At 47.3% G+C, this 141779-nt stretch overlaps 4 protein-coding genes and 1 long non-coding RNA gene across 8 annotated transcripts in view; 2 read left to right on the forward strand and 3 right to left on the reverse strand.

Annotated features, from left to right (window-relative positions):
* ALX3 (ALX homeobox 3) overlaps positions 1 to 2510 on the forward strand; it is a 9376-nt gene extending 6866 nt beyond the window's left edge. Inside the window, exons 3-4 of the mRNA XM_032881264.1 lie at positions 1545 to 1673; positions 2031 to 2510. Coding sequence (XP_032737155.1) covers positions 1545 to 1673; positions 2031 to 2339 — 438 coding nt within the window. The 3' untranslated portion in view covers positions 2340 to 2510. The remainder of the gene's footprint in view (positions 1 to 1544; positions 1674 to 2030) is intronic.
* A 6016-nt stretch (positions 2511 to 8526) lies between these two features.
* Positions 8527 to 26355, reverse strand: STRIP1 (striatin interacting protein 1). The gene is made up of 21 exons (XM_032881510.1): positions 26149 to 26355; positions 23482 to 23551; positions 22584 to 22658; positions 22026 to 22160; positions 21806 to 21926; positions 21462 to 21530; positions 20374 to 20480; positions 20134 to 20261; positions 18886 to 19068; positions 18301 to 18518; positions 16815 to 16880; positions 16627 to 16690; positions 15494 to 15565; positions 14937 to 15011; positions 14649 to 14746; positions 13322 to 13448; positions 13010 to 13110; positions 12010 to 12076; positions 11374 to 11478; positions 10587 to 10791; positions 8527 to 9498 (listed from the first exon to the last, which is right to left on the reverse strand). The coding sequence occupies exons 1-21, from the start codon at positions 26326 to 26328 to the stop codon at positions 9251 to 9253; spliced, it is 2514 nt and encodes an 837-aa protein (XP_032737401.1). The 5' UTR covers positions 26329 to 26355; the 3' UTR covers positions 8527 to 9250.
* Positions 26356 to 26796: 441 nt separating this feature from the next.
* Positions 26797 to 30788, forward strand: LOC116881613. Its single transcript, XR_004385454.1, has 3 exons — positions 26797 to 27116; positions 27683 to 27762; positions 30557 to 30788. It is a non-coding gene; the product is annotated as an uncharacterized LOC116881613 (long non-coding RNA).
* An 8147-nt stretch (positions 30789 to 38935) lies between these two features.
* Positions 38936 to 77211, reverse strand: AHCYL1 (adenosylhomocysteinase like 1). 2 transcript variants are annotated; one of them, XM_032881511.1, is made up of 17 exons: positions 76821 to 77209; positions 52901 to 53012; positions 50457 to 50600; positions 49386 to 49486; positions 48882 to 48984; positions 47616 to 47710; positions 46927 to 47033; positions 45995 to 46111; positions 45659 to 45722; positions 44773 to 44861; positions 44338 to 44408; positions 43880 to 43974; positions 43694 to 43792; positions 43246 to 43314; positions 42737 to 42815; positions 41515 to 41635; positions 38936 to 40998 (listed from the first exon to the last, which is right to left on the reverse strand). In XM_032881511.1, exons 1-17 carry the CDS (start codon positions 76938 to 76940, stop codon positions 40992 to 40994), a joined length of 1593 nt encoding a protein of 530 aa, XP_032737402.1. In that variant the 5' UTR covers positions 76941 to 77209; the 3' UTR covers positions 38936 to 40991. The 2 variants fall into 2 exon arrangements, with proteins under 2 accessions (XP_032737402.1, XP_032737403.1); XM_032881512.1 differs by lacking the exon at positions 38936 to 40998 and having other exon boundaries at positions 41511 to 41635; positions 76821 to 77211.
* Positions 77212 to 119386: 42175 nt separating this feature from the next.
* CSF1 (colony stimulating factor 1) lies at positions 119387 to 138722 on the reverse strand. Of its 3 annotated transcripts, none has more exons than XM_032881516.1 (9): positions 138437 to 138475; positions 135123 to 135245; positions 133807 to 133869; positions 132003 to 132173; positions 128417 to 128564; positions 126128 to 126258; positions 125525 to 125577; positions 125136 to 125194; positions 119387 to 121515 (listed from the first exon to the last, which is right to left on the reverse strand). In XM_032881516.1, the coding sequence occupies exons 1-8, from the start codon at positions 138473 to 138475 to the stop codon at positions 125149 to 125151; spliced, it is 774 nt and encodes a 257-aa protein (XP_032737407.1). In that variant the 3' UTR covers positions 119387 to 121515; positions 125136 to 125148. The 3 variants fall into 3 exon arrangements, with proteins under 3 accessions (XP_032737407.1, XP_032737405.1, XP_032737404.1); XM_032881514.1 differs by having other exon boundaries at positions 119392 to 121515; positions 126128 to 127161; positions 138437 to 138722; XM_032881513.1 differs by lacking the exon at positions 119387 to 121515 and adding an exon at positions 123851 to 124310 and having other exon boundaries at positions 126128 to 127161.
* Between the last annotated feature and the right edge of the window lie 3057 nt (positions 138723 to 141779).

Consider the following 141779-nt stretch of genomic DNA (forward strand, 5'->3'; position numbering starts at 1 on the left):
CCACAGAAGTCCAGAACATCGAGTCTCCAGACCCTCAGCGAGCCTCTGGGGTAGGGTCCCAAAGGCCATGGCCATGGCACTCCTTGGAGAGCTGGAGTACATCCCCCTACTCCTCTCCCAGGCCTTCTCAACCCCGAGGGGGTGCTGGGGCGTCTGTAGGCCCCCAGACTGATGCTTGAGGTGCCAGGAGGGCTTTTTTCTCTGACAGGAAAGTGACAGCCACCTGTAGGCCCTGCCCCACAGAGAGCAGTAAGCCACCACACAGAACAGAGCAGAGGGCCAGGCCCAAGTGCAGGTGGAAAGCTACAGTGGGGTCTGTAGAGACAATCAGGGATGGTGGGGAAGAACGCCCAGTGAAGCAGCCCCCTTCATTCACTCTAGACTCTTTCAATTGCCCGTGGGGCAGGGAGGATAGAGAAGGGAAGGCCCAGCAGCTGGGCAGGCAGGATGGTCCACCCCTGACCTTGCCCCACGCCTGCTCTGGGCTCTCTGCCTCTGAGGCTTGGTGGGCTGGGGGTCTGCCAAGCTCCTTAACTGTCATGGCTTCACCTGCCTGTGCGGGTAGGAACGGCCACCATGGGGGTGTGTATGAGGGGCCGAGTTTGGGTTCCTTACACACTCACACGCACACACACACACAGAATTTGTTGTGGCTCCCACCTAGATCCCTAGAAAGCAAGGGGATGGTTTGGTTCGGTTTTGATATTGCCAACATCCAGCCCAGAGCCTGACACAGCAATGTTTATTAAATGATAGAAACACAAAACATATGCATGGGGACCAAAAACATAGAGCCACAGGGCCCACAGATCCATTGCAGATGCACACATAAGCACCCAGCACACAGGCGGGTGCCCCTCACCTGCCAGGCGCTCACAGATGAGGGGAGGCACAGATTACAAAGCAGACGATGGTAATCGGGTGGGGTGAGTATGAGAGAGATGCCCGCATGACACCCAGGCCAGCGGAGATGTACGCGTGTGTGTCAGGGTGAGTTGGGCAGCCTTGGCAGGGGAGGCCCAAGCCAAGACAGGGGACTCTCAAGGTGGTGGATGGGTTCAAAGGCAAGCGGGCATGAGAAGCAAGTGGGGAGAATCCAGTGATACTGCCTGGTTGGGGATGAGGCTGTGGGGAAGAGCGGGCTCAGGGCCCAGGGGCCTTCTTACGGAGCTGGGCCTGGAATGGACGATGGCAGGTGGGTGGCCTGGCGGACTGGAGATGAGATAAGGGAGGCCTAGGTGGGGCCCAGAGCCTCTGAGGCCACAGATACTATGATACCCTTAGCGGCCCAAGCGGGCAAGAGAACCAAGAGAGTGACAGCCTGGTGTCTGGGGGTAATGAGGACCCAAGGGACCAAGAAACTCCCTCCAAACTCAGATCTTTCCTAGACCTCATTCCGGGTTCCCCAGCCCTGAGAACAATAGGAATTTATAGGTGGCTCAAGGTCCTCCAGGCGGGAGCCAGCTCCATACCTTCCAGAAGGACACCACCACCCACCTCAGGGCCACTGTGTCACTCCCTCAGCCTCTCCCCTCCGTCCCCAGGTCTGGTTCCAGAACCGCAGAGCAAAGTGGCGGAAGCGTGAGCGATACGGGAAGATCCAGGAGGGGCGGAACCCTTTCACATCTGCCTACGACATCTCTGTGCTGCCCCGAACTGACAGCCACCCGCAGGTGACACCCCACCCGGCCCCGCATCAGGGCCTGGCCCCCAGGAGACCTGAAGCAGCATTAGGGCTCTGTGGAACTGTGGGTAAATCACTCGTCCTCCACCAAGCGGGGCTCCTCCCTGTCTCATGAATGATGTGTGCCTAACAGCGGGCACGGCAGGAAACCTCACTTGGCGCAGTGGCAGGGGTCTCCTGGATTCCATTTCGAGGGTCGGGGGTAGGAGGGAGCAGATTCCAGACCCCGGTCAAGCAGAGCTTGCCGGGTAAGTTTCTGGAGTCCTAAGGGCAGAGACAGAACCCCCAGGTAAGGAAGGCAGCCTCTGGGCTATTGATTCATGGGCTTTCTTTTCTTTCTTTTCAGCTGCAGAACTCCCTGTGGCCCACTCCAGGGTCTGGGAGCCCCCCCGGCCCCTGCCTCGTGTCTCCAGAGGGCATGCCCTCGCCGTGCATGTCTCCGTATTCCCACTCTCACGGGAACATGGCTGGCTTCATGGGGGTGCCAGCTTCCCCTGGAGCCCATCCTGGCATATACTCCATCCATGGCTTCTCCCCGGCCCTGGGGGGCCACGGCTTTGAGCCTCCCCCAGATGGCGACTATAAGTCTCCAAGCCTCATCTCGCTCAGGGTGAAGTCCAAGGAGCCACCCACCCTACTGAACTGGACCACGTGATTGGCTGCGTGGACATGCAGACTAAGCTGCCCACCCCGCTTTTCTGTTCCCAGCTGCTCCCACCTCATTCCAGCCTGGGGGCCAGAGAGGACATACCTCTGTCTCCAAGCCCCAGAGATGGTTCCTGGAGGCCCCAGCAGAGCAGCTGGGATACTCAGCCTCCTGCAGGGGACAAGCTAGAGGGGTTTTTTTTGTTGTTTTTTTGTTTTTTTCCCTTAAAATAAGGTGGGGCTGCCCAGGACAAAGGGGGCTGCAAAGCAGGTAGGACTCTTCCTACCACACACTGGGTCCCTTCATTCAACTCGGCTCGAGGAAGACACTTGCCCTGCTTCCTTCAGACTTTGTCTGAGTTTGTCACCCCACCAGCTGAAATGGCTGAATTGGTTCCTCATTCAGGGAACCCAGGAGAATAAGAGGATGGCAAAGGTTGAAGCTGGAAAAGCTCTCTGTGACTTAGGGGAAACCTGGCTTGCATGAGCATCTGGGGCCAGCCTTACTTCCCCAACCCACCACTAGAGGGCGAGCGCTCAGCATCTGGAGCTCACAAGGGTGCATAGGCTGTCCCTGGAAATGGTGCCTGGCACCCCTGATCCAGGCTACCCCTTAACTCCTGCCCTGTGCTCCCTCTCCCAACATGCCACAGAGTCCTCTCCCCCTGCAAGGGGGCAGAAAGTCCCCTAGACACCACCAAATATTTGGATTCTTTTCAATGGGATAAGGCCAGAGCTATGCCATGGAAACTGTAGGCTCCCTTGGTTTACTCATTAGATGTTGGTAAGAATAAAAGAGATTTCCACAGAGTCTAAGCCCCTGAGATCTCATCCCCTTTTGTAAAAAAAAAAAAAAAAAAAGAATAAGAAAAAGAAAATTTAAAAAAAATGTGCTGCTCAGCATACTAATAAAGATGGCAGTATTTTTTGGAACAGGCAATTGTGTCGGGCTTTGGCACTTGGTTAGCTGGTCTGTGCCCAGGGTTCTGGCTGGGCCAGGCCCTCCTGAGGGGCCAGCAGGGATCCTGGGGGCTAGGGGAAGGTAGGCCTGCAGCAGGGCCCCCAAGGCTGAGCGATGCCATGCCTGGCCCTCTCACCTGCCCAGGATCAGGAAGAAGAGCCCAGCTCTAGGGAAGTTGGGCCCATGTGGAAGGGAAAATGAGGGACTGGGAGTGGGAAGATGAGTGGGAAGGCAGAGATAAACTTGTGGCTGAACTGGCAGTGGAAGTGGGGGGTGGAATGAAAGATGGGGGAGCCCACTGAAGGCTCTGGGCTCTCCTGGGCCAGAACCATGGGGGTGGGGCAGCCCCCTTCTCCCAGAAGTCCCAGGAACTTGTCTGAGCTGTGGGGCAGAGACGAAAGCCAGGACTCTTTCTTGTGGTTTCAGAGTATTAGCCATTCTATCCTTCATCCCCACTTTCTGCCTTATCTCCGCAGCCTGGAAGGCAGGAAGAAAGCGGGCCTGGCCCTCCCACCCTCCCAGTAAACACAACCACATTGCTCAGAAGAGCTCAGCCTCAGCCAGGAGCCCAGCCACCACACCCCAGGCCTCCTCTTCCAGGCACAGAGAAACCCGAGCACACAAAGACACCAGTGCTGTGCTCATTCCCAAAGAGGCAGCAAGTCCCCATCAAGATCAGACCTTTCTCTGACAGTGTGGCTAGGTTCAAGCACCCTTCAGAAGAAACCAGTGTCTTCCTTCCCTTCCCTTCATTCAAGGGCCAGGCTGCCGGTGATTTCTCTCCTCTCTGTACTGACGCTGGCTCTGAGGTCCACATGAGAGCCGTGTAGCCATCAGGAAGGGAAGAGCTGAAGTAGTAGGGACAGGCAGCCCCAGCACCTCCGAGGAACACAACACCCCCTCCCCAACACCCCCCCCTCCCCCGTGCCCTTCACAAAGCTGGTCAGTAATGACTGGGCTCAAACCCAAATTTCTAACTCAGGGCTAAGACAACTGCACTCGAAGTATCTACACCCAAGGAGTGGCCAGCAAAATTCTGGAATTCTGTGTCACAAAGTCAGAGAGATGCAGAAAGATTAGTTTGTTCTACAAATATTTATTGAGTGGCCACTCTGTGCCAGGCATTGTGCTGGGTGCCAGAAACAGAACAATGGTCAAGAAAAAAAACCCACAATTCCCTCTCTCACATAGCTCTGCAGGGGGTCGGGGGTGGCAGTACATGGAGAGGAAGGGATCCGTGAAAGCAAAGGAAGCAGAAGGGAGGGATGAGAGAAGAGAAGGTAGTAAAGCCAACAGAGATCCATGCAGCAAGAGTGGAGGAGGCAGGCCGAGGCTGGGAGCGAACAATGCAGGAGGGAGGCCCTGGTGGGAGAGGGCATGGGGAGGCCAGAGACCAGCTACTGGCTCCCATCCAGGGGCATCTGCCCACAGCTCATATTTTTCTGGCCAGTGACAGCTAAATGAAGAGAAAGCTAACTTTACAACCGCCCACTTCACACGTAATGAATATGAATGGGCATCCCGGAGCCTGTTCTCTAGGATTATCTGTGAGCTGATGGCTTCTCCCACCGACTGGGTCATCCCAGCCGGCCTGTCCCCTGGCTAGGACAACAGGCAGCCCTTCCACCTGCTTCCCATTAGCCATCCTCCCATTCTCCCCTCCTCCTCCAAACCCTAGGCACCTCACCCCTAAGACACAGCCCCCCTCCCCCCCATCTTCAGATGCCCCTGCCCCCAGCCTCACTCCTGAGGTGACCTTGGCTCTCAGCCTAGTCCCCAGGCCAGGCTGGGGGCTATGCTAACCCCTTCTGGAAAAAGAAAGGGGAAGTGGCCCCACCTGGAATCCAAAATTTAAGAGAGTTGCTAGGCTCAGTGCCCCTTTGCTAAGGCCCCTCTCTGCCCTAGTGAGGCCCACCCACCCTGCCCTAAATCTTGGTGCTGGCAGGGACACAGACCCCAGGTCCGGAGCACAGAGCCTTTGTTAGCGGGCCCTTCAGTCCAGGATTCTGGTCTCAGTCGGGCATGAGGAAATGCTTCTCATTAGAGGCATTCAATCTTCCTTCCCCACCTTCCCCCAAGCATTTACACATCAACCTGAATTACAGCCCTTACAAGCAGACCTTCTGCAGCCCCAGACAGGAGCCTAGCCCAGCCTGGCCAGGAGCCGGGCATTCCCCCCCACCCCCCGCCCCGTCAGATGGAGGGAGCACATGCTGCACTGCCACTCCAGCCTCATCCTGGCCACTTTCCCCAGGGGCAATGCTCTCAGAACCCATGGTCCGGACGCTGGAGCCCCCACCCTCCCCACAACCCCACGGCAGGCTCTTCCACCCAGAGTCTTCTCCAGCGCATATGCTGGGGCTGGTGGGGCCCAGGTGGCTCCGCGGGTATGTCTTGGGGTCCACCACGCTACTGCTCTCGCTTGCTGTTGGAGGCACCTAACGACTAACAGCTTGTCAAGGAAAGGGAGTGTGGTGTTCTGTTCACCTGGATGCCCAGGGCACCTGGAACGAGGCTTGGCCCAGAGAAGATGCCTTCAAGGGACGGTGGCAGGGTGACCCGGCAATGGCTGACTTTTGGAAGCCTTCTGTATACAGAGCAGTGAGTTTAGGAGGAGGGCCAGGCGGAGGCCTGAGACATTGTTCTGGCACTTGAAGGGGGCAGGGGTTTTTTCCCAGGGAATTCAGGAAGTGGAAGCAAATTCAGAGTGGGCTAGAGTTGGAAGGGCCCTTAGTAGGACTACGAAGAGCTGTCATTTATGAGCTGTGCTGTTCCCCCACAGCCAGGCATGGAGGCCATTATCCATCATCTTATTTAGCCCTCATAACCACCTGTTATTACTAAACCTATTTTTACAGATGAGCCAGCTGAGGGTTGAGCTCAGTGAGCTCCAGGTCCTCTGCAGTCTGAGGCTGATCGTGCCAAGTGACAAGTGAAATGGCCCCACTACTGCTTCCTGGAGCAGTGGGCTTCTGAGAGGACAGAGAGAGCCAGCCTCCCGGGACAGGAGCCTGACAGCAACGGTTGGGCAGCCACACGCAAGGCCTCTGGGACTCGGGACAGAAAGACAACCCAGCTCAGGCCAAAGAGGACGACAGTAGCGATGGTCCCCAAATTACCTCGACGAAGGCACATTTGGGGCACATGAGAAGCCAGAGCAAGGCCTAGTGGACATCTGCCAAAAATCTTCTTGCCAAGGACCATGCTTAAGCAAATACTAAGTACTGACGGACTAAAGGGAATAAAAGAGCAAATGAATGCCCTGGTGGTAAATGCTGGGGGCGGGGGGGACGACGGCATTGACATACACACTTTGCAGAGACCTTGGTTTGCATCCAGGCCCTAGCTCTCACTATTCTGTGACCATGGGCAAGTTCCTTACCCTTTCTGTGCCAGTTTCTCATGTAATGCTGGTACCTTTCAGAGTTATTAAAAGCAGTAAGATATTACATACAAAGCACTCAGAGTAGCGGCTAGCATACAGCAAGCACTGAACACTGGCTGGCTCCTGTGTAGGGAATAAGCTTTCAAGAAGCATGGGGACCGGACCTGGTACCTATGTGGCACCAAGTGGTAAACACTTTTGATTAACAAGGGCCAGTTCCCTCAGGTGGTAAGGCCACCAGGTAACCCATCTGCCAGTGGATGGAAGGAGCCCTGGACCTTCAGCCTGGTAGCAATCATCAACATTTTGTGTAACTCAACCATTTACAAAGGGCCTTCATGTACCCTGCCCATCTCAGGGCCCAGATGAGAAAGAAAACCACAAAGAGAACATGGCCCACTTGTTCCAAAAGCTGTTTTTGTACAAAAGCCTGGATCTGAATGGCCAGCCCAGCATTAGCACACTCTGTGGCTAGAATATGGCTCTGCCTCTCTGGGCCAGCCCCTGGGCCCACAGACGCAGGCATTCACTTGCCCACTCCGGCTTCATGGAGCTGCAGCGTTCGTATTCTGCATTCTTGTTTGCACAAACTTATAGATAAAATTAGATATATAGGTATTTACAGACCTTTGCAAACCAAGAGGGGAAAAAAAGGGCACCTCTGGTTAAGGGAAACTTCAGAAGAGACTGGGGAGATCATAAAAGGGAGAAGGAAGCAAAACTTCAGACAGGCTGGTTCAGTGATCCAGGCTGCCTGGTGGAGTAGGAAAGTGAAAATCTGTCTTACTTGAACTAAAATCTCAAGATACATACTTCCTATTGGTCCTGGCTAGGAACAGAAGAAAATCCATCCCACACACATGAATGGTGTCTGATTCCCTTGTCTGGTGCAAGTTACCAAGAAGCAGAAATTTAATCAGTCGCAGGGAACTTCCCACCTCAGAGGCTTACAGAAAAAGGACAGTGTTGGCTTCGCCCCTGCTGCTCCAAATCATGCAGGCTTACCCTGGAAGTCCAGCTTGGGGCCTGCACTGGGGCTCAGCCAAGACCCAGGCCAGGAAGGCACTGAACCAGCAAAAGGGAGATTCTCCCCAGAGTACATTTCCTTTGTAAGTCAAGACCCCTCAGAGACTTAAGACCCAATACACATGGCCTACAGGTAAGATAAGGGACCTTTAAGTAATTCTGAAAAGAGAACGGTCCTATGGTATCACTTGCACCAGAAACAGAACCTCAAGATGGAAGGAGGTAGAAGTGGAGATGGAAGTAGGTGGAAACAGATGTGTCCAGGGATTGGAGGCCAGGTGCAGGCTCCAGGAGGCCTCCAACCGACACCTACCACAGAGAATCCCCTTGCCTCTTCCCCAGCAATGTGGGCTCCTGCGCCCCCCAAACACACACCTTCTCCCTGTGAGGCTGACTGCTTCCCCAGGCCCTGGGCACAGAGGTTTCCTCTCACTCCCAACCACCCACCCTTGTGAGGGCCCAGAGCAGCTGAGCCCTCACTGACTCAGCCGCTCCCTCACTGGCACTACAACTGGTTTGGTGGAAGCCAACTCAGAAGTGTGATCCAGAGATGCCTGGGGCTTCTACTGCGATCACATCAAACCCAGGCACACAGGACTACGGGTCACCCCAGCAGCCCGGAGCCCTGGAGCTGGGCTGAAGCGATTCCAGATTGACGTGGGGGAAAACACTCTGGGTAAGTGTCAACCCCCATTTCTCCCTCTCAGGTGGGAAAGGCAGGTAGCCTGGCAGGGAACAAGTGGGTGATCCATCAATGCTGGCAGGAAAAGCTACTTTCTAGATGGCAGATAGGGGCCATACTTCCTGCAGACACGGCAATGGGGATTGGTTTTGCTCCTTTTTAATGTAAACAGAATACACAAACACGTTAAAAACCCCAACAGGACACGAGAGAATACACACAGATATATATATAGGTATTTACAGACCCTCGCAAACCCAGAGGAGAAGTGGCATCTCTGGCAAAGCGCAGCTTCCCTTCCTACCCCCTAACGCCATCCCAAATCAAAGCATTGAGGCAGATGTAGGAGCCTCTGCAACTGCTTCTGGACGAAACTTAGCAGGAGGCTGGAATGACATCAGAAACCCCCAAAGCAAAACCAAGATTCCAACTTTCTGGCCCTGGCCCATACCCTAAGCCCTCCTCCTCGGCAGGCTGACATGCCAAGAATCTGTGCATCTTGGGAAGAGTCAGCGTGACCCCTGAGATTCAGATGCAATGGCTTCCCAGCCCACTCCAGCTTTTCCCAGCCTTGCGCTGAATGAGAAATGAGCTGCAACCAACCGTATCCAAGAGAAGAGGGTAGGGAGGAGTGAAGGAAGAGGGGATCCCAAGCTTAGAGCAGACTGCACTCAGAGCAGGACGCTGGGAATCAATGAAGGGCCAAATCTGGCCTCCCCCACCAGCACAGCGCGGCCTAGGGAGGGGTCGGTGGGGCCATGCTGCCACCTGGAGGAAGGTGGGAGCACTGCACCCACGGACTGGGATAGCCCCTGGGGCTCCTCCAGGTCACCCCCTCTTTCTTTGTCAGTCCCCTACCCAGGAGCCTCACTGTAGCAGCTCCTCCCAAGAAATGGGCTTGGAGAAGACCTCCCTTTCTAACCAGAGGTCATAGTTCATTTGGAAGTCCTCAGGAAGGTCCACCCGCTGGCCCAGGACACTCTGTAGGCAGTTGTCCACAGGCAGGAAGTCCGGGTTGCTATGGGCCCGGTCGTACCGCCGGGCGTTGAAGCGTTCGATATTGGCACGGAGGGCACATTCCTCTGCCTGGAAGTCCCAAGGCCGGGCATCAAGATCTGGGACAAAGCAGGAAGACATGTTTAGGAGCCGAGACCTTGTGGCAGCTCCCCCTGGGTTCACTGAAGCTCAGGGCCAGGCTGACCCTGGCTTGAAATGCTGTCAGCCCAGAGCAGACGACTTCCAATCCCCATCCTCAGGAAGACTGACAGACTTTTTCCTTTGATACAGAAGAAAATCAGGTAAAAAGAGAGAGACCATATCTATAAAGAGGCCATGTTGCAGCTTGTGGGGCCCCAGCTAGGGAGGGCCACGGAACGACACACTTCTCTGGAAGTCACATTCTCCCTGGCTCTCTGGGATGGATGGCAGGAAGCTCATTGTCTCAGTTCCCTGGCCAGGGCCCCAGGGGCCACTCTGGCTCCACACAAATTCACAAGGCACTGGGGCACTGATGTGGTCACCTGGCCATGGGGCTGTGGGCTAGGAACCGGAACAGGGTGGCAGCACGCTCAGGAAAGCCCAGGAAGAGCCCACTCCACCTGGAGGCCGAGGTGGCCGCCCAGACAGGAAGCACGCATGTGGATACCCAACAGCTACAGGTATGAGGGAGGTACCCTGCAGGAGCAAGGAACATAGGGGACAATGGGGCTAATGGGCCAAGATCCCTGTGTGGGATGGAGGCTGAGCTGAAGAGAAGCTGGATCAGGTTAGGCAAGAGGGAAAAGACACTGGGCCAGCCTCACAAGCCTTGCTTAAGAGTTCAGAAGCTAATGAAGGATTTTACTTAGGGAGTTAGCGCCACAGGACCTGCTTTTTAAAAAGATCACAGGGGCTCAGTTTGAGGCACTGATAGAGGGGAAGAAATGGAGGACAAGGAAACCATCTGGGTCTGTGAGAATTTCAGTGGTCAGAACCGAGGCAGTGGTCGTGGGGAGAGAAAAGATGGGTAAGCGTCTTGTGACAGTTTCTGGAAAAGGAACTCCTTCAGGGGGACAGAGGAATGGGGGGTGATCACATGTGCCAATCCCAGGCAGTTTCTCAATGTCTTTCCTGGAGCTCCCAGCAGGATGGTACAGAGGCAGGAACTGGACTCCATGGGTTCCTCAGAGGGAAAGGCGACCCCCAGCTTTGCACCAGAGCTTACCATTGCCATAGGCCCAGTCGTCGTTCAGCCGATGCCGCACCTTCTGGTAGATGGCAGACATGGTCTTCATGTTGCTCTTCCGCCACTGCCGCCCCAGGTACTTGGTCTGCACCTTGAGCAGCTTGAGCACGTACAGCTGCATCATGGCCTGCTTCACCTTGAGGGCGCGCTTCAGGATGGGGGCCGACTTGAACACCACCAGCATCTGGGAAGGGCCACGGAGGGCCGGGTTGTGGGCAGAGATTAACACCTGCACCACACCCTCTGCTCACTGCTTCTGGGGTTACAGGCAGGGGAACTGACCATCTCCATCTCCCCAGACTGAGGGATTTCCCGGGACACTCCCACCACTTAAATCACGGGTCATCGAGAAATCTGAGGCAAGCCGTGAACCCTCTCACCGCCAACGTTCCTATGTGCACGTACGTAAAATTTCCAAGGACTCACGGACATCCCCACCCCAAAGGCATCCCGACTCAGGGTTAAGGGAGACTCCCAGAATCCTGGTTGTGGTACCACTGGAGATTAAGAGGACATAGAAAAATCCCTTCTCTATGTGTCCACCGGCTTCAGGGCATGACTGAGCCTCTTCTAGCTTCCAGTTCAACTCAACAAGGAACCAGGAATGAGCCGTTAAATGCAAGGACATGGCTACAGGCGAATCCGGTGAGAAGGATGTAGGGGCAGCAGCGAGCCCGCCCTGGGGACACCCTGGGAGGGGACAGCATGGGGTGTGGCCCTCTGCCTAGACTTCCAAGTTGTGTGCCTACTGACTATACTAGCTCACCATGGTCCTCGAATGCTTCCACTTTGTCAGCTTGTTCAAGATCCGAAGCAGATTGATACAGGAAAAGAGGTTCCTCCAGCAAAACTGGTTATTGTCACCTGCCTCCTGCAGGGAGAATCCAGGAACAGTTATAACCCTCACAGCTGCAGGGGCTCAGCAGTGGCCAAGGCCCGCATGCCTCTCTCAGAACTGCCAGGCCTTCCTCTCCTCAGCCCTGGAGGACTGCTATCCCAGAGGTTGGCAGGGGTATGGAAGCTCCCTAGAAATTTTCTGCAGGACACGTGGAGCATGTGGATTTTGGAGACTGTGCCCTTAGCCCCCACACCTGGGGTACCCACCTCAGAGCTGCACCCCACAGAGATCCATCGTGGGAGAGGGAAGCAGCCAGGCCAGGGGAGCTCTGGGTCCACAGCACCTGAAGACCATGCTCCTGACCAACTATTCCCTATATCCACATCTTTCCCCTCAGCAAGCTCCCTCCTCTGGCCCTTCTATGCCCTCTCGGTGCTTTAAAAGCCAGCACTCAACAGTGACCTCACACTTGTGCACACCTCCATCCCCGTGTCGGGGGAGGCAGGCCCTCCACCAGCACCCCTCATGCCAAAGGAACAGCTGGGGAAGAGCACAACCACTCACCAGACTCTCGGCGGTCAGCTCCGGCAGCTCGTGCACCACGCAGTGGGGGTAATCCAGGACAGAGATGCTGCAGAGAGCCAGGGCACCCATCCTGAGCAAAGGCTGGGGGCTGGTGAAGCAGCTACAACAGGGCTAGCTCCTGGCCTTCCTCCCTCACATGGGAGTGGAAGTAGGACTCTGCCTTATCTACACCCCTTGGTTCCCCCAGTTATAGGAAGATGAAATCCCTACTATCAGAGAGCTTGTAGGGTCACCCTATGGCCAGAGACCAGCCTGCCATCTTGTAAAGTCCAGAGTCCCTGCTTCCCTCAAAGCAATGAGCCTGGGGCCTGGGGACGGGGAAGATTTCTCAAGGTAATTAATGTACGCCAAACCCCTTGTGGAGACAGTGTCCGGATGAGAGCTCACCCTGTGGCACATCGTCAAATCTGCTGGCCCCAGGCGAGGGGCGGCAGGGGTAAGAGCAGACAGGGCCTCATGGTGCACATGGCAGAGCCCCTCAGAGATCAGGAAGCCCAGTTAGTCTCCTCAAAAAAGCACCAAACAGGGGCACCTGGGTGGGTCAGTGGGTTGAAGCCTCTGCCTTTGGCTCAGGTCGTGATCCCAGGGTCCTGGGATGGAGCCCCTATCAGACTCTCTGCTCAGCGGGGAACCTGCTTCCCTTCCTCTCTCTCTGCCTACTTGTGATCTCTGTCAAATAAATAAATAAAATCTTTAAAAAAAAAAAAAAAAAAAAGCACCAAACACTGAGGACAGCACTGGAGCCCAGAATGAGAACCTTCCTACCCAGCACAGACTGAGTCACCTGTCACACTAGCTTAGACTCAGACTGGACACACTGGCATTCTCCACAGCAGGAACCATGTCTCACTCATCTTTGTGTCCGGGGGCCTGGTGGAGTGCTGGCTTGTAGGGCTTGAACAGGCTCAGGAGGCGAGGCCAGCAGGGAGCCCTGCCATCTGGCCATACCCACCCCTTCCTGCTCCCTCATCCTTATCACCTGTTCTTGGCGGTGATGTAGGACATGATGTTTTGATTGAAGAACTTCAGGATCAAAGGGATGCAGTTGGCAAACACCAGGTGCTGGGCCATGTATTCAAACTGAAACCAACAGAAAAAACTAAGCATGCCCTTTAGGACCTCACCCTCCTTCCTCCGATGATAAAAGGCCTTGGTCAGAGAACTGTGTCTAAAAACTTTCATGCAGAGCTCGAGGGGGTTTGAAGGTCAAGGCCTGGGTTCTTCAGGGGTGGAGGAGCAGCACTGTCTGAGGCCTGGCCCAGTGAATAAGGAAGGCAGGCCCTGGAAGTACCTGGTAGACGTGGTTCAACTTAAAATGCTTGAGCAGCAACAGCAGGACAGCGGAAATGGCCTTAACAATGACCTCCTTGTGGCGGTTCACATCCACGCCCAGCTTCATGCTCTGCAACACCGTGGTGCTGGAAATACAGTTCCCCGGTGAGCCACCAGTGTGTACAGCACAGCCTTTCCTGGTGCTCACAGGAGACACGGGATTCCTGAGCCTTCCCTGGGCAGAGGCTACCGCCCCGACCCTCACCCCAGACACCTGAGAGATCAGGCCCGGGGCTCCTCCCACCCACCTTGCAGGCAGTCCAGCTCAGCACAATTTATTTCCTGTGAGGCCACAAACACATTCTTAGCCTGTTTCCCTGATTTCCTCGCAAAATGAACTTCTCCTTTTCAAGTTCTTCCTAAGCCTTTGGTACCATATGAACTTAGGTCCCTCAAAGTGTATTCTGTGGAACACCAGTACATTGAGACATTTCACACTATGGAGAAAAAAGGGCTTTGGCGTCAGATAAATTGAAGAAGCACTGAGTTCAATCAGTTTCTTCATTCAGGGCTTCTCACTGTAAATCTCTGTAAAAGGAGGTTTATTATTTGACTCGGGAACCTTTCTTCCAAGGATCATCATGATGGCCTTGTGTTCTGGGACATTCCCTTTGGTATTAGCTAATCCCTGCCTCCTCCCTCACAGGGCCATCATTCAAGGGGCCCAAACCCCAGGGAGCTGGGAGGTACTGGCAGGCTGGCAGGTCAGATCAAGGCCCAGGTCCTTCTCAAAGCATAAAATGATCTCGGTTTGTACTCTCGTATCAAAGCGGTGAGGTCAGTGCCCCAGAGAAAAAGAACCCCTAAGGATTTCACCAGCGCCCTGAGATACCCAAAATACTTTGTTTGCCAAATCACCGGTGAATAGGAAAGAACCCGCACCCCACTCAGGTTCGGCTGTTGGCTGGTAAAGTGTCCAGAAGCTAAACCTATGTGTCCTGGCTGTCCTGATCACACCGCTTTCGAGGGAGGGTTTCAGGAAATGTCAAACACAGCCTGATTCATTTTACAGGGGAGGAAAGGACGTTTCCCCAGTTCACTCAGTGGCAGATTCCACATCAGAATCCAGGCCCACCACACTAAACCACTTCCCCAATCAGTAGAACTAAATATTTAATCCAATATAGTTTCTTTCTTCTGAGCCAGGAATACCCTAAACTTAACCTACAGAGAAACTGAGCCAAAGAGAGAAACAACCTAGCAAGACTGGGGCTGAGAGGAAAACACTCCCCTTTCCCCTCTACCTGGGGGTCCCGACCCGTGCCATTCATGGGAACACCACTCACGGCATCTCCTCAGGCAGGACATCTGCTAAGATGTTGATTGAGTCCGTTTTGGCCTTTGAGGTGGGGGCCGCAGCCAGCAGGATCTTCAGCAGAGCGATCTGGGGAGAGGCAGACCTGAGCCCTGAGAGGCGGTCCTTCCGGAGAAGCGCAGGTGGGCGGCAGGAGGGGCTGAAGGACACTGGCAGGGCGCGCTCTCAAGGCCAGTGTAGTGGGCAGGGCCACCAAAGGGGCCCCAGACCCAGAGCCCTCCTGAGCAGGAGGTAAGAGCCCAAGAGCAGGAGCACTCACCATGTACTGAGGCAGGCTGGGAAGCAAGCCTTGGTACAGGGTTTCTGCAGGTACTTGCTCCACTTCCTCTTCTCCCTTTTAACACAACAGGTACAAATAGAGATCCCCCCGTCCCGACTGGTCTCCTGAGCCAGCTTGCTAGGCAGCTAGAGGAGCATATGTAAGTAGCAATGTAAATAATGACATTGATCATGACAGCAAACCTTGAATAATACAACGTGTGAGGCACTTTACCTGTACGAACGCATCTAATCCTTTCTGCAACTCTTGTGAAGAAGGTACTATATTACTATTCCCATTCTACGGGCGAGCAAACCAAAGCACAGTAAGATCCAGTAACTTGCCTGAGTGGCCACCTACTGAGTGGTGGAGCAGGAGTCAGAGGCAGGTGACAGAGTCCGTGCTCTTGACCCCCACACTAGACACATGCCACCCCCGCAGCGGGAGTAAGACTGGGAGCTTTGAGGGCAGGGCCTGGGGCAGCTTTGCGGTTTGGGCCCAGTGCAGTGCCTAGGAACAGCTGGGGGTCCGGTGGCCAGAGAAGGCCTCAGACTCACCCCTGAGAGGGGAGAGCGAAGGTACTCCTCCTCCATCTGGGCCTGGACCTCTGCAATCGATGTGTACTTGTGCTGGAGAGAGAGAGCAGGGAAACACCTCTCATTCTTTGGCCGAAGCCCCACACCCTGGCAAAGGCCCTACTCAATTTTCTTCAAACACAATCTTCTCAAAGAGGGCTAAGTCAACACAAAGATCCCTAACTCAAATCCTGAAATATTTTTCTAAGTGGGCACGTTTTTCTTAAACCCAGCCTAAAAACCACATAATAGATTAGAAAACAACAAAGGAGAAAGGGGCTCTCAGATAACTATAGAGCCAGGAGAAAACTATCAGAGGGAGAGTCAAGGATTCAGAAAAGCCGAGCAGCACAGGGCCTACTTAGCCCACTTACACTATAAATCTCAAAAATACACTTCAAAAAATCACATCAACATTTCCACTCCTGATACGTTGTCAGGGGAGACACCTCTTCCCCACTCTTGATGCCTCCTCCCACGTGGAGGGATATGCACGTGTCAAAAACCCCCACTCTCCCATCCCATTCCACACACCCCCTCCTCCTTTTGCCAACTGGTGAGTATCAGGGGAGGTACAGGACTTTGAGCCCAGCCAACTACTCTTTTCTCTTTAGAAAAAAGAAAAGCCTATGTTCACTTCTGTGCCTCAACCAGGCTTGGAGGGTTCCAGCACCGCCTGGCCCTGGGTAGTGAGTCTGCCTAATATTGGAAGTAAAACATTAGGGTGCATATCACTGCCATGTTCTCATGCCTCACTGTCCAGTTGCTGTATTAGCAATAAAGCTGGTGTTTTGATTGCCATCTGTCTACTCCTCTATCTCAACTGCTTAGAACTTGGACTCAGAAAAGGGAGGGCAATTTATTGGTCCCTTTAAAACGCCAACTATCAAGTACTATCTCTAATAAACTCCCAGTCAAGTCCCCAACAAAAACTCAGCTAAAATAAGTAAAACTACAAAGAGCTGTATTAAAGGGCATTGCCACAGCCCACCCATGCCTCCACTCCAGGTTCCTTCAGGCAAACAACACTCTTCAAAAGGTTTCTCCCAATGGACTGCTCTCACTTTACTCACTTGGGACCAAAGTAGGTCAAAAGCTCATTCAAAGCCACCTACCTGTTTCAGAGTCTTGATGCTTTCGTGGATTGGCCTGGGCAGCCCCACCACTGTGTTTGTATCACTGGAGAATAAAGAAAACCTGTGTTAAGCCTAGACAGCAATTTGCCTCGATCCCTGAACACCAAAGGCCCGGAGAAAGAACTCCCGTTACCTCTTTCTTCAAAAGGAAGTCAGATCACACTCACCTGCCTAGAGTGTAACCTATAAACTTGCTGCGGCTGGACTCGAGGAACATCTCAATGTCCTTCTCTCTGCCAAAGACAAAGACAAGGTTTTTACAAAATGTTATCTCAAGGTGTCATGGTCAATAGAACATAGAATGCCCAAAAATTGTGAAGCCAGGAAAAACGGTCTCCCACCATTATTTTTCTTTCTAGGGGGAAGAAGAAAAGAAAAGAAAGAAAATGAACAAATCATTGAAGAAAAGAAAGAAAATGAACTAAAATCTTCAGACTATTTTAAAGTCCTTTATAATGTTGTCGGATCTATAACCTGGAAATATTATGTGTAACTAGTTTACCAGTAAAATTAAGGTGCTACATCAAACTGAAAAGGACACTTTATTCAGCTAGGGAGTCTGTCAAAAGAATTTCTCAAAAATCTAAAGTCATTCCAACCATTAGATCTATACAGCTATTTTCCTATGCGTCCTGTGTCCGTCTTAAACAACTGCCATGTCTTGCATTTCCTGACGGCTAGCTCTCCGTTGCCATCAGATATCACTGAAAACTGGGGTTTCAGATCAAGAAACTGACTTCTGTATCCTTTCACATGTCCACCAATTTCATAAGTTGGTGGCTTTTTTTTTTTTTAAAGATCTTATTTCTCCATTAGAGAGTGAGCGAGCGAGAGCACAGGCAGGGGAGGGGCGAAGGGAGAGGGAGAAGCAAACTCCCTGCTGAACAAGAAAGCCCAATGCCCGGGCTCAATCCCAGGACTCTGGAAGCAGGACCTGAGCCAAAGACAGATGCTTAACTAACTGAGCCACCCAGGTGCCCCTAGCTGGCACCTTTTCAAACTGATACCATTTCTATACACCCAGGCACCTTCCCACCTATTGATTCATTCACACATATCTCAAACACCTTAATTATGATTCTAAAAACTCTTCCTTATTCTTTAATTTTTCTGTTAAAAACACATAAAACCGGGGCACCTGGGTGGCTCAGTGGGTTAAAGCCTCTGCCTTCGGCTCAGGTCATGATCCCAGGGTCCTGGGATTGAGTCCCGCAACCGGATCTCTGCTCAGCGGGGAGCCTGCTTCCCCCTCTCTCTCTGCCTGCCTCTCTGCCTGCTTATGATCTCTCTCTCTCTCTGTGTCAAATAAGTAAATAAAATCTCTAAAAAAAACAAAAACAAAAACAAAAAAACCCCACATACAACCCCAGGGTAAGTGCAGATGGGTTCAGTTACATGTCCTGGTTCTCCTTTTCCCTACTTCCCCTTCATTAGTATGGCTAGCCAAAAGCTAACTCACATTACTGATTCAAGAGCCATACACGGGTTTCTCTGAGCAAGGCCAGCGCCCTGAGACCTCTGGGCCAACAGAGAGTACTTTAAGGAGCTTCATCCCAGAGCCAAAGTCAGCCTGGCCCTGCAGAGGACCTCCTCCTGGGGCTGGGAGGCCTCTGGTTTTAGGAGCCACGAGTATGCCAGACATCTGAGCCTCACCTGACCTTGGGAGCCCACGGAAGCCCCTTTGGGCAGGTGAGCCTGTCAGTCTGAGGCTGCTGTAACGGGGGAGGCATCACTTCATCCCGCTCAAGGGGGAATGTCTCCCCCTCCAGACTGTTGTCATCATCATTCTCCTCTTCCTCTTCCCGAGAGTCATCAGCCTTGTAGGGATCCCGCTCGTTGAAGGCATCCAAGTTGTCCTGTTTTATCAGTGCCTGAAAAGAGAGGGAAGGGGAATCAGACAAGTGCCAACCGAGCAACCATAAGGGCAAGGAGGCTAGAGAGGCTGTAACAAAGAAAAGTGGCAGGTGGAGCCAAGGGCAGGGGAAAAAACCTGAGAGGAAGGCCAGGCTGGGCCCGAAAGGCTTTTCTTGCCCCAGTGTCTCAAAAGTGCCATGCTGTGAGTACCCACGGTCAACCGGACGCTGGGCTAGAGACACAGTGTCCCCGGCCCAGAGGCCTTCATTTGGACTAGCTGGTCAGAGAGGATTTCCAACAAGCCCGCTTACCCAGGGAGCATGCTGCCATGCGCTGTGCACCTTGGGACCCTTGGGACTCACAGGGGATATCCGTCACCCTCACCTTGTGCTCCCGACGGCCCCGCTTCTGCTGCTGCTCAATCAGGTCCGAGGCAGATGCTGGCGGAGAGGCAGCCCTCATGTTGCGGATCACCTTGATGCTGTCCTCAGGCAGCGGGGGGAGACCCAGGACCATGCGCTTCTCAGCCTTCATGCTCTGGAGCTCCTCAAAGCCACCCAGGGTGCACTGTATCACAGACAAGAGCAGGGCCAGGCTCATCACCTCCACGAGTGGGTCCCCAAGCCCTGCGTGACACCACAACCTGCACCATCTCTAAACAAGGGACTAAACCCATTCACATGAGGATCCAGCAACACCAACGTGGGAGCAGAGCAGTCAGACCAAGGGAAGGAGACATGCAGGCTGACAGAGCTAGCGGCCATGCTTTGCTCCGTATGATACACTCATCATATCAGGAGGGCAGACTGAAGAGCCTACTCCTTCAGGTTCCTAGAAGAGTCTGTGAGACTCACATGCTTCAAAGGCTATACATGCCAGTCTTTCAAATTGGGGATACACTGTTACATACTCCCCCACAAAAAAACAACCCAGGCTCCCTCTCATCATGCCCCTAGAAGCCAGACCCCAGTGGTATTTAGCTTTCGTCTCTGGCTTCAGTGAAGCTTTGTGAGGAATCAAGAGGATGTCTGACCAAAATAAAATGTGCACACCACTCTCAAGAGGCCCTAACCTCCCTGAGCCTGGCTCTGCAGAGCTGGTCTGCTCTGGAAGGACGAGGTGAGCCCCAGTGGGGAAGGAGGAACCCCATCCGCAGCTCCACTGGGTGCAGAAGGGCACTGGGCAGGTTGCTGGCCATTCCTCCCCCAGCCAGAAACAGGCTCTACACAACCCTCTGAGGAAGAGGGCACTAGCACAAGGCTTGCTCTTGCTTCCCTCAAGGGACCTCTGACCGAGGGGACCCAATTACACCAGCTCTAGTTCTGTCTCCAATCACTTCATACACTCCAGGTTCGGAAGCAGCCTGTCTGGGAAGAAGGTGTTTTATGACTAGAGGAGCAGCTTGTAGGTGTCAGGGAGCCAACAATCTATTCCGACCCAAGGGCCAAGTCCTCTTCAGCTATAGTGAGACAAAAGTGCTGTTTTGTTTTAAACCTAAGTTTTATAGTTTAGTTATTTATCAATTTATATATAATTTTTCACATAATTCAATGTTTAAAAGGATATATAGTGAAAAGTCTGTCTCCTGGCCTGACCCCTAGCAGCTGAGTTCCCCTTCAAGGAGGTACTCACCAATACTGTCTTCCAGAGCAGCAAGAGAACTTTCTTCATGGGGAAGTGAGGGGCATGGCCACTGCAAAATTTGGTCACCATCCCAAACAGCATGATGGCAAATGGTTCACTGTTGTACAGGGGGGAACCTAGAGGCAACACAGAGGGATCAGGACCACCAGCAGAACAGGACCCTCCCAAAGGCCAGCAGCCTCGGCTCCCAGGCAGGGCCTCAACACCCCAGGGTCTCCACGGCCCTACCCAGCTCAGCCCTGAAGGTCTGTCGCATGGTCCTCCACTCAGCCTTATCACCCTCACACTCCTGATGAACAGTCTCCACAATCAGGTACATGATGTTAAGCAGGACCCTGGGAACAAGAGCCAGCTCATAATGTTGCACAATCGTGAAGCAAGGGAGCGTCCTGGCTTCTCCACAGTCCAGCTAATGTGAGGAAAGCATGTGCACAAAGGCTAGTTGGTGGCGGAGGGCTGTGACACAGCGCAAACTGAGAGTCCCACAGAATGCCCCTTGTCCTTTCTTTGTTCTTTCTTGTCCTCTGCTGTTAAGGGCATGACCAGATCTTACTCTGCTTTGCATGCCAGCATCGAGCTAGGTGTTTATCCAAGCAGGCACTTCACCAATGGTTGCTGACTGGATGAATATGAATAAGAACGGCCCAAAACATTTCTGGCCCTAAGCTCCCCTGAGCAAGAAGAGCTCAGAGGTGGGAGCGAGCTGTGGAAGTAGATGCCAGGTCAGACAGAGCAGCACAGGGTCAAAGCAAAAACAAGACCACGCAAGTGCTACCATGATGGAGTGGAAACTGGAAGCCAGGGGCAGTGCCCAGGGTCGGGACCACAGTGGGGAACACCATGAACACCCAGTCTGAAAACTCCCAAGCTCACAGAGACAGATGCTAGGCCTCACAAAATGGGAAGGCCCCCCCTTTGTTCAGCAGCTGCTATTACTGCCTGTGGGCAGGACATCGTGAGGGAGATGGGGGTCAAGCTGCGCAGCACCAGAGGGTGGAGCCCGAGGAGCCACAGGGCGTGCGTTCCACCGAGCACAAAGCACCACACCAGCAAGCTGTCAGCAGCAGGGTGGGCAGGAGGCCGCAGTCACTTGGGCTCTATTAAGTGGCTTTACCCAAGATTTCCTGCCGGGGCAGTTCTCAGCCCAGAGCCCCACCAAGGGAGAGCCCCCGCCCTAACCTGCACGGCCAACTCAGGACACATGGAGATGGGCGAGCACAGAAGGAGTGCACACATAGCAAGGGCCCCCAAAGACATCCTCCCGCTCCCGGCTCTGATCTCATTCTTAGGGAGCCCAAGCCAGCTGGCTGCCTCACCTCAGGTCTGTGCTGTCTGCCAGGGAGATGGCCGGCTTCCTCACCGCGCTGCTGCAGGCCGCACTGTTGCTGCAGGAGACATCTGGGAGTCAGGCCCTCCCCCAGGAAGGAAGACGAGGAGTTGCCCGGACAAGGGCCACCCAGTGGGGGAATGAAATGCTACGATAAGTGCTTTGACTGCAGAAGAGCCCACAGTTCAACCCGACTAGTCAGAACAGAGCCTGGGACCACCCCGTCAGCCCCATTTGGTCCATTCCCCCTTCTCAAAACCACTGAGCTCTGCCAGGCCTGTCCCCTCAGCCCCTGCCTCCCCTTCCCTACTCCAGCTCCTCAGAAGAACTCACTCTATCTCCATGTTCAGAAGCTCCACCAATGCATTGAACGTGCCCACCTCCAGGAGCAGAAAGATGTTGTAGCGCATCCAGGACTGCACCTCTGCCTCCGAGCTGCACTCTCCAAACGTGCCTGCAAACACAGGCATAGCTCGCGGGGGGCCCTCCCAGGATTGTACTGGACGGCATCACTGAAAGCTGCTGCAGGGTGCCTGGGGGGCCCGCTCAGTACCTTGGGCAACATAGAGAATTGCTCGAGCCACCTTGAGTCTTTTCTCCCTGGCAGTGACTTCCAGGCCATCCAGGAGCCTCATGGCATGGGTACGGTGCTGGTTGGTATCCAGCTCGGTCCATTTCTTATCTGTTACTGTGGGGCAAGAGACCAGGTGCACTTGAGCCCAGAAAAATCCTCACGATGGAATGAACCTATGTTAACTCACCACATTCAAGACTGTCACAAGGCCAGAACACTCAGAGAGAGAAGTTAACTCTCTAGGTAAGGCAGAAGGTCATGTACTGCTCTACAAATTTCCAGACTAAAACACTGCTGTTTTTTGATGCAATTTTAATCACATAAGGCTTTTCCCCCCAGTACTCACACTCTGCAAAGCCACCATCAGAACACCAGCAAGCCCACCCTAACGGTCACATGGGGCCTGGCACAATCATGGTTTGGCAGGTTTCTTGGGCCAGTCCAGGATGACTCAAGTCACTTAGATGACTAAGAGAAGCCCTGCAGCTCTCAGGATGCTGGGTCAAAGAAACCAAGAAGTGTGGGGAATCATCTCACCATGGATCCGGAAGTCCTCCTCAAAGCATTTTCGATTCATCAGGAATTCTGGCCCTTCTGTGTAGCTGTAAAGCTCTATCAAGAACAAAGTCTCATCAGCTCCATGTCCACATGCCACAGCAGGTCTTGTCCGTAGCAGAGACTATAAGGCATTTGCCTCTAGGCTCTACTCTCTCCCTGAGTCACAGTGACTCTTGGACTATCCAGTTACTAAGGGGGTCTTAGTGCTCTGACGTGCACAATGGAGAGAATGTGGACTCCCCTTGCAGCACACAATCAGAATGCTGGTTACACAAAAGTCCAGGCATTTCCAGTCTGGTGCACATCAATCCCACCATGCCACGCAAGGCGGACTGCCGCCACGGACATGTGTCTCTCAAGTGGCCATGATCTCCTAACTAGGACCTGTACTGTGGAGGCCTGAGAAGCAGCTCAGGCTAGCCTAACGTTACATGTGAGTAGCAGTGGCAGCAACACATGTGCAGACGCAGACACACCTGTTGGCGGACCTCATGCACGACCTACTGCTCTAGGAGAAACCACTGTCAGGCAGATAGCATATGGCCCAGGAGAACCACTGTCTGAGACTGGGCCACAGCCAGCTTAGCTGACCACAGCAGAGGGGCTTTACCAAAGCAAAGGAAAAACCAAAGTTATGAGATACGTATAGCTGGAACCCCATAATTAACACGTATGTGTGTATATATATATATATATGTGTGTGTGTGTGTATATGTGTATATATATATATATTCAAGTTTATACAACTGATATATATGTATATATATCACTAGGTAACCAAAGGAAAAAATGAACTCCAAAATGACATTCATTCTTAATTTTATTAAAGACCAATACAGAAAAAAAATCCTAAATAATAAGAATGTCTGTGCTTTACCCGAGAGCTCTGCAGCCCACTTGTCTGTGTCAGCATATTCAAACTCGAGATCTGGCGACTCGGAATAGCCCTGAGGAGGAGAGGAGACAGTAATGCAAAAGACCACAGTAAATGTTTTCTGAAGGAGGAAATAATATGCGTCCAGAGACACTGCTGTGTTACAAGACACCACTGCCTCCAATTTGCTGGGGTTTTATCACATTTTGTCTCTGGAGCTAGCTCAGGTTTCCCTATTGGGCCCTTGCAGAGCACCTTCCACTTTCCCTTAAGAGCACAACTTCTAATTATATGCCAGCATGTGTATTGGTTTTGCGTCTGTCTCTCCACAATATTCAAGTTCCATTCCTTGAGAAGGAGAACTTTGTCCACTCTGTTCACCAGTGACTTCACAATGCCCAGCATACTACCTTGCCTGAATGAATGAATGAATGAATGAAGTTTTTTTTTTTAAGATTTTATTTATTTGACAGAAATCACAAGTAGGCAGAGAGGCAGGCAGAAGTGGGGGGGGGGCAGACTCCCTGCTGAGCAGAGAGCCAGAAGTGGGGCTCGATCCCAGGACTCTGGGATCGTGACCTGAGCCGAAGGCAGAGGCTTAACCCACTGAGCCACCCAGGCGCCCCGAATGAAGAGTTTATAGTCAAATAAATTCTTGTGAGATAAATGAACACAGAACTTCTAAGCATCCTGTGCAGTGAATGACCCCTTCCATACAATGCTAAGATTCCGGAAGCCTCGCTTCTTTCTGGCTAGTAGTAGGCCATCGACAGCTCAGGACAAAATGAGTATTGATACCCTCAGTTTTCATACTCTTTTCTCAAATTTCAGTGAAAACTGACAGACAGAGAAGGCGCAGTCTAACAGAATGGTTTCCCTCCCACACACACAGGAGAGAATGTGACAGAGAATCTTTTCACTGGTGGGGATAGGTGATCACTGAGAACACACCTTGTGCTGGGAAGAGAGAAGAGGTGACAAAGTAGGTAAAGTCTTCAGGCCTAATTATAAGCTACTTAGGAAGACAAAGACCACCCACAGAATGACATAACAAACCCAGACACTGAAAAACATGAAGAACTCTACTCTGTCAGAGGCAAGAGACTGCACACTTTCACAAGTTCCTGAACTTCAGTTCATTTATGGAATGGGGATGACAAAAATCTATCTTGAAGGTTTTTAAGGACTAATCAAAATTATTTAGCACACAGTGGGCTCTCATCAAGTGATGTCCTCCCTGTCCTCCAGGCATTGCTCAGGCTCCCAGGCTACTGATTCCAGCTTTGACCCAAGAGCTGAGTGCAGCACAGACATCTCTTAAGAAAATAAACTGAAACAGATCTCTCAGTTTAAGTGTTCACTGGCTGGCCTTCCACGTATTGAGTCTATATGGAAATTAAAGGATAGAAGGAGAAATTCAAATGCATCAAAGGGTATTTATTTGATCTTTCAAGACAACCTAGAAAAATCTTAAACTGTAACTCCTCTCCTGATAAGGGTGGGCTCACCCCCACCACTTTCATAATCCTCCATCACCCCACCAGGCAAAGGCTCCTAAAAAGTCAGCTTCACTGCTTTTTCAAATAATTCCCATCAAGCTCAGTGCACCTCTATTTTGGACTTGCCAAATTTTGACACGCTTTGCCAGAGATTTGTACTTGACAACAAAATACAAAAGCTTGAGAGGAACTGATTTCACTTATCTTCAGCCTTTGGTATGACCTGGTATACTGCGTCTGGACAAAGGAATTCCCTCTCAGTAATAAGAGCTTCACTGCTGATCAGCCTCTGAGTGCTCTCGTAAAGACGACCTCACAGTAAATACTCTGGGAACGTACTGATTAAGAAGCCCTAAAATGCTGCGACGTGCGTGTCTTCATTCATGAAATCTACATTGGGAGGGAGTGGGAGGAATTCTTTAACTCGGGGTGAGGTGACTAGTCAGCTTCAGACTACGGTGTCTCCGGAACCGGAGGAATAGCCCACTAGCAAGAAAGGGATTGCTGAGCCCTAATGCCTGTTTACAATGTATATTTGTGATCGTTAACACTTCGGCATCTGGCGCACTAGGCACTGTGAAACTGCGGCCTGGACCTGTAAATACCTAAGGTCAGACCGAACTGGGAATGTTACCTCCGCCTACTTACTCTCAAATCTCCGGGCGAGTAGTACTATTAGCGATAATTAACTCCGTCCGGCTTCCAGCTCCCTTCCCTGCCCACACACACCGCCCACCGCACGCTGCGGAGCCCACAGGACCAGGCGACACAGATGATTAGGGGTCTGGGTGCAGCCGCCCGCCCCCTGGAGCGCACTCACTCCAGTAGACCACTGACTCCTCACCCCCGAACTGGGACCGGGTGCGGCTTCCCCAGGGGCTGGGGCCTGGAGGCCGCACCCTTAGCCCCGGCCCCAAAGAAGCAAACGAGGAGTCGCTGGCTCCGGGAGGTTCTGGCTAACGACGGAGCTCGGGGATGGGACCCCGGCTTCACGCCCCCGGCCCCAGGGGTGCCAATCTTGCTTCCTGCTCCTTTCACTGTAGAATGACAACTCTCCCACCCGGCTCTCTCCAACCCTCCGGAAGCCCAGCTGAAACCCGAAAGCAGCCCCGGGCCCGGGTCCCCCGCCGTCACCCGCCCGGTGCTACACTCGCCCCCCGAAGCTCCTTACCTCCGAGTCTTTGCGCTGGTTGCGGTTGAACTCTCGGGCTTTCCCCCCGGGCAGGAGGCCCCCGCCGGCCCGCGGGGCTCCGGGTGGAGGCTGCGCGGTTGCCGGTGGCGGAGGTGGTGGCGGCTGAGGCTGTTTGTTGTTCATGATCAGCGGGCCGGGACCGCCGGCTGCCGGCTCCATCTTGGCTGCTCCACACCCCCAGCTCAATTCACGGACTGTAGCCGTGATGCAACTCTCGCGTGATTTCGTCCAGGAACCCTCCCTGGGGTCGCCATATTAGGTGTGGCGGCAAGTGCTGGAAGCCATCTTGGCTGCCCAGCACCTCGCGAGATTGCTTCTGCCGGGACTCTTCCTTTCTCTGTCCTTTTGGTTTTCACCCCTTTTCAGTACTTGTTTAGGTGCAGTTTGATCTGTGAGTACTCCCATAGCTCCTTAGGTCAGTTTAGTTGCCCCCACCTTGCTTTAATATGGCTTTGCACTTGTCAGTGTTCTAGCTCTGTTCAAAGCTTAAGGGGATATAACAGTTAACACATGGACACGATCCCAGCCTTCACGGAGTTTATGCTCACATGGGGGAGTTAACGCTAAACAAATGGATAAATCAGTAAAACAATTAGAGTTGTGACAATGCATTCATCATTCAACAAACAATAAATGTCTCTGTGCTTCCAGGCAGTGCGAATGAATGGGGAACAAATCAAGTTCCTGCGCTAATGGTACCTAACAGAGTACCGAGTGGGGGAGAGACGCGATGAGCGATACGCTATTAGAGAAATAAGTGTTGAGAAGAAACAAAAAGAAGTGTAAGGGATTAGGAAGTGGCAGTGGTGATGGGACGCGTGGCTGTTAGGTCGGGTGCCCAGGGAGGCGAGCCTGAGAGTACGATTTTAAATGAGTTCTGAAGAAGTGAGAATCCTGCAAACTGCCAATGAGCAGCTTAAGCAAAGGGACCTGAAGTCGGTTGGCAGGTGAGTGAGCCAGGGAAAGAACAGGAAGAGGTTAGGGCTAGATCATCCCCCAGACAAATAAATTTAGATCCGTGAAGGGCATGAAAAAAAAAATTGGAATTTTATTCTTAGTGAAAAAGAAAACCATCAGAGGGTGTTAACCCAGGGGCTGACATGGTCTGATGTTTACAAGACCATTGTGACTGTGTTTTGGAGAAGGGATTGTTGAGTTGAGAGTGGAAGAGGGTAGGCAGGTTAGGACACTTCATGGTACAATGACGATGCTTGCACCAGGATGGAGTTAAGACATTTCTATATCGTGTAGGTAGATTCAACAGGATTTAGTGAAAGGCTGGAATCCTCCTGGCAGAATAGAGTGGAGTAGATTTTGGCTGGAGCAACTAGATGAGTGGTTGTATTGCTTATTAAAATAGGGAAATCTGGGAGAAAGAAAAACAGGTTTAGGAAGAAGATCAAGATTTCTGTTTTGAGATGCCCATTAAACTTCTTAGAGGTAATGTTTGATAATTACCTGTTACTATACTTTGAAGTCCTTAAAGACATTTCCTCCATCTTTGTCTCTCCAGAGTTCCATCTTGGCTACTCCAGCTCAATTCTCAGAAAGTCCCAATGAGGCAACTTTGGCGAAATTTCCATCATCCAACCAGTAAGTGCTTTAAAAGTATTTGTTGTAAACTAATGAACAAATCTAAAGCCACTATGTTGCTACTTACTCCTACTGATGTTCCTGTCCTTTGCCCATTTCTTCTCAAATCCAGTAGTATACTTTGTCAATTAGCATTTCATCCAAGCTGGGCAAGGCCAAGGTGATAGGAAAAACTAAGGAATTTTCAAGAAAAGGACTAATGCGGCAAGTCTTCTTGGATAAAACCAGCAGGTCCCACAAAACCCAAAACATAACACCTCTCTAGTTTTGCTTACCAGTTTGGCCAAGTTCTTAGACTGCCCTACCACAGCTCTTATCACCTGGGGGAGTTGAGGTGGGGGCAGAATAGAGCTTTAAGTACCCTGTACTGTTTCATCTACATTCAGGATAGGGAGGACTTAAGGTTTTAGTTCAGTAATTCCACTTCTAGTAATAGATCCTAAAGAAACAAAGACTTAGATAAAGATATATGTATGATAATGCCAGGGGTATTTTCAATTGTGTAAAGTTGGAACCAACCTGATTTGAGGAATAGCCAAGAAAATAACTAACAAAAAATGGGGACATGGATAAAATTGAATATGCAGAAGCCAGGAATATTTGTGTTTAATATTAAAAGAATTTTTAGTGACACTTTGGTGAATGGTTAAGACTTCCTTCTTTCCTCATCTGTAAAATGATGATAATCCCATCTGTCTTATGAGGCTATAGATCGAATGAACTCATTTATGTGAAATCATTTTGAAAACTATGAAGCATTTTGTTTTGTTTTGTTTTGTTTTTATAAAGGGTTTTTTTAAAAAAGAATTTTGGGGCACCTGGGTGGCTCGGTTGGTTAAGGGTCTGCCTTCGGTTGAGGTCGTGAGCTCAGGGTCCTTGGACTGAACCCCATGTCAGGCTCCCTTCTCAGTGGGGAGTCTGCTGCTCCCTCTCCCTCTGCCCCCCCACCCCTCCCCCTGCCCAAACTCACTCTCTCTGTCTCTGCCTTTGTTTTTCTTTCAAATAAATAAATAAATAAAATCTTTAAAAGAAAAAGAAAGAATATTATGGCCAAGAGGTGAAGCCTAAGGTGAGAAGGCACTTCTTTCACCACAAGTAGTTTTGGTTCCAGAGACTGGAGGAAGGGGAAGTGCATATTCAAGCTGTTACAGCATTGCAGAGGAGTTGGGGGTTGCCAAGAACATGGTGGTGGTCCTGGGTGGGCTCCGTAGTAGGAAATGAGCACATACTATGTGCCTTCAGGGTGTTATCTACCAGGCAAGATGCTTCACATCCATATACACCTAACTGCATGCTGGGAGGCACTTTCCATCTTAGCCTTGGTCAGGTTATTACCAGTCCCTGAAATGCTCAGTATTAAAGTTGTGACTTGTTAGAGCATCTGTGGGCCAGGCCTAAACCTCTAGTTGTAGTGCTATGTGGCATTTTCTCCACTAATGGCCATGGGAAGAAGAAAAAGTGGATTATGTGACAGTTAGTTAGTTAGTTAGTTAGTTAATAGGGCAAATAACATTAATCCTGTCTTCCAAAGGAATCAAGCAGCTTAACTCTGTCCCAGGACATATTAGTTAATGACTTCCTAGCCTTCTTACCTACTTGATGGCTTAGTCAAGAGAGGACCCAAACATACATCTGATGGCTGATTTGACATCTCACTCAGATGTCTAACAGGCATTTCAAACTTAGCACGTTACAGACAGAACTCTGAATTCTCCCTCCCTTTTCGTAAACTGGCTCTTCTCTTATTTTTCCTTCTCTGGATAGATGATGTTCCCAACCCCGTCCACTTTTCACAAGCCAAGACCTAGGACACATCCTTAACTCTTCCCTGCTTCACCCCTTACCTGTACCTACCAGTGGCTCTCCCACCAAAACCGTCCCCACATTCCCATTTCATGAACATCACTACTATAGTCTGCCTTACTTCCCTCCCTGCTATTTACCTGACTCTACCAGCAAGCCAGGCTGGGCTTTTATTATTATTTTAAAAATATTTTATTTATTTATTTGATAGAGAACATGAGTGGGGAGGAGGGACAGAGGGAGAGGGAGAAGCTGACTCCCCGCTGAGCTGGGATCCTGACTCGGGGCTCGATCCCGAGACCCCAGGATCATGACCTGAGCCGAGGCAGACACACACCCAACCAACTAAGCCACCCAGGTGCTCCCAGGCTGGGCTTTTAGAACCCCAAAGCAACTTATATAACTGATTTGCTCCCAATCTCCCATGGCTTCCCACCTCCCTTAAATTTATTTTTTTATTTTTATTTTTATTATTTTTTAAGATTTTATTTATTCGACAGAGAGAGAGATCACAAGTAGGCAAAGAGGAAGGTGGGGGTGTGGGGGGGAGCAGGCTCCCTGCTGAACAGAGAGCCTGATGCTGGGCTCAATCCCAGGACCCTGTGATCATGTTTTGAGCCGAAGGCAGAGGCTTAACCCACTGAGACACCCAGGTGCCCCCCATCTCCCTTAGATTTAAATCCTAACTCTTTTTTTTTTTTTTTAATCCTAACTCTTTACCCTAACATCCAAGGCTCACGTGGGCCCTCTGAGGGCCCTGCCTGTTTCTCTGACCTCCTCTCCTGCCGCTCTCCTCCTCTGGCCGCATGCCTCTTGCCTCTTGCCTCTTGCCCCCCGCCCCAGGCTCTATCTCTCTACCAGGTCAAGTTTGCCGCTACTTCAAGACCTTGGCACTAGCTGGTTTGTTGAAGTGAGGGGAGCAGGGAGCTTGGAGTGTTCTTTCTATAGATAACAGTAATAATAATAACAGCAACTATGTATATATCCTTAGTTTATGTCAGGCACCGTTCCAAGGACCTAAACTCATTTAATCCTCACACCAATGCTCTGGGATGGATACTGTTGTTTGGGGCTGAAGAAACAGGGATAAAGAGAGGTGAAGTATTTGCTAAAGGTCACATCCTGTCTGAGACCGGCTTCCCTGAAAGCAGGCTCTGAGGCAGAGATCTGCATCTGGGAGGTGTGTTGGAGACCAACCCTGGTTAAAACCCCCTTAGGTAGGTGAGAGCACCAGGACTGGGGGAGGGAGAAGTTGAACTGTGACACGAGATCTCGGTGGACCCTTCAAGGCCCTGGAGAGCGGAATTGTCCTGCATTGGAGGCCAAGGAGTCAGGCCTTTATATTCCTGCGTGGATGACTCCTCAGCTGCCAGACTGCCTGGGCGAGGGTTATATCTTTAAGCTAAGGGAGCTCTCTTCACTGGAGAAGGACTTCTGGAAACTGCAACTGCTAAGCAGCCAACACTTTGGGCACCGGAATTATGAAAGCCCCAGCCCCAAAAGGAGAGTTTGAGCAGTGGGTCACCATCCCCAGGACACACTGTGCCTTAGTTTCTAGTTCTGCGTAACAAGCTACCCTCACATTTAAGGATCAAAATAACAAATAGTTATTATCTCATCGTTTCTGTGGGTCGGCAATCCTGGGATGGCTTTGCTGAGTGCCTCTAGCTCAGGATGTTAAAGCATAAATTGTTCTAGCACCTATTAATGTGGTAAGGAAGACTTCAGTCCAGACTCTTGGAATAGGTGTCCGGACTATCCCTAGGTAAGAAAGCTTGGGCTCAACTCCAAATCCAGCAAAGACTGCTGGGAACTTGTAGCCAACAAGTGGAATGAGGGGGTTAGTGGATGAAAAAAAAGATATTACTAAGAGGAGACACCAAGGGTAGGGTGATTTTTGCTAAACTAACAGGATTCTTGCTGAAGGCGGGCCAGGGTGATCAGATATCAAGGGTGGAGAAGGAAGAATATGATCAGATACCAAGGGTGAGGAGATTCTTGCTAAACTTACTTAGTAGAATTCTTATTATACTTGGGCTATGCAGGCCCGGCAAGGACAGGGAGCCAAGGTCAAGGCCTCATTAAGGAAAGGGCTCAGAGGAGGCTGACTGAAGTTTGTACAAGCGGAGTGTCTTTGTCACGGTCTCTCACGAGGTTACGGTCAAAGCTGTTGGCCAGGGTGGTGGTCTTACCTGACAGCTTGACCTGGAGGAGGGGAAGGATTCTAGGAAGAAGGCAGAGTAAGAAGCACCAGGAAATCTGTCTCCCCATTTAGTGGACAATTGTACTGTCAGAATGTGTCTGATGTAACTGTTTTGGAACTCGGAAGTTTGCTGAGCGCTCTGCAGGGAAGACCCGGAGAGTAAATTACCTTCACTTTGATCAATTTCAGCTGTTAGCCACCATAGCAACTACCCATCCCCCAATGGCTTATAACTGTACCTTTAGTTTTCTGCATGACACTGATACGTTTAAAGAAAAAGATTGTTAATGTGAAAACTAGTATTACTGTATCTTCGGTTTGTGATTCCACACTTTGTTTTCTATATAATTTAGGAGAATAGTGAATTTAAAAGAATTATTCATTTGTTTTGGGGCACACAATGTATAAAGATGATATTTTGTAACATCAGCAATCAAAAGGGGTAAGGACAGAGCTATAAAGGAGCAGAGTTTTTGTATGTTATTGAAGGTATAAATTTAAACGAGAGCATTATAAATTTAGAATCTTAAATGTAATCCCATGGGAACCACAAAGAAAATAGCTGTATAATATACACAGAAGGAAATGGGAAAGGAATTTAAACAACTCACTACAAAAAATAAACTAAACAGAAAAGAAGAGAGTAAGGCAGGAAATGAGAGACAAAAGAGTTACAGGACATATGGAATACAAATAGCACTATGCCAGGAGTAAGTCCCTCTTGATAAGTAATTAAGTGTAATAAATTTAACTTGCTATTCAGAAGACAAAGATTGGCAGAATGGGCAAACACACAACCTAACTCTATGCAATCTGTAAGACTCACTTGAGATCCAAAGGCACTATCAAGTGGAAAGGGGAGGATAGAAAAAGATATTCCAAGCAGTAGTCACCAGGAGAGAGCAGAGGTGGCCATATTAATATCAATTGGTTTTATTTATTTATTTACTCATTCATTTATTCATTTATTTATAAAGATTTATTTATTTATTTGAGAGAGTGTGCACAAGTGTGAGCATGAGGGCAGGGGCAGAGGGAGAGGAAAAGAGAATTTTTTTTTTTTGAGGATTTTATTCATTTATTTGACAGGCAGAGATCACAAGTAGGCAGAGAGGCAGGGAGAGAGAGAGGAGGAAGCAGGCCCCCCGCTGAGCAGAGAGCCCGATGCTGCGGGGCTCGATCCCTGGACTCTGGGATTCTGACCTGAGCCGAAGGCAGAGGCTTTAACCCACTGAGCCACCCAGGCACCCCAGGAAAAGAGAATCTTAAGCAGACTCCATGCTGAATGCAGAGCCTGACACAGGACTCCGTCTCATCACCCCGCGATCATGACCCTGAGATCACGACCTGAGCTGAAACCAAGAGTCAGTAGCTTAACTGACTAAGCCATTCAGGCACCCCAAAGGAGGATTTATGTAGTAAGAATAGTCTCAAAACAGCACAAAGCTCTAATAATTATAAACATGTATGGCATCTAATGAAGACCGTCAAAATATATGAAGCAAACACTGATAGAATTGAAGGGAGAAATGGATAGTTGTACAATAATAGTTGGAGACTTCAATACTGCGCTCACGATAATGGATAGAACCAGACAGAAGGTAAGCAAGGAAAGAGAGGACTTAAAACAATAAACCAACCAGAAGACAACAGACACACAGACACAACAGAACACTATCCAACAGACAAAGCACACACATTAGTAAGCCCACAGCAGGGATAGGAAAAAGCCACACAAATGGTTGCTCCCCATTGTATGTGTGACAGAGAAAGAGAATACCCTTCTTCATCTTACCATTAGATTTGATACAAAGCCATCTTTGCTTGGAAGAATATTCACGCACAGCTATCCCCTCTGTCGACAGATTTGCCTGAAAGCAAGCTATAAGAGCTAGTGCCCCTCAGGGAAGGCTGTGCTCAGTTGACCCTCAGGAGAGTTGCAAGCCCGTATTTGTCCAGTTCAAGCTCCTTGTCACACTTTCCTTGACGGGAAGACACCTCTAAGTGGCCCTTCAGAAGCATTTTGCCCAGAGAGAAATACAAAGGCAAGGGAATCATTGAAGAGAATGCCCCTTTCATTTGGTTTTTGTGCAAGGAAACAGTGGGGTGGGTAGATTATGTGTGTGAACTTTTGTGATTAACAACCCAATGCAGAGCACAAGGGCCCAATGGGTCATTAGGGGATCTGTGCGGCCCCAGGAGTGGGTGACTTTGACCCAGTTTGGCTCTGGCTCTGGGAAGCAAGTATTCTGTGCCCCCAGAGGCAGCAGGTTCCCTAGGTGACCGGGGCTTGCTATTCAGGAAATGTCCGCAAAGTCATGGCATCTGCGGCGCGGGGCTTCATGGCCATGTCGTTTCTTCTGCTGAAAGGATCTTTTTTAAGAAATGAGAACCACAGAGAAACTGCCTCCAAGTACCCTTGAGGAGCTTCAAGGTGACTCAGAAGAAGGCCTCAGGGAGCCAGAAAGCGTGAAGGTCAAATCCTAGGTCTACCTATCAACTGCCCTATGACTTGAGATGCTTGATTTCCTCCTGGCCCTAAGTTTGTTTCAGTGGGCCTGGGACAGGATTGGGAAATCTATATTTTTAACCAGCCCCATATGTGACTCATACTAGAAATCTGATATGAGCCTCTTTCCTATAAGCTGTATTGGCTTGTGTTTGTTACGCATGGACCCTGGAGACAGACTCTCTGGGTTACTTCCAGCTCCACCACCTTGGGATTTGAGTATCCTTGGGCAAGTTATTTCACCTCCCTGTCTCGATTTCCCCATTTGTACAATGGGGAGAATAGTAGTACCTGTCTTATGGGGTTATTGTGAAGATCAAGTATGCTAATTGTGGAAAGCCTTTAGCATGGAGCCAGTTACAGCAAACACTGTGTTCTTCTTAATACTCCAGAGCCACAGACCATTATCCACAAGTGCAAAATTTAAACAAATTCTAAAAATCAAAAAGTTTTTCCCTGGGACGCCTGGGTGGCTTAGTCAGTTAAGTGTCTGCCTTGGTTCAGCTCAGGTCATGATCCCAAGGATCAAGCCCCACCGTCAGGCTCCCTGCTCAGCGAGGAGCCTGCTTTTCCCTCTGCCTGCCGTCCCCCCTGTTCCTGTGCTCATGCACACACTCTCTCTCTGCCAGATAAATCTTAAAACAGTTTTTCCCTGAAGTTTGGCACAAATCAATGTGGCAGCGAAACCTGATCTGAACTGATGGGAGGCTACTGATAGTCTTTATCCCTTATTCTGTGCATATTAAAATTTAATTGAAGAAATAGCAACACATTTGTTTATGGAATGCTGCCTCACAGCCCCAGTAGGTATTACATGATATACTGTGTATTTGTGTATTTCCTAAAAATCTGAAATGCTCTCAACCTCAAAACACAGGGGTTGCAGAGAAGGGAACTCAGAGCTACAGCTTATTATCTTTCCTTGGCCAGAGACAACTTGCCCTCTGGTGGTTGCAGTGGAGAACCACACCACAGGAGGGCCGGAGGAGAGGGAAAGGCCCCATCAGAGACTCATCCTCTCGCCCACAGTCCAGAAGAAAAATTCTTTTTAGAGGACATTTCTTAAATGTCTTCAAGGGCTGCTGTATGCGCAGAGAAGACATCACTTCAGTCAAAAAAATTAATATTCAATTTACTGAAGTAATAAAAACATTACATCAGCTTTTTTAAAGTTCGGTTTCTAGATCTTATATTTATAAAGCTAGCAAATGTTAATTACTTTTAATTAGGGGAAATTTGAATATCCAATTTATAAACAAACTCCTTTAAACATTTCCTATTGCATTTTTGTATTTAATATGTTCGATTTCCTTTTCAGAGTACTTTAATTATCTGGCCAACCAAACTCAAACAAAATACTATTAAAAGTTCCTGTAGTATATATATAGTTTCCAGTACCATATAGAGAGAAATGATTGCAATTTAAAACTGATTACTAAGTCTAAATTGATTACTCACTCACGCACTCCAGACTGGAATCACAAATTACCTTCCCCAAGTTAATTTTTAAGTTGCTTTATCAGTTTTCTGAGATTTCCTAGTACCAAAGGGAATCCTGGCCAGGATGCAGATGGATTGTGGATCTGTTAGCGGACTAGAATACTCTGTTCAATATCCTTTACTTTCCAGTGCTTTCATTCTGTCAACTTCTGCTCTCAGACTCCCTCTTCTTACCTAATAGAATGCAAATGCAATGCCTTTCAACACATTTTTCCCTTTGTACCTACCACACCACCTTTATGCCTGCGGTCAGCAACTGTTTCCCTAAAAGGCCAGTAAATACTTTGCACTTTGTGAGCTCTTTGGGGCACCTACTTAACTGTCTGCCATCGTGAAAGGGGTCATAGACATTACATAAGTAAGTGTGCCTGTGTATAAAACTTCATTCATGCACACTGAAATTTGAATTTCATGTCATTTTCATGTGTCACAAAATAGCAGTCACGGTTTAAAAAGACATTTAAAAATGTGAAAACCGTTCTTTAGCTTGTGAGCTGTACTAACACAGGCAGTGGGCCAGATTTGGCTCACTTACTGACTCCTGCTCTAACCCAGAGTTTTGCACGCAGTTAGCAGGTTAAGTACTGATGTCAATTCTTGTTCTATGTTCTTTGAAAACTCACACATTTCTCTGAAAATTTTCTTCATTCAAAGTTATTTGGCAGCTAAGACTTTGTCCAAGGAGCACTCTGGAGCGGTTACACCATGCTGAGCCCACACAGGGATGTCCACAATTTTGTTGAACTGTCCGGGTCTGTGTATTACCTTCACTGGGATTTGTCAGTGAAATACGGTTTTGTGTAGACAGGTAAAATACTGTTTGTCGATTTCTTTTCCTTTGCTAACCCAGGAGTCTTAAACTTTATTATCTGGTCTAAGATGTTCCTAAATAGAGCCAATAGATTTAAAAAACTTTTCTCAATTGATGAAATTAAAGTCTGATTTTTTGGGGGGAGAGGTGTCTTTGAACTCTCATTAAAATTCTTTATTTTTTTTTCATTAAAATTCTTTAACTTTGCAATAAAACTTACAAAATAGTATCAAGTACATTACAAATAACCTTTTCCTAGCCTGTCTGGGATAGAGTCATTTTCCTGATGACACATCACCCCCTAATATTTGAGTCCTTATTTCCTCCAAGCAAGGACACTCTATAGACAACAGTTTAGTCGTTAACATCAGGGAATCAACAGAAGTTCCCACCACCTAGTCCTTGGCCTCCTTTCAGGTTTCACCATTTGTCCCAGTAATGTTTACAGTAAAAATGATCCAGTTCAGTTTATTTAGTTGTTTTATTAGTCTCTGCAGTTTTTTTGGTCATTCTTTGACTTCGGTGACCTTGGCACTTTGGAAGCCTGACTATAGGCCAGTAATTTTGTAAAAACAATTTGGATTTGTCTGATGCTTCCTCATGATTACATTCAGGTTTTACATCTTTGGCAGAAATACCACAGAGGGATGCTGTTCCTTTTCAGTGCATTCCAGAGTGGAGGATTGAAATGGGAGGTGAGAATCCTCCCATTACTGATTTTTTTTTAAAAGATTTTATTTATTTGACAGCTCACAAGTAGACAGAGATACAGACAGAGAGGGAGAACAGGCTCCCCGCTGAGGAGAGAGCCCGATGCAGGGCTCTATCAAAGGACCCTGAGATCATGACCTGAGCCGAAGGAAGAGGCTTTAACCCACTGAGCCACCCAGGCGACCCCCATTACTGATTTTTATTTTGTTCAATTAAGGTGGTCTGCCAGCTTCTCTACTTTAAAACTATTCCTTTCCCCCTTATACTCTTTTATAGGAAGGTACTTTGAAACTATGTACATATCCAATTCCTTATTTAACCATTCATTCATATCAGCATAAACTTAGTTTCCAATTTTATTTAATGATTTATAAGCCCTTATTTTGATGTCAGATTGTCTCAGATTTGCCCAGTGTAAATTCCTTTAAAGCTGGCTTCTGTGTCCTTTTGACATGCCCCCATCACTTTTTAACTACTTTCTTTCTTTCTGGCTCATCTTGTACTTTTCCTGCTCAGCCATGGACTCAGCCCTTTCTCCAAACAGTCCTGGCTCCTTTAAGTGGAGAATGTAATGCCTAAATCTGGATGCTAGATGTGTGCATTGTATCGGGGGAATGAGACTGCTGCAAGGCTCATTTAGTTGACAGAGCTAGGGAATGTTTGTGCATGCACACGCACATATTTTCCCATCATAATAGGCAACTTTTTATAATCTTAAAAGTTATCAAAGAGACTCCCGAGACAGTTAAAGTTTAAATCTCTAATTAGGCAGTATGAAGTTTATCTTAAATTTGGATTTATGTGCATGGATAAAGCCTCCCAGCATTAAAAACACTCATTTTACCAGTCTGCACAGAAATCATCAACATCGTCTGGGACCAATTTAACAAAATAGAAAAGGTATTACTTTTGAGTATTATTAATAGATACATTGTTACACCAGAAGACAGGAGACAACTCCAGAGTTGGATACAGTTGTGGGAGGGGCTGAAGCTTTCCTAATTTTGGAGACTTTTTTTTTTTTAAAGATTTATTTATTTGCAAGCAAGGGAACAGTGGGGAGTGGCAGAGGGAGAGGGAGAGAGTCTCAAGAAGACTCCATGGTAAGCACAGAACCCAACGGGGGGCTCGATCTCATGACCCTGAGATCATGACCTGAGCTGAAACCAAGAGTCAGCCAGCCGCTTAACTGACTGAGCCATCCAGGTGCCCCGGAGACATTCTTTAAGGAAAAGAATTAGGTACAGGGTCTTGAAGGGGGACTATGCAAGTGAGGCGCCCTGAAGTTTCAGATTTTTCTTTTTTAGATTTTATTTTTAAGTAATCTCCACACCCAACACAAGGCTCAAACTCCCAACCCCAAGACCAAGAACTGCACACTCCACCTAGTGAGCCAGCCAGGTTCCTTGCAGATTTGTTTCTTGAAGACATTCTGAGTGCGGGTGCTTTGGCACAGAGCAGGCACACACAACTTAAGGTACTCCTGAAAAACTCTGCATCCAGCCTGTTCCTCTCCGTACTAGGTCCTCAGCACATCTCTGTTAGAGACTGCTGACTGACCTCTGACTCATCCTACCCTAGAAAACAAGTCCTAATGACGTTCTGCTGTTCAGGCAAGAATGACACAGAATCCCAATAAGGTCTTATCATTTTAATTGACTTTAATGATTATTGCTCATCTGCAAGGATTAATATTGCATTCATTAAAAATCATTCAATACAAAATAAACTTGTTCTTCCCGAGTTGCTCTCCACACGCTCCCTCTGATGTCAGACATTTTCCCACAGTGCCCTTTGTTACATGGCTTGACAGAGATGGAGCCCTTACCTATTATTCCTATGGACACAGTAATAGATTGGGAGCAGGGGGCAGGCCAGAGGGCAGCGGGACCTGGGCCCCTTGCCTCCAGCAGAGCTGATGTCATGGATACCACTTTTGGCCAGGTTACCGCCCCTCCAGGATGGGGTGTTCTGATTGGCTGATTCAATGCCCTGGGAAAAAGGGCTTGAACCCTTAGCATCTACAGAGAAGAAAGCATGGTCACACTGAAAAGAAGTGGGAAGGGGCTGGGTAGGGGAGAACCGGGAGAGGAAAAGGAAAAATGTTTTGGCAAGTCTCTGCTAGAAGGCTGCAGAGTGAAAGCTTTCCTTTCTTATGTTTTTATGTCTCTCTGATCAACGGCAACAGAGAAATGAACATTGCTAGTACCTAGCACTAATGCTGACCCAACTTTGAAGGATCACCAGCTAGAACAAGTTGAAGATTTAGAATCCTGGATAATTATATACTTAAAGCTCGTGAGCATAAAGCTCATCGGACCATGCAGAAATGCCAGTAAGCAGGGTGCATGGCATGGGAATACATACCTCTCCAATCTTTGAAGGCCTTTCTAGGGATTCTTTCCGAGCATGAGCCAGAACGCACTGATTACCTTCTCTGTGCACAAACTGCCCCTTAAGATCTTGGTTCATAAACTTTTTGTGACACGTGTCAATTAAAAGAGGTACCACTTCTGTAAAACTAATGTTATACATGGGGCCTAAAGTCCCAGACCAGTTACATGGAACTACATTTCCCTCACTCTGGCCCAATTTATTCTTTCCCTCCCATCCACATCTACCTCCCTTTAAATATTTTAGGTTGCAGAAGCACAGCTGACCAGAAATTTGCTCTTAAAGGATAAATCCTAAAGATAGAGCTCAGTGTTTTAGACTGAGTAATGGCTCAAGAAATTCGCCTTCAGCACAAGCTGTATGGGGCAGAGCTGACAGAATTTGCCATTATGGCCCCAGTTCACTGAAGCTATAAACTATGGGCTAGAAACAAAGAGACTTATCAGAGTTTGAGGCCAGCTTTTCTCCAGACTCAACTCTGCACTCTCAGCTCCAAAGGTTCAAAAGAGAAACTGGGAATGACTAATCACCCAAGCAGTTCCTCAGTGTTAACACTCAACATTTTTCTTACCTTTTTTTTTCTTTCTTTCTCTCTCTCTCTTTTTTTTTTTTTTGTACAACGGAAATCAATGCTAGGGGACAAAATTAAACTTGAGTGCAGTCTGGTTAAAAACTTGAAAAATGAGAAGGTCTGGTGGGAGTGGAGGAAGGGTTGTACTAAATCCAAGTGGACCAACTGGATCTTAACAGTACACATCTCTGAACCAGACACACCGCCTGCACACAGGAAACAGGGGTTGGAACACCTGGAGAAATGAGCATGCGCCACCTGACATCTAACCTACCTGGCTAGTGGGTGCCATCCCTGCTCCTCTGACAAAGTGAAAGAGCACTGATTTCAGCAGCTAAGAAATGGGCTCTTTTAAGGCAATTTAGACATTGCAGATTGTTCAACAAAGAAGGTACCTTAGCATTTCCTGTTAATAAGGTACCCAATTAAGACTAAAGTCCCCAGAAATGGGAAAGAAAGAATCACCTTTCTGGGCTGGGAGAGTAAAATCCTTCTTTAGTGACTAGGGTGAGGAACCTTGAACCTCAGTTTCATCTAAAGAGCCATGAAGCAAGTTCCTGTGTGGTCTGCAGAACTTGGACAATGAGATGAAGAAAACGAAAATGAAATTACAGGAAAAAAAAAAAATCAACAGGAAAGGAATAAGAAGAAAATAAACGTTATCTTAAAAAATATTTCTTTTAGAGTTGTGTGGGACACGTGGACTGGTCCTTGGTAATATGGTCCATCAGTATCTGTAAAGGAAGAGACTGCTTGGTTAGCACTTGGGTCTTCCACATGAGAGATCCAAGAGAAAAATCAGAAACAGAGGATACTCCTCAGGGTCCCTCCCGGCCCCGGCGGAATCCCTACAGCCATTCCTCATGGATCATTCTTCCCTCTGCTTCCATGGGGTTTCTGGCAATGCCATCTCTGGTTTCATTTCCTGCTCCCTGATAATATAAGCCAGTGGTTTTTAACCCTGACTATACATTAATCTAGGGAGCTTTTAGAAAATAAGTCTGGGCCCCATGCCAGACCAACTGTATTAGAATCTCTGGGGCGGAGGCCAAGCTTCCTGCTTCAAAATTCTAGAAAACCCTCACCCCTTACATCTACTAGATATACAATTTCTCTGCTACCATGTTAGTCTGGAGCAGAGGTCTGGTACTCTTCAAAATCAGGCACACCACTTTATTTAAGAAAGCTGGCTAACATGCTTTGTTTAATATTGGGTAAAAGAGCGTCTCACTTGTTTTCCTCCAAGTTACCTGTAATAATTGGGTTTGAATGGCCCATTTTTGTTGAGTCCCAGATATTTTGCTTGGTCATCTGTCAGCTCTGTCAGGTGGGCATCAAATGATGGCAGGTGCAAGCTGGCAACGTACTCATCTAGGAAGAACACAGTGGCAGGGGAACTCACTCCGTTTCAATCTGCCTCTCAGGGCACACCCTCCCCCTATTTTCATCTGAAGCTTTTTGAGGAGGACAAGGAATGAAATCACTGTGAAAGCACCTATAACTCGAAATATTTGCTTAAAGAACCCTCAAAGTTGCCTTTCTGGCAGGGTACTTCTCTCTGTATATCCAGAATGCATTTCGAAAGCCATTTGCTAGGGTGACAAAATGGGTTAGACTTGTATCTCCCCATCCTTCTCTGGTAAAGCTTTTGGCTTTACCCCAGTGGCTAACATGCTACATATGACTCTCACCTTCCTGTAGCAACTTCCTTAACTGAATTACATTCAAACTATGAAACAAAGTAGATACCAATAGCTCAAAAGTGCTTTGTATCATTACGATTTCTTTAGAATAATATCCATAAAGGCCTCAAATCTTAGGATCACTGATTTCTAAGGCAGCTGGTGCAAACTGATTACTCTTCCATAGATAAAACTTCCCAGGCTTTACTTTTATGAATATAAATTAAAGAAAAAAAAAGTAATCTGAGATAAGCTGGTTGGAGGAGATGAGAGTGAGAAGTCTTTCAGCTTTAAAGAAGGGGTAAGGGGCTGACCAGTTATAGATGGGAGGTGGGTGCCACTATTCCAGAAGGGCAAAGAACCAGAAATGATGTAGTATGCCACATGAACACAACAGAGCTGTCCCCCAGATTATCAGGAGGTTCCATATTTACAGAGGATGGATGATAAAACCTAGATTTGTTTCTGTTTCTCTCATCTTGGTCACTGGTGGTGGGAAGTTTACTGAACTCCATATGGCTACTAAGAATAAGAACATCTACCTTAAACCACTATGCTAAGCACTTTTACTCATTAGCTCTAATTCTTACTACAATCCTACAACGTATGTAACTATTACTCTCACATTATTGATAAAGATATTGAGGAGATTAGAATTGGTCCTGAGGCCCAGAAACCATGAAATGCTAGGATGCAGATTAGAACTCTGACTCTAAATCCAATACTTTCATTTTACCAAACCATGGAAAAATCTGGGGCTCGGTACAGGCTCCTACTGTTTCTCACTCACCCATTTTCTTAGGAAGCAGGTATACATCTTGTTTGTATCGTCCCTCAGGTGCATTATACAGCTCTATCAGTGCCAAAGCCTAAGTTGGGAAAAGAGGGTCAGAAGACTTCTTAGACAAGGACCTAAAAATAAAACTCAATCTAACAGGGTCTTGGGGTAAGTACCACAATGATCTATCATGATGACAGTACCCAGGACTTGGCCTGCAGCAAACACCACCACGCATCATAAGAGGATTTGCTGCTGTTTTTGTTTCGTTCCTAATAAAAGAAGAGACTAAATACAACTAGGCTGGAACCCTACCTTCTCAACTAACATAGCCAACTCAAAGTGGCACAGACACTGACTCTGCCTGAGGACTCTTTTCTACACTTGAGAAAGCCCGTCTTGGCCCCTTGTGGCCTGAAACAGGTGGAAAAGAACACAGCACGGCACACTCTCATTGAACTCTGACCCAGGTCTGGTTCCACTAATCTCAGGGCAGGAGAGGCAGGCATTTGGCCACATACCTGTGTTGTAGCTGTGATGGACAGAACAAAGGTGGGAACTGTGGAGCAGCTCAGGTTGAGAAGACGACCCTGAAAAGGTAAGAGAGCCGTGGGTGAGCTGTGCTCCCCCTCCGTCTGATTCCAGTGTCATGCAAGTGAAGCAGAGCAGGATAGGACTCAGTCGGTACAGAAAGAATTACAGTTGCACATCAGGCCTCTAGATTTTATCTTATTTCCCGTAAGCCCGTGTGAGTATGACAAGCTGAAGCAGCCATGGGAGCCAGGAAATAGTGTATTACTTGGTAAAAGGTAGATCTTTTTTTGAGTGGTTCTATTTTAGGGACCAGAAAGTTTAAGAACTAGATCTCTATCTAGAGATGGAGTTCAGGAAAACCTGGGCCCAATGCTTTCTCCCTATCTCCCCGCTCTCCGCCATGGATCTAACGACATTGCCCTCCCGTGTGTGTACCTCTGCCAGGAGGACAACGCGTTTGCCATCTGGCCAGATGACATGGTCCACCTGAGAGCGCACACGCTCCCATGTCAGCTCTGGAGTGCGCAGGCTGGTCTGAAAGGAAGATGGCACAGTTGACGGTGGCTATAGTGGAAGGGAGGGGAAAAAGGCCTTGCAGCAAATCAATGAGGGAAACCTTACCACATCAATTTCTGTGTTGGAGTGGCCCATATTGCATACGATACAGCTGTTTTTCATGCGGTCCAAATGCTCCCGTGTCACTACATTCTTATTTCCTAAAAGTAAAGGAGAGCAGCCAAAGAAAGATGCTGGGGGACAAAGGTACCTGGCTTCCGGTGAGGACATGGGAAAAGAGGATGCCTGCTGCACTGAAGGGAATGCATCCTTTATGAGAAATGAGTACACTGCGTAACAGCTTTTTACACTCAGTGATTTGGTTTTAAGATTCAACAGTGTAAATCACCTTCAAGAAAAAAGGTTCTTGGTTCTGGAAAACATATTAAGGTTCCGATAGCTTATTCTGGTTCTGATACTTTTACACCGAGCACAGGTCTCACCTACTTTATCTGAAAGACCACTTTCAAGATTTGGCCTCAGAGCTACCAGTCCTCCATGTACACCAAAGCACTGATACTTACCCGTGCAAGTTATTACGACATCAACTTGCCGGATGACTTCATTTAGCTTTACCACCCTGAACCCATCCATGCTGGAAGGAAAGGAAGGAACACAATGAGCAAAGCAAGGAGGCAGTGGCACAGAGACTGGTCACAAAATGAGACCAGAGAAACTCCCTTCTGAAGTCGGGTCCAGTGCTATCTCATGGGAAAGTGACAAGCTGTTCTAAGCTACACACTGGCCTCTTCGGGCTCCCCGAGATTCCAATCAGGAAGGGAAAATGCCGAGAAGCTCTAGGAGTGTCCTGGGCTTACAATGGAGGGAAGAGCCATCCTCCTAGCTTTCTCTTCCTTTAGAGAGATTTCTGCAAGGAACGGTTAATATAATCAATCATAAACTCTCAGAAACACTAAGTACCAGGGATGAATCTAACAGTATTACCATCCTGTTCTTACCAGGCCTGCAGAGCACAGATGGGGTCGATTTCTGTGATGTAGACAATTGCTCCAAGGGCCTTGAGAGCAGCACAGCAGCCCTTTCCCACCTGCAGAGCATAAGAAAGAAGTAGGGGTGTCAGGTCATTTAAGGCATGGGTAGGGGGCATGTGGCTATTTGGGAGATGGGAATTAACCTCCCTGAAATCACCAATGCTCCACTGAGCCCTTGCAGGGATGCTCCAAGCCAGGCAGAGCATAAACAAATCCAGATTATGCTGTGAACCTCAGCCAGAGAGGTGATCTGACATTCATATTTCACAGCAAGGGCTGGGGCTCGGAATAGTGAACGAAACTGGGAGATCAAATAAGTATTACCATCCGGAAAACAAGACCAAGGAAGAGCAATTGTAACCTCTCATAGCTTGTTCCAGAAAAACCTGATTAACTCTCATTTAAGATGCATCGAACTCAAGGACAGCCCAGCAGTTCAAGAACCTCCATGGGTCACTGATGACAAAAGTCTCCTTCACCTAGTCTAGTTTAGGGATCATCAACTATGTACCACCTCGGGTCACACCCTTCACTCCAGTCCCAGGTCACTTGTGTGGCTAAAATGCCACATGTTCACTTGAAGTCAGTCTCATGAAAGGTAACTGTTATCCCGGTGGAGGGAGGGGCGGGGCTGCCAACATGCCGTTCCACAAGACAGTGTGGTGAGATCTGAAAACTCAATGGATTTTGTACATCTCTATTCATAATTCTGAATAAAGCACTTCTGCTACAGAGATACATTATCTCGAAGCGTGTTTTAACCCCGTGTCAGTGACCACACTGACAGCATGGATTGCCTTCACTCCACATTTCTAGAAAGTCTATGAGAAGACACTGAGACCCAGCTATTTACCTCACCATAGCCACACACCACCACTTGTTTCCCACCAAACATCACATCCGTGGTCCTCTTCAGGCTGTGGAAAACAGATAAGGGCTCAACTTAAACATTATTAGCCCAGACACAGTCCCTCTGCACAAAAGCAAAAGTGTGAGGCAACGCCCCATGAGAACTCCAGCAGGAAGCTGGCTGGGCCCAGTATGACAGGAGCCCCTCTAACGAACCTTTAACGCCAAAGGAAGACGACGGGAAGACCACGGGAGAAGACCAGGAGTAGTTTCAGAACAACACTGAGACCCAACCCAAACCTGTCCCCTCGGAGTCTGGTATCTGTGCGTTTCAACCTACCCGTCCAAAATGGACTCTCGGCAGCAGTACAAGTTATCAAACTTCTGTTTGGTCACAGAGTCATTGACATTCATGGCAGGTACACAGAGCTTCCCAGCTTTGGAGAGCTGATACAGCCTAAAGGGAAAAGAAGCCACAAAAACAAACAAAACCGAAATTACTACCCGGCAAAATCTGCCTAATTCTCTTCGAGCGCCATGCTGCCCCCCACCCCAGCTGTATTTATTGCCCAAGGATATCAGTAAGCAAGAGCATTTCCTTGTCCTCACCTCTTTTCATTTTCTCTCCCCCAGGCTCCCGCCCTTTTTTTGGAAGGGGAAAAAAAACCCTTTCAATAGAAGAAATTGACTTCTCTTCCATAAAAGGGGATGTATTTCCTTAGACCAGCATTTTCTTGATTAAAAAAACAAACAAACATGCCTACTTCTGATAAACAAAAGTTATCAATGACTCTGATTCGGTTGCCTATGTGTGCTTGTGTGAGCATGTGCAGTGTGCCCACAACGGAGAAACACTCTTCCAGAAAGAGATCTTTTAGGGTTTTTGACAAACCAAGAATATTTTGCCCAGTTTTACTTTTTGTAGTGTGTGTAATATATAGTTTTACAATAGGATTTTTTTTTGTATTTCAAATATAAAATTTTAATACAATATTGAATACAGTTTTCCAGATACATTCATTCTCTACACCTCCCAACACTGGTTGAGACTCACAGTGGAATAAGTGGGAAAGAAAAATGTGAGAACTAGAACCTGAAATAACTTCCTTTTAGGATCTCCTGGATTCTTCAGAAGTAAAAACAGAGAAGTTTTATCTAATGAAGGTACTCCCATTTAGTTACATGTCTGAAACATAGCCCTCAAGCCTAATGGAGACCAGGAGAGTTTGCTGAGGCAAGGACACAAGGGGCAGCTACTCCAGAATCTGTTACCTGTGAACACCAGTCACGCTCTCTTCCACAATGCCTCGGATCTTCTTAAACACGTTTGGATACTTCTTATAAACCCAGTGGGTTAAGTCTCCCCCATCATCCAGGATCTACAGAACAGCCAGAAGACTTCTATGGGCATTCAGGCTGCTAGAGCTGGGGGGGAACTTTGAACCCACTTTCTGTACTAGTAAGAGAGCCCTGTATGTTTTGGAGGAGCACTCCTCAGAGCTCCTTAGAACAGGTTTAGACAGTGGAAACACAGTCAAATCTGTTGGTGTAGAATGGTTAAAAGGATTCCTAAGTTTGTTCTTGGCTATAGTGAAGAGTATTAGGCTAATCATAGACTCGTTTTTAGTCTAGAGTCTTGAAATATATAGCTCTGTGGGATGCAAAAGGCGAGCTGGGGCAGGAAGGAAAGAAACCAGAATTCTACTCCAAAGAGGAACCATATTATTTCTTTCTATTTCATTCTGCTGTGTTTGAGCCACAAGTGTTCACTTTAGTTTTACCCTTCCCCCACCTTTCCATTTAGTACTCAGACCCATTCTGAATAGGTATTGAGCTAAACACTCTGACAACAAAGTAAGTGTATCAGAACATACATCCAAAACATATTTAGGGAACCATGCTTTGAGGGAAAAAAGGAAACAAATCTATGGTCAGAGTGTGGGATGAATATACATCATTACCATGTTAGCTTGCCAACCATCCATGTTCACACAACGGTCAATACACCACCAGAAGTCATCTTCTGACTCGCCCTTCCAGGCAAACACTGCAACTCCTGTGGGGATGGGAACAAATCAGCTCATTCCTCCTCCTGGGAGTCTGCTATCCCAATACTACTTTCTGAGATCCATGTGAAGAGGAAAAGGGCTACAGGAACTATGTTGGACAGGAAACAACTTCGAAAGGGCAGAAAGTAAAAATGGCACCTGTAGCTCAGAAATCAGTAACAAATTTAAGAGATTTTTGTTTTTTTTAGAAGTATTTTGGAACCTTAAATTGTTACTCTCTTTCGTCAGTTTTATACTTGGAACTCTTAACAACCTAAGGAGATAAAGTGAAATGGGAATCAAAATAAAGTTGTTCACTAGAACATTATTTGTATTAGAAAGAATCTTGGAACAACCTAAATGGTCAACATGAGTAAAACAATGAAGAAAAATCATGTGGCCGTATGATTATTACAAATGATGCTTTCAAGAAGTTTTCAGGGACATGGAAAACTACTTCTGAAAGTGTTATGTTTTAGGTTATAAATTATATATTGAGACTTATTTATCTCTGTAAAAAGTGAATAGAAAAAAGGAAAAATGTGTAAAATATTATCCCTGTGCAGTAGGATTATTATTATTATTATTATTTGGAAATTCCTAAATTTTCTGTAATGAACACCAGAAAAGAACAAGAAAATCAAAAGTATTATAAAGTTGCTCTCTGAGGATCCCAGGGAGATGGTAAGTCCTTTAAGAAACCTCACAACGATTTTCTTCTGAACATTTTTACAGTAAAAACTGTTTCAAGCTGAGCTGAACTTTACAAGTAGTTCATATAGTTTCAATACAATATTGAACACCAAGTTTTCTAATGAGCTACTAGTACTAAAGGCACTTCTTACTTGTGTGCCCTCAAAAGCGATGAGCCTTTGGTGAAAAGAGATCAGCTGAACTCCTATACCTCATACAGTTTAATATTCCTCCTTGTTCACTTACCATTAGAATTAAGCATCTCCCCATATAATTAAGATTCTTTTCAAAGGTCATTCTTTATGACCGTATCAGGGATATGGACCTTCCTTTTATTACCCATTTTCTTCCTGTTGCTATTCTTATTACCCTCCAACGTTTTAAGTCCTCTAGACAAACACGTAACCATAAAGACAGTTTTGATACGTAAACATTTTACTTAGATAATTATTTTGAAGCACAGTTGGTGAAAAAGGCTAAACTTACCAGCCTCGGCCAGGGCCGCAGCCACTTCGTTCTGAGTGGAATAGATGTTGCAAGCAGACCAGCGGCACTGAGCCCCCAGGGCACAGAGTGTCTCAATCAACACCTATGGAGACATACGGGAGGACAGAGTGAGAGAGAGGAGGGCTGGGTAGGAGCAGCACACTCTGCAGCAACTAGTGCTACACTGGGAAGTTGTAAGAGGGTATGGTTCAGCGAGGGAGCCTACTGCTATCTAACTTTACCCCAAAGATGTGTTCCTAAAAGTCTGAACATCTTCCTAACAGTTGTATTTTTGCAGATCTAGATCTCCCTGAGTCAGGTTTGTAAACATACGTTATAACTATACACACAGAGTAGAAAACCCCATTACTGTGTAACAGGAGGTCCCACCTAATAGTCATTAGCATTTGGAGATTGGATAGATACGGAAGGAAAAGCAAATAAAAAAAAAGTTTATTTCTCCCCCTCATCAGAAGTCCCTCTTTAGTCTCCCAGCAAACTCACCGCTGTCTGGGCTGTGATGTGTGTACAGCCCACTATTTTAGCACCAGCCAAGGGCTTCTCCCCCTGAGCACGTTTCCTGAGTGAAATCAGAGCAGACATGTCTGTGAAAGAACAGAGGATTTGAGCTAGGTCTGCACTAGCAGTATTATCAATTTCTGCCCCAGCAACATCTAGGGGTGGTCTGGATCTGTTGAGATATTGCAAGATAAGGTAGAAACACCAAATAAATTTCCATGATGACTGGCAGCTTCAACAGCAGAAAGACAGTTGGGGAGTTGTTATCCAACCGCTTGGAAATTTCTCTCTTCCTGCAGAGGACTGAATAGAGAATGAATTCTCACATCTGGTCAAAATGGAGAGTGAGTCTCATCATTCACTTGGGAGGAGGGAAGTGGTTATGGCATTGGCTAAAGGACTCCTAATCATCAAACCAGGAAGGAAGTCTTCACCCTCAGCAGAAGAGCACTTGCTTTTTTTCTATGCAGCCTAACCCCATTCTGTCAGTCTGTTTGGTTTCATACTTACCCCCAGAAGAGAGCACACCTTTAGTGTGAAAGTAACAAGAGTAAAAAGACCTTATCAGGAGTGGGGTGGGTGGGGAAAACCAAGATTTAACGGACTGTCAGTCACTTTCACTCTTGCTCCAGCAGAGGGTGCTAAGGACCAAAGACCAAAGAGACACTGCTCACCACATCCTTAGCTGAAAACCCTCCCACATCTGCTGCTTCTGGAAAATGTGGGTCTCTGAGATTGGCAGCTGTGGTAGAATCCCGCAGAACTAACCACCATGTAGTGATCCAGGACTTGCTGAGTCCACAAGGAGATCTCCGAATATGGTGTCATGGGGGAGGAAAACAGAAACTACTCTGTGTAATTACTACGTGCTGAGAACAGGAAGCAAGGAGAACAAGAACAAGAACCCTGAGGCTCAAGCTGCGTGCAGAGATCTGCTTATACAAGAGCCCAGAAGGTTGAATTTTTCAAGGCGACTTTCAAGTGTCAAGCTGTCTGTGGATCCTGATGACCAGCAAGCGGGTTGCTTCTGGTCCCCTACCCACTCCCTTTCTTTACCTTGCTCTGCAATCTCAATCTCCCGGCGTCCAAATTCTGCCTGCTTGATGTTCTTCACACAGAAATTGCTGCTGCCCTTGGAGTTGGTCTGCTGTTTCTCTCGGGGGGAAACCTCATCATCCGAGCTATCTGTGTAGGATGCAGCTAGAGCCAGGAGAGAAAAAAACAAGGACAGAAAATCCTCAATGGCCCCAACTCCACAAAGCGCACTCCCCAAAGGACTCTCACTTAAGTTAAGCAGATTCAGAACTGGAGCCACCTTTTACACCACTCTCAGGTCTCCCTCCTCAGAGTCTAACGGATGAATGACATTGCTGTGGATCTCTCAGTGTTGGAGCCATGCTGATGATACTCTGCCCTTAGTCCCTGTAACGGGAAGCTACAGAGCCCACTCCTGCACCAGCTCGAGGGATCTCAGCTAACAGGGGCACTGGGTCCCAATGTGGATTGGAACGAGACATGGCAAAGATGGAAGAATACTTTAGGACATGTAAGGAACACCACTGCTGTAGAACACTGGTTCTCAAACTCAAGCATCTACAGCATTCATCAGAATCATGTGGAAGGTTTGTTAAAATACAAATGGCTAGGCCCCACTGCCAGAGGTTCCCAATCGGCAGATCTCGGGTGGCACCCAAGAATTAGCATTTCTAACAAGTCCCCAGCTGTTGCTGCTGTTGTTCAGAAGACCGCACTCTGAGAACTAGTAACACGGATGACAGTGCTAAAAGAATCTTATAAGGGATTTTACACTAGGCTGTGCTCAAGGAATACAGAGATGGAAAGAAACGACTCAAAAGGTGAGTGAGTAGCTCTGGTTCTCTACCAGCCCTGAGATCACTCGATATGTTCAACTTTAAAAAAACCAGCTTTACATAAAGGCTAAAAATGTTCTTTCAGATAGATGTGCAGGGGGACATAGAGTAATCACTCTCCTGCTCTCAAATCACTTCTTTCCTCTCTGAATCAACGATTGGTTCCCGATCTGTCTGTCTCTGCCAGTGTATCAGGTCTCTCTCACTGTCTTCTACACACTGCTAGCCAACACAAATACTCCCAAAGGTATCTGTCTCACCAGACAACTGAACTAGATCACAAAATATTTTTTTAAAAAATGCTCTGATAAGCTCCTGTTAATACATGGACATCAAGATTTTTGAGAACTTTGCTAAAGCTTTCTTCACTCCCTCCTTCCATCTTCCTCTTAGAGCCCAGCTTTTCACAATGAATTCTCTCTTTGCTGGAATCGGTTTGCTTATCACTCTTACTCTTTCGTATCGGTCACTTCAAAACACCTTTTATTTTTGACAGCCATTATGTTTTGAACCTCTTCTTGCACACGTGCCACAGTGACTCTGAATATTCATTTATTTCAGTACTTAATCCTGTAGACCACCATTTGCTCTTATCTGCTTATCTTATCCATGCTGGGTTATCAGTGGCACGGAGCAGAAGACACTTTTTTTTAAAAAATACATTTACTTTAAAAAAACAAAAACAAAAACAAAAAGACAAAAACAACCCTTTCCTCGCAAGTCCAGTCCTTAATGTTAACAACACCGTATAAACGGTATTCTGGCGAAGTCATTTATGGAGATGGCAAATCTCTTTGCTGAAACTAATAGCAATCTATGACCTTGGGCCAGCCTCTTAAACTCTTAAATGTTTCCTCAGTTGAACAATGGGGGTGGGGTTATATCAGACGCCCCTGTGGATCTTCCAGTGTCTACTCTGCTAGTACTCAAATCATAACTTCTACATCCCAAACCACGCTAACTTTCTGGTACTCCATGTAAAGGTGAGGACACATTTAAAAAAAAAAAAAAAAAAAAAAGAAAGCCTACTTATATAGGATCAAATTAGGAGAGGACTAAAAAGAAAGAGAGCTGGAGCCACATTATCATAGTTGAACCTCTCCTACTCCAGAGGTGAACAGGGGAGGGCACTTCAACATAAAGGGTAACCTAGCAAATAAAAAGGAGCCAAAATACTCATTCTTCTTGTTACCATTCAAGCAGTCTTAGAGCCAAGAAAGAAAAAGACAGGTGGCAGGGTATATCTTAAACAACAGAGTTGGAAATTATGCTTCCAAAGTACACCTCTTTTTCAAGGCCAGTTCCATCAGCCAAAATAGAATTGATTTTCTCCCTTTGTAATGTGGGTGGAGAAACGTGGGAATGGGAACCGGCCCAGCACTACCAAGCAGGCACTGGCCACAGACCACACACAGAGGCAGCCAGGGGAAGAGAAGTCTCTAGATGACAAAAGCCTCCCCAGCTACAAGCCTGACTGGAGACATTCCCATTGCCCAAGTGCTAATTATCAGCTCTCAGCAGAAAGATGGGAAGTACTTTCAGATTCTAGATAAGTGCAGTGGGCAGAGAACTAGCTTAAGACTCTGGAACTGGGAAGGGAGATCAGAGTGGACATAAGTTCACACCTACCTGAACTGTAGCTGTCCGTGGAAGACTGGGAGATGGAGCGAGACAAAGATCGGCGGCCTGTCTTGGTGGGGAACTTGGTGAACTCCTGCATGTCATCAGCAAACTGGATTTGCTGTAAGAGGAAGACGAACAGTTGAAAATTTACAACAGGCATTCTATGAAATGTTCCATTTTTTAAGGCCATGTATTTCCTTCCCTAAAACCCAATGTTATTATATAGTTCCTACAAGCCAGCAATTCTCAGACTAGAGTGAGGGTAGGCGGAAGTTACTTGCTGACTCCTCCCCAAATGCCAATTACTGCCTCTTTCCAATTGTTGTAGAATTTTGGGTTGGGGGTGGGGGGGCTCAAGACTGAACTTCTTTTAGCGTCTCTCCAAATTTCACAAATCTTTCTTCTCACATTCCATGAAGTTTTCTTTCCTCTTACAAACTTGACACATTAGGCTCTTTACCCTTCCTCCCAACTCTACCAAAAAAACACACAATCTCATAGTGCTTCTGCTTTTTTTTTTTTTTTCCAAAGGATTCTCTTGAAGCACATTCTTATCCTGAAATTAGCAATGGTCTTGTTGTTTGAAGAAAATTATGGAGCTGCCTTGAAATAGTGACAGGCACTGGGGTGCCAAGTCAGAGTCCAATGATAGCTATACAAAGCCATGCAGTATGCCCAGAACTTTCCATATCCAATAAAATACTGGCATGCAATAAAGCATGCAAAATTCAAAAAAATATATGCACTCCACAGTAAAATCTAACTAATTAGGACTAATTTGAAGGAGAAAATAAATGACTTGGTAAACTCTGTATTAAAAACTTCGTTAAATGAATACACCAGAAGTAGGTAATTGTTTGAAGGATACTTGGAAAATTAGCTTTAATAAATGGCAAATACCTTATAATTAATATAACTTAGAAATTAATGGATGCTTCTAAAATGTATGAAAACATTTTCTTCTATTAAATGATTTAAACCTTCCTCCTGAATGCTCTCTTTAAGCTCTGATAAACCCTTTAAAACACAAAATAAACTTCAGCCTCCTGAAAAACAGAACGGTTTGAGACTATGAATTGAGATTCTCCTCACAATCTGACTAAATCTGAAAAGGTTCCCATAGAGAATTCATTAAGCTAAGTCTCTAGCAGATAACTCTGGAAATATAAAAGCTATTACAGATTAAAATCTTCTCCCCATAATGCTAGCAACATGGGTATAGCCACCCTGAAGCCAGAACAGTAAACTGCTTGTTTGTTACAGCGGCAGTATAAGAATCAGGCATAAAAGTGCAACACAGAAAAAGAACTCAGTAAATAAAAAGCACTCGGTCTAAACAACATACATGGCACCAGAACTTGATTAACAAGTATCTTTATACATCCTAAGCAGCTTTTTTAGTTTAGTTGCTAAAACTTAAATAATTTAAACGCCAAAAGCACAGTGCCTTTCAAAACAACCAACCAACCAACCAACCCACCCCACTCTTTGGGGGCACCTGCGTGGCACGTCTGGTTAAGCAACCAACTCCTGCTTTCAGCTTAGGTCGTGATCTCGGGGGTCATGATCTCAGGGTCATGAGATGGAGCCCTGGCTCCATGCTCAGCATGGAGTCTGCTTAAGTTTCTCTCTCCCTCTGCCCCTCCCACCACATGCACTTTTTCTCTCAAATAAATAAATCTAAAAACAAAACAACAAACCCACTCGTTGAAGTGGCCACAGGTCAGCATGTGCCCTTCAAGAGCGGATTTCCCACTGCATGTTCACATGACTTCTGCAGTCAGCAAAGCCAGTTTTACCGAAGAGATTTATCCAGGACCAAGGTAATGACTTTCAAAACCAATATGCAGTTCTTTTGGTGGGAGAAAAAATACAGTCAAGAGACCATCAATGCTTTTTAACACTCTGCAGAGGCAGCCCTTCCTCCATCAGCCTCCTTGTTCCTGGCATGGGCAGTCTAGTAGGAAGCTACTCTTTTCTCTTGGCTGTTATGATTCCCTCCCCTGTTCATCTTTTTTCAAAAGGCTCTGGGCCTATTCCCAGACACCACCTACCTGGTGGTGGCGGGGGTTGGGGAGGGAAATGCAGTAACATTCGCAGTTTCTTAAATTAAAAAAAAAAAAAAGAGAGAGAGGGAGAGGTGGCTGTGGCAAGATAGAAATGTTTCTGCAGCAACCTAAGAACTGATTTAATAGTCATAATCCTACCTTGTATTAACAAAGCTCATCAGTAGTCTACAGCTTAGCAAAATCTTTCCCATCTAAAAATATTAGGCTGTGTTGCAAGCAGCTTACTGATCAGTGCAGTGCCCCATCTCTCAAATAATGAATATGGTCCATATTTGAAGTGGGCAGACTGTCCATTCAAGCCATGGCATGGATGGGTGGCTGTCTATTCTTGGAGCTCTCTGATATTTTCACTGCTTACAGATAAGGTGGTCCAGCTATACAAAGATGCCTGATCACCGTGTCTTCTCTCCCCTCCCCCGCCAAACTGCATGCTGAAGAGAACCTAGATCACAACTTATGCTCTGCCAGTGCCCACCAGGCCTGCTTGCTCCATGGCAGACTAACAGCCTGCAGCTCTGTTTTTCTTTTTGAAGTACGGCCTGGAGCTGTTCACCTTCGCATTGTAAACAAAGACACTGCAGTCAAGAGCAGTTTTTGAATATTACCCGTTTTTCCCTCTAGTGAAACCAGATCTCAGCAACAGCCCTCTAAGTTGGGATGGCTTCACCCCACTTACACAAGTATGATCATTTAGGTAAAAACAAAATCCGAAAATGGCTGCGAAGCTGTTCTGTTTACATTACTTCCTATTATCGTCATTTCTTCCCATCATAATTAAGTCTCCACTGGTGTACCTCAGTGTTTCTTCGAAGCTGTATCTTTACGGAAGCCTAGTTCTAAACAGGATGTGGAATGGGAAAGGGGGAGGGAAAAAGAGATAAGGTAGCTGAACTTCAAAAAGTATCTGAAAATCAAAAAGTCCTGTGTTAAAGAACTATTTTGTGTTTGAATACTCACCATCCCATAAACAGACTTACCCACACCAAGCATGCCAGTGTTTCATTCTTGAACTAATATTACATCTGAGAAAGGTTAGAAGGTCAGATTGACCCATTCTCCAAATAGCACATCCAAATACAGAAGTCTACTTGGCATGCCTTAAAAACTCAATTAAATATCAGGCCAATTCAATGTGCTATTTTAAAGTACCCATTCAAAGGGCTCAGTGGGTACAATGGTTGACTCTCTTCCATGTGACACTGAAAAGGATGGAAAGAAGCTTTCCAAAAACTCTGGGATCTGATGCACCCACCACCTCGTGGGTAAGTGTGGTGACAAGTGAGCTGAAAGAACTGCTGTTTATAATTTATGAAGAAAAAGGGATCACAGGCAACCCCAAAACAGTTATCAGCCTCCAGGGTAGACAAACTGTTTAATACTATTCATTCGATTTATCCCAACTGGTTTTTACCATCAGAAGCTGAAAAGTTTACTTCCACAAACACGGGTTCTACCTACTCAGATGTTAAATAATACCTTAGCCACACTTCCTTCCCAGGTCCCACCCAATCTTGCTCTCTAGATCCTGAATCCCCGAGAACTGAAAGCCATCAGAATTGCACCATGTATAGCCAAGGGATGATGATCAGGATAATACTCATGGAGTGTTACATTCTTTTAGTCAACACATTTGGGAGGCACCGACTAAGCACCCAGCGCTATCCCAGGGAAGATCTATGAAAGGAAATAAGGGCCCTTATAGTCTATAGATTTCGTCTGACTGAGAGAGTAACCGTAACACAAATGGCTATCATAGAATTTTACTGCTTCTTGAGGAAGAGCCTAGATATTGCAGTCTTAACAGCCTTCTCTGGATATTGTTCAGCTTAGGCCTCCAAAAATCAGAGGTTAGGCCAGACATCTTAAGAAACTTGTGATTTCACATGCTATCTAGCAGCTTTTAATTTCCTCAGAAAGGTCTCCTCCTAAGGGTGAAGAACAGACTCAAAGGGAAATAGCAATCATTAGGAAAACAAACCATTAAGAAAGCACAGCTTAGAAGTGAGTAGAGGGACTGGTCTATCTTTCTGCTGGGGAGTATGTGAAGGGCCAGTATCCCCGCTTCTGGTACACTACTGATCTTCTGAGGCATTCCCAAATTTATATGATCTGTCCCACTGTCTCCTCCAGCATACTGTATGTGCAGAATTTTCTGCATATTTCTCAGCTAATACTTAGCAACTGAGCAAAAAGATGACTATCGGAAGCTAGAAATTTTAATAAGGTCAACTACTAAGGTGTTGTTACACCTTCCAGGATTCCTACATCTTTTCTAATCCCTCTTTCACACATGTTCTGGCTAATAGATTCCTTCTTCTATAGAATCTACTCTCATCTGCTCTCTTTTCAAAGGGAAGGAAGAGGGTATGGCTATCAGCCTAAACAAAACAGGTGAAAGACCTTGCCTTGATACTTACCACTGATCAGTCTGATTTCATTTCAGATGAATCCAAAGAAACAGTTATCAATAAACACCAATATTTTGGTACAAGAACTATGTTAAGTCTGCACATCTATCAGACCTTCAATTAGGTAAAAGAAATTTCCCAAAGAAGAAGGGTATCCTCTTCCCAACACGCTGCTCTCAGGTACTCCACCAGAAAATAATTTATCTCAAGGGACTCAATCTCAGGCCACTGAGTTGAATCCACAGCCTTCTTCAGTCACTTCTTCCACTCCCTAGTGCAGAAACCAGTCTTCTGAGACTCAGCAGGTTTTGGCTGCTCCCTGTCCTCCTTCCCTGTCTCAAGTTTCTTAAGTTCTCAGTTTCCCCAGATGGGGCCTGAGGTGGGGGGGGGGCGGGGGAGGGTGACAGCAAGCTGACTAATCACAGCACATATCTCCCTCCACCACTCCACCCATCTCTGTCTCAAGGTTAACAGGATATAATATGCACACGCACACGCACGTGTAGACACACACACACACTGCCAGAACACACTTCTAGAAGAAACAGTCTTTTCAAAAATGGGACTTAACTTGATCTTTCATCAATGCTGGTGGGAGGAAGGGGTGAGGCAACACCAGGGCTCACACTGCCTAGTCACTTAACTGGTGAGGAAGGAACATAAAGCTTGAAAACCTCTGCCAAAGATCAGTCCTATCCTTATCAGCTACTCCCCCACCCCCCCACCCTTCTTATGAGACAATGTACCTCACGGATTTCTATTAGCTCGTATTTTTAATATATACATTAAGTATAAATATAAATTGTGTGTGTGTGTATATATTTTTATTTCTATTTTATTTTTTTGTACAGGTGACTGAAGAAATCTAGATTCCTGGAACATATCCATGACTTCAGTGATACACAAAAGTTCCCTTTCAACTCACTCTCCACCCCCACTGTCCCATTTTTCCCAACTTTATTCTCATTTTCTACATGTAAACACTTTAAAAGAATAGTATAATAAACACCTGTATACCTTCCCTCTACACTGAATCCTCCCATTTCCACAAGTTTCTACCTCTGTATATATACACACACATACATATGCATCCTTTCAAGTGATCCTGCCTAAAAAGATTGCAAACATGAAAACTCACCAATCAATTCTTCAGAATGAATCTTCTAAGAATAAGGATATTCTCTTACAGAACCACAGTAACATTCTCATACTTTTAAGAATATTAATAAGCCTATCTCATCCAGGCTGTGGTCAAACTTCTCCAATTATCTCAAGAATACCTTTCATGAAGATACAGTATGTGCACAAGGGACTATTACATGGTCATAACAAAGAACGACACCTTGCCATCTGCAGCAACCACAGGGTATTATGCTAAGTGAAAGAAGTCAGAGAAAGACAAATACCATAAAATTTCACTCATACGTGGAATTTTAAAAAGCAAACAAACAAAAAAAGAGACAGGGGCACCTGGTGGCTCAGTGGGTTAAAGCCTCTGCCTTCAGCTCAGGTCATGATCCCAGGGTCCTGGGATCGAGCCCCGCATCGGGCTCTCTGCTCGGCAGGGAGCCTGCTTCCTCCTCTCTGCCTGCTTCTCTGCCTACTTGTGATCTCCGTCTCTCAAATAAATAAATAAAATCTTAAAAAAAAAAAAAGACAAACAAAAAACATACTCTTAAGTACAGAGAACAAACTGGTGGTGGACAAGAGAAGTGGATGGGAGGAGAACAGGGAAATAAAGAAGATGAAGACTTCTCTTGATGAGCACTGAGTAATGTATAGAACTGTTGTATCACTGTACACCTGAAATTAATATAACACTGTGTTATTCACAGTTGAGCAATTAAAGAAAAAGAATCTTTCATAGTTATAGACTCAAATGCCTCCCCAACTCTTCCAACCCAGGATGGAATCAAGGTTCACTAAATGCATTTGGCTGTTAGGTTCCTTTAGTATCTGGTAATCTAGAACAGCTCTCCTGCTTTTATTTTATTCCCCTCTGTGGTATTTTCTTCCTGGAAGAGTACAGGCCAGTTGCCTTATGGAATCTCCCATATTCTGAATTTTTCAGATTAGTTCTTTCCTGTAAATTAGAAGTTCAGTTTTGAGGTTTGACTTGGAAGAGATTAAAATTTTGGCAAGAATATTTCATAGCTAACATTGTATACTTTGCATCGTATCAGGCAGCACATAACATCAGGTTGTGCCATGATCAGTGACACCAAGCTGAACCCTGGGTTAAAGTGAGACCATCAGTCTCTGAAAGGTATATTTTCTCCTTTGCAAGTAAAGGTTAAATTGTGGGGTGTTATTTTTCAGCCTGTGAATATCCTGTTCCCTAGTGACTTCACCATCTGTTCATAATCCTTGCCTGAACCAATTATATTGGGGGGGGTGGTTACAGAATCATTTTTTTTCCCTATCATTCTTCGCACATACATTAGCTGGCATTACTTTTATAAAGAAAAGTTTTTCTTCTTCTTTTACTTTTTTCTTTACTTGTCATTCATATTTTTATTTATTCAATCTGTTACACTAAATTATACAATGAGTACACTCAATGCTCCAGCTGTCCCAAACTGGGCCAGTGGGAGTCTCCTTCAAGCTGACTTTTCTGTTTAAGCGCTTCCTTCCTTTCTGGCATAAGATACACCAGATTCACCTTGTTCTTTCTCTGCTTCAGACCCAGAATCAGCCATTTCTCCAAGAAGCCCATATTTCTTTCAGTGGGGAATGTTATATAGAAAGTAGTTTCTGAGTATATAAATTGAGCTAGTTGTTATTAGAGATGTCAGTGCTAGTAAGTTCTTTAATGGGACAGAGAAATCTTTTTGTTTACTCATGAGTTTATATTGATATTTCCATTTCAAATTTAACATTGCCTTTTTAAAACTTTTAATTTTCCTATTTGTATTTCTTTCCTCTTATGATGACAATCTTGGTCTCTAATAGCAATGATACACTTACTTGTTTTATTCTGTAATACATCTAAAACAATTTCAAAATTTTAAGAGTAATATTACTAACAACATGCTACATAGTATAAAGTATCAATATTTCACTGAAGTTCTTTTTGTCTTTAGAAAATACCTCAAAGGATGTATAGTTCAAGTATAGTTTTCTAGGTGATTATATAATCAGTTTGATATGCAGTTATATTCATTTGTTTCTATTAACAAGCAATTATAAGGTTTCCTTTTTTCTCTTTAATTTTTTGACATTTTATGAAACACACGTCTCAAAGTTCTAAAGGTACAGTCAGAGATGTCTCTCTGCCATTTCCAACTCCACCCTCCTCCCCATCACCATTTTCATTGGTTTCTGGTTTATGTTCATTTCTGGAGATAGAAAAAAAGTATATATTTATACTCTTATTTTCCTTTTCTTACCCAAAAGGCAGAACGCTAAAATATTCTACACCTTGGTTTTTTTGTTTTTTCCACTTAGGAAATCACTTTGAATTGGTTCAGAGTATAAGAATCAGTAATTCTTCTTCTTTTTTTTTTAATTAAGTTTTTTTAATTTTTTTTTTTTTTATTTGACAGACAGAGATCACAAGTAGGCAGAGAGGCAGGCAGAGAGAGAGGAGGAAGCAGGCTCCCCACTGAGCAGAGAGCCCGATGTGGGGCTGGATCCCAGGACCCTGGGATCATGACCTGAGCCGAAGGCAGAGGCTTTAACCTACTGAGCCACCCAGGTGCCCCAAGAATCAGTAATTCTTAAATGCTGGGAAGGACTGCAGGTTACTACTATTCACCTTCTATGTTTATAATAAAAAGTCATTAACCTAAAGTCAACCTTGACTTTAAATAGAGCTCAAAGAAATTAAACCGGCAAACCTCACTGCAAGGCATGCTGGGGTATTCTTTAAGATGAAAATTTGTCAAATGTTTATAAATAGGTAAAGCTGTACACGCCAAATGAATTTTTATGCAAAGAAAAGTTAATAGCGAATGCAAGCAATCCATCAATGGACAGATCTAGAAGGAAGATGGAGTTTCTGACATTTTGGAAGGTGGCCACACAGACTGAGTAAATGCCATCTGTATAATTTCTTAGCCTGCCAAGAAGGAACAAGATTGGAGATGTATAAAAACAATTCTTCCTTCCTTGATCTGGAAGTTTAGCTTACACGAAAGTGAAAGCCAACTACATCTTGCAAATTCAAAGTCTCTACACATACTTGTTTGAGTGAATGAGTCCCACCTATAAGTCAGAGCAACTTTGGGGAAAGCTATATCCATTCAGAGGTGCAAGACATGCAAATCCTTGCCAAACAGTTTACGGCAGAAGAACTAGAAGCAGTTCCATAAAAGCAGTAGCTGAGTTTACCTAGATGTGCTTTCTAAACTCTAGACTAACACCCAGCCAAGGTTAATAAGACAGAAACCCTATCAGTTTTTTAGTTACCATCCACTGCTTCCCATAAAGTATAGGCTCAAGGGAGTAAAAAGTCATCAAAACTCAACATTAAATAAAGATATTAAAGACCTAATACTGAACAGTGACTATGTAGTAACAGGTATTGTATCCAAATGTGGGTGGGTCAACAGGACCTTTCAGAATCCACTCAGCAGACACATAGTTTCAATTTCAAAAAACAAGGTAAAACCACTTTTTAAAGACTCAGCAGCAGGTGGCTTTAGTTTCCACAGCTGTTAACAAAACACAAAATATTAAACTTCTAGGAGACTAGGGACACAAGGACAAGAATCTGACCATCGGTCACATCAAAAACATAACTATATTTTTCATCCTAGAGAGGTAATGTTTGCCATCTCTTCCTGGCTTTCTAACTTGAGATGTGTATGTTCATTTTTAGATAAAAGTTTCAGGATGAAATCATGACCTCAGATAAACCTGTAAGAAAGAAAATGGTGAAAAGAATTGTTGGCTGTAATGTCTCCGGGGCTTTTAAAAATAAGAACTACCCAGATACCTGGGTAGCTCAGTCAGTTAACTGTCTGACTAGATTTTGGCTCAGGTCATGACCTCAGGGTCTTGAGATCAGACCCTACATTGGCTCTTTGCTGGCTGTGGAGGCTGCTTAAGATTCTCTTGCTCTCCCCCTCCTTTCCCCGCCACCCGATGCACCCGCTCAGTCTCTCTCTCTCAAAACAAAGAAACAAAAAACAAAAAGCAAACAAAAATCCAACAAAAAATCCCAAACAGGGGCGCCTGGGTGGCTCAGTGGATTAAGGCCTCTGCCTTCAGCTCAGGTCGTGATCCCAGGGTCCTGGTATCGAGCCCCACGTCAGGTCGTGATCCCAGGGTCCTGGTATCGAGCCCCACGTCGGGCTCTCTGCCTGGTAGGGAGCCTGCTTCCCCCTCCCTCTCTCTCTGCCTGCCTCTCTCCTGCTTGTGATATCTGTCTGTCAGATTAATAAAATCTAAAACAAACAAACAAACAAAAAACCCCAAACACACACCAAAAAACCCCAAGACAAAACTACCTATTTGCTCCAGAATGAATACAGGATAATCCCCTCACTCTATTTCCCAGACCAGAATACAAAAGTGGAGTTTTCCTGACCCCTGACTTTAACGGTCATTTTCTAATGAGTAAAGTGGATAGATGCACAAGGATAAAGATCTCTTGCTCTAGGTTGTATCACAAACTAAAAGTCAAAATCAAATCTGGTATAGGAGGAGTTACTCAGCACGTTTTATCAATAAATAACAATGCCAGAACATCACTGATCTCAGTATTTTTCAAACCATTTGTTTAAATGTAGGCATACAAAGAACAAGTAAAACCATCTGTGAGCATCGCATCAGGACTTTTACTTACTGCTGATCATAAATTTGAAATCCACATTTAAACCAGTATTGTAAAAACAAAGGTCCTATGAATGCCTGTATTTTTTTTTTAAATATTTTTATTTTATTTATTTGCAGAGAGAAAGCACGAGCAGGAAGAGTGGCAGGTTCCCTGCTGAGAAAGGAGCCCGATACTCTAGCCTGATGTGACACTCCCAGGACCCTGGGATCATGACCTGAGCCAAAGGCAGACGCTTAACCAGCTAAGCCACCCTGGCATCCCCTGAATGCCTAGATTTCTATGACGTTCTAGTTTAAGCACTCTGCTTCAACATCAGTGGCCCACAGATATGACTTCTTTATAGAGGATTCCTTACAGAGGATCTGTATTTTCAAAATATTTTAGAATCTTTGAGTGCAGGATTTACTCTTCACAGATGAAAAAAAAAAAAAAAAAGAACAGGGGTGGGGATTAAGTGACTTGCTGAAGGCAAATTTGCTAACAATGCTGAGATTTAAAAAAAAAAAAAAAAGCAAAAAGCAAGGGAGAAAAAAAATCCCTACAGGTCCAGTACTATTATCCTTCTTTTGGAATAGGCTGGGGGATACAGCAGCTTTCCCCTGTATTTTCAAGAAGTCAGTTACAGAATAATCTACTATTGCACGGAAGCTCTCTGAGCTTCCAGATGAACACTTGTGAATCTAGGGATGGAAAAAAAATTCTTTCTGTTCCAAAATCTACATTGATTTTGGGAGAAATACAAAGATGCAAAGAAATATATTAAAGTTGCCAACGAATTGCCTTGAGGGGTATGGTTCCTTGGGCTGGAAAGGGTGAGGAGAGAGTAAGAGCCCAAACATTGTGGAAACAAAAAGCTCTGTGCTGGCATGTATGTCCACTGTCTTCTGGTGGCAGAATGGGGAGGAGGAGAATGCACAGGCAATCTAATCCTGACCACTAGGATGAGAGAAATGACCCCAAAATGTCTTGTAGGCATCAAGAGCAATGTAGAAATTCCATCTGTGTTTATTACACAAGGAGATTTTCAAATTTGGTATGGTCAAAACCAACCAATGATTTTTTTTTTTCATCATCCGGGAAACCTGCTATTTTCATAAGAAATGACCATACTTTAGGGGCTCCAGGGTGGCCCAGTGGGTTAAGTCTCTGCCTTCAGCTCAGGTCTTGATCTCAGGGTCCTGGGATGGAGCCCCACATCGGGCTCTCTGCTCTGCAGGGTGCCTGCTTCTCCCTCTCTGCCTGCTGCTCTGCCTACTTGTGATCTGTCTCTCTCTGTCAAATAAATAAATAAACTCTTAAAAAAAAAACCATACTTTAAAACATGCAACAGAGAATACATTTTAAACGTGTTTTTTAAGGCAACTTATTTATGTTGTGCACAATGGGAACATTTGGGCATTTTCCCTCTCACACACAGCACAATTAGAGTATATGTCCTTAAACTGAGAACTCCACCAGGTCCCTTTCTCACCTGTGGTGTGGTATTCAAACTATTTACTCCAAGTCACCTTGCATCTACTAACGTGTCTGAAAGACCGGGCAAAGTCAGATTTTTCCAATACAAAACAAGTTCTCTGACTTTACAACAACTAAAAAATAATTCTTATATGGTTATTAATTTTATTGAAGTATTCTGGATTTAAGCAATATGATTACTGAATTTTGATTTCATATCTATGGTAGGTATTTAAACTACTCATTTAATGAATGAAGAATACATTCTGGCTATATGGTTTTTAGGATAATTTTTCCAAAAACTGAGTAGCAGGTTTTAACTATATAGCTTACATGCTGAATAGAATCTTAAACAGTCCCAGGAAGTGAGGTCTGAAATTCCTCTGATCATTCAAAGGGCTTCTTTAAAAATAGAAAATAAATTGGTGGTATGATTCTATTCCCCTAGATTAGGGAGCTTTGGTTTTTAATGGATCATTGAGCAAACATCGAGACATCCATATACTAACAGCAGGTTGGAAGGTTTCATAGCAGAACAGCTTTTCCATATGCTGGACAAACTGGAGCAGTTACAACTGAATCATCTAGAGCCTCCAGTCTCTTTTGGTGGGGGACTGTGGGGTCTGTTCTTTAATGGGCTCTGAATGTATAGCAGTTTGGCTTAGAAGGCCTTGAATACAGCACTTTTCCAACAATCCCTCAGTGTGGGTCTGGAAAGTTCCCCTTAGATCTCTGGAAAGAGAAACAAGAATTCCCTGTAAAGATCACCCTTCAAGAGGTCTTGATCTGTAGTTATGCTAATGATCAGATTCCAAGGAGGTAAAGGTAGAACTGGCACAGGGCTCTGGGTGCTCACTGTGCTCCAACCTCTATTTTGGCTGTGTCCTTTCTACATAATTCTTTTCCCAGTGTCCCAAATGAAATTTCATTCATACTTCTGCAGTATATGTTATACATGGTACTAACTCTAAGGCAGGGTTTAGCCATTCATTCAAGTCAAACACCAAGTCTTCCAAGGATAGAGACATATTAATATTGGTATACATAAAGCAAAGCTTTGTCTGCCCTCCCGTTTTTATCCTGAGTTCTGTTTGGTAATAAAGGAATAGTGGCAGACCCTTATGGAGTAAAAAAAGAATCTTTTTCCTTTTGGGTCTCAAATCCACTCCCTTTGGCTTAAGGCTACCTGGCTTGCCAGCTCAACCACCTTTCTGAGTTCCACCCTACCTTGTTTCCTCTCATCTCTCTCCAGTCTTTTTACTCCTTGGCTATTTCCTCAGCCCCTCATCAATCAGGTCCTTCTGTGAGGCTGTATGCTGAAGCCAGAATTTCGCTAAAACGTCCTCTCATGATCTTTATAATTTTACTACACTCTTAGTCTAGGAATTGATAATATAAACTATCGTGTTAAGAAAATTCTCATCTTCTGACCCAACTTTTAATCCACTGAGTCCAAGAAGCTCAGTCAACCAGAAATCAAGAGGTGGGAATGGGAACAGCGTCAAAATCATTCAAAGAGCGCAGACTCAAGAAATGCTATTTGTGTAGTGGAGGCTTAGAAATTCCTTGCACTTGCTTTTTTAGAGGCACCCTCAAGTTCTTTACAAATGGCCTTGGCTATGCAGAAGAAGAAACTACAACCCAATGTGGTTAGGAGAGAACAATCCCAAATATCCAACTCATGGCCTGGCCTGATCCTAACCACCAGGTTCTCAATTCTAGACAAGCGTTCTAGGTTTTTAGCCTGGGTTTATGGATGGGCGCCAGGCTGCCAACTCTCCTTATATGTGAATTGTCATATTTATACACATAATATTTACATTAAAATGTGTGTTTATTTTTCTGGAAGATAAACACAGTTCTGATAGGGCTCCAAACCCCAGATGGTTAAGAACCACTACACTTGACTTATGTGACCCGAATAATAACCTCTCAAGAATGTAAACTCCAGAGGATATGGATCTTTGTCTTGTTCACTGTTGAATCCCAAGTGCCCAGCACAGGTCCTCAGATATAACAGTAGATGCTCAACCCTGAGCTGATAGAGCTGAATGATTTCTGGTCACAGTCTATGCTGAATATTTTGGAAAAGAAGAGTAACAACCCTAGGCTATTTTCAGGACCTCTCACATGGGGCACAAGATTTTTCCTCAGGGCCAAAGTCATTCAAGGTAGGTGGGAGCTACATTACCATCCCAGTATCAGATTTCATAACAATTTTGGCCAGTCTTGCTAGATAATATAAAAGACTGGTTGTAAATATGAGATCTTTAAAGTTTAAGTGGTTTCAAAAAGCACATACTATCCTATTCTCCACTTGCCCCTATCCCTCAGCTCTTACCTATTCTGATTAAGGAGATCTAGGTTAGGGCCCTGAAATGAATGTTTTGAAAAGCTCCCTAGGTGACTGATTTCTTCTGTCCCTTCCCCTCCACGAGAAGTACTCATCGAAGATAATCTAAACAGGAATCCGAAAAAGCAAACCCAAGCACAGTGAGTTCACCAGGCTCTTAAAGCAACTGAAGGCACACAGGGAACAACCGGGTTAGACACATCTCGTTCAGAGATAAAACAAATACGGCAAAGGAAGAAGAAAATCTGCCTCTTTAATACCAACTCCATCTGTCAGGTACAGCCAATCCATTAAACAGATCTACAGGGTTTAGGAGAACATGACAAAGAGCTTGTTGTAGGAAGAGAGACTGTATTTTTACAATGGCTTGGTCCAAAATCAGTAAGAATTGGCAAGGTGCTCTCATTCCAAACATGCCCGGTGTTCAGCTAATCCCCTCCCTGTGGAGTCAAAAAAGAATGTGCAGAATTCTGAACCCTCTATTCCTCAAATAGGAGGGGTCCCTTCTTCTGAATGCAAGGGTTGAAACTAATCTCATCAACTCTCCACTCCTAATTACAAACTAGGTAGATGAAGGAGATGCCTCCCAACATGGGTGCTCTCCATCTAACCTTTATGATTTGTAAATATCCTTTACCCCACCTCACAGAAGTCATGCCTCGGCCAACCTCAATTTATTTTCAACTGGCAAATAAGAGCAGAAACCACCCCCAGAGTAATGTTTTCCTCGGGGAAATCCTGGGGAAGGGTGCAATAAGGTCAGTGCCTCCAGCATGCGTTTTCCCTGGACTTACAATACAGCTTATTACATTTAGAACATCATGTTCCTAACCAGCTTGGTCTCTTTTCTGTTATAAATCTGAAGTAAACAGATTCTACAGCAGCTACAAGTCTGTTACCAAGGCCACTGTATTGATCAGTATAATTAACATTCACAATTCATCTAGTCCAGCATGACAAGCCAGCTGGGCTACTCTCCATAAGAACTGAACACTGGGAATCTTCATGTCTTGCGTGCTAAGAAGTCTGGTGGTCTGAAGCTGGGCCCTAAAAACTTGTAGGAGACTACCTGGCTACTCACAGGAAACTGAATTAGTTACCAGAACAATCAAACACATCTGTCTTCTTTACGAAGTGCCTATTTCTACCTCCAAAACTACAAAATTCTGAAGGTCTCCCTTTCCCCTGAATCCTGCTTACATCACATACTTAGGGAAACAAAACACACAAAATCCTCAATGCCAACTAGAGCCTGATTCCTGGTTAGGACAAGCACTGGCCCAGTTCCCAGAAGACTGTAACTCTGAAGAAGGTGTCTTTCAAAGACAAGGGCATATAAAGCTTTTGAACATGGAGCTCAGCCATTGGTTCAGAAAAGGCAGCTAGGGTTGCAGAAGGAGAAGAATCAGAAGTTTGCCCACTGTTGTTTATTACTTTTAGGACTCCAACACAAACTCCAAAATGAAACCGTTCAACTCACTGCTGGCCCTCAAATCCCAAACATCCTAAGAGTAAGCCTCTGTTCCTTAAATCAAGAGCATGTGTAAACCAGAACAGCACTTTCAACTTAGGGCAGTGTCCCTAATGCTAAGGGTTTAAAGCTTGGTGGGACATCAAATTACCTTCTCATTACATGTAAGGATATCCCTAGGCTTCTAGCCTACTGCCCTGTGGTTTAAAACTTGGTGGGACATCAAATTACCTTTCCATTACATGTAAGGATATCCCTAAGCTTCTAGCTTACTGCCCTCTGGTTCTTGGCTACTCGGCTAAGAAGCTGGAGGCTTTGTATCTCAACAGCCTCCTCCCTTACCTCCTATTTCAGGCATTATAAAGAGATCTACTAAGCTGTTGGAAATTCTTATCAATTTCTCACCTGCAGTTTTTGGTATTTCCATTATCAACCACATGAGAGGGATCGAGTTAAAAAAACAACCTTTTGCCAACTGAAAGGGACAGGGAGCCAAAGCAACCAAGTGAGTCCAACTCACTTTCTCCCAGTGATAATCATCTCACAATATCTTCCTCCATAAACAAGTACTGACAGTACTCCTATGCCAGGCACTGCTATACGTAAATGTGAGATACAGTCCTTGCCCTCGGTATGCCTGGGTTACAGAAATCAAATGAAAATTCAGATTCAGGTATTAAGTCAGTCCTGAAAATAGTTTTGAGAAATACTACACTGAAATCAAACCTATTTTTGAGAGATACAGAGGAACAAGTTATTTTGTTTAGTTTTGATAGTGTATCACGTGAGTTCCCTAAACACTCCTGAGAATCAGCTCCAAAGCTTTGGAGGCACCACGCTTCACATGAAGGGTAGAGGGTATGAGACGGTGTAAGAACCCCTGGAAGTTGCTGAAATGCTGGTTTCAGCATGCCTAAGTTCCTGAGTTGAACCCTCAAGGCACTGATAATGAGTCTCTTGGGAAGCTGAGGAGCATCCCAAAGAGGGGGCCGGCAAAGAACACCAACAACCTCGGCTTTGTTTCAAGGACAAACTGTGAGCTGGAAACAATCTCAGCAGTTTCTGCATCTGTAAAGAAAGGAGACACTACAGCTGAAAGACCTCCGCTTCTAAATCAGGGTTTTTAACCCAGGATCCACAAATGTGTTTCAGGAAGTATCGCAAGTCCTCTGAAACTTACGCAAGTTTTTGTGTTCCTGAATTTTCCCAAAGAACTGTAATTTTCAGAAGATTCTTAAAGGGAGCTAGGACTCAAAAGATTATGAACCATTGTTCTAGAGTTTCTAATCCAGTGACTATCTCAGGAGCATCCCTCAAACTGGCAAAAGGGAAACCTATTTCAGTTCTCTAGCTTCCACACAGACTCACCTACTTATTGACCTCTCTCCTAAAAGGAGAAACAGAGATGAGGGTGTGCATTTTGAAAATTCAAGGCGAAGAGCTCTTTTCTACATCTCCAAAATAAAGCTAACCATCCTGAGAGCCCAAATAAATCTTTCTTATGACCTTTGAGGAGGGAGGTGGCCGAAACGGGCACAGCAGAACCATGGTCCTACTTACTTTTCTAATAGGCCCCGTTTTTGGTTTCAGGATCCTAAGATCATGATGAACACAAGCCAAAGCCCCAAAACTCTGACTTGAGGTCAAGCCAGTCCTGGGGGAAAGGAATAAAGTAATTCCCATTATGTCCGTGGAAACCTGTGCCCCTAAGGTTCACCTTAATTAATAAGTACCACAAGAGTTGGAAACATTTACAAACAAAACAAGACAAAACCAAACCCAGAACTTCCAAAATCTTGACATTACTCACACCACAGTGCAATGGACAGCTTCATTCAGGAGATGGAAATGGTTACACTCATCTCCTCTGGGCCTTTAACCCCTCCCTCGCTCACTCACCAATTCCCCATCTAGCTCACACATTAGCGTTTTCCTTGGCACCTGGAACACACAGCATGCTCAGCGGGATTCCACTGACGCCACTGTACACGCACACTCTTCAAGAAAGAAGAGAAAGATATACAAAAGGGCCTTTTCTAGTTGGGCAGTTTTTCAGATTGTAGAGAGCTAAGCCTGAGGCAGGTCCAAGATGAACAGCATGGAACAGTGGGCAGTCCTAAGCCCTCCTGTTCAAGCCTCGTTCCACCACACGACTGAGTACCGGGTGTCCACTTTAGCAGTGAACTGGTTTGGGCTGGTGAAGGAGAACATTTTCAGCCCATTAAGCTCTACAGGTAAAGTACAGAGGCATGTCAGCTGAGGTACTGGGACTTCTGTGGCAAGAAAGCAGGAGCATGCTAGGCCAGTCCTACATTTGGGTTTCTTCAAAGTCTTTTCTTCCTCTCGACCAAAGGATTCCAAATACTACCTCTTACCAGTGGTTCATTATGCTTTTTCACTTTGTGGCCCGTTTGTGTAGTAAATGATTAAGCCCCATTGTATATTGCTAAGTAGCACCAATCATTATACTCATTCTGAGATTAAGGCACCCGACTAAATCCTTTGGAAAAAGTGAACAGAGATAGGAAAAAAATGAGACCAGTCTCAGTGTCAACAAAAGCACGGGTGTTCCACCCTAGTTCTGTAATTGCTTCAGAGCAAAGGCCACACACTTCTGCAGGAGAAAATCAGTTAAATGTAATTAGGAGCAGGCGGTTTAGAGCAAAGAGAAAGAGTACCTGAGGGAGGGACTTGGAATACACAGGGATGGGATCTGATGGTGATTATATAAAAAGATAAAATCACACCTCCAAAGGGTCTTTGGAATTGTTTTATGTAATTCAGGGATTCTAGTTTGGGAAGACTCCCAGATGATTGCAGTTTGAGAAAATAAACTCCTGAACTCAGCTAGCCCACTGTCTGAAAGGCACCCACCTTCTACAGGTGCATTATGTGATGTGAAGGGTGGGGGAAGAGGGGTCAGGTAGAGCATGCCCCATTTCTCTCACAAACTCTAGGTTCTCCCGTTGTCTGCGCACCTCTGAGAGGTCCACTATTTTAGTGTTCAATAGGTTTAAGTCCTACATAAAATAACATTTTTCTCGCGGAAAAAATTTTTTCCTGTTGAAAAAACATTCCAACAGAAACATCTTTGTTTTGGCTCTTTAAGACCATTTCAAAATTCCATATAAACCAGGGTACTTTTCAAAGTTTACAGAGGCAGTCACTGAACAGCATGGTGGGAAGACAGGTCTAAACCAGAACTGAACCAGGCAAAGGAAAAACATGGTCACTCTAGTTATAAAGGAACAAAAGCACTAAGTAAATTTACTAAACGCTAATCCCCTCAGCAATCCTGTAGTACTATCATTATTCCTCATTTTACAGACAAGAAAATGGAGGCTCCACAGGTTAAGTCACTTGCCCAAAGTCACATGGTTTTTGGATGCTAGGGACTGAAGGTAAACCCGACTCCAAAAATCAAGTGCTTAATGTACATTGTACTTCTCAGTTTTAGGAACAAAAAGGGGAAGTTAAAGAGATCTTATGTAACAGCTAAGCAAGAGTGGGAGAGCAAGAGAACTACCTGAATGAGTCAAAGGGAAATAATGGAATTGTAAGAGAAAAGGTGACCATACTTTTATGTGAAGTTTTAACTGCTTATCATATTCAAGATGCTGACATCGTTTACTGACAAGGGTAGGAAAGACAATTTGTGGTAAGATCTTGTTTACAGATCATAACTACTTGAGGTGGCAGAGTAAATTTATGAAGAATCACAGGCAACTAGAAATCTACAAGATTCTATGTATCAAAATATCCTTCATAAATAACTTTACAAGAATATATAGGGAAACACACACTGGACCCAAATGATACCCCCCCCCGATAAAATAAAACATATCACGACTGTAATCTTGCCAGCAAGGGATCTAGACAATGAACAGATTTCTGGTACAAGATAAAAGTCTAAAGGAACTTAGAACAAAGTAATTTGGAAAGTAGTGTCTAACAACCAAATAAGAAAACGAGATAATCAGTATCTGGAGAAATCCAAACATGATCTTCTTACACCCTTGACTTTTGTCTGAAGACTGTCCCTAAAACAGCAGCTGTCCTGAAGAGAATCAAGAGATCCTAATAATGTAGAGAAGATAGGAAATATTCACATATCAAACCTCTTCCTGGTGAATCCCAAGAAGTACTGGTGCAAATTCAGTAATACTGCACCAAGAATTAGCCATAACATAGCCCTGATGAGAAGAGGAGCAACCTGCATTCCACCCGACAGGTTAACAGCTAAGTAGACTCACTAGGGCTCTACTTGCAATCACTAGCTCACCCTTTTGATAAACGGAGGCTGCTACATGTGCCTTACTCAAATAAAGAATATCCTACAAGCAAAAGTAGTAGTGTGTCTTCTCTTTTCCCCTACTGCTGGTGGTAAAAGTCTGTCTGCATAGATCTTAGGTTTAATGCCTAATGTTTCACTCTGGAGAGTACCCCCCCTTAAATATTCGGAAGTACAGAGTGTCCCCCCAGTAAACGTTCACAAGTGCAGAGAATAGCAAATGCTCTGACAGGCTTCCAGAGAAGTCTATCTTCGGAAGTTTCATCAAGCTGGAGATTTGGGTTTACTCTTAGAAAAAAATAAAATCAACCCGATACAATGTCTATTTCCAAAGCCCAAGGACAGCTCTCACTCCTGCAATACAAAGTAGCAAAAGGAGGGATAAACACCCAGTGATTATGGGGAACTAGCAGGTTTATTTGGGTCTACTGATAACTGCCAACATTAAACAAAGATCCTCTTTAGCTGTGGCACAATGTACACTACCCTTACAACTAAGGAGCCCCTTTTCCAGGGCGCCTGGGTGGTTCAGTGGGTTGGGGCCTCTGCCTTTGGCTGGGGTCATGGTCCCAGGGTCCTGGCATGGAGCCCCTCGTCCGGCTCTGTGCCTGGCGGGGGGGAGGGGGGGAGCCTGCTTCCCTTCCTCTCTCTGCCTGCTTCTCTGCCTGCTTGTGATCTCTGTCAAATAAATAAATAAAATATTAAAAAAAAAAAAGGAACCCCTTTTCCCACCCCAATTTTCCTGGCAATACAATCTGAAATCAACAGTAACAGTAATGAACAAGTCTTACCATGTGACTCATACTACAGCTGTTAATACTGTCCCATGAAAATCTCCTTTAGAATTCTGGGTCAGCCAAAGCTGTCTTCCCTGGTAGATGGTACATGTATTACCTCCCACATCTGCTAATGCAATTCCCTTTATCATCTGACTCCTAGGAGGGAAGAGTTGCACGTGATGATCAGCCTCATCAATTGTCTTAGTCCTCAGGGTTAATATTTTTTCCCTTCCTTCTACAATTTTGACTTTTTCTTTTTTTAAAAATTTATCTATTTATTTGAGACAGCGAGTGAGCACTTGGGTGGAGGGGAGAGGGAGAAGCAGGCTCCCCACTGAGCAGAGAGCCGGATACAGGACTTGATCACAGGACCCTGAGACTACCACCGGAGCCAAGGGCAGAAGCTTAACCAACTGAACTACCCAGGCACCCCTAGTTTTGACTTTCTATCTATATTGCATGTGTCTTGTGTGACAAGCCATCTCAAATGCTCACTAAAAAGAGGGATAGTAAGTATACCAATAGACTTCCTTAAAACCACTTTTGCAATCTTATCTCCTAACATGCACCTAACTCTACCTGTTCCAAATGAAAAGCACTCATTTGGTAGATGAGGAAACTGACATACAGAACCTCACTTGCTTAAGGTAGCACCCATTTAGTTGACTTCCTGACACCTAGATCAAACCTTGAATCAAACCAACAGGTCCTATTAACTTCACAGTACTGTGGTAGACCCTGGGGCATACAAAACTAAGTTATAATTATAGTTGAAGAATCTCAATCTGCTTTTAAATGATGGACATCTACTCTGCCTGCAAAGTGAACAAAATTTCACCAGTTACACTGGAATCTGATCTAAGGACCATCAAGGTCACCCTAAAGTGACCTATAGCCTGACTGGCACCTCACTTCCTTAGGGGCCCTGGGGCTTGGAATGATCTAAGGATTAGTTAGTCTACAGCCACACTGGAATCCTCACAGGGTAAGGCCGGCACCATCTGAAGAGGTCTTTTTCTTATATCACTCAGAACACACCACACTGCATTTTTTCTCTTTTCTCAAGCTTTCTCACATTATCCACACATGGCAGAGGTACAAAAGTTACTTGTCATAATGTCCAATTCAGTTGTTCTGAAAAAACGGATCACCTAGAACTTGCTGTGTGACCTTGACCAGTCCTCAGTCAATTCATTAACTAAATAAATGCCTTTTATCATCACTAGGGGAAGGGTAATTAGTCATCATAAATCACTTTAATACAAAGTGCTGTGTAAATGCTAAACAACAAACCTCAGGCAGAGCAGGATTAATAAGAAACACGGGGGTACATTTACCAACAAATGGAAACTTGTAATAGGGTCTTCCCACATTCCTGGCAGAGACTGCTCATTTCAGCTAATGCAATGAGTCTTTAAAATCATTAGCATTTGGCTTGACAATAGTACACATGAACAATATTCCTCCTGGGAAAAAAAGAGGAAAAGGAATATTTATTCTTGGTAGATGGTCCTATAGACTTCTCAATTACTAGTTAGCTAGGTGGGCAATTAATATTTGAATACCTACTACATGCTAGGTATAGAGCTACGCACAATACACACACTGGTGAACAAGAGTCCTTGCCTTTATGTTGTTTACAATCTACAATACAAACTTTGCCTTACTAGTAAGTAGCACTTGCAAGAATATGGTCTTATTAAAATTAAGGCACGTAAGAATAAAGACGCTTAATCCCTGAAGCTGTTAGACAAAAGAGGATAGGCTAATGGGGAGAGAAGAGTTCAGGGAATTAGGGTACCAGGGCCTTCCCCTAACTCATCGTAGGTATTACCCTTAAGCATTCTTAGAAAGGCCGTGCCTGTGATTCCAAATAGTGCAGATTACAGTTACTGCCCCAACAAAGCAGTCAACTGAACTGAAAGCACTAAAAATAAGTTAATCAGACTCCACAGAATCAAAAGATCTACTACCTTTTAAAGGCATTCTACTGGTACATTTCTCAATTTTGTGAAAAAAGAGAGCTACAGCACACAATGGCGACCTGTCTTTTCAATCCTGTATTTGATTTCTGGAGTGGTAGATTAATCTACTTTAAAAACAAAGTCATCCCTCCCACTATGACAGCTTAACTAAATCAGGTGTAGAGCCTCAAGGACTGTAACTATTCCTGCAAACCTTGTATGCAGCTTACACGAGCACTGCATCCCATCAAACACTGCAGGCAGAGGCAGCCTTGAAACGCTGTCTTTACAGGAGGGAAATATTTATCCAGCTTTCTCACTGATTTCAGAAAGGTCACCTCTCTGCAAAGATTCTCCCGTCTACTGTTAACTGGGTACCAGGTATGTGGAAAGTCAAGATGTGGTTGACAGCAAATGCTCACAAAGCACTTGGGATCCCAATTCCACCATTCAGAGAACTATTTAGGCTAAAATCTCCAAAGGTTGCTATTTAATCTTTCACGACAAGAGAATTAGTAGGGTGTCCTTTGAGCTCATCCCGCAGTACAATAGACTAAACTTGTTCTGCCTCAGTTAAGCGCGGTAAAGAATGAGCAATCCTTCCTTACCACCCACCCCTCCAACCCACCCAAGCTCCTTTCTCAAGGGATGCCTAAGTGATCTATTCACATGACTACGATCAACCTGTATCCAAGACAGGGTCTGCTGTCACCAACCTCCAAACGTTAGTATCTTACATATGTCGAAGCAACTGGACGACAGTAGAAGGTGAAAATCATACTTTCCTTTTCAATCTCATATTGCCCTCGCTGCTTTCACCTGTATAAAAGAGCTAGCTCCACGTATTTTTTCCTTTTGCCTCCAAGCTAGCACGCAGTTGCTGGATAAACCAGCCACTGCTCCCAAAGATTTGCCCAAAGCAGCTCTGCCAGATTTACCCAATCACCTGAGAGGTGATTTTCTGTACAGCGCCATCCCCTGGGGCTGGTCACAAGGGTCGACTGAGTTGGCTCACCACGGCCCCCCCCCCCCCCCCCCACCCCCGTCTTCGAAAGGCCCTTCATCCAGGAAAAGTCAGCCGCAAATTTAAGGCCTGGCCCTTTCGGATTTCAGAAAGATCCCGGAGGGCTAGGGCCAAGGGACAAAGGAAAGTGAGGTCAGGGGCGGCCTTTCCAGCTCGGGATAGGCCTGGGGTCACTCACCCGCCACCCCTCACACCACCTCTGTCGTCCCGGACTACCTCAAACCTGGCCCCTGAAGTCCTGAACTAGCCGGAGCCCGGGCCCTGGGCTCGCTCGCGCCCCTTCCGCGAGGCCCCATCCCAGGCCCCCGCCGCCACCCAGAGCCCCCGCACCTTCTTGGGCGCCTTGGTGACGGTGGCCATGAAGGAGTACTTCTCAGCGTCCTCAATCTCCTTGGCCTGCTTCAGCTCCTCCCCGACCCCGGGCAGCGGCATCGCGTCAGGCATCGACATCCCCCGGCCGGCCCGGCCCGCGGCTGACCCGCCGCCCCCGCCTCTTTCCCTCACCCGCGCCCGCCCGCCCGCGCGGCACCCTCAGACACGCGTTCGCCCACCCTCCCGCAGAGCCCGCGCGGAGCTGCGTCCGATGCTAAGGTGCTGTGGCCAGCGTCTCGTCCACTCGGCAGTCTAAACCAGCCAGACAGGGACGGCGGCTACAGGAGCACCAAGACCAGCAGCGCCGAGGTCCGACCGGCCCGCGCCGCCACCTCCGCCGCACGCAAACACGCACGCAAAGTAAGGGTAGAGGGCGGTGACGCCACGTCAAGTACTGGCAGCTTCGAGCGGGGCGGGGTCAGGGGAAGAGGCGGGGAGAAACGGCGCCCTGCCGTGACGTCACCACGCTGGATCAAGCTGCAGAAGCCACGCCTTCTTCTTCCCTTCTCGCTGGTTCCCAGAGTGAGCTGGACACTTTCCGGCGCCAGGTGGCGGCATCAGCCCTGTGAGCGGCGCGTGGTTTCCTCAAGGACGCCTCGAAACTCGGCGTGGGGAAGAAGGGGTTTCTTTGGGCTGTGGAGTTCCCCCGCCAAGGCCTCAGAGGGGCATAAGGGTGACGTTTGGAAGCAAAAACCGGAGTCCTACGCGACGCATTCTACAGCCAGTACCAGGAAATATGCGGGGACCCAGACGATCCAATCACTGCCCCAGACCCTTTGGACCAGCAGCCCCTTCCCCTTCTGCTCACCCCATAAGGGTCAGCGGAACAGACTCATAGCACGCTGGTTTCTGTACAACCTTTTGTGACCTCCACCACCGTCTCCGCTAGGTCTTGCTTGTTTAAAAGAACTTCAGGCCGCAGAGCTAATGTTATCTGGCCATTGGGATGGGGTTAATGGGTAGGGAGTGCAGAGGAGGGGGCGTTGGGGGGTGGTAGAGAGAAGTCCTGCCCTGAATGGGTTTCCTGCTCTCCCCCAAGCATAGACTCTGCCAGCTCCCGGTGGCACCTGGGGCGTTCTCTTACTGGTCCCTACTATGTGCTCTAGGTTAAGGGCCTGGATAGTAGAGGTGTTCGTGATACATTTTATGTTTTGCAAGACAGTCCAGCTGCAGAGACAAAGCCTATTTGGAACCTAATGCCAGCTGAGGTAGCATGTCCTTTGAGATTTAAAGGACACTGGCTGAGTGCCATGTCCTGTGGAAAGTCCAGTGCCCTTCCCGGGATTTCTGTGAATTACTGGGTCTGTGTGTGGGGTTGGGGGAATGACTTAGATTTTCATGGTTATCTCTGGCTCTAGATTTCTGCCTCATCTGAAGTTTTATTCACTGTTCTGGTGGTGGTGGTTGTTTCTTTAGTTCTGCTGTCAATTCAAATATGGAATGCAGCCCCTTCTTTCAACCCCCATGCCTATTCCAAAACAACGGCAAAAATAATGCTGTAACATGTAGCAGAACTTTTAATGAAGGTTTGTGGGCCACAGGGGAGAGATTACATCACACAGCAAACAATTTAAAATCACATTTCTGAAATGTTCTGCAAAGTTATTTTGGCTATCTTGTCACCTAGGGTTTCTCATGGGCCACACCACCCCACAAAGTTCCCCTAGCCCAGTGCTGTCTAATGTGGCTTCCTCCATTACTCCCTTCCAGTTTTATTTTATTTAAAGTCAATTAATTAGCATATAGTGTATTATCCATTTCAGAGGTAGAAATCAATGATTTATCAATCGATACAACACCCAGTGCTTGTTACACCATGTGTCCTCCTTAATACCCAGTCACCCAGTTACCCCATCCATTACTCTCTTCCTATCCTTCCACCTCCCTCTCTCTTCCTTGATTGACTCTGAGAAGCCAGATTCCTCTCTACCGTGATGAGTAATTCAGGTCCTCCCAGTACCCTTGTCTCAAATTCCCCATGCCCAACCAAGCCCACCTTCTTATACCCAGAAGCCCACCAGGTCTTTGACAGGCTCAACTCTTTCAAGAAAGAAACTGTGGTTTGAAATGACATCTTTTCCACTGGTTTGTGTTCAAGATTGGGGAGAGTATGAAATACATGCCTCTGGGGCCCTAGAGTCTTAGTCAGAGAAGCCCATGTTCCAACCACCCCGCCCCAGGGGGCCGTCTGTTTGAATCGGGCTGCGAAAGTGCCCGAAAGGCTGCATGCTTCCGCAGGCCCTCATGTCAACTGTTAGAATTCTCTATCTGCCCACTCTTTCAAGCCCCCAACTCCCCTCTGGCGGTGTTCCTGTATCAGAAGGGACAGAGAGCAAGGGGACCAGAATAGCAAATTCATCCACACGGGGGCCAGACTGGTACCTTCCTCTTTATCTCTTATCTGGAGCCAGGACCCTTACTTGCACACCCAGGAGTCTTTGGGCCTACAGCCTAAAGTCGCTTGTTTCCTGTGGGTTTGCCCACACTGTTGTCAGAGTCCAGGGATCAGAGGTGCCTGCTCAGAGAACAGAGGCAGAGCCAGTTGGAACAGAGGTGAAAACGCCACATCCCTAGAATAGGAAAACATGTGACTTAGGATAGCTTATTAAAAAAAAACAACAACAACAACAACAAAAACCAAAAAAAGAAAAAAGAAAAAAAGAAAAAGAAAGAAAGAAAGAAAGAAAAACAAAAAACATAGATGTGTCTGTCCTTTGGATCTGATTTTTAAAACTCCCATTGTCTGAGAGCTTTGTCTCTCCAAGCCCAAGTTCTACCATGCATGTTAGCAATTAGACGGAGACTCTTGGAGATGGAAGATCCCGTCTCTCAGACTCCCCCTGAATCAAAGTAACAGATTTTCCCTAACCCCTTGCTCACAGAACTGGCCTCAGCTGCTGCTGAAGATGTTGAAGACAGAGCTGTACCTTTGCACTTTGCACCAGGACGGAGACCGGCAGGCCTGACTCTGCCTACCTGAGTGCCTGGCCCAAGGGGAGGCTGGGGAGGCCGACTAAGGGGATCTGGGTGCCTAGACTGGAAGGCAAGAGGGACAGTACTCCCTGCCCTGGAAAAGGCAGCAGGCCTATATGGCTCATGTCGGGCCGGAGCCCAGGACCTTCCTGGAAATCAGCCTGCTGCTAAGGACATGGTGGGCTGGTATTGTCCCCACCATGTGTGGGCTGGAGCCCGAAGAACTCGCCCAGCCTGGGAGTGTAATGACCTAATATGGGTGACAACTGTGGCACGACGCCACTCTCCCTCCTAGGTGGCCCCACTTGGCCCAGCTAAGGGGGTTGCCTCTAATGGATTACAAGAAATGACCTGTCCTCAGTCATCCCACCCCAAAGAGCATAATCTTCACAGATGAGAACAACCACCAGGGGCCCACGTTTGAGAGCCCCCAAAGACAGGTGCCTCTGTTGTGTGTGCTGAATGGAAGATACCAATGAGCCTCAGGGTCAGAAGTGACCCTGCTCTAGAAAGGGGTAGCCTGAGGGTAGAGATGAACTGGGAGATGCCATCACCAGAAATGTGCCTGCCCTGGGGTATCACACCTGGGCTTGGTCTTGTTAATCAAATTCACTCTTCTTTCTACCCCCAAATTTACCTTCCACATTCATTCATTTTTTTTTATTCATAAAATTTACATCGAATGCTGGAGGTGTGCTAGGAGTACCACTAGACATTGGAGCTACAGAGACAAAAGTAGTACTGATCTCTACTGGGGGACAGAGGGTGGGGGATTCAGGGGTAGGGAGGGGGTGGGGACAGTCTTCATAAGAGGCAGCGGCTCCTTGAGCAGCCCCTTGGCATATAAGCAGCTGGGCCTGGTAGGGAAGGGATAGCATGAGAAAAGGCAGGGCAATGAAATAACGTGATGTATTACAGGTACTGTCAATAATGCGGTGCAGGTGGGGCCTGGGGTGCAAAATGGAGCAGAGTGAGAGTGGAAGGTGGAGCCAGATCCTGCAGATCCTGGCAAGCCGTGGGTGGGTGGGTGGTGGTGACATCCACCAGGATGGGGAACATGGGAGGAGAAGCAAATCTGGGCAGAGGGGCTGCTGAGATAAGGAGTCAGCTTCAGACCTGTCTGGGTTTGGTATGTCTGTGGAGTGCACCGTCCCCAAGTCCTGGGGGAGCCTAGGTTGGTGCCTTTTGTACCCGCTGGCTTCTAGCAGAGCTGGCACCCCACAGAGCAAGGCTGGCCTCCCCCTGGAGGCCTTTGGGCCTCCTTTTAGCCCTCTGAAATGAAAGGTGCAGAAAAATTGCAAGAGATCTTGGATGACCACAGAAGCAAGGGACCAAGGCTCAGTGGCTCTACATTCGTCTGATGGATCACCTCCCGTCTTCCTTCTGTCCCAGGGCCTCCCTGTTGCACAACTCTGGGAGGCAGCATGAACATTGACATGAAAGGGTCTCCTGAACCAGGACTCCAGATTGCTGATCTGGAGTCTTGGCCCTGAGGGACTCCAGAGGCGAGGCTCCCAGCTCCACCTCTGCTTCTCAGGACACTGGCTCCGCAGGCATGCCTGGCTCCCACCTCCCACCCAACTCTTTCACTCCCCATGTCCAGTACCCCCTGCCTCCCACTTTGTAACTCTAGACCTTTCTTTCCTTCTTTTTTTTTTTTTTTTTAAGATTATTTATTTATTTGATGGAGAGAGACACAGTGAGAGAAGGAACACAAGCAGGGGGAGTGGGAGAGGGAGAAGCAGGAAGCCTAATTCGGGGCTCGATCCCAGGACCCTGGGATAATGACGTGAGCCGAAGGCAGATGCTTAACGACTGAACCACCCAGGTGCCCCCCTCTAGCCCTGCGAAGATAAAAATCTCTTCCCATCGCTCTAAGTTCGCTTCTGGTTCTTGGCCGTTTGCAGAAGCTGACATTTACATACCTGTGACCCGTAGGTGCGTGTCGCTTTGTGTTCTGCTTTGATCAGTTTACAATATTTTGAAAACACATTACCACATACAGAGATAGCTTACATGCTTGTCCTTGTCAGTGTTTCCCAAGCACTCCTTTGTCTTGCCGTAAAAGTTGGCTTTGTCGTGCTCCCAGGGCTAGGCCCTGGTTTCCAGCTTACAGCCATCTGAATAAAGTGTGTGTCAGAGTGGCTAGGCTTTCAAACAAAACAGACAAGTTTGGGTCACAGCTCCCAGGTCCTGCCAGAGAGAAGGAGCAAAAATGTAAACCGAAGGACCAATTGTCCTGGCTATAAATAGAAACTTGGGGGAAGGCACCTTTCGGACATAGGGGATGGGAGGCCCAGCGCTTGGAACTTGTGATGGCTGACACACGGAGGGGGGCTGCGTGGCGTGGAGGGAAGCCGGGCATCTGGACAGATGGTGAGGTGGCCTCTCCAGTCTTGACTTTGATACCAACTTGGCTGCTGGTATCCTGGGCCTTTCTGGGCCTCTGTTTCTTCATGCAAAACAGGGGATAGCTCTCCATCTGGGGACTGGGATAATCCAATCTCATAAAATAATAAATATCCAAGAGCTTTGAGTAAGTTACAAGTATTGTGCAAATGTAAGTTACCAAAATGTGGCTCCAGCTGAAAATCGGGAGGGGAAGGTGTTATTGGCAAGAATTAGGAATTCTCTCTGTGCACCGCTTCCCAGAATGAGGAGTGGCTGCAGCAACCTGCTTGTCAGTGCTGGTGCTGAGTCCTTGTTTACACAGGGATCATACTTCCTTGAGAAGGGAGGCTGGAGCAGTCCCAGCCAGGAGCCGCTGCCACCTCCCCAGCCCAGCCTGGCCTGGGTCTGGCTACCGTGTATCCAGCAGCCCCTCTGGACTTCCTCAAATGCTTTCTTCTGGGTTGGACCAGAGAGTCTGATGTGGCTTTCTTCAGTTTTCATTTTCCAAAGCTGCAGCCCGTAAAGCTAAGGCTGAGCAAGCCTCCAGTCATTGTAAACAATGTTCAAGGGATCTGTTTTGCTGGTTCTTTGTGCTACTTTGTGTACTTTCATGTGCCTGTGAGTGTGTAATTATGAAACTGGCCTTAGGCATCAGCCTGTGCCCAGGTCTCTGCCAGTCTGTTATTTATTAAGTCCAGGCTTTTTGTCAGGGATTGGGCTGGATGCCAGGGAGCCTGCAGTCACCAAGACAGACAGTTCCTGGCCTCATGGGGCTTAGAGTCATTAGTGGGACTTGGTCACAAAATCTGCCCCCCCCACCCCGCCAACAATATATTTTCAGAGTGGGGCCCTTCTCCTTCCTCTATCCACATACCTCACCATGCAAAGTCCTTCTGAGAAGTAAACTGCATTTACCATGCCAGACCTCAGGGTAGGGAGGAGCACGGCCATCCATCTCCAGAGTCTGCATCGACATACCCACCCTTGGCTTTATCCTGAGTCTCAGAAGTTTCTAGAATGTTCTCTCCCCGGCAGATACCCTGTCCCAAGACAATGGAGAGTGGGCTGGTTGGGCGGAGGCAACCTGTTTCCTGGGATCGGGGACTGCATTGCCTCTCTCTGCCTCTCACCAGCATTGGCTCCCCACCTGCTGCCAGCCACCTGCCCCTAGGGCTGAAAATGGTCTTGGATTTGGGAGAGACAAGCGGATGGCCAGGTTGATTAGATATGCTGTTGGGGACTCAGAGAGGGATTTGCCTTGGCTGGAAGAGCACTGGGACAGGATGCAGTGGGACAGCCAGAAGCTTCTTGAAGTCTCTGGTGGTTGGGATCCTACCCCCTTTGCCCCAGAGGTCCTGACCCAAGGTTGGTTTGTTGGAGCTGGAGGAGTATGGTCAGCGATCGGTGTGGAGGCTGCTGCTGGGTGGGAGCCCGCCTTCCTCACCCTTTCTGGTGTGCAGGGCGGGCCCCATTGCATCACCCTTGGAGCCTCTGCTCCTGGCTTTGCAGCCAGCTGGGCCCCTGGAGGAGGGACTCTCCCTGTTTTTCAACAAACTATTAACCATTTCACCCTCCCAGGCCTTCCTATAGCTGACCTAGATTTGCAGCACTCCCCCTGACACCCACCTGTCTTGCTCCTGCAAACCTGCCTTCTGCTCCATGGTGCGCAGGAGTTCTGCCCGGGTGTCCCATCTGAGGGCTGAAGGCTGGCTCCACTTTAGGCATGGCAAGCCCGGGCTCTTCCCCAGGAGAAGAGTTAACCTCCCTCGTCCCCACCCTCAGCATTTGTCCCATACTGCAGCAGTGAGGAAAGGCTCCTCGGCCTCTCCCATGAGCTCATGCCACTTCCACACTCCAAACAGAGCTCGGACAAAGGGTCAACACAACGTTTTCGACCCAAAGCCACAGTGGGGCCCAAGTGGAGACCAGGAGCTCGGACGTTAACCTCTCCCACAGCCCCTCCAACAATTGCCAGCAGACCTGCTTGGGCCTTGGCCCACACTTCCCCCAACTCCAGGGATCCAGGGAAGGGGTGGGCAGGGCTAGGACCCTAAGGGACCCACAAGAGTCTGATGGAAGTCTCTAGTACACAGTGTTTCCCTGTGCCCTGCTTGGGTGGCAGGGAGAGATGGGAGGCAGAGAGGCCCTTCCAGGCAGTGAAGCCCAGGTCACATTCCTGATCAGGCCTTTTATCTCGCAGCCCCAGCATTCCCCTCATCACCCCACCCATTCCAGCGCCTGAAATAGCCTGAAACTTGAGCCAAGCCTAGGCCCAGGTCCCAATTTTAGTTCCACAAACATCTGGCTGCGCCTTAACGTGTAGCATCCTGGGCTGAGTCCTGTTGGGGCCACAGAGAGGCGTGAGGCCCAGCCCCTGCCCTCAGGGAGCTTGCAAAATGTACCCTAATGACTGTGATCACAGGCGTAAGATTCCACAGGAAGAAGAAAGAAGGAGGGTTTCCTAGGGTGAGTGGTCTCGTGGAGAGTCTTTTTTGTTGAGTTTCAAAGGGCTAGTGGGATTTCCACAGGCAGGAGTGAGGGCCACTCGTTCTAGGGGAACAGCAAGAGCAAGACCACAGATGTGTAAAACTCAAAGAGTTTATTCTGGAATATGGCCCATAATCTAGTTTGACTGGAGCACGTGGGAGGATACAGAGCTGCTTACGGTATCCATGAATATGTCATTTACTTTACTGTGAGTTGTCTCGACTTCCTACAGCCTGATGGTTCCAAGAGAGAAGGACTTACAGGTCTACAGAAGTTCACAGACCAGAAAATGGAGACACAGAGAGCTCAAGAAACTTGCTCAGTGTTATAAAGCACAGTAGCGACAGAGTGAGGACTGGAGTCAGGTTCCGCTACTCTGGTCCATCTCTGCCCAGTTTGGTCTCTTAATCCAATGGAGCTGGCCAGCCCAGCAGACCTTGCCCCACTTTCCAAGCCAAGAGATGTTTGAAATCAACAGCCAGCAATCAAGGATGAACACAGATTTTGCCACGCAAATGTTCCTCATATTGTCATTCATAAGTAAGAAAAGGAATAACTCCATGACACTTGATGGGGAAGAAATGCCAGTATTTTTATTTTGTCATGTTTATGTAAATATGACCATAAGCCCCATCCACAGTTGGTAAGAAGTTTAAAATCATCATTAGGTCCTCATCCCCTGCCTATTAGATTAAAATACAAAAGCAAAAACAAAACCCCACAAAAAAACCAAAAATCCCCAAACAAGCAAACAAAGGGCTTGATCTTATAAAAGTGAGACAGCTGGTCCTTATTCAGGGGAAATGACCACAGTAACATCTGCTCCTTGTACTACATGCTGAACGCTGGTCCTTCCCATCTGTGAGTATTGCTTCCTCCTCATAGCTGTCCCATACTGGGTTCTGCCACCCCGTGGCGGGGGAGGGGGTTGGGGGGTGAGGATGTGTGTTCCAGCTGGATCTCAATGTCTGCCTCTTGTGGCCACTTGTGATCCTGCACCTTCTTCTCAGGTACTGGAGCCTTACTCAGGTAAGGCTCCTGCTCCCCGCCTTGGAAAACCAGCTCTAATCCCCTTTGACCTCCAGGACTGGAAGCTCTGGCCACTCTCCTGGGAGGATGTGGGGAAAATACTTCACATTCTTTCCTGAAGAGTCCACAGCCAAGAAAACCACATATAGCTGATTTCTCAATCACGTTATTCCACCACATTAAATGTTCAATTAATCATCCTCTCTCACTTCCAATAGCAAAAGAAAAGTATAGCCACAGGCACCAAAACTGTGGTCAAGGCCATATCATGCAAGAATGCTTAATGACCTGGAAAGAGGCTCATGATAAAAATACTAGATGAAAAAGGCAGCTCTTTAAACAGCATTACAGCACTGTGTACAGAAAGACTCCGTTTTCTACCTATGAATGGGGAAAACTCAGCTCCTCCCCGCTGTGTGTCTCTTCTGTGTGTCTTCACTACTTTTAGACAGAACACCTCACTTGTGGTCTCCCAATGCATAGAGTTTTTTCCCCAGAACAAGCACTTCTCTGCGACACCAGCTGGGTTCCCACAATTCAACCCCATTCCTACGCCATCTGTCAGAGACAGAGTCAGATGCCACAGGTGCCGGGCTCAGTCCCACAACACGGACACCCTCACCCCCAGTCCCACTTCAGACACCAGTCGTGTGCTCAGGCTGCCACTCACGTTTCTGACCAGCCAGCTGTCGATCAGATTCCCATGACCCCTCCTTGGGTTTGATTACTTTGCCAGAGCTGCTCACGGAACTCAGGGAAACACTGACTTACATTTGCCAGTTTCTTATATAAAGGATATGATAAGGGATGATGGGTAGATGGGAGAGATGCCCAGGGACCCAGAGCGACCACTTTCTCCACACCTCCTGGTCCTCACCCTGAAAGCTTTCTGAGCCCGTACCTGTGAGAATTTGATGGACTCAGTATCACGCAGGCATGATCGATCATTAACTCCATTTTCAGCCATTCCTTCTCAAAGAGTCTGAAAATTCTGAGCTTCAGATCATGGCTTCCTCTTGCCAGTGACCAGCCTCCACCAGAAGCCCACCAATAGTCACCTCACTAGAATGAGAGATGCCCCTGGGGCTTGTATCAGATGGGAAATCACAACGGTTTAAGAGCCAGGAACGGGTGACACAGACCAATACATATTTCCCATTATCTCCCAAGTGCGAACCGACTTTCTGATAAATGTAAAATCACTTATTTATACAAAGCAAAAAGAACTGAAAAGATAAACACCAAAATGCTTATTTCTCTCTGAGAAATAGAAATGGTCATTTCTATTTTCTCATTTGTGCATATTTTCATTTTCTAAAAATGTGATAGTAAGTGCATATTACCTTTGGTGAGCAATCTGAACAAAAATGTAATTTTAGGGGCGCCTGGGTGGCTCAGTGGGTTGGGGCCTCTGCCTTCGGCTCAGGTCATGATCCTGGAGTCCTGGGATCAAGCCCTGCATCAGGCTCTCTGCTCAACAGGGAGCCTGCTTCTTCCTCTCTCTCTGCCTGCCTTTCTGTCTACTTGTGATCTGTCTGTCAAATAAATAAATAAAATCTTTAAAAAATGTAATTTTAAATTATAAAAGTAATGTATACTTGTGAAAACAAATCTAAGCCAACAGATGTATTGTGCAACAAAAGCGAAAATCTTCTTTCCCTGGGCATGCACACATTCCAGGCTTAGAGTGGGGAACCTCACCTCCACATAATATTTTTCATATTTTCATAGGTGGAATTTTTTATTACATAAAAAAGGCTATTCATATTATTGTACAGCCCCTCATGTAGACAGTTACCTAGTAAAATAGAGATTACAAGGAGACCTACCTTGCTGAGGGTTTTGTCACAATGAGTTCATACATGTAAAAGGCTTTGAGCTTTGATTGCTGCATAAAAAGCATTACCTGAATTTTGACCATTTTAATGTATTTGTTGTTTAATTTCCCACCCTATTTTATGGACAGCCCTCCACATAAACTTAATACTTCAGAAAACATTTAAAATGGTGTTTTTCCAAATTAAACAAAACGTTGCATGTGGGTGGCTCAGTCAGTGAAGCATCAGCTTTTGGCTCAGGTCGTGATCCCAGGGTCCTTGGATTGAGCCCCACATTGGGCTCCCTGCTCAGCGGGGAGTTTGCTTCTCCCTCTCCCTTTGCACCCCCCCACCCCCAGCCCCCACAGTTTGCACTCTTGTTCCTCTCTCTGTCTCTCAAATAAATAAAATTTAAAATATTAAATTAAATTTAAAAAAAAAGTAAATAGCTGATTTCTCATCTACTCTTTTCATCACTCAGCAAGGGGCTGCATAATGGAAAGTTCCCCCTTTATCTACTTTCACACTGATGACCCGGCTGGCCTTGACCTGAATGATCATGAGCCCTAGATGGGCAATCTAGTCAGCCAAATGCATGCTATCTAGAGGCTTGGGGTTATTTGAACTATTTGTCCCTTTCTGGAGAGAAGGAAGCAGAAATTCCCTAAGCCTCTGGAAATCAGTATACAGATCTTCCACTTATGATGGGGTCACATCTCAATAAACCTGTAATAAGTCGTTTACGTTGAAAATGCTTTTAAGACACTTAAACCACTGAATATCATAGCTTAGTGGAGTCTCCCTTAAACGTGCTCAGAACACTTATATTAGCCTGAAGTTGGGCAAAATCATCTAACATAAGCCTATTTCATCGTAAAGTGTCCAATATCTCCCGTAATTCATTGAATATGGGTACAGAATGGTTGTATGTGTATGGGTTGTTTACCCTTCCTGATCACGTGGCTGGCCAGGAGCCATGGCTGGATCCCAAGGCCCAGCATCTCGAGAGAAGATCGGAGGGTGTCTAGATAGCCCCAGAAAAGACCAAAACTCAAAATTTGAAGTACGGTTTCTATTGAGTGTATTTGCTTTTGCACATGGTAAAGCTGAAAGGTTGTTAAGTGGAACCGTACAATCAGGGACTGTGTGTAGCTGTGAATCGCCCAGAGGCCTGGGCTTACCTGGCCAGGAGATTTTGTGCAGTTCCAGGGGTGACTGCAAAACAGAAGAGGAAAAGAGATCAGATTGACAGGGCAGCTGTGGGAAATTGTAAAAACATTCGTTGTATCAATCACTGAAAACGTGTCAGCAGAGAAGACTAGTTTCAGTAATTGGCAAGGAGATATTGAGATTACAGAAGTCAGTTATCACTGTAGCCAACACGACTACCATCTGTATTTTGGATCCAGGAGCAAAACATACAAGAAATTATATCCAATTCACAGCACGGCAAATGGCACTGGTTCAGAATCCAGGAACTGTGTTCCATAGGATGTTTGTAGAATCCTCATCATTTCTTAGGTTCAGTCTTTTTTAAAATAAAGGGTTGGTCTATTAATGGAATAGCATTTTACCCAAACCAGAAAAAGACATCACAAGAACAGAAAATTAAAAACAAATAATTCTCATGAACATAGATACAAATCCTCAGCAGAGTATTAGAAAATCAAATCCAACAATACAATAAAAAGGGAATAATACACCAGGCCCAAATGGGGTTTATCCAAGGAGTGCAGGAATTGTTCATTATTTGGAAGCTAATCAATGCAATTCCCACATTTACCATTTAAAGAAAAAAAATGATTACAGCTATCGATGCATAAAAAGAACCTGGCAAAATTCACATCTCTTTCTGATTTTAGAAAAAAGAAATAAAAGTCATATGGATTGGAAGGAAGAAATAAAACTGTCTCAGTTTTCATATAACCCCATAGAATTCATATACACACACGAAACATCACCTAGCACTGAGTTTAGCAAGATTGCAAAAGGTAAGATCCATACAAATCAATCAAAATCAATCCCATATCTATATACTAGCAATAAAAATTGGAAACTAAATTCAAAAAACCAATATCACTTGCAATAGCTAAGAAAATCAAATATTTAGATACAAACCTTCTAAAACATATACAGGATCTATATGTTTAAAAGTATAAAAGACTAATGAAAGAAACCAAAGAGGACCTAAAAAAAATAGAAAGTCATGCCATGTTCAGGAACTGGAAGACTCAATAGGGTATAGATTTGATTCTCTCCAACTTGATCAATAAATTTTAACTCAGTTCCTATCAAAGCCTCAGAAGATTTTTAGTAGATATAGACAAGCAGTTTCTTAAAAATTGTACAGAAAGGCAAAGGAACTAAGACAATTTTGCAGAAGAAGAACAAAGCTGGGAGAATCACCCAACCTGATTTTAAGACTTATTGCAAAGCTATAGTAATCAAAACAGGAAAGACACATGTCAGTGAAACGGGATAGAGAATCCAGAAACAGATACACACAAATATGGCTAATTGATGTGTCAGGCACAAAGGCAACCCAGCATAGAAAAGGAAAAAAAAAAAATTTTTTTTTTTTAACCAACAAATTGGGCTGAAGCAGTTGGAGAGTCATAAGCAGAAAAACAAACCTCAAACCATGTACAAAAATTAACTCAGAATGGATGTTTAATTCCTGTAATTTTCAACGTAAAACATCAGATTATAAAACATTCAGAAGAGGGGTGCCTGGGGGCCTCAGTCAGTTGAACATCTGTGTTAGGCTGGGGTCATGATCCCACGGTCCTGGGATTGAGCCCCGCATAGGGATCCCTGCTCAGTGGGGTGTCTGGTTCTCCCTCTCCTGCTCCCTCTGCCTGTGTTCTCTCTCTTTCTCTCTCCCTCTCTCTGTGTCAAATAAATAAACAAATAATTTATAGATTTATAAATTTATAAAATTTATTTATACATTTTATTTATTTATTTATTTATAGAATTTATTTATAAATAAATAAATAAAACCTTTAAAAAAAAACCTTTCAGAAGAAAACAGGAGAATCTTCATGACCTGGGGGTTAGGCAAGGCATTCTGAGATTTGATGAGAAAAACATGATCCATAAATATATTGGACTTCATTAAAACTTTGAGGGGCTCCTGGGTGCCTCTGTCAGTTAAGCAAGCGCCTGCCTTCAGCTCAGGACATGATCCCAGGGTCCTGGGATTGAGACCAGAGCCCTGAGCCTCCTGAGCCCCCTTTGTCAGGCTTGCTCCCTTGCTCAGTGGGGAGTCTGTTTCTCCCTCTCTCTCTGCCGCTCCCCCTGCTCAGGTGCATGCAGGCACTCCTCTCTCTCTCAAATAAATAAATAAAATCTGGGGGAAAAAAAACAAACCTTAATGAGATAGCAGCATACATGTTAGAATGGCTAAAATAAAACCCCTGACAATACTGAGTGCTGTTGAGGATGGTGTCATACATTGGAACATCGTTCCAATACACTGATGGTATGAACGAAAAAGGGTACAGCTGCACTGGGAAACAATTGGATAAATTCTTATAACATGAAACATAAATTACCTTATGACCCAGTAGTTGTGCTCATGGGTAGTTACACTAGAGAAATGAAAGTTTATGTTTGCATAAAAACCCGTTCAAGAATATTCATAGCAGCTCATTCATAACTGCCAAACCCTGAAATAGTCCAAATGTCCTTCAATAAGTGAATGGATACAAAAACCAACTGTGGTTCGTCTATACAATGGATTAAAAAGTAATAAACTATTTCTATATAAAACAACTTTGGTGACCGCCAAAGGTATTAAGCTGAGTGAAAAAAGCTACTCTCACTCTCTTTTGGTTAGTATTAGCATGGTATATCTTTATCCGTTCCTTTACCTGTAATCATATTTATTCATATATATGACCTTTATTATATTTAAAATGGGTTTCATTTAATTGGGTCTTGTTTTTCTGATCCACTCTGACATTTCTGTCTTTTCAATGGCATGATAGATTTTTGTCATTTAATGTGATTATGGCTATAGTTGTTTTAGGGTCTACCATATTTGTTGCTATTTTCCATCATTACCCTTGTTCTTTGTCCCTACTTTTGTCTTCCACTCTTTCTGGCTTTCGAGGTTTTAACTGAGTATTTTATATGATTCTATTTTCTTTCTTTCCTCAGTCTGTCAATTATTCTTCCTTTTTATTTACTTATTTATTTTACAGATTTTATTTATTTATTTATTTGACAGACAGAGATCACAAGTAGGCAGAGAGGCAGGTAGAGAGAGAGGGGGAAGCAGGCTCCCCGCTGAGCAGAGAGACTGATTCAGGGCTCAGTCCCAGGACCCTGGGATCATGACCTGAGCTGAAGGCAGAGGCTCAACCTACTGAGCCACCCAGGTGCCCCAATTCTTCCTTTTTAAACTTTTTATAGTGATTCCCCTAGAGTTTGCAATATACATTTACAACCAACCCAAGTCCATTATCAGATAATGCTGTACCACTTCATGGGTAGTGTGAGTGCCAACAAAATGTTCCAAATTCCCCCCTCAAAACAATAATCTGTTGGATTAGTTCAGAATAAGAAAAGTAAAAGTTTTTTTGTTTTTGTTTTTTGGCTTTCACCTACTCTAATACTTTCCCTCTTTTTTTTTTCTTTTTCAATGTAAATCTGAGTTTCTGACCTATATCATTTCCTTGTCTCTGAAGGACTTCTAACATTTCTTGTAAGTCAGGACCTCCTGACAACCAGTTCCCTCAATTTTTGTTTGTCTGAGAAAGTCTTTATTTCTCCTTAACTTTTGGAAGATCATTTCACAGAGGACAGAGTTCTATGTTGGTTGATTTCATTAAATAAATAAATAATAAATAATTTTTTTTTTTTTCCCCTCACTCTTACCATTTGAAATATATCACTCTGTTCTCTTGCTTGCACGATTTCTGAGAAGCCAAATTCATTCTTATCTTTCCTCCTCTTCAGGTAGGGTGTTTTTTCATTCCCTTCTGGCTTTTATCAAGATTTTTTTATTTAATTTTAAGCAGTTTCAATATGATATGGTTAGGTGTAATTTTTTGTTGTTTGTTTATTTTTTGCATTTATTCTGCCCAGTGTTCTCTGAGCTTTCTGGATGTGTACTTTGGTGTCTGACATGAATTTGGAGGACATTCTCAGTCATAATTGCTCCAAATATTTCTCCCGCTCTTTCTCTTTTTCTTCTTGTGGTAGCTCCCTTATGCGAATGTTACCCCTTCTCTAGCTGTCCCCTAGTTCTTGGCTGTTCTGTTCCTTTTTTTTTTTTTTTTCTTCTTCACTCTTTTTTCCCTTTGATTTTTAGTTTTTGAAATTTCTATTGACTTATCCTCAAGCTCGGAGAGTTTTTCCTCAGCTGTCTCCCATCTACTAATGAGCCCATCAAAGGCATTCTTTATTTCGGTTCCAGTGTTGTTGCTGTTTTTAATCTCTAGCATTTCTCTTTGATTCTTTCTAAGACTTTCCATCTCTCTGTTTACATTACCATCAGTTCCTGCATGTTGGCTCCTTTTTCCACTGGAGCCATTAGCATATTAATCGTAGTTGTTTTGAATTCCCAGGCTGATAACAGGACACCCCTGCCATATCTGAGTCTGCTTCTGATGCTTGCTCTCCTCTTCAAACTATGGTTTTTGCCTTTTAGTATGCCTTGCAGAGTTTTTGTTTGTTTGTTTGTTTGTTTTAGTTGTTGAAAGCCTAACCTGATGTACTGAGTAAAAGGAACTCTGGAAAATAGGCTTTTAGTGGTGTGGTGGTCACGTGTTGTGGGAGAGGAAGCATTCTGTAGCCTGATGATTAGGTCTCAGTCTTTTAGTGAGGCTGTGCTCCTGGGCTATGGACTTCCCACAGGGTTCCCCATTCTTTCTCCCTTAAGGTGGAATAGGGGGTGGAATTGGGTATTTCCCTTCCCCCTGTCAAGGATTAAGCTCTGGGAAAATCCCGATAGGTTAGGCTGTGGTAAAATAGTTTCTCCTGGAGCAGGCCTTCGTTAAGAAGAATGGAATGCTCTGGCATATTTCAAAATGGTCACTTTTTCCCTTCCTGTGTTGGAAGGAAGCACAAGGGGATTTTTTCTCTGATAGCCTCAGCAAGAACCTGGTACAGCTTCTAGGGCTAAAACTCACAAAAGCATGGGCAACCCCCATGATTGCCCTCCCCCCCGGAGTTTTTAACTCTTGGACTTGTCCACACTGATTCCCCAGCAACTTGCCAGCTACAATTTAGGTTCTCCTCCCCCAGGACTGATTCCCACGGAGCTTTGTGCTACTTGAAGTTGGAGCTGTGATTCTCCGTATGTACCTGTCTCTTTCTCTCCATTCTGGGGGGCAGCGGTGTGCTCTGCGACCTCAGTTTTCTGATGAATCTAAGAAGAGTTGATTTTTTCTTTGTTCAGCTTTTTACTTGTTGGATGGACAGGCTGATGATTTCCAAGGTCCTTCCATGCTGGAGTGGAAACCAGAAGTCAACTTAATGTTAGTTTAAAAAATAAGGCTCTTAAAATGGTTAAAAGGTAAAATGGTTAGGTGTATTTTATGGCATTAAAATTTTTTTAAAATAACATTTAAAACAAGAAAAGAATGAGACACTTAAAAATGAGACATTAGTGTAAGGAATAAGGTGGGTTTCCCAAATGCTTGCAAGATACCACTACTTGATAATGCCATCAACACATCGGACCCGACATGGTTTGAACTCCTTTAATTTGCTGTACTTCCCATGTTCTTAATTTTCAATTACAGGGCTACCCTCCTGTTGGTGACCCCTCCTCTAAACCTTGGGCCATCTTGGACCACTCTGTCTCTCCAATAGTCACTCAGTTGCTACGTCATGTCTATTATGTTTCCACAACTCAGTTGTACATCCATTTTCTCTTTTCCTTCCCTCTTGCCCCTCTTCTGGTTTATCACCACTGGTCCAATTTTGCAATTACTTTCCAACATGTCCTTCCTTAAGAATTTATTTTAGAGTCAAACCGATCTGAGTTTAAACCCTGGAGCTGCTTTTAACACTTAAAAAAAAAATTATTTATTTATTTACGAGAGAGTGAGCAAACAAGTGTGGCAGAGCAAAAGGAAGGGACAGAAGCAGAGGGAAAGGAAAGTCCAAGCAGACTCCCAGATGAGCACAGAGCCCTAGGCAGGGCTCCATTCCATGACCCTGAGATCCTGGGATCACCACTGAGCTGAAACCAAGAGTCTGACGCTCAGGGCACCTGGGTGGCTCAGTGGGTTGGGCCTCTGCCTTCCGCTCAGGTCGTGATCTCAGGATCCTGGGATCCAGCCCCCGCATCAAGCTTTCTGCTCAGCGGGGAGCCTGCTTCTCCCCTCTCTCTGCCTGCCTCTCTGCATACTTGTGATCTCTTTCTCTCTCTGTCAAATAAATAAATAAAATCTTTAAAAAAAAAAAGAGTCTGACGCTCAAGGACCGTATCTCCCTGACCGCCCCCCCCCAACTCCCACCCCGGCACCTAACACTTCTGACCTTGGGTGTAATATACTTAACCTCTTTGCCCCTCAGGCATCATCTGTAAAATTGAGGTGAGAATAATACTCAATTCCCAGGTCTATAGGGTGAAGATTGGAAAAGCCTAGGAGCCAGGCACTGGGTCTCATCGCCTTATCTGTTACTTTCATTGAACGAGACAATGTGTATAAAAGGTCTTGGCATGGTGCTGGGTACAGAGTAAGTATCCAGTCATTGCTGGCTGCTCTGTATGATTATCTTTCATCTCAGTCCGTTTTAGACACTACTGTCAAATTAATTTCCCTAATGAGCACTTTCGATTACGTCCTTCTTGCTCAGAATCTTTCTCTGACTCCCTCCTGCCTGTTGAAATATGTCTAAACTCTTGTGCCAAACATTCAAATCTCTTGATCTGTTCCTTCCTACCTTTCAAATGTTCCTTCCTAAATTTCACTACTCACTGGACCCAACGCATCCCCCTGGTTTCCCCTCTCTTTAGCTTTGTTCAAACTGTTCTCTCTCCCTGGAATGCCCTCCCTCCTCCCATCTTGCTTGGTAAATATTTGCTGAGTAAATAGATAGTGTCCTTTGGAAAAGCTCCCCCAGAGAAGACAGTTCTAATCTGTGCTGTATAGCCCTCCTGTGGTGGAGACACACAGGGCAGGCTCTATTTATTTTCAGCAGGCCTCTCTGTGGGAGAGACATATATACAAACGAAGAGGTTTTAAACAAGTCAGTCCTGTTCCACATCCCCTCAACCCCTCCTGAATCCTGACACCACATGAAACCAATGCCGAGAGAGGGTATTGCTCAACTCCTCCTGCCCAGCTAACCTCTCCATTCAGGGCATATTTATTGAGTACCTACGAGGTGCAACTTATTGGGGACGGTGGGGGTGGGGGTGGGGGATCAGAGCACATTTAAGACCATCTTGCTGATGGAGAGAAGGCCAACACAAAGATGGCCGCCAGCAATTGGGAATCCAGAATCCAGTTCTAAACTCTGTGATGCCCAAGAGAAGTCTCACCAGGATGAACTTGTGCACAATAGAAGGGGTTAAAGAGGCTACAGAGAAGGAAGCTTTGTGACAGCCATGACTGGGGTGGGTCTTCATGTCCCCTGTGCTTGGAGAATGTATGGTATGCTAAGGCAAACAGCTAATGTGTGCCAGGGAAAGGCAAACCAATGACATTTTCCATTAGAGGATGAGCCACGTCCAAGGCAGTTTCTTAAAAGGCAGCTACCCTAAAACCACTGGTACCTTGCTGCCGCTGAAGGAACAGGTGCAGGTGAAAGGTTTTTTTTTCCCCCCCAAAGTCCACCTTCCCACACCCAGTGCAGTCCATTTGGTCCAGGGAAGCTCCATTGTTTAAATACTAAGACATCATTAATGATAGCAGGAGTGATAAGCAGGGGTTCATGAAAAAAAATGGGTATATAAGTTCTCTCTTTTTTAAATTGGTTTTTATTTATTTATCTGAGAAAGAGAAAGAGAGAATGAGCACAAGCTGGGGAAGAGGGAGAGGGTGAGGGGGAAGCAGGCTCCCCCGTGAGCAGGGAACCCAATGTGGTGCTCGATCCCAGGACCCTGGATCATGACCTGAGTCACAGGCAGACGCTTAACCACTGAGCCACCCAGGTGCCCCTGGGTGTATATGTTCTTGTAATTCTACATAAGTTAACTCAATATCAAAGTTCTTGGCAGGTCTGTAACCTAGGTTTTATTCCCAAAATGTTCTTAGCTCCTGGGTAACTCAGGATGGGGTAGGAGCTCAAACCTAAAGCAAAGCTTTTGAGAAGGATTTGGGTTGAACCCGGTTCAACCGTCTACTATCTCTATGACCTTGAACCTCAGAGAAGGGCTTTGTGGTTCTGCTTCCTCTTTTTGACAAATGGGGTGATACCACCTAGGTTAAGTGTTGTTGTGAGGATTTAACGAAAGGTTGTGTGTGGAATGCCTGACAGAATTGCTGGTTATTATCTGCTGGTTATTATCACCATAGCAATTATCAGACATCTCCCCGCACTCCATCCTGTCCCCAGACTCTCCTCTCCAAAGCTGCCTAAGCTACACATGTAACAGCTTCCTCCGTGCTTCCCCCACACCTCTAAGTAGCCATAGTGGTAAATAATAATAACAACAGCAACAAACTCTAACAGCTGTTAGAGTGGGCCTAGGACATGCCATGCCCTGGGCAGGGTGGGGGGCACTTGGCAAACCTCATCTCTAATCCTCAATATATCAAGTCTACAGAGCAAGCCCCTGAATCTGAGAAATGAGAGGTTGACTTGTCTAAAGGAGATAGCTGGGTTCAGAACTCAGGTGTTCTCTGTCCAAAGGTTATACTTGTCCCACTTGACCTTATTTTCTCCTCTGGAAAGATAATCTCCTTTCTGGACACGAAGACCAGAGACACAGGCTAGCCCTTAGCACCATTCAGACCTTTCCTAACAGTCTGCCTACAGACCATTCACTCATTCACTCCACAAACATTAATTGAGTGTTTACTAAGTGCTAGGAATGTAGAATTGATTAAGACCGTTCACGGATCTAAAGAGTTCACATTGTGATGGGGAAGAGGGATCCATAAAAGGAGAAGAGGGGAAGTCAGCGATTAAAGAAGGCCCAGTGGACCCCCAGAGTCCAGCGGGAGGGTTGAAGGGAACAGTGATGGCATCAGGAAAACTTTCACAGGAGGTGATCTGGGTTCATTCATTATCCTGCTCTTTATCTCATTCATCCCAGAAACACATTTTAAGCAATGATTATGGTTCAGGCTTTAGGCTAAACACTGGGATTAAATATAGCTGGGGCTGGGTTCAGTCTACGCCCCTAAGAAATGTATGCCTAGCCAGGAGGGATGGATCATAAATCTCTGACTTCACTGAAATTGCATTGCGGGGCACAAGGAAAGAATTAATGCTCTAGGCCAAGGGTGGCTACAGAGGCCAAGTTTCTTTTAAAAGAATTGTTGTTGGGTTTTTTTTTCCCCCCTTTTTCCTGTCTGGTCTTTTGGCACTTTAAACACCTTTGAGGATATTCCACAGACCAAGCCAAGTAAAAATAGCACATCCCAAACTACATCTATGTTTTACGACATTCTCCAGGGGAAGAAGCCATAATTCAAAGTTCCATCAACGTCGTTTAACCGAGATGTTGTTAGTTACAGAGATAGCGTCCATTTTGATGTATCATAGTTCAAATTATTACATGCAATATCACAAAATGCAGTATTAGGTAAGTTAAAAAATAACATAATATAAAAATAACTGGGGGCACCTGGGTGGCTCAGTGGGTTAAGCCTCTGCCTTCTGCTCAGGTCATGATCTCAGGGTCCTGGGATGGAGCCCTGCATCAGGCCCTTTGCTCAGCAGGGAGCCTGCTTCCCCCTCTTTCTCTGCCTGCCTCTCTGCCTACTTGTGATCTCTATCAAATAAATAAATAAAATCCTAAAAAAATACCCCAAACTACCTGCTCTTTGCCCATGGTTGCCCTCTCTGGAGTGGACCATGGTGGGGTACAAAGTAGAGGTCCGTTAACTGTGTGACTCTCATCTCCTAAATCATTCCTTCCACCTAGGGAGTCTCAGACCCTGTAGGCAAAAGCAGGTTCAATAAAAAGTCTTCCAAAGTAAGGAAACGCAATAGATGATAAAGCTGTCCTTTTATATCATGGTCAACTGTGTGGCCATTTAGAACAAAAATAAACTTGGAGCCATACTATATGCCTTTATACTAAAATAAAATCAAGATGAATCTGAGATATCTAAACTTTGAAAAATGAAATCCTAAAAGTGCCAGAAGAATACGTGGGAAGTTTTTTTTTTTCTTTTTTAACTTTCATAATCTTAAAGTAGGAGAGGGTTGAAGCCATAAGAGAAAGTATTGACAAATTCAGACACATAAAAATAAAACTTCTCTGCATAGCAAAAAAATCACCATAAATAGTCAAAACCAAATAACAAACTGGGCAGAGGGGAGTATCTGAAACTTAGAATATGACACAAAGGATAGCATATATAATAATATATCATATCATTTATATTAAATATATTTATTTATATTAATATATGTTTATATGTAATAGATTATATATACAATAAAATATAATGTCCTTATATACAAATATAAAATTATCCTGTTTCATATTGCAGGTAGATCTAATCAATTAGAGGGGAAATATATCTATAAAATTTATAATTTTATATAGTAAACATATTAAATTTTCTCCAGAGTTGCTAGGATCTACCTGGGGCTCTCCAGGACCTCAGCTCCTTGCTCAGTGGAGTCCCTTGGCCACTGTCTTCATTATCTTGTCCCCAACACACTGCCTGGTTTGTCCTCCACCAACATGGAGTCTGGACAAGGGCCACAATTGCATTGGTGCCCAGATCTGGGAGATATGCCTCTCCCCTCTTCTGGACTCAGAGAAACACCATGCCGCAGGACATGAGATCTGGCCTCCCTGCCAGCTGTGCTGGGCATGCCACCCAGGAGTGCAGGGCAATTAACACCCTGTGGGGTAAATATTACCTCTGAGAGATGGCAGATAGGCGGGAACTGACAGAGGATATCCCATTCTCCCCATTCTCATCAGGCCTGGCCCCTGATATTCACACAACCGGGTGATGGTCTGTTTCTTTGTGAAGCTGTGAGCAGTTTGGTAATGGCCCACCTGGAATTTGCTTTCCCTACTCTTTGGCCTCACTCCCATTTCTCCCTTCATTCTTGTTGTCCTGGGATTGCGCTCCCCCAGTAAAGCACTTGTATGTGAGCTTTGTCTTAGCCAGTTTCCTAGGCCATCTGAGTCAAGACCACATATAAAGAACTATTGGAAGGCAGTATGAAAAAGCCCAACAATGTTAAGGAAAAATAGGCAGATACAAATAACCAGTTCACAAAAAAGTAACTGCAAAGGCAACTATAAATAACTCCGTAAAAACCTGAAAACACCCTCAACGCTACTCATCATAAGAGAAATATGAAGTAAAATTATAATGATCTATACTTTTTTATCTATCCTGTTGAACACTTTGATAACCTAGTACGCTAGTGAGACTATGGAAATAGGTATTGCTATGACCTCTGGAGAGTAATTTAGTAATACCTTTAAAAATAAAAGAAAATTCAAAAAAATAAAAAATAAAAGAAAATTCACATACTCTGAAACCCACCAGTTTGAGCTCATTGTTGTTTTCTTTGTGAAAAGTTTGGAAATAACCTAACATCCATCCGTTAGACACTAGTTCAGCAAATTATAGTATACCCATAAAGGGACAATTATACAGCTATTAAAAAGAAGAAAGACGAGGTTTTTTTTTTAATGTACTGATATGTAAAGATCTTCACCTCATATTAAGCAAAAATATCTGCAAAAAGCTACCCAAGAAGGTTGCCTCTGTTAGGGCCACTAACAAAAGGGCCACTTTGCACCTTTTGTACCTTTTGAATTTTAAACCACATGGATCTTTCCTTGCCGAGTTTATTGTTTATTGCATAGGTAAGTCACATCTATTTTAAGGGCACAATGTAATAAGTTTTGAAAATTGTATACACTTGTGAAACCACCATCCCAAGCTGGATATAGAACATTTAGGTCATCCCCCACGGATTCCTCATGCCCCTTTGCTGTCTCTCTCTCTCCACCCTGGTCCCTTGCAACCCCTGACCAGCCTTCTGTCACTAGAGGCTGGTCTGCATTTTATATAAAGGGAATCGAGCCGTATCTCTTTCATATCTGGCTCTCGCACACCGTAGGATGGCTTAGAGAGTTATTCATGTTATTTTGTGTATTTAAGAGCTTGTTCCCAAATAGTATTTTGTTGTATGGTTGTACCACATTTTGTTTATCCAGCCACCGTTGATGAACATTTGGGTTGTTTGCAGATTTGCGTTACACGAATAAGGCTGCTGTGAACCTTTACCTGTACGTCCTTGGGTGAAAATATGTTTTCGTTTCTTTTGAGTAAATACCTCAGAGTGGAAAGGTTAGATTGTAGGTGTGTGTATGTTAATTTCATAAGAAATGCTGGTTTTCCAAAGTGATTGGACCCTTCTCCATTTCCACTAGCAGGGCACAAATTCCAACTGCTCCACATCCTTGCCAATATTTGGCATCTTTGGTCTTTTAAATGTTATGATAAATGTATAATGGTACTACCTATTTTACTTAATTTAAAACATTGTTTTATTAGAGAGAGAGAGAGAGGGAGGGAGGGGCAGAGGGAGAGGGAGAGAGAGTCCTAAGTAGGCTCCAAGCCCAGTGCAGAACCTGATGTGGGGCTCGATCTCACGACCCTGAGATCGTGACCTGAGCCAAAATCAAGAAGGAGTCAGACGCCAAACTGACTGAGCCACCCAGGTGCCCCTTACCTATTTTAAAAGATATACTTAAGATTAAAATAAACAGATAGATAACAGCTTATAGCCTCTACCCGCAAGCCTATAAATAACGAGATAAGAAAGGTGGGTGTTGAAATTTTGAGAAGGGAGGTGTATTAGTTTCTATTGCTGTGTAACCAATTACCACAATATACAGGCTTAAAAACAACCTACATTTATTATTTCACAGTCTCTCTGGGTCAGGAGTCCAGGCATGGCTTTGCTGGGCCTTCTGCTCAGGGTCACACAAGGCTACCATCAAGGTTTTGGCTGGGGCTACATTCTTTTATGGAGCTTGGAGTCCTCTTCAGACATGGCTGTTGGCAGAATTCAGTTCCACTGATCGTAGGACTGAGCTCCCTGATTTCTTGCTGGCTGTCATCTGGGGCCTGCTCTCAGCGTCCAGAAGTCACCCACATTTCCTGGCATGTGGCCCTCTCCTAGGCTTCCACAACATGGCGGCATACCTTGCAGGCCAGTGGGAAACACTTTCTCTCTCCAGTCCTCTAATAAGACAGTCTTATCAAACCTACCATAATCACAGAAGTATCACTACCACTACCTTTGCCACACACATTCTGCCCACACTCAAGGGAGAGGCTTACACAGGGACAGGACGCATGGGGGGACATCTACGTCTGTTTGACATATGTGTCAGACTTAGGCAGTGGTTCTCCAGTTTGAGTGAGCATGAGAACCCCCAGAGGGGCCCATTCGGTTAAGATGAAGTTAAGATTCCTGGGCTATATCTGCAGGGTTTCTGCCTCCATCAGTCTGAGCTGGGGCCTAGGAATGTGTTAGTTAGTTAGTTAGTTAGTTAGTTAGTTAGTTTTTTAAAGATTTTATTTATTTATTTGAGAGAGAGCATGAGAGGGGGAAGATCAGAGGGAGAAGCAGAGCTCTGCGCTGAGCAGGGAGCCCGATGTGGGACTCAATCCTGGGATTCCAGGATCATGACCAGAGCCAAAAGCAGTCACTTAACCAACTAAGCCACCCAGGCGCCTAGGAATGTGTTTTCTTAGTGAGCAGTTAAGGTCTCAGATGTGTCTTAGTCAGCAGTTAAGGTGGGTGGTCCCCAGGCCACACCTACGGAAACGCCGTCATGGAGGTTAGTTCACGGCTTTCAAGGGGGCACACTTGAATCTGAGCCTCCCCTTTGCCCATAAGCCAGTGACATTGCCCATCTTTCCTTCTTGAAGACTGAAGGAGAGGCTGGGTACTACTTACCAGCAGAGCCCTACAGAGGCAAAGGCCACGGCCAGGGACAAAGAAGACCAGGAAGTAGAGAAACCCCGAAGACAAAATAGTCTACGAGGACATTGCTGAAAGGCAAGGCTAATGAATCAAAGTAAAACCCACTGGCAATATAAGAAAGCTTTCTTTATGGTTCTATCACTTACTAGATGTAAAACATTGACACATCACTTAACTTCCTTGGGCCTCAATGTCTGCAAATTGAGGCTTAGAATACCTGCTTCCCAGATCTATTACCACATGTCAGTGAGACACTGCTGGGGAAAAAAGCAAAAAACAAAAAACAAAAAAAACTACTTTCAAATACCTGCCAAATCCTACCCGAAAAACCTAGAATTTCAAAAAGGATTCCGGACTGTCAAAATATTACCACAAATGTTGGTTCTTCTGTTTCTCCACAGAGACAAGTAAAAGAAAATAGGCAAGTAAAAATAAGAAGCAATAACGATAAATGTAAAGGGCAAGAAAAGATCATATAAGTATATAATTTCTATTACACGTCACGGGGATAAACCTCCCTATGAGGAGAAAATAAATTTAAAGTCTGGGTTATAAAATAAATACAACTATTCCTTACCTATTAGAAAACTAATAAAAACCATGGGGCACCTGGGTGGTTCAGTGGGTTAAAGCCTCTGCCTTTGGCTCAGGTCATGATCCCAGGGTCCTGGGATTGAGCCCTGAATCGGGCTCTCTCTCTGCTCAGGAGGGAGCCTTCTTCCCTTCCTCTCTCTCTGCCTGCCTCTCTGCCTACTTGTGATCTCTGTCTGTCAAATAAACAAATAAAATCTTTAAAAAAAAGACTTTTCAAAAAAAAGACCAAAATGATGGGCGTTTTCTAAGTTCTGTTATGACTATGTAAAAAACAGAATGTCAAATAAAGTAGATTTTACAATCACGAACATTAAGAGTGACAACATACATCGAACAATAAGTGCCTAACAGTTCTCAAGTTTTGGGTCCTAAATAATACAGTAATAGACATAAGCCAAAAGCTGGTAAAAATTAAAGAGAAAGAAAGAAAGAAAAAAGTTGTATTTGGATTCCCTGACACCACATTAGTTAATTTCCATTTTATTTATATATTTATTTTTAATTTCCATTTTAGAAAGAGAGAAAATGTAGCAAATTAAATCAGAAGTGAAAAAGAAAACCAATTTTTTTTAAGTGTGTACTCGTCTATCTAACAGTTGATGAAAAGATAGTCAATAAAGTTTAATATTTATTCCTCATTGAAGCTTTGAAATAAGATGTGGAGATTTTTATTCTTTGAAGAGAAGAACCTTGTACTCTTTCTGAAGTGTCAATGTCACACTTACTAGCGATTGAGGATGGTTCCTCCCGTTGAAAGCAGGAGCAAAAGTGTCACCCAGTGCTGTTCTTTCAACATGGTATTGGAATTGCTGGTAATAGCTATTTGCGCAGGACATAAAAATATAGAGATTTAAAAAAATAGTACTTTTTGTAGTTGACATGATTATATACCTGAAAGTTCCAAGAAAAGCAACGCCTAAATTACTAGAAATAATAAATGAATCCAGCAAAGATGTAGCCAAAAGAAACCCACACAGAACAATTGTATTTCTAGCTGTTAGTGAAATACAGCCATATATTAATAAAAAGATAAAATAAGGAAGAGAGAAAGATTCCATTTATAACCACAAACCAAAAATAAATTTGGTTGAGGGTTTTCTTTGAGCCACAATATATATTCCAAGATGATTATTAAACCATAACAGGAAAAGGAAAGGAGGATATGAACAAATGGAGAGATATACTGGATCATTACTGAAAAACAAAATCTAATAAATGTGACAGTGTTTTCAAAGTTGATAGATTTAATGCAATATTAGTTTAAGGCTTTGTAAAATACTTATAGAAGCTGAATAATTGATGTCCATCTTAGAGAACAGTGGGAAAAAACAAGGACTCTCTCACAGGATTGAAAATGCATTGTAAAAAGCACATTTATCAAAATGATAGGTCCCCAAACAGTTTCAAAAAAAAAAAAATCAGTGGAACACCTCCGCATGGTATAGCATCTTAAGCTTAAAGCAGAACCAGTTCCAAATTCCCACTGTTCCTTCTTCAGTCTGTTTCCATCTCAGTATAGGCAAAACCACCCTTCCAGGGTGCCTGGGTGGCTCAGTGGGTTAAAGCTTCTGCCTTCGGCTCAGGTCAGGTTCTCAGGGTCTTGCGATCCAGCCCTGCATTGGGCTCTCTGCTCAGCAGGGAGTCTGCTTCCCCTTCTCTCTCTGCCTGCCTCTCTGCCACTTGTGATCTCTGTCTGTCAAGTAAGTAAATAAAATCTTTAAAAAACAAACAAACAAACAAACAAACCCACCCTTCCAATGGTCTGGCCAAAATAAGTGAAGTCATCTTTGACCTTCTTTATTTCAAGTCAAAAATAAATCCAGAACCCACCGGTTCTCACTGGCCCACCACACGTGCCCCTGAAGGAGGCCCCTCTGGCCTTCTGGCCTTACCGAAGCCTGGAGCCTCCTCACAGACCCACTGGTTTCCCTTCTCTCTTGTGGTCTTTCTAGCACCCCAGCCAGAGCACGTCAGGAACTTGATGTTCCTTTACAACTGCTGCTCTCTTCTTGCACCTGCTTTCCCCCAGATATGTGTGTGTGTGTGTTAAAGATTTATTTATGTACCTGAGAGAGAGAGTTTGAGCCAGCACGTCCATGCGTGGGGAAGGGGCAGAAGGAGAGAATCTCCATCCACACTCCACACTCAGCATGGAGCCTGAGTAGGGCATCAGTCCCATCATGCTGAGGTCATGACCTGAGCAGAAACCAAAGTCGCTCAATGGACTGAGCCACCCAGGCGGTACCCACCCCATGCCCCCATATATGCATGCTTGTTCCTCCCCTTCCTTCCTGTCTCTGCTCAAATGTCATCTTCTCAGTGAGGTCCTTAAGTTCCCCTTTGGAAATTTCAACCCCATGCCAGTCTCCTTAACACATTTCCTACCTTACTTGTTATTTATTTATCCATCTATCATGTATTTTTTTAAAGAATTTATTTATTTATTTGACAAAGATCACAAGTAGGCAGAGAGGCAGGCAGAAAGAGAGGGGGAAGCAGGCTCCGCGCTGAGCAGAGAGCCGGACATGGGGCTCGATCCCAGGACCCCGGGCTCATGACCTGAGTCGAAGGCAGCTGCTTAACTGACTGAGCCACCCAGGAGCCTATCATGCATTTTTTAAGAATTTGTTTCCCTCCTTCCTATTCCTTCACCAGAATGTTGGCTCCATGAGGGTAGAAATGCTTGTTTTGTTCTTAGCACCTAGAACAGTGCCTGGCACATTGTAGGTGCTCAAAAAAATTTTTTTTTTTTGTCGAGTGAATGAAACAAAACAAATTCCTGTGGGTCAGATGTCCTACTTTATATACTTAATTTAAAACAAATGAGAAACAATACAACAGTGCAGAAAGAATTCATCGCTCACTAATTGTTCAGGCAATGGGGTGATAGAAAGGAAGTTCATTACTTTATGCCATGAATTACTTTAGAGAAATACTTTATATCACATTGAATAACAAATTTCAGAGTAAAACGTGCACTAGTATTTTTAAGAATAAGGAAAAAAATCTTGTGTTTGAAGGAGTGATAAAGGTCAGACTACTGAAGAGATGACAAATATTGAGGATGAGATAGAGAAATAGGAATATATAGACATAATTCTTAAAAAATAAAGATTATTTAAAAACTTACGGTAGACACGGGCTATAGAAAAAAAAGTTGTGAAAATATAATTATTGGAAGCTTATCCCAAAATAGGAAAGAATGGATGCATAAATAGTTGTGTCTGGATTCCAGTTTGTAAGTTTCCAGAGACGAGTAGTTTATTAACAAATAAAAAGGAAGAAAAACATCACATAGAAAATATACGGCCTTGAAAGCAATAAAGAAAAACATATCTAAACAACTTTAAGATAATATCCTGGAACTATTAAGCTAGTAAAAACAAATAAAAATGATAAATCTCATATTAACAGGACTACGAGGCCATTTGGACCTACATGTTGCTGGTGATGATATGTTCGGGTAATTCCTTAAACAATCAAATGATATGTACCAAAAGCTATAAAAATTTTCATACCGTCTGGTCACGTCTCCCAGACTATTTATTCCATTTTCGGAAGCTGATCCACAAGGAAGTAAATGAAACACCAAGGCTCTTGTCATTATTATGCCTTTGGAGTGACCTGCCCACACGAGCGAAGTGCCTGGAAGCAGGGGCTGGAGAATCAGGCCGGGTTGGATCGTGTAACAGCATCGGGAATTTATAGCCCAGAGTTACTAAACCAAGTGAAATTTTACTCAGACTCATTTTTTGGTTTTTGACTTTAATTTGGAAGGAGGAAGAAGGAAGGCTTTCAAGGTGTTCACACTGGAGATGCTGGGCTGCCTTGGCCAGGTTGCACGTTCCAGGACCTTGGGGCCAGACAGGCCGCTGGGCAGCTCACTTCCTCACCCCTGGGAGTCAGCCTCTGGGCCCTGGCTGCAGGCTCTTCTGCTTGAATTTCTTCCTGGGACAGAGGGCTGGTCCCGAATATGGTCCAAATGGGATCACTGGGAAGGAGACACAATGCTTCGCAGACTCTGCTGTGGGGAAGACAGATCCAGGAACACACCCAGGAATTTAGGAAGTGGATAGTGTTTTTTTTTCTTCTTCTTCTTCTAGTGAGAGCCTGCCCATTGGTTGAGCATGGGTAGTGTCAAAATTAAATCCTGATGCTCCTGCATTTTCCCTGGGAACAATGACAAATTTGGCTGCTGCTTGGGGCAGTGGATGGGCAGAAGAAGGAAGAGACTGAGTGAAGGGGTCTGGAGGGGAGGGAGAAATGTCTCCAGGGCATTTTTTTTAAAGGAAGCTTTGCTATGTACTGCGCTGTGTGACCTCCTCCTCTCTGTCCCCAAGAGAATTTTGCTAAAGACTGACTCATCTTTTAAGGCTTTTTGAAGTCAGATTTAGATTTCTTTGGAATGTTGTCCTGTGATGATCTGAGGGCAGAAGCAATCTGCAGATATGGGATTATTTATTCACAGAAGCCTTTATGAAGTCTGTACGGGATATGAGGCACTATACTAGGAGCTGAAAATATGGAGGTAAGCAGGGTACAGTCCTCGCTCTCAGGTCACTCCCAGTGCCCTAGAAAGACAGGCATATATAAAATTAAAAGGTGAATGGTCAGTATTAAATAATGATAAAAGTGGCAGCCTGAATAATACTTCCTAACAACACGTGAATGGTCTTCCCTGAGGATATTACCTGATCCAGGTGAACCCAAATGGAATCATGGGTGTCCTCACAAGAAAGAAGCGGGTGGAAATGTGACCCCAAAAGAGAAGAGGGCGATGTGAGGGGAGAAGCAGAGTTCGAGGGATGTGCTTTGAATGCGGGGTGACAGGGCTAGGAATGTGGGGGCCCTCTGGAAACTGAAAAAAGCCAGGAAAAAGATTCTCCCTTCAGAGGCTCCAGAAGGAAGCAGCCCTGATCAAGACAACTGGATTTTAGGCCAGTGAAACTGGAAACTGATTTCTGACTAATGTTTTCCAAAACTGTACAAAGATTAGTTTGTGCTGTTCTAAGCCACCGAGTTTGTGGTAATCTGGTACAACAGCAACGGGAAATGGACACACCAGGGTTCAGGGCAGTAAGGAGCACAGAACAGAATGGGTGCTGCATCATGCTGTTGACACAGTGCATACAGGTGTCCGAAGGGAATTCCAAGAGGAGAGGCGTTGGCCACGGACGCTTCCAAGTGGAGAATGACCATTCAGCCAGCACTCTGAGGTGTGGAGAAAGGAAGGAATCAGCCTAGGCCTATACAGGCGCATTCCCCAAGTACACATTTATTATCTGCTCCAAGCTAGGTCTTGTGTTGAGTTCGATGGGGATCTGAGGATGAATATAGCAGAGTTCTTGTCCTCAAGGTGTTTCTGGTCCAGCAGAGGAAAACCTGGCACGAAAGCCCTGGGGTGTCCTTACCGTGGACCAGTTCCCTCAAGTCTCTGGGTTCGGTTCTTTCTGGGTATATCATAAAAAGAGCTACTTCACCAGATGTTGTGAGGACCAAGTAATAAAATATGGATAAAGCTGTTTTGTAACCTATGAATCATATTCCAGGGCTGAATACCAGGCTCTCCATTACCCTTCTGGGTCTGCAGATCTCCCTGCTTCCACCACCTTCGCCTTAGAGAGGCTCCCGGCTCCTCCATAAAGCCTTCAGAGTTGAATCCTGGCTGGGGGATGGCAATCAGGGCTCACCTCACGATCAGAGCCGTCTAAACCACAGGCTCAGACTTAAGCACTGGGTTTCAGTCACTTTTATTTTTCTCCCTTTAAAAATTACTGCTCAGGTGAAATCTCTCTCTCTCTCTCTCTCTCTCTCTCTTTTTTTTTTTTTTTTAATGAGGAAGTTGTGCATTGTCAAATATATGAAAGGATGAAGAGAATAGTTTCTGGGAAAGATGATCTGTAACTGTAAGCCAGAAAGTCAAATGCTGTGTAAAGTATGCTGTTTGGCCCTTTGCTGATATTCTCCTATCAGATGACATCGTGCTGAAAAGTTGGTGGCGAATGTTTGCAGTGGAACAAAAGTCCCAGCTCAGGGTTTGGCTCCTGGTGAAAACTAAAGATGGATATCATCGGTTTAGAAGTTGCATGTGTCGTCACTTACTGTTTGGTTCCTTTCGGCTCCACAGAGGCGAACCGAGTGTCTCCTCTGCCCGGCCATGTGCTGGGCTAAGGGCAGGCCCTGGGGGTGGAGTTCACACCTGGTGAGGCTATGGGTCAGGTGTGGTTCCTCTACCTCAGTGTTTGGACTTTTAACTCAAAGGGTTATAATTTTTCGGGAAGATTCTAGAGCCCATTTCAGATCTTGCTCCCTCTGTGTAGCTTCACTGATCCTTAGCTGAAACAACTCTGTCTCTCTGTGTCTCTTTTTCTCTGCCTCTGTCTCTTTATGTCTCTCTCTCTGTCTCTCCCTCCCTTTCCCATCCCCTTTCCTCCAAGGATGGCCTTTACTCTGCATCTCCCAGGACACTTCATAGTTCAAATATTTTCCTCCACAATCCCTACGTTAGAATGTGCTAGAAATGCAAATATTTTGACAACCAACCAACAGCTTCTGAAATACTTTTGTATCCCCCAAATAATAAAAACAGCAAACACTGGCATAGTGCTATTTTCCAGGGCAGTTTAGAGATAGGTACTATTATCATCCCTACTTTACAGATGAGGAAATTGGGCTATTCGATGACTTACCCGGGTCTCGTTGGTCAGATCTTGTGGACCAATTTCCAGCTCAGAAAATGTGGTCTCCACAGTCACGCATCCTGTCTCCTCCATTCTCCCTGGCCTTGTCCGAAAGTTTTGCAAGTCTATGTCATCATGGACACACGTGCCATTATGGGCTCATCCCATTGAACGCTCCCGCTTGCCTATCTTGTACATAGCAGATGCTCAGTAAATAATTGTGGATTAGGTGAATTGGCTCAGAAAAATACAGAAGCTAGAAGAATAAAAGAAAATCTGTAAAAGTTGTAATGATGTGGGAGGCATTTCACGATTATAATATTAAGTATAAAATTGCTATAAAACTGAATATAGGGGCTCCTGGGTGGCTCAGTGGGTTAAAGCCTCTGCCTTCGGCTCAGGTCATGATCCCAGGGTCCTGGGATGGAGCCCTGCATCGAGCTCTCTGTTCAGCGGGGAGCCTGCTTCCTCCTCTCTCTCTGCCTGCCTCTCTGCCTACTTGTGTTCTCTGCCTGTCAAATAAATAGATAAAATCTTAAAAAAAAATAAAAGCACATAAATTCTTATTAAAAAAAACTGAATATACATCATGATATTAACTATATAAAAATATAAACATTGTACTTTATCCTGAACTGGAAGGAAATACAAAAGAATGTTGGCAGTAGTTGTCATAGAATGGTGAGGCTAAGAGTAAATTTTTATTTTCTTATGTATGCTTTTTGTCTTTTCCCATTTATGCATCATTGGCTTATGGGACCTTCATAAACAAAAAAATGAAAGTTTGCAAATATATCATCCACTTAGAGGAGAGCAAGTACAACATGACTGGAAGCTTGACCCGGCGATCTGTGGTCTCCCTGGGGGGTTGAGTGGAATTTAGGTTGTGGTATGGATTTCACAGCCTCTGTGTGTGAGTGTGTGTGTGTGTGTGTGTGTGTGTGACATCTGTGTCATAATCTGATGGTATACACAGGAGAACATAGTGTAAATGATTACTTATGAATGAGAAAGTGAAAGATTTCTCCCTTTAATATAGATCAAATGGCCCATGGGCTTTGGAGGAAACTGGTCCTAGAAGAGAGTAGATTGTCAGGGCTGGAAAAGGGCCATAGAGATCCTTAAATCGAATCTCCTCCTCTTATACATCAATATCCAATGCCAACTTTGTTCAGGGAATTGATGTGGGTTAACCTCAATAGGAAGGAGAAGGTTGAAATCGTATGTGGAATTCTCACTTCTTGCTCTATCTGGGTCAACCCTGCAGCCTGGTCCTGCCGTCCTGGCCGAGGGCTCAGGCTCACCTTTGGTGGTGGGCTACTGCACCCGTCCAGCTCGGTTAGCCTTTCTGATATGTTCTCTACTCTTTTCTAGGCCTGTGCACATCAGCAGACTGCTGTCTGTGACCAAAATGACTGTTCGGAGACATCAAACAACCTGTCACCAACCAGCAATTGACCAGTAATTTGCTCAATTGGCCAAACTGCCTTTGTTTGTTTAGGTTTCAGCTCAGAAGGTAACATTTTGTGGCCTGAAGGATGGCTTCAGGAAGATCATGACTTCACACACGGAAGTAGAAGTTTCACAAAATATTTTGAATCATTTTTTCTGATTATAAAAGCAATATGAACATTTTATTAAAAATTAGAAAATGCAGAAAAAAGAGAGAAAAGAAATCCCCCATAATCTTAACTTTAGTGATAGCCTCTATTAACATAACTGTTCTTATAATTAGTGGTTCCTCCTAATCTTTTCCCTCTGTATAGATACATTGCGTACTGTATGTATATTTTATTCCTGCTTCTTTCCCTTAAAATAATATGATAAGCTTTCCCCATATCTCTCAATATTTCAAAACTATGATTGCAAAGGACAGCATAAAATTCCACGGTAACAATGAACCATCACTATGTAACCATTCTTCTGGTATCAGGCATTGAAACTGTTTCTGTGTTTTAAAAATAAAAATGTCGGGATGCCTGGGTGGCTCGGTCAGTTAAGCATCTGCCTTCGGCTCAGGTCATGATCCCAGGGTCCAAGGATGGAGCCCCAAGTTGGGCTCTCTGCTTGGCAGGAAGCCTGCTTCTCCCTCTCCCATCCCAGCTCCCTCTTTGTATTCCCTCTCTCACTGTGTCTCTCTCTGTTAAATAAATAAAATCTTTAAAAAAAAGAGAGAGAGAGAAAAGAATAAATAAAATAAAAATAAAAATGTCATTAAAAAAAAAGAGACAATCAGCCCTGGGTATCTCCTGACCAAAGTACACACCAGCACCTCCAATATATAAGGAACAAGTGACATAGAAACACATTAGTGACACTCTGACAATACATTCAGAAAAATCTGGATTCCAGGAAACTACAGGACAAATGAACTAGATTTTTAGGGACGGAAACTGCCGGGGTGGGGGTGGGGGAAGAGATGAGTGAAGGGAAATCTAGGACAGAAAGAGGCTTCAGAGGCTTGTCAGTCACTCGCAGTGTATGAATGACATTTGGGTTCACATGCAAACAAACTCCAAAAAAATTTTATGAGACTGAAAATTGAAACACCAACTTAGATATTTGATAATATTAAGGAATTATTAATTTTTCAGAGGTGGTAAGAAGTTTTTGTGGTTATGATTTAAAAATCAATCCTTACCTTTTAAAGACACATGCTAAGTGTTTTACATTTGAAAGGATGTATTTGGGATTTGCTTTAAAATAATGGGAAGGGGGCAGGAGATGGTGAGTGGGGGAGGTGGGTCCAGATTTGCCATAGTTGTTGAAGCTGAATGATGGGTGTGTGAAGATTCGCTTTACTGTCTCTTCACTTTAGTGTATGTTTGATATTTTTACAATTAAAAGTAAGAAAGGAGAACCAAGGAAAAGGAAGCCAGCATCTCTGAAGGCCAGGTGCTGAGCTGAGCTCTGGAGGAAACTGCCCTGTGCTTGAATGAGACAGACTTCATTTAGTCCTACCTTTCACACACTGGCTATGTGTCCCTGGACTTTTACTTAACCTCTCTGAGCCCCAGAACCATCACTTATAAAACTGATGTTATAAAGTCTGCCTCATAAGGTTGTCGTGAGGAGGAAACATGATCTTATCTGGGAAAGTGCTTGGAAACCTAAGTAACATTTGAGTATTTTATCTCAAGCGATGAGTAGAGCATAAGGTCCAGGAGAATCTGCCTCTTTACCCTCCTCAGGGAGTTAAGGCTCCCCAGTTTTTCATTGATAGCTGAGAGTGAGCCTTTCATAGAAAAACACTCAGGTACACCATTTTAATTCCCTTGTTATTTCTTTTATTATACACTTTTGAATAATTTTCTTTTTGTTTATTGGGGGAGTTGAATTATTTTGTTTTGTTTGGTTGTGTGTGTGTGTGTTTTGAATTGTTTTCTTGGTGGTTGTCCTAAGGATTACCGTCAGCATTTTAGAACAATCTGGCTTAGATTACACAAACTTAATTTTTTAAATATTTGTGATGTTTAGTTTTTCTCAAGCATTGTGACATGAACAGTGAATTGAGTACACTATTTATATTAAAATGTTGTTCTGAAAATTTTCAAAAATCTGCAACAGCATAGATTAGACGAAAACCAATTCCCACGCAGCTGTCATCTTACCTTGAAAATGGTCAATTCATAAATGATTTGGGTTCTGTTCCCATGGAATGAACCTGCAGCAGGTTTCTGAGACTGCACAATGGGTTTTTAAAATGATTTCATTTGTTTGTTTGTTTGTTTGTTTGTTTGTTTAGAGAGCAGTTGTGGGGGAGAGGCAGAGGGAGTGGGGAGAATTTCAAGTAGACTTTGTGCTGAGCACAGATGCCCATGACTCCCTGCTAAGTCAGGAGCCCAACACGGGACTTGATCCAAGGACTCCGAGATCATGACCTGAGTGAAGTCAAATGCTTGACTGACTGAGTCACCAAGGGCCCCATCCTTTCCTTCTTGGACTCCTATTATGCATCTGTTGGTGTGGCTTGTTCTTCTATCCGTCTCTGAGGCTTCATTGGTTTTCCTTCTTTCTGTTATTCAGGCAGGATTATCTCAGTGGATTTATCTTCAAATTCACTGATTCTTCCTCTGGATGTCCAAGCCTACTGTTGAGTACCTCTGGTGAAATTCTCCTTTTAGTTATTGTACTTTTCAGCTCCAGAACTTCTATTTGGATCCTTTTTTATAATTTCCATATCTTATTGACATTCTCTCTTTGGCGAGATACTATTCACATATTTTCCTTTAGTTCTTTTTTTTTTTTTTTTTTTTTAGTAATTTATTTTTAAGTAATCTCTATGCCCTACATGGGGCTCGAACTCACGACCCTGAGACCAAGAGCTGCATGCTCCACCCATGGAGCCAGCCAGGCACCCCTTCCTTTAGTTCTTTAGACCTGGTTTCCTGTAGTCTTTGAACACACAATACTAGATTTAATATCTTAGCCTAGTAAGTCCAATGTTTGTGTGTCCTTGGGGACAATTTCTATTGAATGCTTTCCCCCCCTCATGTATGAATCAACTTTCTTGCATCTTTATGCATCTTGTAATTTGCTGCTGTTGTTGTTAGAACCAGATTTTCAAAAGTATATAATGTAACAATTCTGGAAATCAGATTTCTATTCCTTCCCCAGGGTTTGTTGTTGTCGCTGCTATAGTAAAATACGCCAAACATAACACAGGCCTTGGGCCAAATTCTCTTCAAGACTAAAGCTGTTCTTTGGGAGACTAGAGACAACTTCTTACGTGTAGGCATGGAGCTCGTCTGAGGAAAACCAACGTGGATTGGGTGTCCACGGGGCACTCTAATAATGACGCCTCTTTGAGGTTCCCGCAAATATCACAGGCAGAGGGAGGGTTATGGCCTCAGCCTTTTCTCTATCTCCTCAGAATGATGAGAGTGTGTCAAACCTACGGACGTCACAGTGATCCTGCCATCCTCGCTTGTGCGATCCCAGCCTATGACAACCTCCTCTGGAGATCTGGCTGGTTGTATGGCAAGCATATTTCCAGTCTCTTCTCCCAAGAAATGATCAGGCAAAATAAGAATAATGTCAAAGCCTGCTGCCCGCTAAAGTGATCAGTGCCCAGATGTCACCTGGGCCAATAATTAGCCAGGGGCCTGGGAAATGCACAAAAGGTAGACAGGGAGAAAACACAAGGGTCACAAAGGACCCAGCCCAAGGAAGTCAGTAAAGGGGTTGCCAGTCAAGAAGGACCTTCCTCTCCTCCCCCCAAATAGGGGTGCTTGGGTGGCTCAGTTGTTAAGCATTTGCCTTTGGCTCAGGTCATGATCCCAGCATACTGGGATCGAGCCCTGCATTGGGCTCCCTGTTTGATGGGGAGCCTGCTTCTCCCTTTCCACCTCCCCTGTGCTTGTGTTCCCTCTCTCACTGTGTGTCTCTCTCTGTGTCAAGTAAATAAATAAATAAAATCTTAAAAAGGCGGGGGGGGGCTTTTCCTGAGGCCCAGGTGGTGGGCACATACCTGGGAAGGACCCTCCTCTCTTCCTGGTAGATGTAGGGTTAGCAGTAAGGCCAAATATGAATCTGAGTAGGAATCTGTCATAGGTACCCCTGCCCGGTGCCAGACTAAACAATCCTTCTGAGGGGAAGAAGAAGGAGGACACTAAGGCCCTGGGGACCCTCGGTGAGAAGTGGCCATTTGTTGTGCCAGATGTAATGAGAGCTTATGTTAAATGCCCACCAGGCTGTGATCTAACAAGGCTGACAAGACCTTGAAAACAGCCAGGTTGGGGTTCTAAGCTAGGTTCTGCCACTTACCACCTTCTGTGACCTTGGCCAAGTTCTAAATGTCACTAGACCTTAGTTTCTACATCCGTGAAAGAGCGTGTTACCACCCACTCATGGGGCTATTGTAGGATGGAATGATGCTGCATTTTTTACAGAGTGCCTCACTCACACCAGGCAATTAGTCAAGGAAAGTTGTTCATCTTGTTGGCAGCGTTGGATAAGGAAGAGGAATAGAGCAACGCCACACTGCTTGAAATCCATCTGTGCTTTCCTCTGCCTTGATTTTCCTGAAATCCTGCATGGCATTGTACCCTTAGTCAGGTCCTCTGGTGTAAGCTCTCCCGGCACCTCTATTTTCCTACCTCTGTTTCAGCCTTATGCTCACTTACTTGTGTGACTGACTAATACCTGTCTCCTTCACTGACTCCTTGGCTCACCATTTTATGCTCAGTATCTAGCAATTCATGGGGAAAGGTATGAGTGAATAAGGATAAACCTTCGGCCTCCGCAGACCTCACTAGGTGCACACGCTGGAAGGAACCAGACAGCAGAGTGGCTGGGGGCAGGTGTCCTTGACCTCAGAACAGTGCTGGGACCTGGGGGCTCCAGGGACTGGAGCTCAGGTTGGGGCTCTCACCCAGCTCTCCTCCAGGAGTTTTTTGGACAACTGCTTGACCCAGACTCCTCCACTTCCCCCATCTGTAACCTCTCCTGCCCCACTGCCCCCCAGTCCCAGAGCTGCATCAATATGGACTCCGGATAAGGTCATGGGGGTCAACCTGCAGGCCTTCCTGTGGTCTCAGACCAGGGATGGCGCTCTATGGCAGCCATAGTCCCTGCAGGCCTCAGTGAGCCTCTCTGTGGGTCGGTCACTTTGCCATGGGGCTTTTCCAGCCAGCGTGGTCCACCTTATTCCCTCAGCAGTCCCAGCCTCCAGGCCAGCAGAACCCTGTCACAGGCCCTTCCCAGAAACCGAAGTGGGAAACCAGGGGGCAAGTGTGCTGCTCTGGCAGAGGGAGACTTCACTGGAGTAGGGGAAGGTGGGCTCTTCTCCCTTGGCTGCCCAGCAGCTGACCTGGGCACTGCCCATGCCTCCATCACATTAGCACCTTATTCAAGGTGTCATCAGATGCCCAGCCAGACCCCAGGCCACTACCGGTCCCTTCCTTACAGGGCCAGCTGTCTACAAGAGGTTAACCTCAGGCTTCTTCCTCATCGTCTCTGATTCACTTTCCCGTCTCTGGCCGGATAATGGTTTGGGGTTTGGCCAGGCCCTTCTCTGGCATACTCGAAGACGGAGTTCCTGACCTTCCCTGCCGATGGGCACCTACAGCCTCCCAGAGCCACTTTCCCCTGGGTCTCCTACCTGTCCCCTGCCTCTGCTCAGAAATCCCTGAGCTACAATGTGTCCGAAACCTCACCCAGTCGGGAAACAGCCAGCTCTGCCAGCTTCCGCTGAGACAAGCCAGGCCATGGCGGGCTCCCGGCTCCCCGGTGGCTGGCCAGAAGGGAGCTGTGCTTAGACCAGGCCCTCAGGGACCACTTGGCAAGGACAGCACTAGAACCCTCTTTATTTGGGAGCAGCCCTTTCGAGTCCACATGGTCCCTTCTGGTGCATCCCCTGAGATGAGGTAGATCAGACTTGTATTCCGAAACCAGTTCCAAGGATGAGGAGGAAGCCCAGGTTCAGAGAGGGCACATACTCGCACAAGTCCGCCCAGCTCGGCAGTAGGAGAGCCAAACCAGATACCTACGCTCTCTTGCTCTGAATCCAGACTACTTTTCCATAGATAAGAAACTCCTCAAGCAGCCACTTGCAACCTGGGAAACCCAGGAAAGTCCTGCTGAGACTCTCTGGACTTTCTTTGTGGATGTTTCCTGAGGCTTCTGAAAAGGGAGGTGAAGGGCAGCCATGTTTTTTCTTGGTTGGTGGGGTTTTTTTTGGCCAATCTTTGCTTTAAAGTGTCCATTCCATCCATAACCCAGTGATTAGTGAGGGTTCTAACCTAACCTCATCTCCATCAGAAGGCCGGGAGAGCCTTCCTCTGAATGTTCCTCCTCTCCTTGGCTAATGAATGAGTATAGTTATTCAATATACATTCCATGGATTAGGACCAAGTAAGGCCCTAGAAAAGGACATCTGAGAACTCTGGTCAGAATTTGCATTGTTATGCCTTGTTCACTCATTCAGTATTTAACCTTTCAACACGCATTTATTGGACATCTACTGTATGCCGGGTAATCTTAGGCTCTGGGATACACTGGGAAGGTTGCAGAACAGTTCCTGCTACAGTTCATGGCCCAGTGGGATGGACAGACAAATTAGCAAGCTCTCAGTCTGTGGGAGCACAGAGGAGGAAGGCACTAAGCTTGGGTGGGCCTGCGGGACCTATGTCAGGGCTGAAAGGCTTCTCTGAGGAGGTGATTTTTAAGTTGGGCTTCAGAGGAAAAACTACGAGTAAGCTTCTTCAAAAATCTTTTCTGAGGGGCTTTTCATGAAAGATGGGATATGCTTCGGGGAACGGATGAGGAATAGGATGGTAGTTGGCGGGGGGTGGGGGGTTAAGGTGCACAGAGGGATGACAGAATTACCTGGACACTTAGTCCCTGGCCAAGTTTGTTTAGGGCCAGTCCTGGCCCTATAACCTTGGTCCCCTAAGCGCAAAGACCCAAAGTTTTCAGTCAGCATGCTCCAATAAGATTTTTGTGATGGTTTGAAAGATCTTCTGTGTCCTCCAACATGGTAGCCACACGTGTGGCTAGTGAACCTTTGAAATGTTGCTAGCATGACTGAAGAACTGGATGTTTACTTTTATTTCGTTTTAATTCATTTCAAAGTAAATAAACACCATGTCAGACAGTGCACCTCTATGTGCTTCTCACCCTGGATCACATTTGAATCACTTAAGATGTCTTTCAAATTTCTGATGCTTGGTGTCTGTGCCTTTCCCCGTGAGATTCTGATTTTCTTGATCTAGGGTGGGGCTTTTTGGGGAAACAACTCAAGTGACTCTCAGGTGAGCAGGGGTTGAGAACTACCGATCTAAAATCTTGTCTGCTGCATCTCACGGGTAGGGAGGGCCTGGTTTCACAGGGCTACTTAGGGTAAGTGTCTGGGCTATGCTGGACCTTCAGTCACTCTGGCCTTTCCCAACACCCGTCTACCCCTCCAGGCCACAGAGCCCAGTGGGAGGATCAGGCCCTAAGACCCTTCACAAAGGATCTCAAAAGAGACCTGTTGACTCTCCCTCTGCCAGCCTCACCCACTCCCTAGCGGAGGCAGCACTCATCCACCTGAGCCCTGCTAGGCCACAGCCACCTGCCCCTGGAGAGCAGGGGACAGCCAGGGTCGGTGTCAAGGAGCCCGGTCCTTGTAGGCCTGGGGCCCTTGGACAGAGCCCAACCAGCCATTTTCCCAGGCTGGGCGAGGCTGGGCTGGAGCAGGGGCCACGGGCCAGGCCTGAGGTTTGGCTGGTTTCTGTCTACTTTCCCATTGAACAGATATGCCAGTGAATGTGTTTGAGACAGCAATGATGCAGGAGGTTTTGGTAACAAGACTGCAGCTTGGAGAGAACCCTCTTTCCCCATGTATCCTGGAAAAAGCTTTCTGAGCTGGGGCTCACCCAGCAGCTGCTGCCTGCCCAACCCTGTTTTTGCCCCCCACACCCCAAAAGCACTTTTCCCATGACTCACACATGGCAGTTTGTGCACTTCTTTTATTATTAAATATATAAGCAGCTTCCTATTTTTTAAATAGATATTTAAATGACTTTATATAAAATAATTCACCACTTCCAAGTATAAAAACAAAATCTCACAGTGTGTGAGCCAATGTTCCCTCTCAGCTTTCTCAATGAAAGGATTCCTGTGCAGGTAGCCTGGGGTGGGGCTCCCAGAGGTCTGGAGGCCTTCCCACACCTGTGTCACCAAACGCCCACAAAGAGCTTCTGCAATGGGCTGGATTTGCTTTCTTCACTTTTAAAATACTATACGTTTGGGGTGGGGGAGGAATGCCTTTTTTCTGTGTTTTTTTTTTTCCCTTTCACTTTTAAATACATATTTTCTAGCATCAAATATAGAGTCTGTGACTAGTAGGAGCCCCACAAGGCAAGTTCCCTGCTGCCCTTCCTTCAGCCGAGAGCAGCAGGGCAGGGGCGGGGGCGGGGTGCGGGCAAGAGACCCCCACTTTTGAGGGCAGGAAGAAAAGTTCATGGGCCCTTGCCCAGCAGCCAGGAAGGCCGGGATCTCTCACTGGTGGGCCCAGGACAGCAGGAGAGGAGGGGCACAGCAGCACAAAGGGACCAAGGTGGGGTGATCAACGGCCCTGACACCTCCTGCCAGCTCTCAGAGCAGTGGCCGTGGGCTGGCCCAAGAAGCTGAAGCCCTCAAGGCAGACTTGGAAGTGGATGCCTGGTCTCTTTCCCACCCCGGCTGGCCTGGTCAGACAGATAGTGGAGGGGCGACAGCTGGGGAGATCACTGCCTACCTGTGGGGAAGTAGAGGGTGGGAAGAGGATGGGACCTGGGTGCCATGCTGTGAGGTTGGCACAGGCTTGCTGCTGTGATGGGGCCGGGGCCTGGTATGGGAAAGGAGACCAGGTGGCAGGGGCGGGGTGCAGACCCCCTCCCCCAACCACCTCGGCATACCCATAACTGCGAACACCCAGTTTCAGTGGGAGTGCCCCCTGCAGCCTTCCCCCAGGGGTGGGGGAGTCTGCCTCTGTCCTCCCTCCCACTAGTCACTTCCCTCTTGGGAATGTCAAAGTGCAAGACGCAAAACCTGCGAACAACAAGGATGCAGCCTGAAGACCAGCTCCGGCTGGAGGCCCAGGCGTTTCTCCTGCCCCACCCACCCTGGGGAGTCGAAGCCTCGGTCAGCAGAAGGTCAGGGGCTTAGGGGCTCCCTCAGTCGACACACAAGGCCAGCTCGGGAACCTGCTGCTGGCAGGAGACCGGAGGGGCGGGAGGATGGACGGACGTTCGCTCATAGGGATGGACAGGGCGGGCTGTTCAGCAGGCAGGTTCAGTATTCACAGTGCAATGGCTTCCTTCAGGCGGGGAGCCTCTGCGCGGCCTCCCGGAGAAGCTCTGGCAGAGCTGGAAGGAAGGTGGGGCAGACGCCGGAGCTGGCTCTTCCCCTTGGCCTTGGAGCCAACCCAGACAGGTCCCAAGGGCAGGGTTGACCTCCCCTCTCCACCTGGCAACCAGCAGAGGACACCTGGGCAAGCAGAGGGTGTAGGCCCGCTCCAGGCTGTCAGCACGGACCCGGCAGGCCCAGAGGCCTTCTCTTCCCGGCTTTTGGGCTGCCTATCTTGACGGGAAATCTAGCCGACGCTAGCCCGCCCTGCCGAGCTCATGCTTCTCTCTCCGGAGACAAGTCCCTGCTTGTCAGTGTTGGGATCCCTTGGCACCAGGCAGTCCTCTGGGCACCAAGGCTCTTCCATTCCTCAGTGCCCATCCTGCTCTCCCACGTCCTTTGGGCATCTGGGTCCCTGGCCCAGGTGTGGCTTGGAGGGGAGTGGGAGGAGGACACGGTCCCTGAGGCACAGAGGGTCCTCAGCCGGGCTTCCCAGCCTTCCTCTAGTGAATGGGAGCCTCCAGGGCCCACGATAAACATTAGCAGCGTGGGGGACATCCTCCAGCCCTCTCGTAGTCAGTCCAGAGTCTGAGGGTCGAGGGCAGAGGGACTCCAGCCTCGCTGCTCTGGTCTAGTCCTGGCAGGCAGGAGCTCTTGTGGTGGGCAGGTCACATTCCCAGGAGAACAGCTAGGGGGGAGGGGTGGTGATCACCCCCATGACACCTCTCCCGTGGAGAGACTATCCTATGTGCCCAGCTGTAGGGGAGAGAAAGAAAGACCAGTCAGCTGAGTGGGAGTGGAGGGAGGGGTCACTGAGGACATGAGTGGGGGAGGCATAGCGTTCCTGTGGGCTCGTGGCCATGCTGCAGGCAAGACTTGGCCTTCTCAGCCACCCCAGACACCGCAAAGGACCAGGCCGCTTTTCCTGGCAGTGGCCCAAGCCTCTGGCCAGACTGGCCTCACCTCCTACCTCCTCCTGGGGAACTAGGGACCGCAGGGGGAGGTAATGGGGCCTGGTAGAGGCTTAAGCAGGGCTGGGGGAGGGTGTTGACCACTGCTCGAGTGGCAGAGGCTGAAGGGGAGGGAAGGGGGTACTAGAGGACCCTTAGACCCCTTTTCAGATAAGACCATCTCACTGGCCTTGGGCCGAGGAACGAAGGGTGATTCCAGCTAACTCTAGCAAAGAGTTATACCCTACACCATTCATCACAGAAGGTCATCACACATGTTACTCTGGACAGCAGGTCATGGGTAACGAAGAGGAAGAACCAGAGGCAGTTCTGGAGCAAGGAAACTCCCATTTTGCCACTTGGCATGCTACCCCCTAAGCCACCTAACCTCCTTCCCGATGGGCTGAGGGACTTGCCTCCCCGAACCATCCATGCAAGCCGGGGCCCTGCTCCCTCCAACCCCACCCCCATCGTACTCCCCTGCCCAGCATCCTCGGAACGCTTTGTTCCCAGAGCAGAAATCCCCTGGACCCTATCCAACAGTTTGACTTTGGATCCTGTGTGGAGCTTCCCTCCCTCACCATCCATAGGCCCTACTGGCAAAGTCCATGACGGACAAGGAGGGCAGATGGGACCACAGCTTCTGGCTCCCAGCCCATTCCCATGCTCTGGAGAGGGAAGAAGGGAGAATCATAAAAGGGACATGAGCCTCCCTGGGTACAGCTGGGCCACAGGCCCTGCTGGAGCTAGGAGGGAAGAAGGACCAAGTGGGTGAGCTCCACTGCCCCTGTGTCCTCGTTCCTTGGAGTGGAGGGATTGCGGTTGTGTTTTCTTTCTGTGCATCCCTCTATCAGTCTCTCTGCCTGTGTTTTTTCCTCTCTCTTTATCAGAGTGGTAGGTACCCTACGGACAGGCCCTGAGTCTCCTGTGGCTCCTGGGCCCTGGGCTGGACCTATTGATCCAAGCGGGGTCTGGATATGGCCCCTGCCCTGGGTTCCCTCTCCCAGTGAGATTTTGAGGGGAGGAAAGGGGAAAGCTTGTCAGGGCCTGAGAACAGGCAGGCAGGGAAAGCAGAGAAGGAGTACAGAGGAGATGAGGCAGAGAATCAAGACCAAGGGGGGAGGCTGGCAACCAGTCAGAAGGAGGTGTAGCCTTGGGCCATGAAGGCCCCAGGGTCCTTGGTCCCTCCTCTGCTTTCCCAGTATTGAGGGGGTCTGGGCTAGTCTCACAGCCCTGCCCGTGTCCAGTCTGATCTGCTCACCCATCTTAGCCTACCCCACCAACAAGGGGGGACCCCGGGGTTCCAGATATGTTGCTTCGCACTCTTTTCTAAATAGACTTTCCTGATTTTGAGTGCTTGTTAGGTCCCTTTCCTGTCGAGGAGTGGCCCAGACCTGTCACTGTACACATGGGAAGGTCCTAAGGTGCTCACTTGCTTTTGGCACAGGGTGTAACGAGAAGCCCGAATGGGTTACCCCAGCTTGTCAGCCAGCTGGCCAGTCAGTCAGCAAATCAGGCTATTAGCCAGCTAGCTAGCCAATCAACCAGTCAGCTCACCAATCAACAACCAGCCAGTTAAGCAGTTACCAGCTAGTCAGTTGGTCAGTCAAAGTCACCTCGCCAGCTGGTCAGTCAGTCTGTCAGAGTCTATTAGTTAGCTGGCTAACAGGTCACCCAGAAGACCGGTTGGTTAGAAACAACTGGCCAGGCTCAGGTGGTCAGTCAACCCTTAAGCCAACCAGGCCACATTTATTGAGTTTGTGACAAGTATGGAGAAGCCCTCTCTGTATAAGAACATGGGACAGAAGAAAATGGCAAAAAAAGTGGAAGACACAGTCCCTGCCCTCAAGGGGCTTACAGCCTTCTTAGGGATGCGGACTATACATACACACACAGAAGAAGGTTTGAATATGTATAAAAACAACATCCAAATAAGTGCAAATTGATATAATATGAACCAAATACAGAAGGGCTGAGGGGTAGGAACTGAGGAGCAGGCAGGGGGTGGGGAAGTCAGTTTGGAAAAACGGGAGGTGGGGGGGTGAGAGGGGCTGCCTGGAATCGGGGAGCCAGGGCTGAGGAAAGATAAGGATCACATCTTTATCAACAACGTGGTTGAGGACAACAGAAGGCGCTGTACAGGGGACACACTTGGGAGGGCTAGGAAGACAGAATGAGGATTTAAAAACTATTTCCATGGGCTCAGGTGCTGGGCAGAAACCAACGAGGTGGTTTCAACAAGAACACACAGAAACTCCTACACCCGGGTTAAAAAAACAAAGCTGTCCACGTAAGGGAAAGAAGGCCTGGTTTGACAGAGGTTTATGGGAAATGGAATTTGGGGTTTTAACAGACGACAAGCTCAACACAGGACAATAACACGAGGTAGCTATTAAAAAACAAAGCAGAAAACCCACTAACGCAATATGAATCTGTGCAAATAGACGAATACTGTCCAGATCAAGGAAGGTAACAGTCCCACTATACTTGGAGCTGGTAGACAACATCTGATGCACCATATCCAGGGCTGCGGGCCCCATTTTCAGAGGGACATTGACAAACGAGTGTGTCCAAAGGAGGGCAGCCAGAATGGTGAGGGGTCTGAAAACCCTATCATATAAGGAATGATTGAGGCACTTGGCCACACTCAACTTAGAGAATTCTTTAAGGGGATATGGATAACAGACTTGAGACACTGGAGGGCTCTCATGAGAAGAGGAGGGAGAACCATTATAGAGGGAGCAGGGAAGCTCCCTAGAGGAAGGACCTCCTCCTGGGAGATGACAGGGAGCTTGCCTGGGACTGGGAGCACGGGCCCAGCAGCTGGCTGACCCCCTGTCGGGGGTGAAGAGGGAAGACCCCCATGGTGGGGAATGCTGGCCAAATGACCTCTAAGAGCCTTTCCAAGACTTAGGTTCCGTGGATCCATGAATCTAAAGCAGGGACATAGAAATGATCTTGGCTGGGGAGAAGGGTCAACTAGGGTGCAGGCCGATAGGAAGCCGGTGAGAGGCGGATGTTAGGGCCAGCTGCTGGAGGAGCCTGGGAGCCCAGCTGAGAATGTTGGGTTTGAAGTGGGTAGCGGTGCAAATTCCCCAGGAGGGTAAAGACTTTACACAAGATTTTGGTTGCTCTGGAATGAAGAGTGGCAGCAAGACTAAAAAGCAAATACAGAAATAATAACCAGATGCACGGGTAATAGTGCCTGGCTTAGACTGGGGGGCAGGGAGGGGGAGGGGGGAAGACCTGAGGATCCCGAAAGGAGACAGTTGGCAGGATCTGGTGATGGATGGAAAAGGGAGTAGGAGGGGAGGAAGTTAAGTGTGGCCCGGCCTCGGGGGAGTTGGAGGTTTCCCCAAGGTCAAATGATTGGAAAAGGGGCAGCTCATTTTAAGGGGTGGAGAGAGATCCAAATCAGAGTCTTACCTTAGAGACCCCTCTACACGGGCAGTTCCACCTGTCTGTCCTCATCCTGGGTCAGGGGGCTGCAGGCAGAGCATAGGGCTGGTATAAGACTTCAGCATAGGCTGAGGAGTGAGGGAACCCCTTAAGTTTGTCCCCCAACCCTCCCATACATGTGCTCCAGCCCTCTCAGATTCAGAAGACCCAGAACTGCCTAGCCCTAAGAAGAAATCAGGAAAAATCCCAGATAACTGGTAAAGAAGAAACGCCCTTCCTCCTCTCCGCCTCCTATCCTGCTCCACATCCTCAGAGCAAGTGAAAGAAAGTCTCCCCCAGGTCTAGAAGGGAGACAGATGTCAAGACACATCCCCCCACCCCCGTGCCTTCCAGAGCATCCCTGTGGAAACTCTCACCTGCCCTCTGGTCGCTCCATGGGAGAATCCACTGTCTGAGGCTCTTGATGGCTCTGGGGACAGACAGCAAAGAGCAGGTTCACTGAGGAGCTGGGGACTGATGTGGGAACTGCGGCCTCACCCCCAGGCAGGGGTGCCCAGGGGAGTAGATGAGTGAGTTATCAAAGTCGCCCCCAGCTACCCAGATGTGGGGATGAGCCACAGGCCAGGAGAGATTTCTGAGGCCTCCCTTCTAGGTCTCACCCTCTCTTCTCCCCAGGCTGGCTGCTTCCAATACCAGGGGGCCCCTGGGCCCAGGCTCCACAGAACTTCCAGCGAACACCCTACCCTCATAGCACTTTGCTTGGCCATGTGGGTTCTCTTCCCATTCTTGGCCCAAAAATATTCTCTCCCCGTCCCTTCCCGTTGACTTTATGAGCTTGGGTTTCTCGCATTTTTTAAGAAACCCTCCATTTCAACCTCTTATCTTCTGTGTTCAGTTGGGCCCCCGTCTTGGTGCCTGAGGAATCCAGCAGGGCCCAATAATCCTCTGACCTGCTCCTCCCCCCAGACTGTGCCCCTCCCCCCCATGAGCTGCCCTCCTCTCTTGGGGCCTCTCCTTACCCGCCGTCTCCGCCTGTAGAACAGGAGGCCACCAACGGCCAGCAGGACCAGGATGATGCTGGGCACCAGCAGGTGGAAGGTAAACCGGGGGAGCTGAGGGTCAGAGTGTCTCTCCTTCTGCCTCTCATGGCCTGTGTCAGTCAAAGGAATGGAGTTAAAAGGGGCGGGGGCCCTGGCTGCCCCCTCACTTGCTCGTCTTCCTTCCAGCTCTGTGGGGCTCCTTCGATCCCTGGTGTTCCTTCTGCCCTCCAACTCCCCGAGGGGCAGCATATGGCCCCAAGAGTGCCTTCTGGAAAGCTTTGGGTGTGCAGAGAGGGCTGAGGGATTGCTGAGGTCTCGTGGCGGCCGCGACAGGGTCTTGGCAGAGCTTGGCTCCTGGTGGTCTCTGGGCCGGTCAGATGGATGGTCTGTCTTCTCAGGTGTGTGACTCTGGGCCTGGCCAGCGGATCTTGCAGGGCCCACCGTGGGCAGGGGAATGCCAGTCATGTCCTCTGGCTGCTGGCCCCCGGCTGAGTAGGACAGGGGAAAAGGTGTTGACAAGAGGTCACTGGGCCTGGCGGTCGTCTCGGCCTGGAAGCTGCCTCCTTCCAGCCTGGAGGAAGAAAGCTCTGCCCCTTGGGGTACGGGACCCTCACTAGCCTCTCCGGAGGCCTCTTCCAGGGGCCAGTTGGTGCCCAACGCAGAGTTAAGAGTGTCCTCCATCCCCAGGTCGGGGGCCCCAACAGAAGGCTGGGGCTGAAGTGACTCTCCGATGGGGCTGGCCCCCACACCTGGGGGCTCCGGAGATTCAAAGCTCTGGCAGGTGCTCCTGGGTGGTCGCTGCTTGGCACTTCCTGGGTCCAGGTCCACTGTGCGAAGGGGCTGCTCACTGGGCAAGAGGGAGCTGCCCTCTGTCCCCTCAGTGTCAGCCCGGGTCAAGCCAGCCATAGGGGCCATGGAGGGGGCAGGGGGCTGCTGAGGGGAGACAGAGGCCAGGTCACTGCTAGGGGTGGCTTTGGGGTACAGGCAGTTGCAATCAGGCTTGGTCACCACATCTGAAAGAACCACAGAGAGAGGGAGAGAGAAAGACGGGGAGGAGATAGAGTCACCAGCCTCCAGCACAGCTATCCCGGGTGGGGGAGGGGGTCGAGAGGGGGATATGGGTCCAGGGGCGGTCCCTCACCCCCTAATTCAGCGCTGGGGTGGAGGAGAGGACAGTACTGGAGCCAGAGCTCAGGACACAGGCCTCAGGCAGTGAAGGTACAGATTGCGGGGTCTCACAGGCAGAGAGCAAAGAGTGGGTGTAGAGACACAGATTGGGGGCCGGGGGCAGGGAAGACCAGGGAACACCCTTTCCTGAAGTTCCAGCCGGCTATGTGCCAAGCCAGGGTTAAGCAGCAGCTAGGCAGGAAGTGGAGCAGCGGCCTCCAGGACTAACCCAAGTCACCCCCAAGTCCCATAGACAGTGTCTATTGGAAAGCAGCGAGGCAGTTTCGTGCACAGCCAGGGACCACACAGCCAAAGCCATGGGCGGGAACTAGCTGGGGCTGGAACATGGCCAGTACTTGAGGCCTTGGGATTGAAGTAACGAGACTGGACTTGGCCACTGGCAGGTCGCGGGGCCTCAGGCCCTGCCTCAAGGAGCAAGGTTGAATGTAGGAGGGCACAAGTGACATGGGACGCAGAGACGAGGACACGCAGGGTACACATGTGTGCGGCTGGGCCTGCACTGGGAGCTTCTGAACGATGCTCAGACTTCAAATCCAGCCTTTTCCCTTGAGGGGACACTTAAGGCGTCCTGGGGACTTCTGGAGCCAGGGTATCCTGGTGGTTCACAGCAGGGCTCCTGGCGCAAGGCCCTGGGTTCCAGATGGAGCCTCGGTCTCTCCACGGAACCCCCTAAACGTTCAGCCAGCCTGCAGAGCTGGCGGGGAAAGCCTCCATGCCTGCAGGGTTCTCCGAGGGGGGCCCCTTTCCCCTGCCCTAATCTTACAGCCACCAGCATGATCCTTCTCAATGCTTCCACATGCAGACATAGTTGGTGTGCATGCACACACATGTCGGAAAAGACATGTGCCCAGGCCCACCCAGAGGCACAGGAAGCCACATATGTACACAAGGAAAGCACATCTGCACACACAGGAGCACGAGTAGCAGCCAGGCTGCCTCCCCAGGGTCCCTCCAGCCTCCCTCTGGCCTCCCTCCGGCCTCCCGTCTCCCTCGGGCCCCATGTCTCACCTCCCAATCCCTGCTCGGTTGCCCTCCCTCCTCCCCTTGTCCTGCACTCACTGGCCTTTTTTCAGTGCTGACCTTGGCTGGAGCACTTAGCAAAGCTGTCGTTGCAGTTCTTGCTGAAAATGTTCCAGTCCTTTTTCAGGAGAGTCCTTGTTTCATTAAAGACATTCTTGATCTTTTCCAGCAACTGCAGGGGTGTCTCATAGAAAGTTCTGACGCAGGCCTGGAAAGAGAGCAGGGCCCCCCTTGGTGAGGATGAGCATTGGTCTTTGTCTCTAGCTTGTTTGCCAAACTCCCCTGGCCTTTCTCACATCTGTCTCCTTTTTCTCTTTCATTTTCTCCTTCCCCTTGCTCCTAGTCTGCGGTGGAATCAGTCCTGAGATCTTGAGATACGTCATTTATTTGCAGATCTATTTAACACATATCTGTGTGCCAGGCATGTGACAATTACCTGGGAATCAAGCAACGAACACAAGAGACATGGTTGGTGGCTGAGTTGGACACTGAGTCTAGCAAGGCATTGGCCTTAAATGCACTGTTACAAGTGCAGTGAGTCACATGGAGAAGTGCGGAATGATGTGAGAATATTACAACAAGTGGAACTAAATGAGGGCTCAGGGGGAATTTCCCCATGAAACCAATGAAAAGAGGAGCAAGAGTCACCCAGGAAAGGAGGCGGGGTTGGAGAAAGCTGTCCACAGGGTGAGAACAGACTGTGCAAAGGTCCTGAGGCAGGAAAGAGCCTGAAATACCCAAAGACTGAAAGATGGCTGGAGTGGATACAGGAAGGCCATCTAGGAAGAAGGTGCAACAAGAGATGCAACTGAGAGAGGTCAGCAAGGGCCAGGTCCTGCAGGCCCTGGTTGGCCATGTTGGAAACCGTTAACTCGATCCATAGAGCAAAGACAAAACATCCGAGGGATTGCGGGGAGGTGGGTGGTGGCACAGTCAGACTTAAGTTTTAGAAGGGTCATCCTGCTGTGGTGTGGAGCAGGCCATGAGGACTTGGGTCCTTCTTCGGCCACTGGTATGCCTTGGAAGGAGGGCTGAAGCTACCCACAGTCCTGTCTGTTGAGCTGTTCTTTTCTATTCTGCTTGTAGGAGCCAGGTTCCCCACACCCACTGGAGCTCGCTTCACACACTTCTGGCTTTCTTCCCACCTCTTGAGCTGCTCCTCAGTCTCCTTACCAGGCTCCCATCCTCCAGCTGATTTATAAATTCTGGCATTCCTCAAGGCTGTCCTGGACTTACCTCTCCTCTCACCCCAGATGATGCCACATAGGCCCATGGGTTCATCGGTGGCCTACTTGCCGATGAGTTCCAAATACCGAGTTTTCCCTTACCCCCAGGTGCACAGAGGAGAACTGTAAGCTTAACTAGGCTCTGAGGTCCTCAGCGCCATCTCTGAATGCCCACGGCCTGTGTACAGTAGGCCCTGGGGAGATGGTGACCCAAGGGATGAATGAATGAACACAGGCATGAGAATACCATCGCTCAGCTCCTCCATTCACTGGCAGAGCGGACTATCGCGTTTGGGCTCCTTTCTTCCTCTCTAAAGTCAGAAGCATCATCCTTTCCAGCCTCCCCACCAGGGCTATGGTAAGAAAGAGGGACGCTCTCTTGCCCTTCTACGTAAACCTCTGTCTCCTTCATACCTCGCCTCAGGCTTCATAGAGAAGACAGCAGCCATTCGACAGAAGGTCCGGCTCCCCACTTATGACACAGAGACTATACCTTATCTCCTCAGGGGCTCTGATCCCCACACCAGCCTTCCCCTCAGCACACCGGCTCCTCTAGCCTCAAAGGCTCCCTCCTTCCTCAAGGCTTCCCCGCCACCACCACTTCCACACTGGAAGTGTGCAGGGTGGGTGGCTGGTGAAAATGCAGATTCCCAGGCCTGCCCACAGACCCAGTGTATCAGACTTTCTAGGGGTGCATCCTAGGAATCTGGAATTTAAGCAAGCTCTCCAAGGGATACGTATGAACTTTAATGGTGGAACACCCCAGCTTCAATACCTCTTGGGAAAAAGGGTTCCTCCTGCAACCCCACATCCCTCTGGCAACCTCTCCCTTTTTCTGGGCCCTTGTGGAGCTGAGCTCCTCTACGGGGCAGCCTCTAATTCCTCTGTGTTCACCCATTGGTACCCACCTCCGGTGGCAGCTGCACACTCCTAGACCCATCGGACGCTCTCCTACCCTGGTCTTGCTTGGACTTTCAACCCCATTTGATAAAGGCGACTACTCATTCCATCTTGAGACCCCCTTCTCCATGGGTCCAGTGAAATCAGTCCCCTCATTTTCCTCCCACCCCTCAGGCTGCTCCTTCCCAGTCTCCTCATCGGGTGCTATGCCTACTTGGCTTCTGAAGGCTGGGGTTCCGGGGCCCTGTCAACCATCTCCTGGCCTCGTGCATGACATCCTTGCTGCCCCCTCTTTCGTGTGCATCTTGGTGGCCCAACTCAAGCCCCAGCTGTCTGCTCCACATTTCTGCTCAGCTGTTTCACAAGCATCTCGGGGTTGTGCTCCCCAAACTGAACTCCTGCTCTTCCCCCGAGTCTGCTCTGCCCACTGATTTTCGCCATTTCACAAGTTCCGCAGCTCCCTAGTCCAAGCCTCTAGGATCTCTGGCCGACTTGTGCCCCCTGTTGGCCTCCCGGCCACCATTCCTGCCTCCTGCAGTCCCTGCTCCACAGAGCTACCAAACCCGCCTCACAGTTCCTTTCGGTCACTTCCTGTTCACCAGGGCGCCCCTCACACTTCAGACAACATCCCACGTCTATAAGACGCACCCCCCCACCGCCGTGCGCCCCCGCTGGCTTCCACCTCCTCCCCTCTCTCTGTCTCTTCCACGCCTTGGCTCTGGTGACTACCGGTTGGGCTCCTGAATGTGCGTGTAGCCGACCTCAGGGCTTGGTGTGTAGCCTTCTCTGTTCTGGAATGTTCTGACCAGCCTCACTGCCTCCTAGCTCTTACTCCTCTTTGGACCTCAAATGAATGTTCTCTTACTCAGAAGCCTTCTTCTTCCTTTCTTCCCCACCACCTCCCTTTTTAAATGAGAGTGCCCTTTGTCTCTCGGAGCCCCAGGGAGGCCCCCTTCACGGCTCCCTCCCTCACCTCCTTCAGGCCTTCCCTTGCCTGGTCATTGCCACCCTACGTCCCCCATATTTTACTCATACGTTTTGTTAACTGTCTCATCCCCTCCCCCAGACGTAAGCTCCCTGCATGCAAGGGTTTTTGTCTGGTTTGATCCCAGCTGTTTCCTAGTGTCCAGACCAGTAACTGGCATGCAACAGGCACGCAGTGACTATTTGTTGAATGAATGAATGGTCCTCACACTTCATAATGCTATTCATTTGTCATTGTTTAATGGTTGTCAGCCTCCTCTGACCATAAGCCCCACGAGGGTATGAACCATGCTGTTCTTGCTCATGATAACATTGATGACATCGTCAAGGCCTAGCACTGTGTCTCCCACCTGGCAAGTCCTTAGCAGAGGTGCGTGGGATGAATCCATGAATGAGAGCGTGAGTGAGCAATGACCTGGGGTTGGGGGAGAGCAGGGGAGGCATGGGAACACCCTCTGTGTTATCTGGGCAGGCGTGGGACCACCAAAGCCGACCTCTGCTCTCACTCTAAGCTCCTGGCTCCAGAACACTCCTACCTTGCCCTGCTCTTCATAGTCCTTGGTGAAGCAGCTCTTAAGCCTCAGAGAGAGTTCCTGGAGTTTCACAATGAAGTAGGCATTTGGAGTATTGTCTTTGAAGCGCATGGTGTCCTCCATTATGTCTTGCATCAGGAAAAATGCCTTCTTAAGGTAGCACACAGGATCTTTCTGGAAAACGAGAACCTGGAGTTTATGGTCTGGCTGATGTGGTCTGGGAACCCACCCAGGCTCTGTGGCGGGTGCCCTCATCCCTGGCTGACCAAGGGCTGCAGCCTACCCTACCCCTGGCCCTGAGGGGGCCTGCCCTTGAGGGAGGGCCGTGCCACTCCAGTCCGAAGCGGAGCGCTGACCCCAGCTGCTCTTTCATGCTTTGTGTCTGGGATCTGGAACTGCTAAGAACTGGGGTAGAGGGAAAGACATGCATGGGCTTCTGATCAGAGACAGCCTCGGATTTCTGGAAGATGAAGCTTTAATCAGAATGGGTGCACATGTGTAGGGTGGGTTCTGGGGGAATGCTCCGTGTCTCGGTCTCTCTTTTGGCTTGCTTTCACAAGTCCATTACCAGGTGGCTCCTTCTAATCCTCCAGGCCACAGGAGAACTAAAGACCATCTGAGGGCCCAAAGAATAACCTCAGTGTTTTGTCTCTCTGAGAGATGGTGGTTGCTTCAACAGAGATTCTGCTTTGGCTCTGTATTCCTAGGACCCAGTCCCATTGATTCCTAGCAGAAGAAACTTGCTACGCTTGTTAAGGTGTGAAGGAGGGAGAGAAATACTGAGGTGATTCTTTGGGTCCTGATGTGGTCTCCAGTTCTGACAGACGTGTGTATGGGTCAGGTGAGATGGGAACAACTTCTGGGCACACCTCTGAGCAAGCTCAGAGATGGGAGCAACTTCTGGGCACATCACAGTGATTTTGTGTGAGGCACAAAGATGAGCGGATGTGGCCCAAGGGGTGGGATGGGAGCAGTTGGAAAGGCTTCACAGGTACAGGAAGAGCTTGTGCAAAGGCCGGGAGGCCAGAGGAGGCAGGCGACCAGGGCAGTGGGTGGGACTGTGCGGTGTAAACCCCAGGCTGACCAACCTGGGCTTTCTCCTGGAGTAAGGGGGCCTGCCAGGTTAGGGAGCGAGAAATGAAGATAATAGGTTGGAGTTCCGAGAGCTCCCCCTACTGGTGGGGTGATGGGTGCATTAGAAGCAGCGAGGCCTCTTAGGAGGCTCTGGAAACTGTTCAAGCAACTGATTGGGTGAGGCTGGGGCAGAACCCAGAGCTGCTAGGAGGCGGAAGGAGCAGCCCTTGGTGGCTGGCTGGGTGTGGGGTAGGAGGAAGAGGGAAAGGGCTGGACGGACTCCCTGGCTGCTGCTCTGTCTATTGGATGGAAATGACATCCTTAAGGAAAGCATGTGACCCAGAAGTCATATTGGTTTGCCTCAGGCCCTTAGAGCCAGCCTGCCTGGGTTCAGATCAGGCCTCCACCACTCAGTAGCTGTGCTCCCTTTACCTCCCTGAGGACAATAACCAAGATCAGCATGTCACATAATTGTCAGGATTAAATGAGAAAGTGCCTGGCACATAGAAGACCTTGATAGATTCCAGGGCCAGGAGAAGGGAGCTACAGGGGACTCGAGGCCTGGACCTTGTTCAGCCCTGGACCCTGGCACCCCAGGATAGAGCACCAGCGATCCTCCCACCCTCTCCCGGCCCAGTTATGGGATTTCTCCTCCCTTCAAGCTCCTCATATACCCACCTTGGGAAGCACACAGAGGGCTGGCACATGGGCCTTGTAAATAACCATAACTCACCAACTGCTCCTGGTCTACAAACTCAAAGGCAATCTGGCAGGAAGTCTCCATCTGACTATCAATCTGCAAGAGAGAGTAGGCCGGTGGTGGATGGGTGTCTGCAGCTCAGCTGAGCTGGCCTAAGAATGAGAACTGGAGTTTTGATCCTCCTCTACCTCCCCACCGACTATGCTGGGAAAAACAGAGCCAATGGGAAAGACTTGGGCCTCCCACAGGCCCAGGCTGGGCTGTAGAGGAACAAGAAGTCTCCTCCTTCCACCTCCCACTCCATCAAAACTAACAAACAGCCATTAGTTATAAGGAAGAACTCTCTAAGAGGATCTAGGGCCTAATCTTCCATGACAGGTAGTGAGCTCCCTATCGTGGCAGGAATTCAAGCATAGGCTAGACAAGCTCTGGGGATTTGGGATCTATAGGGGTTGGGGCTAGATGTCCTGAAAGCCCTCCTTGGCCCCCAGAGCATTCTAAGCCTCAGAGAATGCTGTGGTTCTTGGCCCAGCTGGGATAGCTGCAGTAGCTACATGCAAGAGGGAAAGTGTAGAGGTAAGAAAGATAGCAGACCCAGCCTACAGGCCCCAAGCTCAGGGCCCCAGAGCCGGAGCTGGCCTCAACAAGTGGTACTCCACCCTGCCTGGCTGGCCCAAGGGATGGTAAATTCTCTTCTGAGCAGGACAGCGGCCATGATGGTAACCTGATTCTGCCTGGCTGAACCACATTTGGAATTGGGAACCTCTCTGCCAGCCCAATTACAATAAGGCACGGGCTCCTTCATGACAGCCTGGGTGTGCAGTACTTCCCAGTCCTAGGGCTCAGTCCAGAGCCAGGAAAGGGAAGGTGGAGGGCTGGGAGTGAGGCAGGAGCCTCCCCTCCCTCCAGATCTGGCTGTGGCCCTGATGCCAGGCTGGCGGCATGTCTGGGAGCCCAGAAGTCCGGGCCCACATCTGGACACAGCAGGCGGACTGGGCTGGCTCCCCGGAGATGCTTCCTCTCACTGAGGGAGTTCCGGACTCACCAACCACTTCTGAATCCAGGGGTGACCTTCCAGGCAATCATCAACTCGGGCAAAAGCTGGAAGCCCACCCAGTCCACTGCCTGCAGGCGGAGTCATGGAGGGCTTCAGGGTTGGGTGTGGGTCAGAGGCCCTGACACTGAGAAGGTCAATGAGGAGACCATCAGTGGAGCTAGACAAGAACCATGAATCACGGCCGGCACAGCTGTGCTTCTCTGTCTGCAACCTTGCCTTGGACCCCATTCCCTGGCTCCTGCCTCAGTTTCCCCAGAGGGGAGAAGGTAGATAGGCATGGCTGAGTACTCACCAGCTGCTGGAGGAATTGCAGGTGTCCGTTCCCAATCATGTGGCTACAGTGCTCTGATGCCTCCTCGGTAATACTCCCTCTCACCAGGAGACAGACCAGCAGAAGCAGGGGCGTCAGCCATGTCTGTAATAGACAGTGCATCATTACTCCCAGATTTCTGTCTCCCTAGGAACCCCCATGCCCTGTCGGGAGGGAAAAAGCAAAGACCTCATACCCACAGTGCTCCAGACTACAAAGCCCCAGGATGCAGTGTTCCCCAAATCCAGCTTTCTCAGGATTTCCTAACTGGCATGCGCAGTCTTGAGCTCCTTTGACAAGTACCCACACATCACCTCCTCCAAGAAGCCTGCCCAGATTCACCCAGGCCAAGCCTGACAATGCACTGAACTTTTCATGAGGACCTGAGAAGTGTTCCTACCTGCCTAAATTTCAATTATACGGGCAAATCCTCGAGTGCAGGACTGGCACCTGCTCATTGCTGTGTCCCTGCAACATCAAACACAAACTAGAGAACTCCTCTCAGGTTCACTTTCATGCACCCACTCCAGACTTCAAGCTGGAGACATTTCCCCTGGGCCCAGCCCTTCCTCCCACCTGATTCCACACAGGTCTGGCTCTGCTACTGGAAAAACCAGGGCCCCAAACTCAGTTTCACTGGGAACTTATCCCATGCTGGAGACTTTTTGGAGGTGTGTGTGTGTGTGTGTGTGTGTGTGTGTGTGTGTGTCCAAAGGAGCCCAACTGCTTAATCAGAGGCAGCCGTGCCAGCTCTAGGCCATCCCTGCCCCTAGGAACCCCATCAGGCTCTATATCCAGCCAGCCAGCTCTGATCATGACCAGGAAGTGTTCTGAGATCTCTCCCTCCTTCAGCGCCCACCTGGCCTGGGTGCTGCTCACCCTCAGAGTGATGGGACTAGCTCCTGATACTCCATCATTCCCCCTTCCTTCCTCTCTCCCTCCTCCTCTCTGAGGTCCTCTCAACCCTCTCCCTGGCCCAGATCTCCCCTTCTCCAGCCAGAGGCAGTGGGATTCTTGAGCCTTCTTCCCCCACAGCTCAAGGTTGCCTCCTGGCAGCTGATGTCCCCAGATTCAGGGAAATGCTGTCAGGGTGGGGTGAGAGCTGGCACTTTCCTGGGCTCTGGGCTCTGCCTGAGAAACCCAGATGATGAGACAAATACTGCAAATAAACAGCACATTGGAAAAACAAGGAGGCTATGAAACAGCCTACAACAATGACATGCCAATTTACATATAACTACAAGTCCAAAAGCTTGTTAGCTCCTACCAGGGAGGAGAGGCCCTGGCTGGGCTATCAGGGAGGGCGCACAGAGGGGAGGCCTCAGTGAGGCCTTGAGAAATGGGGAGAAGTTGATGGCAGAGAGAGGGAAGGGGAGGTCTGGAGGGCAGAGGCCCGGGATGGCCCAATGCCATTCAGTAAAGGCTGAGGGTCCTGGCCTGATCTGGGGGAGGGAGAGTAGAGAAGAGGGAGGACAGCCATGGGGGGACTTCCGGCTCTGTTGGGCAGTTGAAGAGGTAGCCCTGGGTGGGAACGGCTGCCCAGGCCTTCCGAAACCTTCAGTTCAGGACCCACTGGAAACGGGGCCATGCAGAAGGTGTGTCTCCATCCCAGACTGGCTGCCACTGAGGTTCTGAGCCCCCGGTTTTGCATGGTATGGAGGAAAGAGCCCGTGGGAAAGGAGATACTCTGGAAGACAACCTTGCCACAGGCACTTCAAGATCTTGATGCCGCCTGGCTTTCAGAGCTGTTTCAGGCACTGGTGTGGGAAGACTGCAGCCACCACGTGGGAAGCTGACTTTGAATGTGGCCCAAAAGGACCCCCACCCCTGTCCCTGGGGTCCCAGTTTTGCCTCAGAGGATGAGCCGGATGGGCACCCAAGGGTTAACACTCTGGTTCAGCTCGAATGTGGCTGGGCAGGCTCTTCTCCCCCACCATTCTTCCTCCTACCTTCAGGCCTCAGCTTCTGGGAGAGCCACAAAGGCACCTTTTCCCTTTGTAGCAGGCCCAGACATCTCTCAGCCCCACTGACCAGCATCACCTGTCCCTTCCTCCTTGTCAACAAGGGCCCTGGAGGGACCTCAGCGGGACCGGACCTCTGGCTGCTCCCGTCTAAAACCAGCCCCCTGCTCTCTCCACCTTAGCCTTCTTCATGGTCTCCCTCCAGCCCTTATCTTTGTCTTGTTGCCTATCAGCTCCCCCTCCACTATGTCCCCTCCCAGCCCTGCCTCCTCTCTCTCAGCTGAGCTCTTCCTCCCTCTGGGGATGGATGCGCTCTTCCCCTTCCATCTCAACCCCACCTGCAACTCCTTTCCATTCCCCTCCAAATATGTCTGCTTCTCTCCCAGCCAGGTTTCTCTTCCCGTTCTCCTCTAGGGCTCCCCAGAAGCAAACCCACCCAGAGACCACCTTCTCGTTCATTGACAGTGCCATCCTGCACTTTCTAGGAGATGCCCCAGCTAGTGCCTGCAGTTGGGTCCAGACATTGCCCCATGCAGCCCTGAGCAGCCCTTAGCACACCCAGGGTTCTGTGCCACCAAACCCTCCTTCCACCTTCCTCTGCCCCCTCTAAGACCAGGATCTCCCCAGCTGATTGAACCAAATTTTGCAGTGAAAAGGTTCAGAACTAGTCCCAGAAAGCTCAGGAGTCCCGTCCCCTGCCAAACAGACTAGATCCAGCCACCCAAGTCCCCAGTAGCTCCTGCCGGCTCCCTGGAACAAGTAGAGGCTTGCCCAGCTCCTTCCTTCTGCCAGCAGGTTCCCGGGCACAGGCCTTGGCATTCTGTTAGCCGGCTGACCTCTGAACTTCCCCCACCCAAAAGCGCCCACTCCCCCCAAGCAGGGTCTGAAAGCATGTGCGTGGCCCACAGGGAAGATGCCGGCTGCAAAGGCGCCACACTCAGCGCCCAGCCTTTGCCCCGACTCTTGGCGGTGTCCGGTCAGAGAGAGGCAGGGGCTTCCACAGAGCTGGCAAAGAGCCTTGGCTTCGAACCCTTCTCTCCTGACAGCGGGTGGCTCAGTGTGCGCCTCGGTGCAATGGGGTGAGCAGCGTCCCCTTTCCAGGGCAGTATCGCAGCCCCGGGAACAGCTGCAGGGCGCCAGGGGGCTCAGTCGGGGCGCGCCCGGGACCTCAAGCAGCCTGGACGCAAAGATGGGAAGGACACCGGAGCCCGCGGTCTCCGCTGGGGAGCGTCGCCCTCCGGCGCGCCAGGGTAAAGCGTTCCGAGGAGCCGCGCCGCGCCGCCCGCTCCCGCCTCAGCCCTGCCGGCCCCCCGCAGCCCCGCGGCCGCCGCTTACCGTGGGAGGGCAGCGCCCGGCGGCGCCCCGCGCGGTCATACGGGCAGCTGGGTCCCGGGCCGGGCGCCTCGGCCGCCCTCGCTAGCTCGCTCGCTGGCCGCCGCAGAGCCCGCGCCCCGGCCGAGGGCCGCGCTGCCGTCCCGGGGGTGCGGAGAGCTGGCGGCGGCGCCGAGAGCACCCAGGCAACTTTCACTTTCCACCAGCCGGGCTCCACTGGCCAGCTCCTCGGCACAGCCTTTTAAGCGGACTTGTGGGACATGTGGTTTATGGGAAATCACCTTGGATAGGCGCCAAACACACAGACACACAGACACACAGACACACACACACACACACAGACACACACACACACACACACACATACACACAGAGACACGCGCGCACGCGCGCGCGCGCACTGCCACAAAACCCAGACACAGACACACTCCCCACTCATCCGTCTCCCCTCCCCCGCCCCCGGGGCCGGTCTTCCCCGTGGTCCTCCCAGTCGCCCTGTTTTCTGTGCTCAGCTCCGGAGCCCTCCGCAGAGCAACGCGGGCTCCACTGACTCCCGCCCTCCCGCGCTCCCGCTCCGGACCGAGCCTTTCCTTTTCTTTCCTTCCGCGCTCTTTAGGCAGATCCGGTGCGCTCTCTCTCTCTCTCTCTCTTTCTAATACTCCTCTCGAGGGACTTTCCCTCCAGGCCTGAAAATTCCCAAATCTGAGCAGGAAATGGTTTGAGAGCAGGGGCAAACACTGGAGCCCGGGGCCTCCCCGGGTGGTGCATGGGGCAGCAACCTGGTGGCGCTTGAGTCAGAGGCTTGCAGCAGCCCCCTTCTTCTCTGGCAGCCCGTCCCAGCCGGGCTATTTCATTTGGGGGCAGGGTACAGGCAGGGAGGCTTGCTACCTGGCCCGGGAGGGGAGGGACTGTGTCCTGTGGCACAGAGCCACGAGGCTGTGCTCTGTGCCAGGAGACACTCGGAGCACTTGACCTGCGGGGTGGCTGATACCCGTGCTCCTTCCTGACGGCCCAAACCTGGGGTGATTGGTACCTTGGCCCTGATATCTCTTGATGCTTTTGGAAATGGATTTCCAAAATTGGTTAATCACAACCAAAAGTGGTTAATCACACTGTGTCTCTCCATGAGAGTGAATCTACATGAAGCCTAATAGGATGAACCTATTAATTATAATGCCAACCTTGGGCTTTTTTTCTTTCTTGCATTCATCATGATTTGATGTCTCCGTCCCACTGGGAGGCCACCCACCCTCACCCCCTGGGAAATACATGATATGAGGCCTGGTCCCAAAGGCGTATCTCTTGTTGCTTGCTCCAACCCTAAGCGGTAATTTTACATCCTTGTGCCCTTGCTCACACTGGTCCCTCTGCATGGAATGTTCCTCCCCCCTCGTTAAGACAAAGTCCTCATCCTTCAGGCCTGAAATAATACCACATCCACCACTAGCAAAGCCTTCTTTGACTCCCCAGGCCAACCAGTGGTTCCTATTTTTGTATTCCCACCTTGGCTCCTTCCTTCATGGTGGCCCTGGTAAGTTGCCATTTATTCATTGTCCGCCACATTCTGAGAAGCATCTAAGGGAGTACTGGTAGTTTTATTGGGCCCCACTCTCACTGAGACTTCCTTCAGGCTGGTCCTTTGCTCACTTACCTCAGAACAAGTGCCTAACACACCCTAGGTACCCGGTGACTGAGTCAAATGAGGCCAGTAGAGAACAATTCATTCATTCGACAGATATGCACTGTGCTGGCCCCCGGGGGCTATGATAATGGACGTGCCCACAACTCCCTGCTTTCAGGGGGCTTGAGAGTGGTCAAGAGCTAAGGAGTGCTGGCCAGTGGTGGGTCCTCAGAGCCTAGAAGAAGGAAGATAAGAGACAGAGCCCAGCCAGAGGAAGGAGGTAAGGATTTACTTCTGCCAGGCATGCTTTGTCACGTGTCCCTTGTACAAAAAACCCCACACAACGCAGTAGTGCTTACAACTGATAACGGGTTAGAGGAAGTAATGTGAGGAGACAAAACACTTGGCTTGTTGAAAGGAAGTCAAATTTTACTTGCTCCCTCCTTTGCCACCCAGCCCTGGCTCGGGCTCCTAGGAAGGCAGGGGTCCTCTCCATGGGCCCAAGCCTGCGTCCCTGATCTCCCTCAAATGAAATTGTTTGCATATCCAGGTTTGAACCCTGACTTTGCCACTTAGACATTAATTTCCCTTTCTTGCCAAAGTGGTGAAGATTGAATGGGACGGCACATGCAAGTGTTTCCCATGGGGCCCGAAAGGAGTGAGTCCTGCTGTTGTAGTTATTCTTGTTATTATTATTGTCTGTCCGCTCACAGGGGCCATGAGCAATGACACAGCAGTGGCACAGTGGACTTGGGAGTCCCAGAGCCAGATTTCAGTCCCAGCTCTGCCACTCATTTGCGGTGTAACTTTAGACAAAGCCCTGAATTCTTCTGAGCCCTTCTTTCCCCATTTGTGCAATGACAATGGCAAGCCCTTTCCCCCAAGGAATGGTTGTGAGGTCAAATGGGCGACACATGGAAGTCTCTAGGGCAGGCGACGGCATGGAACAAATGCTTCGTTATGAAAGAACACTTTGGAATCTCGGGCTGTGGGATGCTGGGAAGCTCTGTCTGCCCCCAGCCGCAGAGGGACCAGGAGGGCCCAGGACCACCAGGACGCCACAGCCAAACTCACAGCTGTCTCATGTCTGTTTCCTTAAAAGGAGAGGCTGTGACTCTGCTTGACTTCATATGTGCTTTACCACAGGACATGGGGAAATCGAGGCTGGAAGAGCTTATTTATGGTGTGCCTGATGGGCTCCCCTGGGCTGCATCTCCTGTGCTCTTTCCCGCACTGGGCCAATACTCCTGCTCCCTCTCCCTGCCCATCTGCCTGGGAGACCTCGGGCAGGCGAGGCCTTGTTAGATCTCAGGGCTAACCCAGAAGGACAATTCTACGTGCACACAGCTCCTTAGCTGTTCACACCAGGGGAGGCCTGCCTGTGCCTAGCCACAGGCAGGGAGTGTTGGAACCACACAACTAGAAACATTTGCCTTGAGTGAGCCTTGCCCCAGTTTTATTGAGTGAGCAAATGAAAGCCCAGACAGGTAAAGGCTCCAGAGGATTGCACAAGTCGGTGTGGTCTGGGGTGAGAGCTTTAAGAGTGAGGCCTAGAGTGAACCAGCCCCGGGTCCCATGGGCTCTCCCCGCTCAGATTTGCTGCCATTCTCCACACTGACTTCCGGGGGAGTCATGTCCGGAGCTGGGTCACTGGGGAGGCATGGAGGAATTTGGAACAATCCAAGATTTTGGTTTTGATGCTTTCCTAATGCAGCATCATCAAGA

The sequence above is a fragment of the Lontra canadensis genome, unplaced genomic scaffold (assembly GCF_010015895.1).
Source record: "Lontra canadensis isolate GAN:19392208 unplaced genomic scaffold, GSC_riverotter_1.0 scaffold75, whole genome shotgun sequence".
NCBI classification, from domain to species: domain Eukaryota; kingdom Metazoa; phylum Chordata; class Mammalia; order Carnivora; family Mustelidae; genus Lontra; species Lontra canadensis.

What these genes read in the sequence shown, in the direction of transcription:
- STRIP1 (XM_032881510.1), bottom strand. Translation starts at nt 26,328, where the DNA reads ATGGAGCCGGCAGCCGGCGGTCCCGGCCCGCTGATCATGAACAACAAA. An exon ending in AGCTGACCGCCGAGAGTCTG is followed by an intron (nt 11,479 to 12,009) that starts GTGAGTGGTTGT and finishes TTCTCCCTGCAG; the next exon opens with GAGGCAGGTGACAATAACCA. An exon ending in GGAAGCATTCGAGGACCATG is followed by an intron (nt 10,792 to 11,373) that starts GTGAGCTAGTAT and finishes GGCCCTTCCCAG; the next exon opens with ATGCTGGTGGTGTTCAAGTC.
- AHCYL1 (XM_032881511.1), bottom strand. Translation starts at nt 76,940, where the DNA reads ATGTCGATGCCTGACGCGATGCCGCTGCCCGGGGTCGGGGAGGAGCTG. An exon ending in CGAGAGTCCATTTTGGACGG is followed by an intron (nt 45,723 to 45,994) that starts GTAGGTTGAAAC and finishes TGTTTTCCACAG; the next exon opens with CCTGAAGAGGACCACGGATG. An exon ending in CCATCACAGCTACAACACAG is followed by an intron (nt 42,816 to 43,245) that starts GTATGTGGCCAA and finishes TTCCCAACTTAG; the next exon opens with GCTTTGGCACTGATAGAGCT.
- CSF1 (XM_032881514.1), bottom strand. Translation starts at nt 138,475, where the DNA reads ATGACCGCGCGGGGCGCCGCCGGGCGCTGCCCTCCCACG. An exon ending in ACTATGAAGAGCAGGGCAAG is followed by an intron (nt 128,565 to 132,002) that starts GTAGGAGTGTTC and finishes CTCTCTTTCCAG; the next exon opens with GCCTGCGTCAGAACTTTCTA. An exon ending in TCTACAGGCGGAGACGGCGG is followed by an intron (nt 125,578 to 126,127) that starts GTAAGGAGAGGC and finishes GTCTGTCCCCAG; the next exon opens with AGCCATCAAGAGCCTCAGAC.